The sequence below is a fragment of the Salvelinus fontinalis genome, chromosome 16 (assembly GCF_029448725.1).
Source record: "Salvelinus fontinalis isolate EN_2023a chromosome 16, ASM2944872v1, whole genome shotgun sequence".
Lineage (NCBI taxonomy): Eukaryota > Metazoa > Chordata > Actinopteri > Salmoniformes > Salmonidae > Salvelinus > Salvelinus fontinalis.
Genome location: NC_074680.1, coordinates 29,930,835 through 30,075,013, shown reverse-complemented (window position 1 = coordinate 30,075,013; position 144,179 = coordinate 29,930,835). Strand labels below are relative to the sequence as shown.

General features: G+C 41.9%; 1 protein-coding gene and 1 pseudogene across 1 annotated transcript; one reads left to right on the top strand and one right to left on the bottom strand.

The window, feature by feature from the left end:
• The first annotated feature begins 33,728 nt into the window (after window positions 1-33,728).
• LOC129813361 (gonadotropin subunit beta-2-like) lies at window positions 33,729-57,778 on the top strand. Its single transcript, XM_055865715.1, has 6 exons — window positions 33,729-33,746; window positions 33,878-34,000; window positions 34,097-34,162; window positions 35,750-35,838; window positions 57,052-57,250; window positions 57,534-57,778. The coding sequence occupies exons 1-6, from the start codon at window positions 33,729-33,731 to the stop codon at window positions 57,723-57,725; spliced, it is 687 nt and encodes a 228-aa protein (XP_055721690.1). The 3' UTR covers window positions 57,726-57,778.
• A 7,345-nt stretch (window positions 57,779-65,123) lies between these two features.
• LOC129813360 (potassium voltage-gated channel subfamily H member 5-like) lies at window positions 65,124-140,099 on the bottom strand (annotated as a pseudogene).
• Between the last annotated feature and the right edge of the window lie 4,080 nt (window positions 140,100-144,179).

Sequence of the window (144,179 nt, the reverse complement as noted above, 5' to 3'; positions counted from 1 at the left end):
ATACAGACAACATTTCCGATTTTTGAAGTGTTTTACAGCGAAAACACAATATATCGTTATATTAGCTAACATCATAAGCTAGCATAAGGCAGCATTGATTCTAGTCAAGCGCTAGCCTAGCATAGTTAGCAGCGTTAGCATTCAACAGTTCGACATATATATGAAAAAGCATCCCAAATTGGGTCTTATCTTTCTTGGTACTCCATCAGAATGTTGTAACGGGGTCCAATGTCCAGTAGAGTCTTTAGTTGGGTTCCAGAACGAAGGATTCCCCTCTTTGGTTAGCTAGCACGGTAGCATTGCTGCGCCAGAAAGCGTTTCTTCAAAAAATTCTTCCGTCGTTTCACATCTAAAGTCCAGAATAAATTGCAATAATATAATTAAAGTATATTGAAAAAACAACCTTTAGGATGATTTTGTGACATGTAGCAAATAATATCGTAGTCAGGCATCATATTCAAAGTTACCTACCTTGTTCCAGAAGCCGAGATCAAATTATCCTTCGCGCCCGGATTTTTATTTTAACTGCGCATGTCTCACAAGAAGTTCTGTTATTCAGTCCAGGGACGAGATATTCGACCCCTTTCAATTCTCACTTCCGCATTACAGTCTAAGGTACGCCTCTGACGTGTCCCTATGGTCCTAAGTCAAATGGCCTTTTATAGAGAAGGTCTTAAAGAGACACATCGCATTTTGGGAAACTCAATTCGGCTGGGAAAATGGCTGTAAAAATATTTCTGTTCGACTTAGAGAAACAATTCAAACCTTTTTAGAAACTACAGACTGTTATCTATCCAACAGTAGTAAATATATGCATATTGGAAAATAAAAAGTTTCTTAGGAGGCCGTTTGAAAATGTGCACACATTTTCCAGTTTTTTCAATATTCAGCGTGCAGCCATAACAGGTTTTAACATAGTTACTTTAATCAAGTGTAAAAGGTTATTAATTTCATAGGCTATGTGACAATTTTGTGAGTTACCTTTTCAACAACATCTACAACTTGTCACTTTCATACACACAATATTTTTGTCTTTTTACTTTAATTTTGTTTCTCAATTCAAAGATGGCAATAATAAAAATAGTTTGATCAAACCAACCTGTCACTTTGTATTTTGATCTTCTGTAATCAGTGAACTGTGACTTTTCTTCTAGTCAGTGAGTTGAGCCAAGTGCCAGTCACTGAGGTTTGCAGGGCATCTAGAAAACAGAGAAGGAAACTTGCTATTTATTTGGGGGGCGGTTCAAAACTTTGCTTTGGGGAGGTTTGTGTGTTTTTCTGTTGGGCACAGGGGAGGGTAGTGCATTTTACCCCTGTTTTACATTAATTTCTTGCAGGTTTCACTATATAATTTCTTCCATCCCAACCAAATTTCCTAATATGCTTGCATGCGCCTCCCTTATATCAAGGTGTTTTGGTACTTCCCTTATGCGCTATGCCTCTCTGTGTGCTAACTTATATTATAAACTGTGTGGTTTCGAGCCCTGAATGCTGACTGGCTGACAGCCATGGTACATCAGACCGTATACCATGGGTATGACAAAACATTTATTTTAACTGCTTTAATTACGTTGGTAACCAGTTTATAATAGCAATAAGGCACCTCGGGGGTTTGTGATATATGGCCAATATAGCACGGCTAAGGCCTGTATCAAGGCACTCCGCCTTGTGTCATGCGTAAGAACAGCCCTTAGCCGTGGTATATTGGCCATATGCCACACCCCCTCGGGCCTTATTGCTTAATTATAAACTGGGGGGTTCGAACCCTGAATGATGATTGGCTGACAGCCGTGGTATATCAGACCGTATACCACGGTTATGACAAAACATTTATTTTTAGTGCTCTAATTATTTTGGTAACCAGTTTATAATAGCAATAAGGCACCTCGGAGGTTTGTGATATATGGCCAATATACCACGGCTAAGGGCTATATCCAGGCACTCCGCGTTGCGTCGGGTTTAGAACAGCCCTTAGCCATGTTATATTGGCCATATACCACACCCCCTCAGGACTTATTGCTTAACTATACCACAGGTCAGTACAGTCTACCAGTCTAACGGTCCATCCTGCCCTCTACCCACCATTCATAGTGACAATAGTCCGAGGTGGATCATTTCTCCAATTTCCAAAATGAATCCACGAGAACAAATAGAAATAGCTGATAGGCAGCTGAATGGCCACGTTCATCATTGTGCATGAAAGAACAGTGAAGACATGACACACAGCTCAAAAAGCTCCCCTATTGATCTTGTTTAGGTACAATGAAATGATCCTACCTAGACTAACCTACATCTCCACAATGCAATGAATAATTCTTTATTGTTTTCAAGCAAGTACACATTCTACTCTAGGCTGCCCTAAAAATGCAATTTGAATAATGGCGCGAAAGCCCTGTGATTTGAATGTTTAATTCAAAAGTTTCTATTTCTGGGGCTACGCCTAAACTTCTCTTCCTTTTAAATAGGCTATATATATACAGTGCATTCAGGTTTGGGGAGTAACAGATTACATGTAAGGGATTACATACAAAAACCAGTAACTGTAATCCGTTACATTACCAGCAAAAATATTGTAATCAGATTACCAATACTTTTGAAAAACTAGATGATTACTTCGAGGATTAGTTTTAAATTCAGAAAGGATACTTGCGGGAAAAAAATCTTTGACACTTCTCTGTTTTCCCAATGACATTCAAATCAGCATTGAAAAAAGGCGCAAATTTAAATTAGTTCCACCTGAGCGAGTCTGAGACCACTATGATGACACTCCAAACGTGTTTGATGGATCGCGGGAAAAGAGCAGGAATAGGCTTTTGCAGGCTAAAGTTCAAGCTATGTCTTTCAATGGTGCGACTGCTGTCGACATCAAAAGATTATCCAATTTGAATAAACGCTTGGAGGTAAGGATGACAGTTGTGGTGTAGTCTACGGTGATACAGCATTTTCTTATTATTGATATCTACATAGCGCATTGATGTTTGTAAGCAATTTGCGCCTTACAGATTGTGGTTGTTGTGGATGGCTGTTCACAAATCTAAATGTGTATTATAACCAAATAATCGCTGAATTTAAGACATTTAAGCTGGCTATCAATCATTGTTTTTGTAACCAGTGGACAGCCAGTGAAAAATGCGCTTATGCAACAGCTGCACAGTGCGAATCCAAGCCCATGGAATAAAAGTGTGGCTTTTATGGCTCAATCTAATTCATGCTGATAAAAAAAAAATATCCATGAACCTAATGGACACATGCTCAAACCTGTACGCTTTTGATAGACTTAAAAGTGCAATCTGTAGTTGCTACATCTATTTTTGGATTTATAAATGATACAGTAGATACAGTACCAGTCAAGTTTAGACACACCTACTCATTCAAGGGTTTTTCTTTATTTGTACTATTTTCTACATTGTAGAATAATGGTTGACTTCCAAACTATCAAATAACACTTAAGGAATCATGTAGTAATAACCAAAACAGTGTTAAACAAATCAACATATACACTGCTCAAAAAAATAAAGGGAACACTTAAACAACACAATGTAACTCCAAGTCAATCACACTTCTGTGAAATCAAACTGTCCACTTAGGAAGCAACACTGATTGACAATAAATTTCACATGCTGTTGTGCAAATGGAATAGACAAAAGATGGAAATTATAGGCAATTAGCAAGACACCCCCCAAAACAGGAGTGATTCTGCAGGTGGTGACCACAGACCAATTCTCAGTTCCTATGCTTCCTGGCTGATGTTTTGGTCACTTTTGAATGCTGGCGGTGCTTTCACTCTAGTGGTAGCATGAGACGGAGTCTACAACCCACACAAGTGGCTCAGGTAGTGCAGTTCATCCAGGATGGCACATCAATGCGAACTGTGGCAAAAAGGTTTGCTGTGGCTGTCAGCGTAGTGTCCAGAGCATGCAGTCGCTACCAGGAGACAGGCCAGTACATCAGGAGACGTGGAGGAGGCCGTAGGAGGGCAACAACCCAGCAGCAGGACCGCTACCTCCGCCTTTGTGCAAGGAGGTGCACTGCCAGAGCCCTGCAAAATGACCTCCAGCAGGCCACAAATGTGCATGTGTCTGCATATGGTCTCACAAGGGCTCTGAGGATCTCATCTCGGTACCTAATGGCAGTCAGGCTACCTCTGGCGAGCACATGGAGGGCTGTGCGGCCCCACAAAGAAATGCCACCCCACACCATGACTGACCCACCGCCAAACCGGTCATGCTGGAGGATGTTGCAGGCAGCAGAACGTTCTCCACGGCGTCTCCAGACTCTGTCACGTCTGTCACATGTGCTCATGTGCTCAGTGTGAACCTGCGTTCATCTGTGAAGAGCACAGGGCGCCAGTGGCGAATTTGCCAATCTTGATGTTCTCTGGCAAATGCCAAACGTCCTGCACGGTGTTGGGCTGTAAGCACAACCCCCACCTGTGGACGTCGGGCCTTCATACCACCCTCATGGAGTCTGTTTCTGACCGTTTGAGCAGACACAAGCACATTTGTGGCCTGCTGGAGGTCATTTTGCTGGGCTCTGGCAGTGCACCTCCTTGCACTAAGGCGGAGGTAGCGGTCCTGCTGCTGGGTTGTTGCCCTCCTACGGCCTCCTCCACGTCTCCTGATGTACTGGCCTGTCCCCTGGTAGCGCCTGCATGCTCTGGACACTACGCTGACAGACACAGCAAACCTATTTGCCACAGTTCGCATTGATGTGCCATCCTGGATGAACTGCACTACCTGAGCCACTTGTGTGGGTTGTAGACTCCGTCTCATGCTACCACTAGAGTGAAAGCACCGCCAGCATTCAAAAGTGACCAAAACATCAGCCAGGAAGCATAGGAACTGAGAAGTGGTCTGTGGTCACCACCTGCAGAATCACTCCTGTTTTGGGGGGTGTCTTGCTAATTGCCTATAATTTCCATCTTTTGTCTATTCCATTTGCACAACAGCATGTGAAATTTATTGTCAATCAGTGTTGCTTCCTAAGTGGACAGTTTGATTTCACAGAAGTGTGATTGACTTGGAGTTACATTGTGTTGTTTAAGTGTTCCCTTTATTTTTTTGAGCAGTGTATTTAATATTTTAGATTCTTCAAGGTTCACGGTTCACCCTTTGCCTTGATGACAGCTTTGCACACTCTAGGCAAAGCATGCCATTCCATGAGCGCAGCATTTATTTTTCAACTCGAATCAATGAGCCCAATCAGTCCTCCATGACAACAAAATCACAAACAGCAGAATAGGGCTCGCAAATAATTCCTTCGTTTTGGGGTCATAGTCAGGTAAAACAATTTGGCTAATCTATGCTTCCATATTTCCAAGTCCTATTCTTGAAGATCAAGGGGTATAACATTTATTGGAATGACTGGAATTCTAATAGACTTTGGTTTTTAATGTAAAGATCTTATTTAATCGTATTACTATATGTAATAGAAAGGGATGGTTTACAAGAAGTCTACATGACCAACCCAGGAAGTAAAATTGAACATCCATATGTGGCCAGTTATGTAAACTTTAACATTGATTTATCCTGCAATAGATGTTGTTCAAATGGTAACATACATTTTTGTCTTTTTCTAAGGCATCTTAAGGGGGAAGTAATCTAAAAGTAATGGAATGTAATCAGATTACGTTACTAAATTTGGGTAATCCAAAAGTTACATTACTGATTACAGCTTTGGACCAGTAACTTGTAACAGATTACATTTAGAAAGTAACCTACCCAACCCTGAGTGAATTTGGAAAGTGTTCAGACACCTTTCCCTTTTTCCACATTTTGTTACGTTACAGCCTTATTCTAAAATGGATTCAATCCATTTAAGAATGATGGAGGCCACTGTGTTATTGGGAATATTCAACACTGCAGAAATGTTTTGGTACCCTTCCCCAGATCTGTGCCTCGACACGATCCTGTCTCACACCTCTATGGACAATTCCTTCGACCTCATGGCTTGGTTTTTGCTCTGACATGCATTGTCAATTGTAGGATCTGATATAGACAGGTGTGTGCCTTTCCAAATCATGTCCAATCAATTGAATTTACCACAGGTGGACTCCAACCAATTTGGAGAAACATCCCAAGATCAATTGAAACAGGATGCATCTTAACTCAATTTCGAGTTTCATAGCAAAGGGTCTGAATACTTATTTCAGTTTTAGTTTTTTACATTTGCAAAAATGTCTAAAACTGTTTTTGCTTTGTCATTATGGGGTATTGTGTGTAGATTTATGAGGGAAAAAACAAATTAATCACTTTTAGAATAAGGCTGTTACGAAACAAAATGTGGAAATATTCAAGGGGTCTTAACATATAGTGCATACGGAAAGTACTGTTTAAATATTAATATCATACAGTGGACTAGAGGTCGACCGATTAAATCGGAATGGCCAATTAATTAGGGCCGATTTCAAGTTTTCATAACAATCGGTAATCTGCATTTTTGGACACCGATCAATTGAAGGGGCTTCACCATGTTTCATTGAAATTTACAGCTGTGTGTCATCCGCATAACAGTGAAAGTTAACATTATGTTTTCGAATGACATCCCCAAGAGGTAAAATATATAGTGAAAACAATAGTGGTCCTAAAACGGAACCTTGAGGAACACCGAAATGTAGAGTTGATTTGTCAGAGGACAAACCATTCACAGAGACAAACTGATATCTTTCTGACAGATAAGATCTAAACCAGGCCAGAACCTGTCCGTGTAAACCAATTTGGGTTTCCAATCTCTCCAAAAGAATGTGGTGATTGATGGTATCAAAGGCAGCACTAAGGTCTAGGAGCACGAGGACAGATGCAGAGCTTCGGTCTGACGCCATTAAAAGGTAATTTACCACTTTCACAAGTGCAGTCTCAGTGCTATGATGGAGTCTAAAACCAGACTGAAGCATTTCGTATACATTGTTTGTCTTCAGGAAGGCAGTGAGTTGCTGCGCAACAGCTTTTTCAAAAAATGTTGAGAGGAATGGAAGATTCGATATAGGCAGATAGTTTTTTTTATTTTCTGGGTCAAGGTTTGGCTTTTTCAAGAGAGGCTTTATTACTGCCACTTTTAGTGAGTTTGGTACACATCCGGTGGATAGAGAGCCGTTTATTATGTTCAACATAGGAGGGCCAAGCACAGGAAGCAGCTCTTTCAGTAGTTTAGTTGGAATAGGGTCCAATATGCAGCTTAAAGGTTTAGAGGCCATGATTATTTTCATCATTGTGTCAAGAGATATAGTACTAAAACACTTAAGTGTCTCTCGTGATCCTAGGTCCGGGCAGAGTTGTGCAGACTCAGGACAACTGAGCTTTGGAGGAATACGCAGATTTAAAGAAGAGTCCGTAATTTACTTTCTAATGATCATGATCTTTTCCTCAAAGAAGTTCATGAATTTATTACTACTGAAGTGAAAGCCATCCTAACTTGGAGAATGCTGCTTTTTAGTTAGCTTTGCGACAGTATCAAAAATAATCTCCCTAAAAGGCAGATGCCATCATGTCATTTGTACATACAGCAACTGTGGCATGCAAGACCATTCTTCTAGTGTCAGACCATTCACAACTTGCCTCAGTTCTCCTAGTGCCATAGTCTATGCCTTTATAAAAACAATCCCATAAGAGATGACTTCTGTACATTGACCCAATCGTGACACATCATTAAAAAATACAAAGGAACAATAACATATTTGCCTTAAAGATGAAATAGCATGTCCACTATTTGGGGAAAGAACATGACAAACAGCATGGGCAGAACAAGGAATACAGAACCTAGAACCAGGCCAGATAGATGAGAGGAGTATGAGAGGATCATAGGACAGCATCCACTCTTTTCTTAGTGCATGGCCACGGAGACCCAGTTCATGGGAAGCTAATTAGTCTCTACACTATGCAACTTAATTCCCTCTGAAGAAATGAAAGAATCCAGTACCCTCTCTCTCATCCTCTCCTCCATATTTTTCTGGTGATGATGACCCTGACCCTAATAGCCGAGTCCCTGCAGCATAAGGTAACAGGATGTCAAACTGCATGTGTAATTTCCCAGAATCAAATCTGCAGCTGCAAAGGATCACTAGTGGGCTATTTCATATCTGAAATCTTGATTGAAAAAATGACCTTAGAATTGGAATTGTGTCCTCTCACTTTTGTTCCTCTCCACTTAAATCTGCTCCAAGGCAACAGAGGGTAGCACCTCCCAGAGAAATGGGGAGACAGCGAGCGTACGCTAGCTTTTGACCATAATGTGGGACGAGTGGGGGTCAGAGGGAGTGGAGAAAAGCTGGAGCACATTTGTAGCTAAGCCGAGGCCCCATTCCTCCCTTACTCATTCCTTAATTACTTCCATTATCCCATTGCTCTATCTGAGAGTTGGAAGTAGAGGCTCATTACTTTCATCTGCCTGCTAGCTATTAATATGGTAATAGACCACATATTAATAATTGTGTTATCACAGGGGTGGATTGGGACCAGAAATCGTCTCTGGCTTTTTTAATACACTGGCCCATTTTTTTTCTTGAGGCCCCTACTATTATCCAAATTAGGACATTTGATATGTTTTTATTCATTTGAAAATCAAATCAAACACTTCATGAGAGCCCTGGCAATCAGAGTTTGAGTGGAATAGGATCAGCTGTTACGCGAAGCTCCTCATAGCTGGTTGATGCATGGAATGAAATGTGTTCCTAATAACCCATGTTGCGCAACATTTCTATAGAAAATGCAATTAAGTGACAAAACAGAGTTTGGATGGACTCTAATCAAGAGGAGGATCCCAACTGCTTTCTATAGTCTAGGCCTACTATATTTATTTCTCAACTTTCTTAATATTCAGCACATTAGTTCGCTTTACAACCAGAGTAGCCAACTGGCTGACATGACAATGAACCGTGGTGAAAGCCTCCACCATTTGTTATTCAAGTGCATACGGATTACATATATTTTTAGCCCCTGTTCTGACAGGTGCATGATAATGGCCCATTCTAAATGTCACACTGTGCACCTCATCACCTCTTCACAGGGAGTTTCAATCATAAAATATGAAATTGAATAGTACTGCATAGTGTAAAGCCACAAAAAGCCATTCTCTATGATGCGGAAGTAATTTCGATTCCATCAACTTCATCTACTTCATTGTGTAAAATTGGGGGGGGTCAAATTTACCTGTTAATTATTTTGGAGTTGGTGGTGGTCATGACCACCATCTCCCGCAAGTTACACGCCTGTTCACAAATAAACTACATAACCAAAAGTATTGGACACCTTCTCATCTAACATCTCATTCCAAAATCATGGTCATTAATGTGTAATTGCTTCCATTCAGCCACAAGAGCATTAGTGAGGTCGGCCACTGATGTTGGGCGATTAGGCCTGGCTCGCAGTCGGCGTTCCAATTCACCCCAAAGGTGTTCGATGGGGTTGAGGTCAGGGCTCTCTGCAGGCTAGTCAAGTTCTTCCACACCGATCTCGACAAACCATTTCTGTATGGACCTCGCTTTGTGCACAGGGGCATTGTTATGCTGAAACAGGAAAGGGCCTTCCCCAAACTGTTGTCACAAAGTTGGAAGCACGGAACCGTCTAGAATGTTATTGAATGCTGCAGTGAAGGCTCCATAGAGGAGGAAGGGGAGGACCATCCTCCTCATTGAAATTTCATAAAATAAAAATAGTGAAACATTAAAAAAGTGATCCTTTTTAGATAAAACTATACTAAATATGTTTGTCACCAAATAATTGATTAAAACACACTGTTTTGCAATGAAGGTGTTAAAAAGAAAAATGCTATTGCAACCTCTTTGCAATAAGGAACTGAGACTAAAAGCTCAAGAGAAGTGTCAAGCGTTTAATACCAAGGATACAGTCAGCTGAGTGCATCCATTTAGAAAGTTTACAACACATTTTATACTCGTCCCACCTCCCCAGCTATACATTTTATGATCCTAATGAGTTTCCCTCCTTTCCCCTGTGGAATGTCAATGGTCCTCTCTTGTTTAGCTAGATGTCAGAATCCCACCCTGTCCATCTTCATCCTTGGCCTGACCCTTCTCTCTGTGTCACGGTCATGAGGAGAGATGGACCAAGGCGCAGCGTGATTGGAGGTCCACATCCTTATTTAGTGAAACTTAAACAAACAACGACCGTGAAGTACCGTAGAGCTACATGCACTCACTCAAAACAATATCCCACGAAGCAGGTGGGAGAAAGGGCTTCTGTCACACCCTGGCCTTAGTTATCTTTGTTTGCATGATTATTTTAGTTAGGTCAGGGTGTGACATGGGGATGTATGTGTTTTGGTTGGTCTAGGGGTTTGTATGTTTAATGGGGCAGTGTCTTGTCTATGTGTTTGTATGTCTATGGCTGCCTAGATTGGTTCTCAATTAGAGACAGCTGTGGTTTATTGTCTCTGATTGGGAGCCATATTTAAGGCAGCCATAGGCATTTGGGTTTTGTGGGTAATTGTCTATGTCTATGTTCTATGTTGCATGTGTGCACTTAGTTCTGTTTAGCTTCACGATCGTTTGTTTTGTTCATTTTGTAAGTATTTGTTTTGTCCTTCATTAAAGAAGATGTATTTTTCACGCGCTGCGCCTTGGTCCTCTCTCTCTCAAGAAGACGATTGTGACAGCTTCCTAAATATGATCCCCAATTAGAGTCAACGATTACCAGCTGCCTCTAATTGGGAACCATACAAATCACCAACATAGAAAATAAATTACTAGAACACCCCCCTAGTCACGCTCTGACCTCAACATCATAGAGAACCGAGGGCTCTCTATGGTCAGGGCGTGACACTCTGATCCTAGGCAATTTCCTCTTATCTGATTAGGTCAACCTTTCTAAATTAGCATACACACAGTTTCATGGCCTAAACTCCATTAACACAGTAATCATTCACTAAACAGGATACAAACTGTTACGCTCGTAGTTTGAATGAGGAGACCAAGGTGCAGCATGGTAGGCGAACTTCTTACTTTTATTAAAACGAACACCGAAAAAACAGCAAAATACAAAACAAACGTAAAGTTCTGCAGGCTACACAGCAACCATACAAAATCAAGATCCCAAAAACTAAGATGGAAAAAAGACTGCCTAAGTATGATCCCCAATCAGAGACAACGATAGACAGCGGCCTCTGATTGGGAACCATACCAGGCCAACATAGAAATGCAACATAGAAATATGACGCAAATAAGGCCCTCCCCTGCCCTCCCTTCGGAAAAGATGACCACGACTCCATTTTTTTGCTCCCAGCCTATAGACAGAAACTAAAACAGGAAGCTCACGCGCATTAGGTCTGTTCAACGCTGGTCCGACCAATCAGATTCCACGCTTCAAGACTGCTTCAATCACGTGGACTGGGATATGTTCCGCATTGTGGCGAACAACAACATTGACGAATACGCTGATTCGGTGTGCGAGTTTATCAACAAGTGCATCGGTGATGTTGTACCCACAGCAACTATTAAAACATTCCTCAACTAGAAACCGTGGATTGATGGCAGCATTCGTGCAAAACTGAATGTGCAAACCACTGCTTTTAATCAGGGCAAGGTGACCGGAAACATGACCGAATACAAACAGTGTAGCTTTTCCCTCCGCAAGGCAATCAAACAAGCTAAGCATCAGTACAGAGACAAAGTGGAGTCACAATTCAACAGCTCAGACACGAGAGGTATGTGGCAGGGTCTACAGTCAATCACGGACTACAAATGAAAAACCAGCCCCGTCGTGGATCACAATGCCTTGCTCCCAGACAGACTAAACAACTTTTTTGCTCACTTTGAGGACAATACAGTGCCACTGACACAGCCCGCTACCAAAACCTACGGTCTCTCCTTCACTGTAGCCAACGTGAGTAAAACATTTAAGCGTGTTGACCCTCGCAAGGCTGCAGGCCCAGACGGCATCCCCGGCCGTGTCCTCAGAGAATGCGCAGACCAGCTGGCTGGTGTGTTTACAGACATATTCAATCAATCCTTATCCCAGTCTGCTGTCCCCACATGCTAAAAATTAATATATTTTGCTGGTTTATTCGCCATCGCTAACGTTGCGTTGAATGAATGGGGTTGTGTGGTAGGCTATTGTAGTAAGCTAATATAATGCTATATCGTGTTTTCGCTGTAAAACACTTAAAAAATCGGAAATATTGTCTGGATTCACAAGATGTTTTTCTTTCATTTGCTGTACACCATGTATTTTTCAGAAATGTTTTATGATGAGTATTTAGGTATTTCACGTTGGTCTCTATAATTAATTACTCTGGCTGCTTCAGTGCTATTTCTGATAGTAGCTGTGATGGTAGCTGCAATGTAAAACTGATTTATACCTCAAATATGCACATTTTTCGAACAAAACATAGATTTATTGTATAACATGTTATAAGACTGTCATCTGATGAAGTTGTTTCTTGGTTAGTGACTAATTCTATCTCTATTTGGTCGGATTTGTGCAAGCTACCTGTGCTGTGAAAGAAATGTCTGTGCTTTTTTGTATTTGGTGGTGAGCTAACATAAATATACGTGGTGTTTTCACTGTAAAACATTAAAAAAATGTTGGCTGGATTCACAAGATGTTTATCTTTCATTTGCTGTATTGGACTTGTTAATGTGTGAAAGTTAAATATTTCAAAAAAATATCTTTTGAATTTCGCGCCCTGCACTTGGACGGGCTGTTGTCATAAGTGTACCGACATCGGGCGTGCAGCCCAAAAAAGTTAAACAATGCCACTTTATATAATGGTCTCATACCCTACATTACTCATCTCATATGTATATACTGTACTTTATACACTTTACTGCATCTTGCCTATGCCGTTCGGCCGTCACTCATTGTCACGACTTCCACCGAAGGTGGTATCTCTCCCTGTTCGGGCGGCGGTCGGAGTCACTGGCCTACTAGCCATCACCGATGTTTCCTTTTCCGTTTATTTTGTCTTTGGTTCATTCACACCTGGTTTTCATTTGCTTAAATTTCTGTGTGTATATTTACCCCTGTTTCCCCGGGATTATTTTCTTGTTGCTTGTGGAGGCTTTCCTCAGTGTATTTCGTGTGTGTTTATTATAGTAAGGTGCGTTGTGTTTTTGCGTCTTACGGTGGACTGTTAGTTCCCATTGTCTTGGGCGTTGTTTTGGGGTATTGTACTTTACCGATTTAAAATATACGTGTCACGTTCTGACCTTTATTTCCTTTGTTTTGTCTTTATTTAGTATGGTCAGGGTGTGAGTTGGGGTGGGCAGTCTATGTTTGTTTTTCTATGTTTTCTATTTCTGTGTTTGGCCTGATATGGTTCTCAATCAGAGGCAGGTGTTTTGTGTTGTCTCTGATTGGGAACCATATTTAGGTAGCCTGTTTTGTGTTGGGTTTTGTGGGTGATTGTTCCTGTTCGTGTGTTCCTGGTTTGTCTGTGTTCACTAGTTCGGGACTGTAAGCTTTGTTGGTTTTTCGTCTGTTTATTGTTTTGTTCTATATTGAAGACTATTCAAATAAATATGGATACGTACCACGCTGCGCATTGGTCAGGAGGACCAATTCCACCGACGAAAGCCGTTACAGAATCACCCACCACAAAAGGACCAAGCAGCGTGGGAACGGGCAGCTACGGCAGCAGCAGCAGCAGCGAAGTCAGGATTTATGGACATGGGAGCAGAATCTGGACTACACTACTTGGGAGGAGATAGACAGGTGGGCGGTCGACCCACGGAGAGTGCCGGAGCCCGCCTGGGATTCTCTGGAGCAGTGTGAGGAGGGATACCGGCGTATGGAGACAGCACAGCGGTACGGTAGGAAGCCCGAGAGGCAGCCCCAAAAATGTATTGGGGGGGGGGGGGCGCTAAAGGGGAGTGTAGCGAAGTCAGGCAGGAGACCTGCGCCAACTTCCCGCGCATACCGGTGAGAGTGAGAGTACGGGCAGACACCGTGTTATGCGGAAGAGCGCACGGTGTCTCCTGTACGTGTGCATAGCCCGGTGCGGTACATCCCAGCTCCTCGTATCGGCCGGGCTAGAGTGGGCATCGAGCCAGGTGCCATGAAGCCGGCTCAACGCATCTGGTCTCCAGTGCGTCTTCTCGGGCCGGTGTACATGGCATTAGCCTTACGCTTGGTGTCCCCAGTTCGCCAGCACAGCCCAGTGCGGGCTATTCCACCTCGCAACACTGGCCTGGCTACGGGGAGCATTCAACCAGGTAAGGTTGGGCAGGCTCGGTGCTCAAGAGCTCCAGTACGCCTTCACGGTCCGGTCTCTCCGGTCCCACCTCCTCGCCCCAGCCCAGTACCACCAGTATCAACACCACGCACCAGGCTTCCTGTGCGTCTCCAGAGCCCTGTTCCTCCTCCACGCACTCGCCCTGCGGTGCCTGTCTCCAGCCCGATACCACCAGTTCCGGCACCACGCACCAAGCCTCCTGTGCGTCTCCAGAGCCCTGTACGCCCTGTTGCTGCTCCCCGCACTAGCCTTGAGGTGCGTGTCCTTAGCCCGGTACCACCAGTTCCGGCACCACGCACCAGGCCTACTGTGCGCCTCAGTAGGCCAGAGTCTGCCGTCTTCCCAGCGCCGCCTGCGCTGCCCATCTGCCAAGCCGTCTGAGCTGTCCGTCTGCCCAGCACCGTCTGAGCCGCCCGTCTGTCCTGAGCCGTCAGAGCTGCCCGTCTGTCCTGAGCCGTCAGAGCCGCCCGTCTGTCCTGAGCCGTCAGAGCCGCCCGTCTGTCCTGAGCCGTCAGAGCCGCCCGTCTTTCCTGAGCCGTCAGAGTTGCCCGTCTGTCAGGAGCCGCCAGAGCCGCCCGCCAGTCAGGAGCCGCCAGAGCCGCCCGCCAGTCAGGAGCCGCCAGAGCCGCCCGCCAGTCAGGAGCCGCCAGAGCCGCCCGCCAGTCAGGAGCCGCCAGAGCCGCCCGCCAGTCAGGAGCCGCCAGAGCCGCCCGCCAGTCAGGAGCCGCCAGAGCCGCCCGCCAGTCAGGAGCCGCCAGAGCCGCCCGCCAGTCAGGAGCCGCCAGAGCCGCCCGCCAGTCAGGAGCCGCCAGAGCCGCCCGCCAGTCAGGAGCCGCCAGAGCCGCCCCTCAGTCATGAGCTACCCCTCAGTCATGAGCTACCCCTCAGTCATGAGCTACCCCTCAGTCCGGAGCTGCCCCTCAGTCCGGCGCTGCCCCTCAGTCCGGAGCTGCCCCTCAGTCCAGAGGCGCCCCTCAGTTCAGTGGGGCCATTTAGGAGGGTCGCCGTTCCTAGGAGGCCACAGAAGCGGACTAAAACTATGGTGGAGTGGGGGCCACGTCCAGCGCCAGAGCCGCCACCACGGACAGATGCCCACCCAGACCCTCCCCTATAGGTTGAGGTTTTGCGGCCGGAGTCCGCACCTTGTGGAGGGGGGGGGGGGGGGGTACTGTCACGCTGGGGTGGGCAGTTCTATGTTGTTTGTTTCTATGTGGAGTTTTCTAGTTTGGCCTAGTAGGTAGTCTGTTTTGTATTGTGGGTTGTGAGTTATTGTCTATGTCTATACGTTAGTTGCTTGTGTCTGCACTTTCGTTATATAGCTTCACGTTCGTTTGTTGTTTTGTATAGTTTATCAAGTGTTCTTCGTTTCGTCTTCGTTTAACCTTTTACGGGGGCAGCCCGACACCGGTACACTTATGACAACATCCAACTCAAAGTGCAGGGCGCGAAATTCGAAATCTATTTTTTTTTTATATTTAACTTTCACACATTAACAAGTCCAAGACACCAGATGAAAGGTGCACATCTTGTGAATCAAGCCAACATGTCCGATTTTTAAAATGTTTTACAGGGAAGACAAAATATGTAAATCTATTTGCTAACCACGTTAGCAAAAGACACAACTTTTTCTAACTCCATCAGTTTTTGACTCCATCAGGTGCTATCACAAATTCGACCAAATAAAGATATAAATAGCCACTAACCAAGAAACAAATTCATCAGATGACAGTCTGATAACATATTTATTGTATAGCATATGTTTTGTTCGAAATATTTGCATATTTCATGTATAAACCATAGTTTACATTTCAGCTACACTCCGAAATTGCACCGAAAGCAGACAGAATATTTACAGACACCAACGTCAAATAGCTAATTACTCATCATAAAACATTTCTGAAAAATACATAGTCTGCAGCAATTGAAAGACAGGAATCTTGTGATTCCAAACAATATTTCCGATTTATTAAATGTTTTACAGCGCAAACAAAATGTATCGCTATATTAGCGTAGCTACAATAGACAGAAATAATTGGGCGCCCACGGCCAGTTCACATGCACGACAGATATATGAAATAACATCATAAAATGGGTCTTACTTTTGCTGATCTTTCATCAGAATGTTGAAGAACGTGTCCTCTGTCCAGATGAGTCGTTGTTTCGATTCAGAATGGCAAATGTCCCTCTTCAATAAGCATTGGCACTAGCCGAGTGGCATAAATTTCTCCAACGTAAACACAGTCAGAGGACGGAACACAAAACTCCCGAATAAAGTTTCAATAATCTGATTAAACTATATTGAAAAAACATACATTACGATGATATGGTCACATGTATCAAAAAAAAATCGAGCCGGAGACGTTAGTCGTTCGTTACCAAGGCAAAACAGAAATCAATCCCACTTCCTTCAGAGTACCGGAAGTGGACCGTCACGTCAAAGAAATAGGTTTTTTTCCACCACAGACCAAGAGTAGCAAAAAAAATTCTTCTCTGACATCCTCTTTACACCAATAGGAAGGCGTATAGAGTGTCAGCAGACTCCTAAGTGTTAAGACCATGTATAGGCATCAGGTTGAAAAGAGCATCGATTTCTGACATTTCACTTCCTGGTCAGGAAAAGTGCTGCAGAAGGACTTCTGTTTCACTCAGAGAAATAATTCCAACTCTTTTTGAAACTAGAAAGTGTTTTCTATCCAAAAAGAATAATAATATTCATATTGTACGAGCAAGATTTGAGTGGGAGGCCGTTTGAAATGGGCACGATTTCACTGGCTACTCAACACTTTGCCTTGCAGCCATAAGAAGTTTTTAACAAATTCAAGTATGTATTCAAACCACGCTGCGCTTTGGTCCGATCCTTGCTCCTCCTCAGATGAGGAGGATTACTATGTTCCTGACAATATTCTACACTGACATCTCTGCTCTCCTGCGTTTGACTCCTTACCTACCTTCAGTGCGTAAACGCAACACTCATTTATATATTTTTACGTACAGATTCGTAATCATTCCTTTACACTTGTGTGTATAAGGTAGTTGTTGTGAAATTGTTAGGTTTGATTACTTGTTAGATATTACTGCATGGTCGGAACTAGAAGCACAAGCATTTCACTACACTTGCATTAACATCTGCTAACCATGTGTATGTGACCAATACATTTGATTTGATTTGAACCTTTATTTAACTATGCGAGTCAGTTAAGAACAAATTCTTATTTTACAATGACGGCCTACACTAGCCAAAACCTCCCCTAACCCGGACGGCGCTGGTACCATGGTCTAGCCAGAGGACAGCTACCTTCCGTTATCCTCTCGCTACAATGACTTCAATACAAAACCTAGGAGGCTTGTAGGCCACACCCTTGTAGGCCCCACAAGTGGCGCTGAAAAATCTGATTATGTTAACACACTATCTGAATGTACAGGGAACCCAGCTAAATTTTGGAAAGCTGTTATGTCACTGAAGGGTTGTGTCAACTCTTCTTTCCCCCAAGAAATGGATATAGATTCTGACCCTATTACTGACTAAATGTATATAATTAATGCATCTAATTTGGCAGGTAGCCTAGTGGGTAGAGGGATGAGCCAGAAACCGAAAGGTTGTTAAATGGAATCCCTGAGCCGACAAGGTAAAAATTGGTTGTTCTGTCCCCGAACAAGGCAGTTAACCCACTGTTCCTAGGCCGTCATTGTAAATAACCATTTGTTCTTCACTGATTCCATATGTGTTATTTCATAGTTGTGTTTTCTCCACTATTATTCTACAATGTAGAAAATATTAAAAAATAAAGAAAAATCCTGGAATGAGTAGGTGTGTCTAAACTTTTGACTGGTACTTGCTTAATTCATTTGATTAATATTATGGTGTTTCTATTCCATGAAAAACGAAAAACACTCTGGGTAAATTCAGACCATTTCGCTCTCGGAGCGCACACCGGACATTCGGGCCAAAAAGAAGAGTTGATTTAAGAGTTCAGACAGAGTGCTCTGAAATCGGAGTAGATAGCCAGAGCGAATTTACGAAAGCACCCGAATGTCCATTGAGAACGCACAACAACTATACCATTTAGCTAAGCTAAGAATGACGGGAATAATCAAGTCAATAAACCTTGGGTAGTTAATATACTGTCAAGTTTGATGTATAACTACTAAAGTTAGGTAGATAGCTAACATACCGGTACACACTGCTGTAATGATATGCTATGTGGTTCGTAAGGACAGTGTAACTAACAAATTGTCAGCCAACATACCATGTAAGGTAATTTATTTGAAAAGTCATTACATTGAGTAGCAAGCTACCATGAGGACGCGCTCTATCGACTCTGTGGCTTGAGCATGCTTTTGGTGGACAGTATATAGCGCGCAAGAAGGTTGAGGGTTCGAAACCTGCTCCCTTCTTGTTTCATTTGAAGTCGTGCACAATTATCAGTTTATTATTTGGTTTATATTGCCCATTCATTGTCAATTAGAGACACAGTAGTGCATTGGGACCCAAAAGCATAATCAGTGCTCTAACTCCCCCTTGGTCATTAGGTCAAATCTGGTCTGTGATAGCCGAGCTAGGTGTGAAAAACCCCTGTCCTATCAGACTATTCTTTAGTAACAGTTGAATAGTCTATTGTTCAGCTATTAGCCCCCCTCCCCAACTTGCAACAAATTGATGTATTTTTGTTGAGTCCAAAATAATTTTTCTGAAATTAACTTTTTTATTTTCAATCAAAAATCATTGTTCTGAAAGCAAAAACGAGGCTTCTCTTTTTTTCTATCAAATATTTTGTAATAGAGTGCAAAACGTTATGCATTTTTCTTCCACCAAAATATTTATAGAACAAAAAATGTATTTGAAAACTAAACTCCAATTTAATTTCGCTATCAACCACCCTCCATTTTGGCCATTTTTTGACTGTCAGTTTTGCTACAACCAATACTGTTCAGCCTTTCTTTCCGACACAAAGGAAGTCATAATTGGATACCTATGAAGGACTGAGTGATGATGGCATCCCAAGTAAGCAGCACTGGGCGTTCTTCCGTCCAACTTTTACATAGCTAGTAGTTAGCTCTTACGATTCAGTGTCGGGTCATATTATTGTACTATATTACATACATACATACATACATACATACATACCGTAGAATGATACATCATGCAATTATTATTCTCAAGCTAACCAAAAGCATTTAGCTACGAACGCCTGTTCTCGCCATTTTCATTTGAATTAATCTAACTTTCTTTCATGGCAACTCATAAGCAGGCCATGTCCTATTTGTTTCATAGTCGATATATAATCGTATTTCATGACAGTGTAACGGTTAGCTTTTTTTACAGAAGGATGAAAGAACACAATATGTCTGTCAGGGAATGATATTCTGATATGTCAGATGAAGAGTTAGACCAGAAAGTCAGCACCATTAAGGCAATGATGCCCCTTGCGGGCTTTAGAATAGTCAAAGGAAGTCTCAGAGCAATGGGCCATTGTGTACAATGGCGAAGAGGTAGGGAGTGTAGATGGTGCAGCGTGTAGATGGTGGAGGTATCATTGCTAGAATGATCCAGCTTCGTTGCATTGCTCTGCAATAATACTCTGTTCCTGCACCCCTGTCTCTCGTCCACATTGATACAAATCATAAATTGATAAGGTACTAAGATGTTTAACTTCTCTAGGGTAGGCGGCAGCATTCAGAATTTTGCATGAAATGCATGCCCAAATTAAACTGCCTGCTTCTCGGGCCCAGAAGATATGATATGCATATAACTGGTAGATCTGGATAGAAAACACTCTAAAGTTTCCCAAACTGTTAAAATAGTGTCTTTTGAGTATAACAGAACTGATTTAGCAGGCGAAAACCTGAGAAAAATCCATTCAGGAAGTAGTTTTATTTTTGGTTTTGTAGTTTTCTATTCAATGCCATTACAGTATCCATTGACTTAGGACTCAAATTGTAGTTTCTATGCCTTCCACTAGATGCCAACAGTCTTTAGAAATTGTTTCAGGCTTGTATTCTGAAAAATGAGGAAGTAAGAGCAGTCTGAATGAGTGGACCCTGAAGTGTTACAGAGCTTTTTCATGCGCGAGACCGAGATAGTGCGTTTCTTGTTTACCTTTTAAATTGATGACGTTATTGTCCGGTTGAAATATTATCGATTATTTAGACTAAAAACAACCTGAGGATTGAATATAAACATCGTATGACATGTTTCTATGAACTTTACGGATACAATTTGGATTTTTTTGTCTTCCTGTTTTGACTGCGTTTGAGCCTGTGGATTACTGACGAAAACGCACGAACAAAACTGAGGTTTTTGGATATAAAGAGACTTTATTGAACAAAAGGAACATTTATTTAGTGAATGAATGTCTGCTGAGTGCAACCAAATGAAGATCATCAAAGGGATTAATTTTATCTCTATTTCTGACTTGTGTAACTGTTCTCCTTGGCTGGTTACTGTTTGTAATGATTTGTCTAGTGGGCTATGTTCTCAAATAATCTTAAGGTATGCTTTCGCTGTAAAGCATTTTTTAAATCTGACACCGTGGTTGGATTCACAAGAAGTTAACCTGTCTGGCACCGGCGTTCCGCTAGCGGAACTCCTCCCACATTCCACTGAAAAGGCAGAGCGCGAAATTCAAAATATATTTTTTAGAAATATTTAACTTTCACACATTAACAAGTCCAATACAGCAAATGGAAGATACACATCTTGTGAATCCAGTCAACATGTCCGATTTTTAAAATGTTTTACAGCAAAAACACCACCTATTTATGTTAGCTCACCACCAAATACAAAAAAGGACAGACATTTTTCACAGCACAGGTAGCATGCACAAAGCCAACCTAACTAACCAAGAACCAACCAAACTAACCAAGAAACAACTTCATCAGATGACAGTCTTATAACATGTTATACAATAAATCTATGTTTTGTTCGAAAAATGTGCATATTTGAGGTATAAATCAGTTTTACATTGCAGCTACCATCACAGCTACCGTCAGAAATAGAACCGAAGCAGCCAGAGTAATTACAGACAGCAACGTCAAATACCTAAATACTCATCATAAAACATTTCTGAAAAATACATGGTGTACAGCAAATGTAAGAAAACATCTTGTGAATCCAGCCAATATTTCAGATTTTTTTAGTGTTTTACAGCGAAAACACAATATAGCATTATATTAGCTTACTACAATAGCCTACCACACTATCGCATTCATTCATCAAGGCACGTTAGCGATAGCAATAGGCACATTAGCGATAGGGAATAAACCAGCAAAATATATTAATTTTCACTAACCTTCATAAACCTTCATCAGATGACAGTCCTATAACATCAGGTTATACATACACTTATGTTTTGTTCGAAAATGTGCATATTTAGAGCTGAAATCAGTGGTTATATATTGTGCTAACGTAGTATCTTTTTCCTAGAATGTGCGGATATTTTTATGACACTCAACTATTCTGACCAAATAACTATTCATAAACGTTACTAGAAAATACATGTTGTATAGGAAATGATAGATACACTAGTTCTTAATGCAATCGGCGTGTTAGAATTCTAAAAATAACTTCATTACGACATCCAGCTTAGTTATAGCGAAAGAGTACCCAAAATCTGGGTGCAAACGACTATTTCACATGTTCGACAGATATATGAAATAGCATCATAAAATGGGTCCTACTTTTGATGATCTTTCATCAGAATGTTGTACAAGGGGTCCTTTGTCGGGAACAATCGTTGTTTGGTTTTAGAATGTCCTCTTCTCCAGTCAATTAGCACGGAAAGCTAGCAAAGTGGCGCGAAGCTCTCCTTCCTGAACAAAGGCACACAACGCAACACGCCTAACGTCCCGAACAAATTTCAATAATCTAATAAAACTATATTGAAAAAACATACTTTACGATGATATTGTCACATGTATCAAATGCACATTTGTGGCCTGCTGGAGGTCATTTTGCAGGGCGCTGGCAGTGCACCTCCTTGCACAAAGGCGGAGGTAGCGGTCCTGCTGCTGGGTTGTTGCCCTCCTACGGCCTCCTCCACGTCTCCTGATGTACTGGCCTGTCTCCTGGTAGCGACTGCATGCTCTGGACACTACGCTGACAGACACAGCAAACCTTTTTGCCACAGTTCGCATTGATGTGCCATCCTGGATGAACTGCACTACCTGAGCCACTTGTGTGGGTTGTAGACTCCGTCTCATGCTACCACTAGAGTGAGAGCACCGCCAGCATTCAAAAGTGACCAAAACATCAGCCAGGAAGCATAGGAACTGAGAAGTGGTCTGTGGTCACCACCTGCAGAATCACTCCTGTTTTGGGGGGTGTCTTGCTAATTGCCTATAATTTCCACCTGTTGTCTATTCCATTTGCACAACAGCATGTGAAATTTATTGTCAATCAGTGTTGCTTCCTAAGTGGACAGTTTGATTTCACAGAAGTGTGATTGACTTGGAGTTACATTGTGTTGTTTAAGTGTTCCCTTTATTTTTTGAGCAGTGTAGTTTCATCAGATTATTGAAATTTTTTCGGGAGTTTTGCCGTGTTCCGTTCTCTTCCGTTTGTTTACATGGAGAGATCCGTGCAACCCGGCTAGCGCGCTTGCTAAATGGAGAGAGAAAGTTGCCATTCTGAATCCAAACAACGACTCATCTGGACAAAGGACACCTTGTTCAACATTCTAATGAAAGATCAGCAAAAGTAAGACCCAATTTATGATGTTATTTCATCTATCTGTCGTAGTCGCCGGCGCCCAAGTGTTCCTGGCTATTGTGCTAAGCTAATATAATGCTACATTTTGTTTTCGCTGTAAAACACTTAATAAATCTGAAATATTGTCTGGCATCACAAGATGCCTGTCTTTCATTTGCTGTACACTATGTATTTTTCAGAAATGTTTTATGATGAGTAATTAGGTATTTGACGTTGGTGTCTGTAAATATTATGGCTGCTTTCGGTGCAATTTCTGAATGTAGCTGCAATGTAAACTATGATTTATACCTGAAATATGCACATTTTTCTAACAAAACATATGCTATACAATAAATATGTTATCAGACTGTCATCTGATGAGGTTGTTTCTTGTTTTCTTAGTGGCTATTTATATCTTTATTTGGCCGAATTTGTGATAGCTACTGATGGAGTCAAAAACTGATGGAGTAATAAAAGTGGAGTCTTTTGCTAACGTGGTTAGCTAATAGATTTACATATTTTGTCTTCCCTGTAAAACATTTTAAAAATCGGACATGTTGGCTGGATTCACGAGATGTGTACCTTTCATATGTTGTATTGGACTTGTGTGAAAGTTAAATATTTAAAAAAAATATCTTTTGAATTTCGCGCCCTGCACTTGAAGTGGCTGTTGTCATAAATGTACCGACGTCGGGCTTGCACGCCAAACAGGTTAAACATTTAACTTTTAATTCCAATGCTTTTTTTCAAGATACAACAGGTAAGCATATTATTTTGTATACATATTGCATATTTCCCATCACCTAATGAACTACCACAATACCAGTCTGGTGTTAAGCTTTCTGTGCTGTATTGACGTATCCTGAAAATGACATCTACTGCTTTAGATTGAACGGTTATATCTCAGATATTGTTTTCATGTTGCAACCTGATCAAGGGGTCTCAAATGTAGATATTGCCGGATGTTCACTGTCCGAGGAACAGGCCGTGGAAGCTTTATTGCTGGCAAAAGGGTCCATAACCAGAGTTAATGAAACTGTTCAGTGTTCTTTTTCTCTCTTCCTCTCTGCCTGTCTTGTACATGGAACCTGTCTCACATACACAGTTTGGAGGAAGAAGGATACCTTGACCTGTCGAATTCTATCCACCTGTTCTGTGTGGGATATGTGTTCCTACCTCGTTGGCGGCCAGATCTGCAGCATTTCACAGAGAGTTGGAATAATCACCCTTTACGTACAGAGGCGAACCTGACACCTCACCAGCTGTGGCATATTGGAATGCTCCAAACACCTGTGCACATTTTTTTTGTTGCTTTAGCATTATGTAACAGTTCAACTTTAGTCCGTCCCCTCGCCCCGACCCGGGCGCGAACCAGGGACCCTCTGTAAACATCAACAACTGACACCCACGAAGCATCGTTACCCATCGCTCCACAAAGGCCGCGGCCCTTGCAGAGCAAGGGGAACAACTACTTCAAGGTCTCAAAGCGAGTGACGTCACCGTTTTAAAGGCAAATTAGCGCGCATCACCGCTAACTAGCTAGCCATTTCACAGCGGTTACATTCACCCCCCTTTCGACCTCCTCCTTTTCCGCAGCAACCAGTAATCCGGGTCAACAGCATCAATGTAACAGTATAACTTTAGAACGTCCCCTCGCCCTGACACGGGCGCGAACCAGGGACCATCTGCACACATCAACAACTGACACCCTCGAAGCATCGTTACCCATCGCTCCACAAATGCTGCGGCCCTTGCAGAGCAAGGGGAACAACTACTTCAAGGTCTCAAAGCGAGTGACGTCACCGTTTGAAAGGCTATTAGCGCGCACCACCGCTAACTAGCTAGCCATTTCACATCGGTTACAATTACACAGCTGATTCAAATGATCAAGTCATCATATTTATGTCTAATAATTACATTATCTTCTATTGTTGTCCTCATGTGTCTGTTTTTCAGCATAAAGTACTCTGTAGCCACTTAGTGTGGACACCAGGTGAGACCACACAAACACAATAACAGTCTCTCTTCTTCACTTCATCCCTCTCCCCCTTCTCCCTAAATCCTCTAGGTTATATCAGCTGTGTTTGTGAATCACTCCCGCATTTGAACTGGCTGACACAAGAGGGCACACATTATCCACTGGTTGAAATTAAGTATCTCATTGAAATACTATCCTGTGTCCTCAGATGAATGCAGATGAAGGGAGTTAGATATGCATAGGTTGTTTTCTATATATCTATATATCTATATATACATGAATTACAAATCAGCATTGACTTAAATCGTGTTTCTAGTCTATTGCATAGTTACAATGCAGTAATGCAGTATTGCATAGTTACAATGTGTAATCATTGTTATCAACTTCCGGCGCCGACCGAGATGGCCGCCTCGCTTCGCGTTCCTAGGAAAATATGCAGTATTTTGTTTTTTTATGTGTTATTCCTTACATTGGTACCCCAGGTAATCTTAGGTTTCATTACACACAGTCGGGAGGAACTACTGAATTTAAGAGCAACGTCAACTCACCATCATTACGACCAGGAGTATGACTTTCCCGAAGCGGACCCTGTGTTTTGCCTTCCACCCAATACAATGGATCTGATCCCAGCCGGCGACCCTAAGCGACTCCGTAAAAGGGGAAAACGAGGCGGTCTCCTGGTCAGGCTTCGGAGACGGGAACATCGCGCTCCACTCCCTAGCATACTACTCGCCAATGTCCAGTCTCTTGACAATAAGGTTGATGAAATCCGAGCAAGGGTAACATTTCAGAGAGACATCAGAGATTGTAACGTTCTCCGCTTCACGGAAACATGGCTCACTCAAGAGACGCTAACGGAGTCGGTGCAGCCAGCTGGTTTCTTCACGCATCGCGCCGACAGAAACAAACATCTTTCTGGTAAGAAGAGGGGCGGGGGGGTATGCCTTATGATCAACGAGACGTGGTGTGATCACAACAACATACAGGAACTCAAGTCATTCTGTTCACCTGATCTAGAATTCCTCACAATCAAATGTCGACAGCATAATCTACCAAGGGAATTCTCTTCGATTATAATCACAGCCGTATATATTCCCCCCCAAGCAGACACATCGATGGCCCTGAACGAACTTTATCTGACTCTATGTAAACTGGAAACCACACACCCTGAGGCTGCATTCATCGTAGCTGGGGATTTTAACAAGGCTAATCTGAAAACAAGACTCCCTAAATTCTATCAGCATATCGATTGTGCTACTAGGGCTGGTAAAACCTTGGATCATTGTTATACTAACTTCCGCGACGCATATAAGGCCTTCCCCCGCTCTCCTTTCGGAAAAGCTGACCACGACTCCATTTTGTTGCTTCCAGCCTACAAACAGAAACTAAAACAAGAAGCTCCAGCTCTCAGGTCTGTTCAACGCTGGTCCGACCAATCTGATTCCACGCTTCAAGACTGCTTCGATCACGTGGATTGGGATATGTTCCGCATTGCGTCCAACAACAACATTGACGAATACGCTGATTCGGTGAGCGAGTTCATTAGAAAGTGCATCGGCGACGTAATACCCACAGCAATGATTAAAACATTCCCAAACCAGAAACCGTGGATTGATGGCAGCATTCGCTTGAAACTGAAAGCGCGAACCACCGCTTTTAACCAGGGCAAAGTGACCGGAAACATGACCGAATACAAACAGTGTAGCTATTCCCTCCGCAAGGCAATCAAACAAGCTAAGTGCCAGTATAGAGACAAAGTAGAGTCGCAATTCAACAGCTCAGACACAAGAGGTATGTGGCAGGGTCTACAGTCAATCACGGATTACAAAAAGAAAACCAGCCCCGTCGCGGACCAGGATGTCTTGCTCCCAGACAGAATAAATAACTTTTTTGCTCGCTTTGAGGACAATACAGTGCCACTGACACGGCCCGCTACCAAAACCTGCGGGCTCTCCTTCACTGCAGCCGAGGTGAGTAAAACATTTAAACGTGTTAACCCTCGCAAGGCTGCAGGCCCAGACGGCATTCCCAGCTGCGTCCTCAGAGCATGCGCAGACCAGCTGGCTGGTGTGTTTACGGACATATTCAATCAATCCTTATCCCAGTCTGCTGTTCCCACATGCTTCAAGAGGGCCACCATTGTTCCTGTTCCCAAGAAAGCTAAGGTAACTGAGTTAAACGACTACCGCCCCGTAGCACTCACTTCCGTCATCATGAAGTGCTTTGAGAGACTAGTCAAGGACCATATCACCCCCACCCTACCTGCCACCCTAGACCCACTCCAATTTGCTTACCGACCCAATAGGTCCACAGACGACGCAATCGCAACCACATTGCACACTGCCCTAACCCATCTGAACAAGAGGAATACCTATCGACTACAGCTCAGCATTTAACACCATAGTACCATCCAAACTCGTCATCAAGCTCGAGACCCTGGGTCTCGACCCCGCCCTGTGCAACTGGGTACTGGACTTCCTGACGGGCCGCCCCCAGGTGGTGAGGGTAGGTAAAAACATCTCCGCCCCGCTGATCCTCAACACTGGGACCCACAAGGGTGTGTTCTGAGCCCTCTCCTGTACTCCCTGTTCACCCACGACTGCGTGGCCATGCACGCCTCCAACTCAATCATCAACTTTGCGGACGACACTACAGTGGTAGGCTTGATTACCAACAACAACGAGACGGCCTACAGGGAGGAGGTGAGGGCCTTCGGAGTGTGGTGTCATGAAAATAACCTCACACTCAACGTCAACAAAACAAAGGAGATGATCGTGGACTTCAGGAAACAGCAGAGGGAGCTCCCGCCTATCCACATCGACGGGTCAGTAGTGGAGAAGGTGGAAAGTTTTAAGTTCCTCGGTGTACACATCACGGACAAACTGAATTGGTCCACCCACACAGACAGCGTTGTGAAGAAGGCGCAGCAGCGCCTCTTCAACCTCAGGAGGCTGAAGAAATTCGGCTTGTCACCAAAAGCACTCACAAACTTCTACAGATGCACAATCGAGAGCATCCTGTCGGGCTGTATCACCGCCTGGTACGGCAACTGCTCCACCCACAACCGTAAGGCTCTCCAGAGGGTAGTGAGGTCTGCACAATGCATCACCGGGGGCAAACTACCTGCTCTCCAGGACACCAACACCACCCGATGTCACAGGAAGACCATTAAGATCATCAAGGACAACAACCACCCGAGCCACTGCCTGTTCACCCCGCTATCATCCAGAAGGCGAGGTCAGTACAGGTGCATCAAAGCAGGGACCGAGAGACTGAAAAACAGCTTCTATCTCAAGGTCATCAGACTGTTAAACAGCCCCCACTAACATTTAGTGGCCGCTGCCAACATACTGACTCAACTCCAGCCACTTTAATAATGGGAATTGATGGAAATTTATGTAAAAATGTATCACTAGCCACTTCAAACAATGCCACTTAATACACTGCTCAAAAAAATAAAGGGAACACTTAAACAACACAATGTAACTCCAAGTCAATCACACTTCTGTGAAATCAAACTGTCCACTTAGGAAGCAACACTGATTGACAATAAATTTTACATGCTGTTGTGCAAATGGAATAGACAACAGGTGGAAAATATAGGCAATTAGCAAGACACCCCCAATAAAGGAGTAGTTCTGCAGGTGGTCAACACAGACCACTTCTCAGTTCCTATGCTTCCTGGCTGATGTTTTGGTCACTTTTGAATGCTGGCGTTGCTTTCACTTTAGTTGTAGCATGAGACGGAGTCTACAACCCACACAAGTGGCTCAGGTAGTGCAGCTCATCCAGGATGGCACATCAATGCGAGCTGTGGCAAGAAGGTTTGCTGTGTCTGTCAGCGTAGTGTCCAGAGCATGGAGGCGCTACCAGGAGACAGGCCAGTACATCAGGAGACGTGGAGGAGGCCGTAGGAGAGCAACAACCCAGCAGCAGGACCGCTACCTCCGCCTTTGTGCAAGGAGGAGCAGGAGGAGCACTGCCAGAGCCCTGCAAAATGACCTCCAGCAGGCCACAAATGTGCATGTGTCTGCTCAAACGGTCAGAAACAGACTCCATGACGGTGGTATGAGGGCCCGAAGTCCACAGGTGGGGGTTGTGCTTACAGCCCAACACCGTGCAGGACGTTTGGCATTTGCCAGAGACCACCAAGATTGGCAAATTCGCCACTGGCGCCCTGTGCTCTTCACAGATGAAAGCAGGTTCACACTGAGCACATGTGACAGACGTGACAGTCTGGAGACGCCGTGGAGAATGTTCTGCTGCCTGCAACATCCTCCAGCATGACCGGTTTGGTGGTGGGTTAGTGATGGTTTGGGGTGGGGTGGCATTTCTTTGGGGGGCCGCACAGCCCTCCATGGCCTCGCCAGAGGTAGCCTGACTGCCATTAGGTACCGAGATGAGATCCTCAGACCCCTTGTGAGACAGTATGCTGGTGCGGTTAGCCCTGGGTTCCTCCTAATGCAAGACAATGCTAGACCTCATGTGGCTGGAGTGTGTCAGCAGTTCCTGCAATAGGAAGGCATTGATGCTATGGACTGGCCCGCCCGTTCCCCAGACCTGAATCCAATTGAGCACATCTGGGACATCATGTCTCGCTCCATCCACCAATGCCACGTTGCATCACAGACTGTCCAGGAGTTGGCGGATGCTTTAGTCCAGGTCTGGGAGGAGATCCCTCAGGAGACCATCCGCCACCTCATCAGGAGCATGCACAGGCGTTGTAGGGAGGTCATACAGGCACGTGGAGGCCACACACACTACTGAGCCTCATTTTAACTTGTTTTAAGGACATTACATCAAAGTTGGATCAGCCTGTAGTGTGTTTTTCCACTTTAATTTTGAGTTGGACTCCAAATCCAGACCTCCATGGGTTGATAAATTTGATTTCCATTGATAATTTTTGTGTGATTTTTGTTGTCAGCACATTCAACTATGTAAAGAAAAAAGTATTTAATAAGAATATTTCATTCATTCAGATCTAGGATGTGTTATTTTAGTGTTCCCTTTATTTTTTGAGCAGTGTATAATGCTAACATACCCTACATTACTCATCTCATATGTATATACTGTACTCTATATCATCTACTGCATCTTGCCATCTTTATGTAATACATGTATCACTAGCCACTTTAAACTATGCCACTTTATGTTTATAGACCCTACATTACTCATCTCATATGTATATACTGTACTCTCTACCATCTACTGCATCTTGCCTATGCCGTTCTGTACCATCACTCATTCATATATCTTTATGTACATATTCTTTATCCCTTTACACTTGTGTATAAGGTAGTAGTTGTGGAATTGTTAGGTTAGATTACTCGTTGGTTATTTGTAACGGCAGCCTAGCTTGTGCTCAACATGTTTAATTACGAAAGAATAAACGTGAACACTTAACACAATACAAAATAACAAATGTGGCAAACCAATACAGCCCTATCTGGTGCAGAGAAAACACAGAGACAGGAAACAACCACCCACAAAATCCCAACACAAAACAAGCCACCTATATATGATTCCCAATCAGAGACAACACAAATCATCTGCCTCTGATTGAGAACCATATTAGGCCAAACATAGAAACAGACAAACTAGACACACAACATAGAATGCCCACCCAACTCACGTCCTGACCAACACTAAAACAAGCACAACACACAAGAACTATGGTCAGAACGTGACAGTACCCCCCTCCTGAGATGAGGACTCCGAACGCACCCCCTAAAACTCTAGGGGAGGGTCTGGATGGGCATCTGTCCGCGGTGGCGGCTCCGGCGCTGGACTAGGACACCACTCCACCATTGTCTTTGTCCCCCTCCTTAGCGTTCTTTGAGTGGCGACCCTCGCCGCCGACCTTGGCCTAGGAACCCTCACAAAGGGCCCCATCTGATTGAGGAGACAGCTCAGGACAGAGAGGTAGCTCAGGACAGAGAGGTAGATTCGGACGAGTGGCAGCTCCGGACTGAGTGGCAGCTCCGGACTGAGTGGCAGCCCATGACTGAGTGGCAGCTCATGACTGGAGGGCAGCTCATGACTGGAGGGCAGCTCATGACTGGAGGGCAGCTCATGACTGGAGGGCAGCTCATGACTGGAGGGCAGCTCATGACTGGAAGGCAGCTCATGACTGGAGGGCAGCTCATGACTGGAGGGCAGCTCATGACTGGAAAACAGCTCATGACTGGAAAGCAGCTCATGACTGGCTGGCGGCTCTGGCGGCTCCTGACTGGCTGGCGGCTCTGGCGGCTCCTGACTGGCTGGCGGCTCTGGCGTCTCCTGACTGACGGACGGCTCTAGCGGCTCCTGACTGACGGGCGGCTCTAATGGCTCGGGACAGATGGGCGGCTTTGACGGCTCGGGACAGACGGGCGGCTCAGATGGCGCTGGGCAGACGGATGGCGCTGGGCAGACGGATGGCTCAGATGGCGCTGGGCAGGCAGGCAGCTCAGATGGCGCTGGGCAGGCAGGCAGCTCAGACGGCGCTGGGCAAGCAGGCAGCTCAGACGGCGCTGGGCAGGCAGGCATCTCAGACGGCGCTGGGTAGGCAGGCAGCTCAGACCTGCTGAGGCGCACAGTAGGCCTGGTGCGTGTTGCCGGAACTGGTGGTGCCGGTTTGTAGACACGCACCTTAAGGCTAGTGCGGGGAGCAGGTACAGGGCACACTTGACTCTCGAGGCGCAACTATACACCTGGTGCGTGGTACCGGCACTGGTGGTACCGGGCTGAGGGCATGCACCTCAGGGCGAGTGTGGGGAGAAGGAACAGTGCGTACAGGGCTCTGGATACGCACAGTAAGCTTGGTGCGTGGTGCCGGAACTGGTGGTACCGGGCTGGAGACACGCACCACAGGGAGAGTGCGTGGAGGAGGAACAGAGTTCTGGAGACGCACTGGAAGCCTGGTGCGTGGTGTTGGCACCGATGGTGCTGGGCTGAGGGCACGCACCTCAAGGCGAGTGCGGGGTGCTGGAACTGGAGGCCTGGTACGTGGCGCTGGCACCGGAGAGCTGGTGCATGGGGATGCCACAAGAGAGCTGGTGCGCTGAGCTGGCACAGGACGTGCAGGGCTAGGAAAGCGCACAGGAGGCCTGGTGCGTGAGGCTGGCACAGTCTTCACCAGACGGCTAGCCCGCACCTCAGGACGAGTATGGAGAGCTGACTCAGGTGACATCAAATCCCTGACATGCTCCGTCGGGCGGATGTCGTGCCTCATGCACCAAACCAGCAAATCCCTCATTTCTCTCTCCTCCAATTTCCCCATTAGATCCTTCACAGTCTCTACTTCGCTCACCTCCAATACCCCCCTCACTGGCTCTGGTTCCATCCTTGGCTCCTTACGATAAGCAGGGGGAGTTGGCTCAAGTCTCCTACTTGACCCAGCTACACACCCCTTTAGCCGCCTCCCCCCTGAACTCCCGGGCTTCCAGCCTCCCGGGCTTCCAGCCACTCTGCCTTGCTAGCGCCTCATAATGCCGCCTCTCTGCTTTTGCTGCCTCCACCTCTGCTTTGGGGCGGCGACATTCCTCTGGCTCTGCCCAGGGTCCTTTTCCGTCCAGCTCATCCTCCCATGTCCACTCCTGAACTCGCTGCTGGTGCTGCTGTCGCTGCTGCCCGTTACTACGCTGCTTGGTCCGAGATTGGTGGGTGGTTCTGTAACGGCAGCCTTCCCTCTCTTCACTAGAAGAGAGGGTGTAACAGGGATCGGACCAAGACGCAGCGTAGCTTGTGCTCAACATGTTTAATTACGAAAGAATAAACGTGAACACTTAACACAATACAAAATAACAAATGTGGCAAACCGATACAGCCCTATCTGGTGCAGAGAAAACACAGAGACAGGAAACAACCACCCACAAAATCCCAACACAAAACAAGCCATCTATATATGATTCCCAATCAGAGACAACACAAATCATCTGCCTCTGATTGAGAACCATATTAGGCTAAACATAGAAACAGACAAACTAGACACACAACATAGAATGCCCACTCAGCTCACGTCCTGACCAACACTAAAACAAGCACAACACACAAGAACTATGGTCAGAACGTGACATTATTACTGCATTGTCGGAACTAGAAGCACAAGCATTTCGCTACACTCGCATTAACATCTGCTAACCATGTGTATGTAACAAATAAAATTGGATTTGATCATTGCATCTTCTCCAACACTTTATTTTTGCATTATTTAAACCAAATTGAACATGTTTCATTATTTATTTGAAGCTAAATTGATTTTAATGATGTATTATATTAAGTTAAAATAAGTGTTAATTCAGTATTGTTGTAATTGTCATTATTACAAATACGTTTTTTTAAATCGGCCGATTAATCGGCATCGGCTTTTTTTGGTCCTCCAATAATCGGTATCGGTATCGGCGTTGAAAAATCATAGTCGGTGGCGACCTCTAGTGCCAGCAGAGGCAAGGGGGCAAACTAGATCCCAACAATCTCGGCCCATATACGGTTCGAGGTCTCGAAGGGAAAAGTGCGGACTTGGAAGACGGCAAGTGGGTTATCTTCCCTAAAATAAGCGTGGATCACCTGAGGCCTCCTATAGAGGAGACACCTCGGATCCCTCAAAAAATAAAATCAGCAGCCTCCAAAACCACCACACCAGCAGCTGCGGCCTCCACAGCCACCACACCAGCGGCCTCCACCTCCACAACCACCACACCAGCAGCAGCAGCAGCTACTGATATAAGCAAATGTATGAATGTAATATTGTCAGTTTGATCCATTCATATATCTCAGTACACTTACAGGTACATTTTTCCAGGTGTTGCAGAGGCTTGGGGAGGAAAATATGTGTATGTGCTGTTGTCTAGAATTGGGCCATATAAATTATTTTATCAGAATCTCCACAGAACTGGTCCAAATATGGTGCTGGAAAGTGAGGTAAGACTGTATTGCACATACAGCATATGTAAACACGGTATGTGTGTGATTAGTCTGTGTGTAAGGAAAACCTAAATTGTTGTTTTTCCATGTAACAGATTTACCTTCATTGTCTTTCTTTTTTGTGTCAGACCATCAATGCCTACATGTTCCATCTGGTGCAGAATTTTAATAAGCAGTCAACCGAGCAAGCGTTCTACATTGACACCTTTGAAATGACTGGCATTTGGGGCAGCAAGAAATCCGAATTTAAGGTTGGTTGGATTATTTTCATAATATCAAAATATTATATGTTATATTTGACAGATTTTGACCTCAAGCAACTGTATCCTTGCTCTTTTAAATTTCAGATTGATCCAATGATGTACAAGTACATTATTGGCATCATCAATGAACACAACCACTGGACTGTGACGGTAAGAGTCGCTGAGGCAGTACTAAGAAATAAGAAATACAAACATAATACAGTATATACAGTGGGAGAACAAGTATTTGAGACACTGCCGATTTTGCAGGTTTTCCTATTTACAAGCATGTAGAGGTCTGTAATTTTTATCATAGGTACACTTCAACTGTGAGAGACGGAATCCAAAAAAAATCCAGAAGATCACATTGTATGATTTTTAAGTAATTAATTTGCATTTTATTGCATGACATAAGTATTTGATCACCTACCAACCAGTAAGAATTCCGGCTCTCACAGACCTGTTAGTTTTTCTTTAGAAACCCTCCTGTTCTCCACTCATTACATGTATTAACTGCACCTGTTTGAACTTGTTACCTGTATAAAAGACACCTGTCCACACACTCAATCAAACAGACTCCAACCTCTCCACAATGGCCAAGACCAGAGAGCTGTGTAAGGACATCAGGGATAAAATTGTAGACCTGCACAAGGCTGGGATGGGCTACAGGACAATAGGCAAGCAGCTTGGTGAGAAGGCAACAACTGTTGGCGCAATTATTAGAAAATGGAAGAAGTTCAAGATGACGGTCAATCACCATCGGTCTGGGGCTCCATGCAAGATCTCACCTCGTGGGGCGTCAATGATCATGAGGAAGGTGAGCTATCAGCCCAGAACTACACGGCAGGACCTGGTCAATGACCTGAAGAGATCTGGGACCAGTCTCAAAGAAAACCATGTGGTCTGATGAGACAAAAATAGAGCTTTTTAGTCTAAACTCCACTCGCCGTATTTGGAGTTAGAAGAAGGATGAGTACAACCCCAAGAACACCATCCCAACCGTGAAGCATGGAGGTGGAAACATAATTCTTTGGGGATGCTTTTCTGCAAAGGGGACAAAGGGGACGACTGCACCGTGTTGAGGGGAGGATGGATGGGGCCATGTATCGCGAGATCTTGGCCAACAACCTCCTTCCCTCAGTAAGAGCATTGAAGATGTGTCGTGGCTGGGTCTTCCAGCATGACAACGACCCGAAACACACAGCCAGGGCAACTAAGGAGTGGCTCCGTAAGAAGCATCTCAAGGTCCTGGAGTGGCCTAGCCAGTCTCCAGACCTGAACCCAATAGAAAATCTTTGGAGGGAGCTGAAAGTCCGTATTGCCCAGCGACAGCCCCGAAACCTGAAGGATCTGGAGAAGGTCTGTATGGAGGAGTGGGCCAAAATCCCTGCTGCAGTGTGTGCAAACCTGGTCAAGAACTACAGGAAACGTATGATCTCTGTAATTGCAAACAAAAGTTCTGCTTTTCTGATGTATCAAATACTTATGTCTTGCAATAAAATGAAAATTCCTTACTTAAAAATCATACAATGTGATTTTCTGGATTTTTGTTTTAGATTCCGTCTCTCACAGTTGAAGTGTACCTATGATAAAAAATTACAGACCTCTACATGCTTTGTAAGTAGGAAAACCTGCAAAATCGGCAGTGTATCCAAAACTTTTTCTCCCCACTGTACATACATGTGTGTAAAATGTGTGTGTGCCATATGTGTGTATTTATGTGTGAATGTAATATGTGTGTCTGTCTAAACTTGAAAGGTTATGCTGCCATCCAAGAAGAGGGCTCTGTTCCTCAACCCAATGGGGGAAAGTGCCAGAAAGATAAAAAGATGCCAGGGGGTGACAAGGTAAAAACTGTTGTTTTTGTTTTTTTACAATTAAATCAATAACGTTTTTGAAATGCTATACTGTTATTAATCTCTATATTGTAATCAATAAAGTGTTTTAAAATGCTGTACTTTTAACATATGTGTTCAGATCATTCCTGAGATAGAAGGGGTGTAATATCTCCATATGGGCATGTGGTACCCTTCCTCACCCATGCCAACAAGATGTTACTTCTTGTGGGGTCTTTGCCTTGAAAGTAAACATGAGAGTATAAGTAATGCACAATTAACCTACTGAACGTATACTGACTAAAAGACAAAACAGAACTGTCAAATTATATTATAGCTGTGTTGTTGTATACTTGCGAATTAGAATCTTACATTTTTATTTTATTTTATTATTTTACCCCTTTTTTCTCCCCAATTTCGTGGTATCCAAATGGTAGCAGTTAGTCTTGTCTCATCGCTGCAACTCCCGTACGGACTCGGGAGAGGCGAAGGTCGAGAGCCATGAGTCCCCCGAAACACAACACAACCCAACCAAGCCGCACTGCTTCTTGACACAATGTACATCCAACCCGGAAGCCAGCCGCACCAATGTTTGGAGGAAACACCGTACACCTGGCGACCTGGTCAGCGTGCACTGCGCCCGGCCCGACACAGGAGTCACTAGTGCGCGATGAGACAAGGATATCCCTGCCGTCCAAACCCTCCCCAACCCGGACAACACTGGGCCAATTGTGCGCCGCCCCAAGGGCCTCCCGGTCGCGGCTGGCTGCGACAGAGCCTGGGCTTGCGAATTAGAATCTTAAGTGTAACATGATTTTGTTGAGGAAAACTGAAATGCCCATCAAATTTTTTTCCCAGTTTCCTGAATGTGTTCTGGTGGAGGAGTCGATTGTCTTTTCAAATACGGATAAAGAAGTTAACATCATGAGAGAAGAAATAGCAGTCACTCTCCTCCAACACTGGTATGTTCAATTTCTAATTTAATATAATTGTAGATGAAAAAAACATTTTATAGGGATCTTTCAATGTTATCTTTGATCCATCTTCTGACTAGATGTCCACAAACACATGTATTTAAATAATTATGTTACAAAAAACCTATACTATTACCTTGTTCCCTGTCCCCTGTTTGTTTAGAAAATTACATGTAAAGATGAATAGACTACTTGACATTATGTTTTGCTAGATGACCTGAGCCAACTGTGCCACTTCTGTGGGGAGGAAGACACTACCTGGGTAATTGCTTGTCCACTTCTGAAGGAACATTTTTAGGAGTACGAATGTGTATAAGCAGTAATATTTCTAAAGGTAGCATAATCTGCTTTGTCTGATAATGAAATCAGGAAAATGTAATTCATGTTTGAAATATATAAAACATTTTCATCATACATTTCAGATTGGGTGTGACCGCTACCCACGATGGTTCCACCGGTCCTGTATGAAAACCATCCCATCATTGGAGGATTATGTCTGCGCTGCCTGTCAGGACTAGGTTAGGCTTGAGTTCCAGGTGACGGTATCACCCGGAACACTTTCCATAAAAAGTGGACTAAATGTTCAGTCGATCTGATGCAGCTTTCCAATATTTTTTTATTTTATTTATTGTCTTTTTATATTTAATTTATTGTCATTTTATATCTTATTATGCAAAGATTGAAATTTGAATGTCTTATTTAATGTTTGTTAACAAACTTAACTTTCTGTGATGTTATTGTGTGATAATATTTGTGTATTATGTATTATTTTCCTCAAACTTTACAAAATGTTTCTAAAATAAATTTTTATGTTTCTTTATACTCTAATTTTGCTTTCTGTGGGGGGTAGAATTACGGCAGACAAGAAAGAAAATCATCTTGCCGACCCACCCTTCTAATTTCCTTAATTTTGTGGCTAGAGTCAAAATACTTTCTGTGGCACACATCAGAGTCAAATACTTCTTATAGAACAAACTTCACGTCAGGATAGGCAACGGAGATTAATAATTAATGTATGTGTGTTAAATTAAGCATAGAGGAGGGAGTAAAATGTAGGAAAGCAATAAACATTTCAGATCAACGACGAGTCGAATAAGACATGGGAGTGATGACGTAGATGTATTTATAGACTAATACACTTGAAACAAATAGCCAACCTGAAAACTGCAGACATTACTAGTGCCTCCCCTGAGATCAAACCGACATAAAAAATCTAATGAAACGCAGCCTAACGTGATCAGAAATCGCAACTAGTAAGCAAGTCGCAGCAATGAAGAATTGAGTATGTGCGCATCCATTAGCGAATGGGGAGGAGAATTCTGGCAGGGGAGAGATTTTCGTCACAACACCGGCCGCCTCCGGGAAACCCATGAGGTGGATTTTGGTTTTAATTTAGAATCCTCCAATCCTCTATATGTAATTATTGGCGGAGAGTCACGTCATATTTTTCGATATACTGTAGGCCTACCGTAGGCGACATGAGTCTCACTAGTGTTGAGTAATGTTGTAACGTCCTGACCAGAGTTCGTATGTGTTTTTCTTGTTTAGTGTTGGTCAGGACGTGAGCTGGGTGGGAATTCTATGTTGTGTGTCTAGTTCGTCTGTTTCTGTGTTCAGCCTAATATGGTTCTCAATCAGAGACAGCTGTCAATCGTTGTCCCTGATTGAGAATTATATATAGGTGGCTTGTTTTGTGTTGGGGATTGTGGGTGGTTGTTTCCTGTGTCAGTGTTTGTGCCACACAGGACTGTGTGACGGTTAGTTTGCGTGTTATTTTGTATAGTGTCTATGTCTAACGTTAGTAGTTTGTGTATTGCACTTTCGTTTGTAGCTTCACAGTCGTTTGTTGTTTTGTATTAGTTTGTCAGTATCTTGTCTTTGTGTTTATTAAATTCATGGAAAATTACCACGCTGCACATTGGTCCTCCGATCCTTCTCTCCTCCCCTCGTCCGAGGAGGAGGAAGAGTTAGACTGCCGTTACAAATGTGCTCTTAAAAGTAATGTAGGTCTTATTTATTTAAAGATCATATTGAAGTTAGAAGCAATAGGATTTGAAGCAAAAGCCTACAACTATTTTAGCACTGTTTTGCGCTGCTCTGAGACAAGCATGGGGACTGGTCTTGATAAATCAATGACATTTTTATTTTTCACTTAATCTCTGTTTGGGTATTGGTTAAACTAGAAATACAAAATTGGTGATACAGAAATGTTATGCTCTTAATGTACCCTTTATTTAACTAGGCAAGTCAGTTAAACCTCTTGGCGCACGGATCCCTTTAGCGGGATAATTGTCATCAACAACCGCTGAATTGCAGAGCGCCAAATTCAAAGAAAATTGCCAAAAATATTTATATTCATGAAATCACAAGTGCAATATAGCAAAACACAGTTTAGCTTGTTGTTAATCCACCTGTCGTGTCAGATTTTGCAAATATGCTTTACAGCGAAAGCAATCCAAGAGTTTGTGTGAGTTTATCGATCACTAGACAAAACAATACGAACACCTAGCAGCAATGTAGATTGGTCACGAATGTCAGAAAAGCAATAAAATTAATCGCTTACCTTTGATGATCTTCGGATGTTTGCACTCCCAGTGACACAATAAATGTTCCTTTTGTTCGATAAAGCTGATTTTTGTATCCAAAAACCTCCATTTGGTTTGCGTGTTATGTTCAGTAATCCACAGGCTCGTGCCGGTCTTGAAGGGCAGACGAAAATTCTAAATAGTATTCTTAAAGGTCGTAGAAACATGTCAAACGTTTTTATAATCAATCCTCAGATTGTTTTTAACATAAATAATCAATAATATTTCAACCGGAGGGTAAAGTAATTCAATACAAGACAGAAATAAAATGTCGAGCTACAACTTTCGCGCGCAAGAACTAATCAAGGAGTTTGAGTTTATTTTATTTTTACAGGGACAGTGTACATTAATCAACGTTTCAGTAAAAGTGCCGGTTTTAGCCAGCCGGCTAATTTTCAACCGCAGTCCCTGGGCAGGTTATTAAAAACAATTACAATATAGACAATAGCAACATAGAACAAGACATAGCATACAGACATAGCAACATAGGACAAGCAAGACGTAGCATACAGGCAGAGCAACATAGAACAAAAAGCAGCAAGACAAAATTCATAAAAGCAACAAAGTGTTTCCACACCTCACAAGTTACAGACAACAGACATGGAAAGCGGCAACACACAGCTAGGGACCATGTTCACAAATCAGATTTTCCTTTAGCCATGTCTTCAAGCATTTTGTGAAAGTGTGATATGTGGTGCAGTTATGTGTGTCTGATGGCAGTGTATTCCAGACATGGGAAGCTCTCACAGAAAAAGCGGATTTACTAAAGGTGCTTTTCCTTAGGGGAACTACACAGTCACCTCTCATGGCAGACCTTGTGGCTCTGCTGCCATATGTTTGGGTTTTCTGTTTAACAAAAATACTGAGTGGAGGGGGAGCCAAGCCATTTAGAATCTTGAATACAAGACATGCATCAGTGTATTGCACAAGATTTTCCCAACTCAGGAGCTCATGCTTTCTGAGGATGTGACAGTGATGATGGCTATTGGGCTTCCTATCAAGCACTTTGAGAGCCTGTTTGTAGACAGACTGAATAGGTCTTACTGTTGTACAGCAAGCTTGGGCCCAACTAGTCAAGCAGTATGTTAAGTGGGGGAGTATCATAGATTTGAAGTACAGTTTTGCTACCTCTGTAGTCAAACAATTTCGTATAAATCGGAAATTAGCTAGGTTGAATTTGGTTATTTGAATTACCTTTTTCATATGCTTTTTAAAAGAGATTGGAATCAAGTATGATGCCAAGGTACTTAAAATCAGATACCACCTGGAGCTTCTCCCCTGACACATAGACATCTGGCTCAGTAGCATCTGTTGCCCTCTTTGTGAAGAACATGCAAACAGTTTTTTTCACATTGAGATGCAAACACGAGTCACTGAGCCACTTTGTAACCTGGACCATTACAGTAGTGAGTTCTTGTGCAGCTTGTTGTTTGCTCTTTGCATGCACATATATCACTGTATCATCTGCATACATTTGAACTTCAGACCCAGTACAGACAGAAGGCAGATCATTAATGTACAGGCTGAACAGGAGGGGCCCCAGTATTGACCCTTGGGGCACACCCACATCATAGCTAAGAGTGGGCGACAGCTCATTGCTCACTCTGACACACTGAGTTCTGCCGTCAAGGTATGATTTCATCCATCTCAAGGCATCGGGGGGAAAAGTTGAACTTGGACAATTTTGTGATGAGAATCTCGTGGTTAACTGTATCAAAAGCCTTCCTTAGGTCCAGAAACACAGCCCCAACAACGCCCCCTTTGTCCATCTTGGACTTCACATTTTCCAGAAGAAAGCAGTTGGCTGTTTCTGTGGAGTGTTTCGCTCTGAAGCCAAACTGCATGGAATGTAATGTGAAGGGGCTGTTGTTGAGGTGGGCAATCAGTTGTTCTGCTACACACTTTTCAACAACCTTTGACACCACAGGTAGTATACTAATGGGCCTGTAGTTACTCACGTCAGCAGGGTCGCCTGATTTAAAGATGGCCGTTATTATGGCCGACTTCCATACCCTTGGAAACACCCCGAGACCAATAGATGTGTTGGTGACCTTAGTAATGGGGCCAATGAGTGACTCTTTGTAGTTTTTAAGAAAGGTAGAGTCCATCCCAAACACATCTTTGGCTTTAGAGTTCTTTAGTGAGCTAATCACCTTGTCCACCTTTGACTCAGAAACCTCCCTTATGATGAAGACAGGTTGAGCATAATTTACTAGCACTGAGCCCAAGAAACCAGTGGAGGGGTTCTGTGTCAGTACCCTGACAGAGTCAATAAAGTAGGAATTGAAGGCTATTGCTATTTCGACTGCATCCTGTGTTAGATTGTTATTCACCATGATTTCTAGTCTTTTTGTAGTGTTACTATGGTCTTTCCCTGTTAACTTTTTTAGATTCTCCCAGATCAGTTTAGAATTTCCCTTTGCTTCACCAATTATGTTAATAAAAAAGTTTGCCTTGGCCTGTCTGATTTCTTTCACCTTATTTCTCAACATGGTAAACCTACGTCTGTCATGCTCTAATTTGGATCTTAGGGCTATTTTTAGATAATAATCTCGTTCTTTCATCAATTTCCAGATTTCTCCATTTAGCCAAGGAAGAGTGCTCTTTTGGCCAGGTTTGGATTTGATTTTCTTTAGGAAACCATTTAATGTAGTCTGGATTGTGGATAGAAAAACTTGACTATCAGCTTCCACGTCTGCATAGGACAAGAGATCATTCCAGTTAATTCCCTTAATTGCGTTTTCAAAATAGCTTAATTCACTCTTAGGTATTCTTAGTTGATCAGGCTTTCTAACAGTAGAGAGGTTAACCTGTCTAGGATCAGCGTGGCGCTAGCGGCACACCCCCCCCCCCCCCCACTGAAAAAACAGTGCCGCGAAATTCAAAAAAAATATTTTTTTAAAATATTTAACTTTCACACATTAAAGTCCAATACAGCTAATGAAAGACACAGATCTTGTGAATCCAGTCAACATTTCCGATTTTTAAAATGTTTTACAGGGAAGACACAATATGTAAAGATGTACATCTATTACCTAAAAACACATTAGCATAATCCACCATCTTTTATTTGTCCACCAACACCAGTAGCCATCACCAATTCGGCTAAACTAAGATATTTATAGCCCCTAACCAACAAAAAAACTCATTAGATGACAGTCTGATAACATATTTATGGTATGGGATAGGTTTTGTTAGAAAAAAGTGCATATTTCAGGTAGATGGCATAGTTTACAATTGCACCCACCATCACAAATGGACTAGAATAATTACAATGAGCAACGTGTTTACCTAACTACTAATCATCAAACATTTCGTAAAAATACACAGCATACACGAATCGAAAGACACAGATCCTGTGAATACAGACAATATTTCAGATTTTCTAAGTGTCTTACAGCGAAAACACAATAAATCGTTATATTAGCTTAGCACATAGCAATTAGCAGCCCAGCATTGATTCTAGCCAAAGTGAGCGATAAAAGTCAACATCGCCAAAAGATATTAATTTTTTCACTAACCTTCTCAGAATTCTTCCGATGACACTCCTGTAACATCACATTACAACATGCATATACAGTTTGATCGAAAATGTTTATATTTAGCCACCAAAATCATGGTTAGACAATGTGAAATGTAGACAAGCTGGTAAAGAAAAAGTCCTTGCGCCACTTAGACAGTGATCTACTCTTATACATAAATACTCATAAACGTGACTAAAAAATATAGGGTGGACAGGGATTGATAGACAATTTAATTCTTAATACAATTGCGTTATTACATTTTTTTATTTATCCTTACTTTTCAATACAGTTTGCGCCAAGCGAAGCTACGTCAAAAAACATGGCGTCCTAAGCCACTAAAATGTTTCGACAGAAACACGATTTATCATAATAAAAATGTCCTACCTTGAGCTGTTCTTCCATCAGTATCTTGGGCAAAGGATCCTTTCTTGGGAGAAATCGTCTTTTGGTGGAAAGCTGTCCTCTTGCCATGTGGAAATGTCAACTGCGTTCGGGATGAACTGAAAAGCGTGCCCAACTTTTCACATCGTTGCAAAAATAAATGTCCCAAAATCGCACTAAACGGATATAAATTGCTATAAAACGCTTTAAATTAACTACCTTATGATGTTTTTAACTCCTATAACGAGTGAAAAGATGACCGGAGAAATATAACAGGCTAAACTAACGCTTGGAACAGGTGCGCGCCGGTGTCCTCTAGGCTCATGACGCAGCTCCCAAAGAATGACTAGCTTCAGGGTTTTTTCATTTGTAGGGCCTGTGAACGCGCAATCGACCCCGTTGGAATCGTCATCACGTAAAGGCATCCAGGGGAAGACGTAAGAAGTGTCCGTATAGTCATAGCAACGACAGTGCCCTTTTAACTGACTTCAGAAGAGTGGCCAACATTTCTCAAATCTGACTCCATGTCAGGGAAATTGCTGTAGAATGGGCTCTGTTCCACTTAGAGACAAAATTTCAACTCCTATAGAAACTATAGACTGTTTTCTATCCAATAATAATAATAATATGCATATTGTACGATCAAGGATTTTGTGGGAAGCCGTTTAACCTGTTATGGCTGCACGCTGAATATTGAAAAAACTGGAAAATGTGTGCACATTTTCAAACGGCCTCCTAAGAAACTTTTTATTTTCCAATATGCATATATTTACTACTGTTGGATAGATAACAGTCTGTAGTTTCTAAAAAGGTTTGAATTGTTTCTCTAAGTCGAACAGAAATATTTTTACAGCCATTTTCCCAGCCGAATTGAGTTTTCCAAAATGCGATGTGTCTCTTTAAGACCTTCTCTATAAAAGGCCATTTGACTTGGGACGATAGAGACACGTCACAGGCGTTCCTCAGACTGTAATGCGGAAGTGAGAATTGAAAGGAGTCGAATATCTCGTCCCTGGACTTAATAACACAACTTCTTGTGAGACCTGCGCAGTTAAAAAAAAAATCCGGGCGCGAAGGATAATTTGGTCTCGGCTTTTGGAACAAGGTAGATAACGTTGAATATGATGCCTGACTACGATATTATTTGATACATGTCACAAAATCATCCTAAAGTATGTTTTTTCAATATACTTTAATTATATTATTGCAATTTATTCTGGACTTTAGATGTGAAACGACGGAAGAATTTTTTGAAGAAAAGCTTTCTAGCGCAGCAATGCTATCGTGCTAGCTAACCAAAGAGGGAAATAATTCGTTCTGGAACCCAACTAAAGACTCTACTGGACATTGGACCCCGTTACAACATTCTGATGGAGTACCAAGAAAGATAAGACCCAATTTGGGATGCTTTTTCATATATATGTCGAACTGTTGAATGCTAACTCTGCTAACTGTGCTAGGCTAGCGCTTGACTAGAATCAATGCTGCCTTATGCTAGCTTATGATGTTAGCTAATATAACGATATATTGTGTTTTCGCTGTAAAACACTTCAAAAATCGGAAATGTTGGCTTTATTCACACGATATCTGTCTTTCATTAGTTATCCACCATATGTTTTTCTGAAATGTTTTATGAGGTGTAATTAGTAGCCGACGTTGGTGTATGTATTTTCTCTGGCTACTCCCGGCTGGATTCAGACTCAAGCTATGTATTAGCATTTTTGGGTAGCATCAATGTAAAACTGATTTATAGCTAAAATATGCACTTTTTATGAACAAAACATAGATTTATTGTGTAACATGTTATATGACTGTCATCTGAGGTCGTTTTTTCTGGGCTCTTTAGGTTGGTTTTAGTTTATTTCGGTTGGTTGTGCATGCTACTTCAATCATAATTCATACTTCATAATCATAATTCATACGTGTCTGTCCACTTTTGTATTTGGTGGTGAGCTAACATAAATATATGTGGTGTTTTCTCTGTAAAACATTTAAAAAATCGGACATGTTGGCTGGATTGACAAGATGTTTATCTTTCAAATGCTGTATTGGACTTGTTAATGTGTAAAAGTTAAATATTTAAAAAAAATAGATTTTGAATTTCGCGCCCTGCAGGGGTGTCATTTTCGGTCCGAGGTCGGGCTTGCACCCCAAACAGGTTAAAAAATTAGCCAAATTAGCATAAATAGTCTAAACAGCGCCCCCATCCCCAACAGGTTTTAAACCTGCTCTTAGACAGCTTTCTGGCTATAAGTGTCAGATTATGATCAGATAGCCCAGTAACCATATTGAATGATTTAGTCACTCTCTCTGGTTTATTACTGAACACCAAATAAATCTGTGTTTTAGAGCAACAAGTCACCCTGGTTGGCCCTTTAACTAGCTGTGTAAGGTCAAAGGTATTAGTGATCCGTTTGAGGGTTTTCCTACAACACTTGTCTTCATAATTAATGTTAAAATCTCCCATTAAGATGACCTCTTTCCCAAAATCACATTCCCTAAGCATGTTATTAAACTGATCAAAAAACACACTTTTGGTGGAAGGTGGCCTATACATTCCAATGAGGGTAAAAGACATTTGGGGAGACACTGTAATGTTCAGGCCAATACATTCTAGTTCATTATCACATGACCACTCAATTTGTTTACATCGGATATGTTCTTTAATGTAAATCATCACACCCCCTCTTCCTTCAGTCCTGTCTCTCCTGAAAACATTGTAGCCAGGCACAATCAAAGCAGCAGATGGAGAGTTTTTATGGAGCCATGTCTCTGAGAGGCAGAGAAAGTCAAGGTTGGAGTCTGTGAGTAGATGTTGAATTTGATCACTTTTTGGAATGACACTTTTTGGAATGACACTACGACACTGACGCGATTTGATTAATCTCGCAAATTTTTCAGAATAAAAGCTTGAAACTATGTCTAAAGACTGTTCACAACCTGTGGAAGCAATTGGAAAAGGAATCTGGTTGATATCCCTTTAAACTTTTTATGGCTGCATCCCGCTACCGGGATCGATATGACAGCAGCCAGATAAAGTGCAGGGCGACAAATTCAAAAAACAGAAATCTCCTAATTTATATTCCTCAAACATACATGTGTCTTATATCATTTTAAAGGTATTCTTGTTGTTAATCCCACCAAAGTGTCCGATTTCAAATATGCTTTTCAGCGAAAGCACTACAAACGATTATGTTAGGTCACCATCAAACCACAATAAGCACAGCCATTTTTCCAGCGAAAGATAGCAGTCACAAAAAGCAGAAATAGAGGTAAAATGAATCACTAACCTTTGATTATCTTCATCAGATGACACTCATAGGACTTCATGTTACACAATACATGCATGTTTTGTTTGATAAAGTTCATATTTATAACAAAAAATCTGAGTTTACATTGCGCGTTACATTCACTAGTTCCAAAAACATCCAGTGAGTGCATAGCCACATCGTTTCAACAGAAATACTCATCATAAATGTAGATGATAATACAAGTTATACACATGGAATTATAGATATACCTCTCCTTAATGCAACCGCTGTCAGATTTCAAAACACTTTACGGAAAAAGCAAATCATGTATTATTCTGAGATGGAGCTCAGAACAATAGCCAAATTATCCGCCATGTTGGACTCAACAGAAACCAGAAAATACATGATAAATGTTTCCTTACCTTTGATGAACTTCATCAGAATGCAGTCCTAGGAGTCCCAGGTCCACAATAAATGCTTGATTTGTTCGATAATGTCCGTTATTTATGTCCAATTAGCTACTTTGGTTCGCGCCTTTGGTAAACAATTCCAAAGAAAGCTCCTCAACTATAACGTGACAAAGTCCAAAAGTTCCGTGGCAGTCAGTAGAAACATGTCAAACGATGTACTGAATCAATCTTTAGAATGTTGTTAACATACACCTTGAATAACGTTCCAACCGGAGATTTAGATTGACTTCAGAAGAGCGATGGAACGGACGTCCTACTCATGTGAAGGCGCATGGTGAATGCATGATCAGCTCGTGGAAGTGATTACTCATTCCTGTCTCCTTCGGCCCCCCCCCCCCCCCCTTCACATTAGAGTCATCAGACAAAGTTCTGTTGACTTTTGACATCTACTGGAAGCCGTAGGAAGTGAAAACTCATCTATATCTCTCTGTAATTTCAATTGAGATCTTGGTTGAAAATCTGACACCTCAGAAACAATTCAAACAGGAAGTGGAACTTCTCAGGTTTTTGCCTGCCATATGAGTTCTGTTATACTCACAGACATAATTCAAACAGTTTTAGAAACTTCAGAGTGTTTTCTATCCAATATGAATAATAATATGCATATATTAGCAACTGGGACTATGGAGCAGGCCGTTTAATATGGGCACCTCTGTGCACCTTTCATCCAAGCTACTCAATACTGCCCCTGCAGCCATAACAAGTTAAATGGAGGATAGGCAGGCAATGGAACAGGGATTTTTCAAAATAAGAGGCACTTCCGGGTTGGATTTCCTCAGATTTTTGCCTGCAAAATCAGTTCTGTTATACTCACAGACAATATTTTGACAGTTTTGGTAACTTTAGAGTTTTTTCTATCCTACTCTGTCAATTATATGCATATTCTAGCATCTGGGCCTGAGAAATAGGCCGTTTACATTGGGAACGTTATTGTTCCAAACATAAAAATTCTGCCTCCTAGCGTCAAGAAGTTAACCTCTCTAGGGTACGTGAGACGGTAGCGTCCCACCTCTTCAACAGCCAGTGAAACTCCAGTGCGCCAAATTCAAAACCACAGAAATCCCATAATTAAAATTTAAAGATACACTTGTTGTAAATCCAGCCACAGTGTCCGATTTCAAAAAGGATTTACGACGAAAGCAAACCAAACGATTATTTTAGGTGAGTGCCTATTCACAGATTAACACAGCCATTTCTTCCAGCCAAAGAGAGGTTTCACAAAAAGCAGAAATATAGATAAAATGAATCACTAACCTCTGATGATCTTCATCAGATGACACTCATATGACTTCATGTTACACAATACATGTATGTTTTGTTCTGTAAAGTTCATATTTATATCCAAAAATCTGAGTGTACATTGGCGCCTTACATTCAGAAGTTCCTAAACATCCTTTGATTTTGCAGAGAGCCACATCAATTTACAGGAATACTCATAATAAACATTGCTAAAAGATACAACTGTTATGCATGGAATTTTAGATGCACTTCTCCGTAATGCAAGCGCTGTGTCAGATTTCAAAAAAACTTTACAGAAAAAGCAAACCGTGCAATAATCTGAGTCGGCGCTAAGAGCCCAATCAAGACACAAATATATCTGCAATATTTTGCAGTCAACAGATGTCAAAAATAACATAATAAACATTCACTTACCTTTGTTGATCTTCATCAGAATGCACTCCCAGGAATCCCAGTTCCACAAGAAATGTTTGTTTTGTTCGATAATGTCCATCATTTAGGTCCAAATTCCTCCTAGTTGTTCTAGCGTTCAGTACACTTTCCAAACTCACGACGCACGGGCAGGTCCAGCGGAAAGTACAGATGAAAAGTTTAAAAAGTTATATTACAGTCCGTAAAAACATGACAAACGAAGTATTGAATCAATCTTTAGGATGCTTTTAACATAATTCTTCAATAATGTTCCAACTGGAGAATTCCTTTGTCTTCAAGCTGCATACTTGATCCTATTTCTACTAAACTACTGAAAGAGCTTCTTCCTGTGCTTGGCCCTCCTAGGTTGAACATAATAAACAGCTCTTTATCCACCGGATGTGTACCAAACTCACTAAAAGTGGCAGTAATAAAGCCTCTCTTGAAAAAGCCAAACCTTGACCCGGAAAATATAAAAAGCTATCGGCCTATATCGAATCTTCCATTCCTCTCAAAAATTTTAGAAAAAGCTGTTGCGCAGCAACTCGCTGCCTTCCTGAAGACAAACAATGTATACGAAATGCTTCAGTCTGGTTTTAGACCCCATCATAGCACTGAGACTGCACTTGTGAAGGTGGTAAATGACCTTTTAATGGCGTCAGACCGAGGCTCTGCATCTGTCCTCGTGCTACTAGACCTTAGTGCTGCCTTTGACACCATCGATCACCACATTCTTTTGGAGAGACTGGAAACTCAAATTGGTCTACACGGACAAGTTCTGGCCTGGTTTAGATCTTACCTGTCGGAAAGATATCAGTTTGTCTCTGAATGGTTTGTCCTCTGACAAATCAACTGTACATTTCGGTGTTCCTCAAGGTTCCGTTTTAGGACCACTATTGTTTTCACTATATATCTTACCTCTTGGGGATGTTATTCGAAAACATAATGTTAACTTTCACTGCTATGCGGATGACACACAGCTGTACATTTCAATGAAACATGGTGAAGCCCCAAAATTGCCCTCGCTAGAAGCCTGTGTTTCAGACATAAGGAAGTGGATGGCTGAAAACTTTCTACTCTTAAACTCGGACAAAACAGAGATGCTTGTTCTAGGTCCCAAGAAACAAAGACATCTTCTGTTAAATCTGACAATTAATCTTGATGGTTGTAAAGTCGTCTCAAATAAAACTGTGAAGGACCTCGGCGTTACTCTTGACCCTGATCTCTCTTTTGACGAACATATCAAGACTGTTTCAAGGACAGCTTTTTTCCATCTACGTAACATTGCAAAAATCTGAAATTTTCTGTCCAAAAATGATGCTGCAAAATTAATACATGCATTTGTTACTTCTAGGTTAGAATACTGCAATGCTCTACTTTCCGGCTACCCGGATAAAGCACTAAATAAACTTCAGTTAGTGCCAAATACGGCTGCTAGAATCCTGACTAGAACCAAGAAATTTGATCATATTACTCCAGTGCTAGCTTCCCTACACTGGCTTCCTGTTAAGGCAATGGCGGATTTCAAGGTTTTACTGTTAACCTCTAACGCCTACCAAACCCGGATCCTGGAGCCCCCCCATCACAAAAGCTGACTAACATAGCCTAGCCTAAAGCCACAGGGATATCATATAATAAAATGTTCATGAAATCACAAGTCCAAGACACCAAATGAAAGATACACATCTTGTGAATAAAGCCATCATTTCTGATTTTTAAAATGTTTTACAGGGGAGACAAAATATGTAAATCTATTAGCTAACCACGTTAGCAAAAGACACCACTTCCATACTCCACCATTTTCTTACTGCATCAGTAGCTATCACAAATTCGACCAAATAAAGATATAAATAGCCACTAACCAAGAAACAACCTCATCAGATGACAGACTTATCTCTTCAGTAGGTCATATGATTGAGTGTAGTCTGGCCCAGGAGTGTGAAGGTGAACGGAAAGGCTCTGGAGCAACGAACCGCCCTTGCTGTCTCTGCCTGGCCGGTTCCCCTCTCTCCACTGGGATTCTCTGCCTCTAACCCTATTACGGGGGCTGAGTCACTGGCTTACTGGTGCTCTTTCATGCCGTCCCTGGGAGGGGTGCGTCACTTGAGTGGGTTGAGTTACTGACGTGATCTTCCTGTCTGGGTTGGCGCCCCCCCTTGGTTTGTGCTGTGGTGGAGATCTTTGTGGGCTATACTCGGCCTTGTCTCAGGATTGTAAGTTGGTGGTTGAAGATATCCCTCTAGTGGTGCGGGGGCTGTGCTTTGGCAAAGTGGGTGGGGTTTTTCCTTCCTGTTTGGCCCTGTCCGGGGGTATCTTCGGATGGGGCCACAGTGTCTCCTGACCGCTCCTGTCTCAGCCTCCAGTATTTATGCTGCAGTAGTTTGTGTCGGGGGGCTAGGGTCAGTTGGTTATACCTGGAGTACTTCTCCTGTCTTATCAAGTGTCCTGTGTGAATTTAAGTATGCTCTCTCTAATTCTCTCTTTCTCTCTCTCTGAGAACCTGAGCCCTAGGACCATACGTCACGGCAAACCTGGCATGATGACTCCTTGCTGTTCCCAGTCCGCCTGGCCTTGCTGCTATTCCAGTTTCAACTGTTCTGCCTGCGGTTACGGAACCCCTACCTGTCCCAGACCTGCTGTTTTCAACTCTTAATGATCGGCTATGACAAGCCAACTGACATTTATTCCTGATTATTATCTGACCATGCTTGTCATTTATGAACATTTTGAAAATCTTGGCTCTCTCTAATTTTCTCCTTCTCTCTTTCTTTCTCTCTCTCGGAGGACCTGAGCCCTAGGACCATACGTCAGGGCTGCCGGGCATGATGGTTCCTTGCTGTCCCCAGTCCACCTGGCCTTGCTGCTATTCCAGTTTCAACTGTTCTGCCTCCGGTTATGGAACCGCCACCTGTCCCAGACCTGCTGTTTTCAACTCTTAATGATCGGCTATGAAAAGCCAACTGAAGATTATTCATGATTATTATTTGACCATGCTTGTCACCTCTTCAAGGAATACCTAGGATAGGATAAAGCAATCCTTCTGCCCCCCCCCCCCCTTAAAAGATCTAGATGCACTATTGTAAAGTGGCTGTTCCACTGGATGTCATAAGGTGAATGCACCAATTTGTAAGTCGCTCTGGATAAGAGCGTCTGCTAAATGACTTAAATGTAAATGTAAATGTAACTTATGAACATTTTGAACATCTTGGCATAGTTCTGTTATAATCTCCACCCGGCACAGCCAGAAGAGGACTGGCCACCCCTCATAGCCTGGTTCCTCTCTAGGTTTCTTCCTAGGTTTTGGCCTTTCTAGGGAGTTTTTCCTAGCCACCGTGCTTCTACACCTGCATTGCTTGCTGTTTGGGGTTTTAGGCTGGGTTTCTGTACAGCACTTCGAGATATTAGCTGATGTACGAAGGGCTATATAAAATAAACTTGATTGATTGATTGATTCAGAAAAGCAAATGGAATGGGAGCAAACTCATGTGAACGCGCATGGTCAGCTAATGGCTGCTGGCAGATCTGACTCATTCCACTCTCATTCACCCCACTTCACAGTAGAAGCATCAGACAAGATTCTAAAGACTGTTGACATCTAGTGGAAGCCTCAGGAAGTGCAACATTACCAATATCCCACTGTATCTTCAATAGGAGCTGAGTTGAAAATCGACCAACCTCAGATTTCCCACTTCCTGGTTGGATTTTTTCTCAGGTTCTTGCCTGCCATATGAGTTCTGTTATACTCACATACATCATTCAAACAGTTTTAGAAACTTCAGAGTGTTTTCTATCCAAATCTACTAATAATATGCATATTCTAGCTTTTATGGCTTTGAAGCAGGCCGTTTACTCTGGGCATGCTTTTCATTCGGACGTGAAAATACTGTCCCCTATCCCAAAGAAGTTAAGAAAAAAAACATATTTAATAGAACAGCCTACTCATTCAATCCCCCTCGCGTGCCCTGCCCACACGACACCGGGATTCTTTAGCTAAATAGCCCAGTACTGTACTGCCGTCCGTCACGTTGTACAGCGTCATATTTTCCATTCCATCCTAACGGAAACCCAGAGTTTTTTTATTTTCTTGGAATTGAAACACCATAATATTAATCTAATTAATTAAGCATGCACCAGTCAAAAGTTTAGACACACCTACTCAGTTCAGGATTTTTCTTTATTTTTACTATTTTCTACATTGTAGAATAATAGTGAAGACATCACAACTATGAAATAATACATATGGAATCAGTTAAGAACAAATTATTATTTACAAAAACAGCCTACTCCTTCCTCCCCTTTTGGTGAATTGAACCCTGGTCTCCCGCATGCCAGCATTCTATATATAGTACAGCCATTATTGAAGATACTTGAGGTCACCAAGAATGTCTGGACATGGCTTGTTCTCCCTTATGTAAGCAATTAGTCACTTTCCCATGTTTACTACAGTATGTATTGAAGGCTATGTTTACTTGTCAAACTGCACAGTAGCCTAATAAACAAATGCAGGTGGCGTATATCTTCAAAATGCTTTAAATGCTTTATTATCCAAATGTAAAAGCATATACAGTACAGTACTGTATTTCTTCATCAGCATCTTTATGATTTCATGAATAAAGCATTTAAAGGATCCATAACAAATTACTATGGGAATGAATATCACTGAATTACAGAAATATTGGAACAGAGTTGTCTAATGAAGGCAAACAAAGTGTTTCTTACTGGAAAATACTCTTTCAAGCACACATGGTCACGTTGTACAGCGTCATTATGGCTATTAGCAGGGCTACATTTTGGCCTTAATAAATATTATTTTGGCCTTCATTCAGATTACAATCGCTCACTGTCGTTTTTTTTATGAAAAAATCTCCAAAATACTGTTATATATAGCCTTCCCGCTGTGGATGTCTATTTCAGCACCGTTTCGCACTGCTCTGAGACAAGCATGGAGAAATGAAAATGTTCAATTATATTCTATGATATTCTTAAGATATATGTGTTGACTGAATATAAGCAAGTGATGTCTGCTAAATAATCAAGTTAGGTTTCTCCAGAAATAAATAATTCTTAATAACAAATTGGCTTTATTTACAAATTAGTGAGAATGTCTCACCCCATGTTCAAGAATTGCCTTTTTCTCACTCACTCTAGGTTAAATGAAAACGAAATCTCCAAGATATTGTTATTTAAAAAAAGAAGCTATTATTATTATTATTAATTCATTTAGAATTATATAAAAGCCACTTAGATATTCTCACAGATCCTAATGGAAAATGTCCCTTAGATATTAATTTAGAATCCTCCAATCATTAGTTATATTCTCATACTCTGTCTCTGCGTTATGTATACTCTGTTTCTGCGTAAATGTAAATATTGGCAGAGAGTCAGGTCATTGAAAAACATATTTTTAGATATACTGTAGGCCTACCATAGGCAAAATGAGTATTGGTTACAATACAATTAGGGTGTGGAAATGTTATGCCCTTTAGATATTAATATAGAATCCTCCAATCCTCTTATTGTCACACCCTGACCTTAGAGAGCCTTTTTATGTCTCTATTTTGGTTTGGTCAGGGTGTGATTTGGGGTGGGCATTCTATGTTTTGTTTTCTATGTTTCTGTATTTCTATGTTTTGGCCGGGTATGGTTCTCAATCAGGGACAGCTGTCTATCGTTGTCTCTGATTGGGAATCATACTTAGGCAGCCTTTTTTCCCACCTACGGTGTGGGTAATTATTATTTTCTGTGTGTGTTTGTATGCACCTCGGTTGCGTCACGTTCATTGCTGTTTACCTGTTTGTTAAGGTTTTCACTCATATTAAAAGATGTGGAACTACATGCATGCTGCTCCTTGGTTGATTTATGACAGGGAGTTTGAGGATAGCGAGCGTGACACTTATGCTGTAGCCTACTCCCAACCGTCACGTTGTATAGTGCAATATTTTCCACTCAATCCTAACGGAAACCCTGAGGGTTTCATTTTTCAAGGAATAGAAACCCCATAACATTAATCAAATGAATTAAGCCATATTTCTTAAAATCAATCGCATGTACTATATTATTACAAAAAAAGGTTTTAAATTCTCTAGCAATGCCAATACGGCAGACTATCAAATGCTTCTCAAAGATGCTCTCTGGTGGTCAAACTACCACTAACTTGCATGAACGTAAAAAATGGCTGACAAATAAATAACGTGCCATAGAATGCTGCAGCAGCCTGCAACATGTGCTGCAGTATGAAGCAACTTTTCAAGGAGGAACTGTCAAGATGTGCATACTGGTAGCGAAGTCAGGTGCAGGAGGGCAGAGAGTTGTGAACAGGCGCACACTTTATTAGGCAGGAGCAAACAGCAGACGAACGCAGCTGCGTAAAACCTCCAGCACAAAATAGGCAAAAGTGCAAAGCGCAAAACAGTCACAATAGCTAATGTTTACAAAGAAACATACTACGTGGAATAGCCACGGCACAAAACCAGCCTGGCGCGTCACATAAAACGTCACATAAAACACGTAACACAAAACAATTTCACACAAAGACATGGAGGGGAACAGAGGAATAAATACATGCAGTGTGATTAGGGAATGGAACCAGGTGTGCAGGGAACAAGACAAAACAAATGGAACAATGGAAAATGGAGCAGCGATGGCTAGAAAGCCGGTGATGTCGACCGCCGAACGAACAAGGAGAGGAGCCGACTTCGGCGAAAGTCGTGAAAGGAACCACTGTAGTCACCTGTGTAAGAATATTTGGAAGATAAATACATAACGCAGAGACAGAGTATGAGAATAGAACTAATGATCAATGGAAATAGTGTTTTCCCTGTAATAGGGAATTATTGATCAATGGTTCGGAGACATGGGAGGAATATGTTTTCTGAAATAGGATACTTGTTATTTGGTCCTTGGCCAGTTCTATTGCAAGGAATTATAATTTGTCAACCATAGGCTAGGGCTGGGTTATAAAATTACATGATGTTTCTTTGTTCTGGGGAGAGAGAACCACAGGAGAGAATCACTGAGGACAAGGGAGAATGACCATCTACCTCCCTCACTGAATAAGCATATTTTCCTCTCCCTGATTTGCTTTGGAATTTGTGTTATTGAAGAATAACAAATTACTAACACCTGAAATGCATTTCAATTAACGGGTGTGCCTTGTTAAAAGTTAATTTGTGGAATTTCATTCCTTCTTAATGCATTTGATCAAATCAGTTGTGTTGTGACAAGGTATGCAGAAGATAGATTCTTAGAGTGTATCCCAGACTCATCCTCCCTTCCTGCTATTCTAATCTAACTATAATTGGTTGGAGGTTGAAGTTAATCTCCTAAAGTACTTGAGTTATTCTGCTTCAATCCCCAGTATCCTGAGGGCTTTGGGAAATGGTAATTTAATGATGAGTGAAGTACTTACTCACCCAAATAAACTCAGCCCTCTTCTCGCTCTAGCCCTGCTCTCATCTCCCCTACTGTGACCTCCACACATCAGACCAGACGTGAATTATTCCTCTGTCTCCATGGGCTCCACACAACAAACACGTTAGAGCTACAGTAAGTGCTCTGTGAAAATGTGATAGCATAAAAAAAAACCATCTAAATTATAACAGACTTGCACTGAACTGAATAGTTAAAATTAGCGCTCCAGGGCAAGGTTCTCACCTGTAAGAACAGTTCCTGAGGTCAATCAGCTAAATGAGTCTAATCTACAGGTATGAGGGTTTTCTCCCCTCTTCCATGTCGATTGCTATGAACAAAGGAGCAGTCTCAATCCCTAATCAGGCTAATGGTCTGTAGTTGATTGGTGACTGGGCTGATGGGTGAGATAGAGTAGACAGGCCTAAGGGGGATCAGACAGGATCCTGACTCTCTGGCAGGAGCTAGAGACATGGTAGTTACTAAGGCCTTAAATGGCTCCTGATTGACATGAGATGCTGGGATAAATAGCTGGGAGTTCCTCCCTGGGATCCACTATCAGGTGATTCGGCTGTCAGAGACATCACAGCTACTGGAGTTACTGTAGCTCCTGATTCAGAGGTTCAGTAGCGGCAGTTTTCTGCAGTGAGACCAGTTGTAAGCCCAGATGACCCAGAAGAGAGGTACTCAGTGGTGAGTTATAACACTTTAGTTAGATCAGTACTCTGTATGAAGTTAGGGTCAGGAATCACTGAGATCTCTGGAATATTTCATGTTCTGGTTGTTGTTTTAGTTTCATCAACAATCTGTTTTCTTCATTTGATTGTTTTCATTAAAATGCCAACAATATAGTCTAAAAATACTTATGACATTAACTTGCCATACTCTAACTATTTGAAGACTTTGCTAAAAGTGAGATAGAGAAAGAGCGTAATATGTTAGGGATTAGAGATAACCATCTGATGTGTGGTGTCTGTGTGGAGGTGGTGTGCTGTGCTGCTGTGCTGTACAGGGCTGTGGTCATGGCTTCACCCAGAGACACTGAGCCAGGCTTCAGCCGTCAACCTGCGCCGCTTCATTGGCTGTGCCGTCCGGGAGTTCACCTTCCTGGCCAGGAAACCAGGCTGTGGAGGGCTGCACATCACCACCGACGCCTGCTGGGGACGCTGTGAGACCTGGGAGGTGAGGACAGAGAGTCCTACCAGTCAGACTGGAGAGAAGTGTTAGAAATCAGTAGATGTTAACAAAATCAATCAAGTGGAAAATATAACAGTAACTAAACTATGACGATTATTGAAGAAAAATGCATCACTGTAGCATGGCTAAAAGCTAAATCCACCCCTGACATAATAACGTAATAAGTCAGTAATAAAGTACTTTATTATAAAGTCATAATTGTGGTACTTGTTGAAATAAATGAACAGATGTTAATGTAAATTAACCCTGGTTCTGTGTGTCTTCTCAGAAGCCTGTCCTGGACCCTCCCTACATAGAGTCATACCAGCGTGTGTGTACCTACAACGAGACCCGCCTGGTGACGGTGCGGCTGCCTAACTGCTCAGCCAACGTGGACCCCATGTACACCTACCCTGTAGCCCTGAGGTGTGACTGTGGAGTGTGCCTGACCAGTACCACTGAGTGCATCACCTCTGTTTGACTGCGGTACCATCACTGGCTCTGGATAGGGAGAGCAGCAGCGCTGGACGTTTACTCTATGGAGAGAATGGAAATCCCCTTTCTATTTCAAGTCATTATACAACTTGGAAAAACTTGAAACATGTTAATAAATAATGTCATCTGAATCGGAATACTTTATTTAAATTAGATATAGATCACTCAGCTCTCTTCAGTAAAAAAGATGAGAAGAAAGAATTGTCAAGACATTCAGAGTATAGTGGTTGATAATGACCTTAAAATCATTCATAAAGAGCATATAAACGTGTTTTTCTAAGCGTTATGAATATGCATGACAAGGAGTATTATATAATATCTGCGTACTCAACTGTCACTAAGGTGCTTCAGGGCTGTTTGAGCTCTCATGCTTCAGGCATCTTCACAGTGCGGGTGGGGTTAGGGAGACTGTGGAGCACTCCCTAGACACTGTCACACACACTCGCTCACTCTGTCACACACAGACACATACACGGGCACACACACGCGCACACACACCTACACACGCGCACGCACACACACACGCGCGCGCGCGCACACATACACCCTATGGTGTCATACTCCCTTATGGTTCATCACAAAATATTCAAGCCTGGAACATCACCCCCTCCCCCCAGACATTAATCGTACAATCTCCCTGTGATTCATGCTTTTGGGGTTTTCATGTTGTGGCACCAGGATCATTCAAAATGTCACATTCAGGGGTCAACAGAGTTCCACCATCTTAGGATGGAAGACGTTACGGAGAGGGAATGAAGAGATATCTGTTAAATATGGAAAAGCAACCAACTGTTCTTCCATCTTCAGTTCCTGTTTGACTACTCCTGAAATCAGTAAAACCGGACAAAGTTGCCTTACTTAAAAAATAAAAAAATACATAACTAAAATACATAACAGTACACCTAACTTGGAGCAGTGACCAGACCTGGGCCTCTGTGCATTGTCAGCTGGCCCTGTCTCCTGAGTCTCCCTCTCAAACACATTGACCATCTACAGCGCTGCCACTGTCAAAGAAAGAGGTGAGGTAAGAAGACTTACAATAGATGTGTGTCAAGAGAGTACAGTTTTGTAGCCCTGTCGAGAGCTGCTGTAACAGCCCCTGTTGTTGTAATCGTTTGTGACATTTCCGCCACTTCCTCCTCGGGCAGGGGGAGGAGAGGGGGGGGGGGGTGTAATAGCTCCTGGCATGAGGACTGAGGGGGAGGCTGGTGCCACACTGCAACATCCTAATGGAAAAAGAGTTGGCAGGATCTGAGAGGAAGCTACAGATGATAATGATAGGGATGATGATGAAGATGATGACAGGGATGATGATGAAGATGATGACAACCTGGTCCTTCAGACCTCAGTCACAACAGTGAACCCCTCCTCTGTCACACCTACTGAAAGACTCCATGATGAAATCACTGAAACACACAAGTTGTACGATTTTCACTCAAAAGGAAAATTCTAACCAAAAACATAAACATTGTTACCCTAAGCAGAGAACATGCTGAACCCAAATCCACCTTTAACTGACTGCTGTGAAAGAATGACCACATAATGTAGCTGGTGGTTTTACTGGAAGATCTATAGTGGTCCATATTGAGTGTAAGGGGATCCTGGTGTCTTGGTTTGTCGATCTAAGAAGTCTGATAATCAATGTCCTTATACGAGAGTATGCCAAAGAGAAGAAACCTGGCTCAGTTTTTAAGAGCACTTAACCAAGGGTATAAGGGTTGAATTCTGTGGCCAAAAACGACAGCGAAAAATAGGAATAGTCATAACGTCTTACATTTTCACACTCCCAGGAGTGATCAAGTCAATGAGTTTATAAAGCTTTATTTTTAGTAGCTCTTGACAAGCTAATTTCTCTCGACTGTTCTCTTTGGCTTGGTGTCAATACACACACATGATGGTAAATTAACTATAATATTTTTTCTGTCAACCTGCTCAGTCTTAATTGGCGAACATCTGATTCCAAAATCATGGGCATTGATAAGGACTTGGTCCCCCATTTGCTACTATAACAGCCTCCACTCTTCTGGGAAAGCTTTCCACTAGATGATGGAACATTGCTGCGGGGACTTGCTTCCATTCAGCCACAAGAGCATTTGTGAGGTCGGGCACTGAAGGTTGGGTGATTAGGCCTGGCTCGCAGTCGGCGTTTCAACTGATCCCAAGGGTGTTCGATGGGGTGGAGGTCAGGATCTCTGCAAGCCAGTAAAGTTCTTCCACACCAATCTCGACAAACCATTTCTGTATGGATTTCGCTTTGTGCATTGTCATGCTGAAACAGGAAAGGGCCTTCTGCAAACTGTTGCCACAAAGTTGGAAGCATAGAATCGTCTAGAATGTCATTGTATGCTGTCGTGTTAAGAATTCCCTTCACTGGAACTGAAAGGGGCCTAGCACGAACCATGAAAAACAGTCCCAGACCATCATTACTCCGCCACCAGTCCTTACAGTTGGCACTATGCAATCGGGCAGGTAGCGTTCTCCTGGCATCCTCCAAACCCAGATTCGGCTGTCAGACTACCAGATGGTGAAGCGTTATTCATAACTCCAGAGAACGTGTTTAAACTGCTCCAGAAACCAATGGCGGTGAGCTTTACACCACTCCAGCCAATGCTTGGCATTGCGCATGGTGATCTTAGGCTTGTGTGCGGCTGCTCGGCCATGGAAACCCATTTCATGAAGCTCACAACGAACAGTTATTGTGCTGATGTTGCTTCCAGAGGCAGTTTGGAACTTGGTACTGAGTGTTTCAACCGAAGACAGATCATTTTTAGGTGCTACTCTCATCAGCACTCGGCGGTCCCATTCTGTGAGCTTGTGTGGCCTACCTCTTTGCGGCTGAGCCGTTGTTGCTCCTAGACGTTTCCACTTCACAATAACAACACTTGCAGCTGACCGGGCAGCTCAAGCAGGGCAAAAAATGTACAAACTGACTTGTAAAGGTGGCATCCTATGACAGTGCCACATTGAGAGTCACTGAGCTCTTCAGTAGAGCCATTCTACTGCCAATGTTTGTCTATGGCGATTGCATTGCTGTGTGCTCGATTTTATACACCTGTCAGCAACGGGTGTGGCTGAAATAGCAGAATCCACTAATTTGAAGGGGTGTCCACATACTTTTGTATATATAGTCTATCTCAATTTCTAAATACAACGTAAAAACAATTTATGTTAATGTACTAAAATGGGTTAAACTCTACCATTTCAGCCTGCTCATACCATTTCAGCCTGCTCATAATCAGAACCATGTACCCGGCCATTTGTATTCCAATCACACATCAGAGACATGAATATCTGCCAAAGTGAAGATGTTGGGGGATAGGGCTAGTAGCAGACTGATAGTATCAGTTTTGCAAATCAAATTTCTGGGAGTTCCTATTTAACTACTATACGGTATCATAAATTGAACTTTGAGGTAAAACTTTGGCTTCTTAGTCATTTCAAAGTATAAAGAGAGAATACATTGAATGAGTGATTCTGACATCCTGCAGGTATCCCAGTAATAATACATTCCCATTCCTGTAGAGAAGAACATTTTCAAGATGAAAATTACACTAGAAAGCCCCAGACAGTAATGTCCCAGACAATAGTTTATTTAGCTGACGCTACAGTCAAGGTGTGCAACGGTAAAACAATACATGAACCATGGTGGGAATGATCAGTGATACTTATCAATGCCATTGCTTTACCAAACATTTGAAAGCAATATTCCAGGAGAAAAGGATTGGACCTTAAAGTCCAGGTGTAAAGAAATGATTCCCAATCCTGTCTGTCCTGTCCCTATAGGGGGAGGTATCCAGCTATCACACCAACAGAGAGAAAGAGGCTAGATATTAGTATGCTCAGGACACAGTCAGTGAGTTTCAATAGAAGTTCTTTAGAGAGAGGAGAGACAAGAAGAAATATGAGGGATTGAGAGAAAGCGAGAGACCAGTGTGAGGTGAGAGAGAAGAGAGGAGAGAGCAGTGTGAGGTGAGAGAGAAGAGAGGAGAGAGCAGTGTGAGGTGAGAGAGGAGAGAGCAGTGTGAGGTGAGAGAGAAGAGAGGAGAGAGCAGTGTCAGGTGAGAGAGAAGAGAGGAGAGAGCAGTGTCAGGTGAGAGAAGAGAGGAGAGAGAAGTGTCAGGTGAGAGAGAAGAGAGGAGAGAGCAGTGTCAGGTGAGAGAGAAGAGAGGAGAGACCAGTGTCAGGTGAGAGAGAAGAGAGGAGAGAGCAGTGTCAGGTGAGAGAGAAGAGAGGAGAGAGCAGTGTGAGGTGAGAGGGAAGAGAGGAGAGAGCAGTGTCAGGTGAGAGAGAAGAGAGGAGAGAGCAGTGTGAGGTGAGAGAGAAGAGAGGAGAGAGCAGTGTCAGGTGAGAGAGAAGAGAGGAGAGAGCAGTGTCAGGTGAGAGAGAAGAGAGGAGAGAGCAGTGTCAGGTGAGAGAGAAGAGAGGAGAGAGCAGTGTCAGGTGAGAGAGAAGAGAGGAGAGAGCAGTGTGAGGTGAGAGAGAAGAGAGGAGAGAGCAGTGTCAGGTGAGAGAGAAGAGAGGAGAGAGCAGTGTCAGGTGAGAGAGAAGAGAGGAGAGAGCAGTGTCAGGTGAGAGAGAAGAGAGCAGTGTCAGGTGAGAGAGAAGAGAGGAGAGAGCAGTGTCAGGTGAGAGAGAAGAGAGCAGTGTCAGGTGAGAGAGAAGAGAGGAGAGAGCAGTGTCAGGTGAGAGAGAAGAGAGCAGTGTCAGGTGAGAGAGAAGAGAGCAGTGTCAGGTGAGAGAGAAGAGAGAAGAGAGCAGTGTCAGGTGAGAGAGAAGAGAGCAGTGTCAGGTGAGAGAGAAGAGAGGAGAGAGCAGTGTCAGGTGAGAGAGAAGAGAGGAGAGAGCAGTGTGAGGTGAGAGAGAAGAGAGGAGAGAGCAGTGTGAGGTGAGAGAGAAGAGAGCAGTGTCAGGTGAGAGAGAAGAGAGCAGTGTCAGGTGAGAGAGAAGAGAGAAGAGAGCAGTGTCAGGTGAGAGAGAAGAGAGCAGTGTCAGGTGAGAGAGAAGAGAGGAGAGAGCAGTGTCAGGTGAGAGAGAAGAGAGGAGAGAGCAGTGTGAGGTGAGAGAGAAGAGAGGAGAGAGCAGTGTGAGGTGAGAGAGGAGAGAGCAGTGTGAGGTGAGAGAGAAGAGAGGAGAGAGCAGTGTCAGGTGAGAGAGAAGAGAGGAGAGAGCAGTGTGAGGTGAGAGAGAAGAGAGGAGAGAGCAGTGTCAGGTGAGAAAGAAGAGAGGAGAGAGCAGTGTCAGGTGAGAGAGAAGAGAGGAGAGAGCAGTGTGAGGTGAGAGAGAAGAGAGGAGAGAGCAGTGTCAGGTGAGAGAGAAGAGAGGAGAGAGCAGTGTGAGGTGAGAGAGAAGAGAGGAGAGAGCAGTGTCAGGTGAGAGAGAAGAGAGGAGAGAGCAGTGTGAGGTGAGAGAGAAGAGAGGAGAGAGCAGTGTCAGGTGAGAGAGAAGAGAGGAGAGAGCAGTGTCAGGTGAGAGAGAAGAGAGGAGAGAGCAGTGTCAGGTGAGAGAGAAGAGAGGAGAGAGCAGTGTCAGGTGAGAGAGAAGAGAGGAGAGAGCAGTGTCAGGTGAGAGAGAAGAGAGGAGAGAGCAGTGTGAGGTGAGAGAGAAGAGAGGAGAGAGCAGTGTCAGGTGAGAGAAGAGAGGAGAGAGAAGTGTCAGGTGAGAGAGAAGAGAGGAGAGAGCAGTGTCAGGTGAGAGAGAAGAGAGGAGAGACCAGTGTCAGGTGAGAGAGAAGAGAGGAGAGACCAGTGTCAGGTGAGAGAGGGATGGAGGATGCAGCAATACATTCAGGTGACTGAGACGTGATTAGTTCTCTCCCTGTAAATAAAGGAAGGCTGGACATGCTCTCTCTTTCTCTCTCTCCTGCTGTGGACCACACTCAGACCACAGTCGATTGTCAAATAAAGACACTGCTCCCAGTCGCTCTATCCCTTTATGGACTTCAGAAGTAAATTTGAGAGACACTTTCAAGAAATGTGTTACTGCATATTTACAGCATAGATGACTTATATGCACAAAGATCCCTTAACTGAACGCTACCACTGCATCCTAATGTATTTCTGTATTATTACATTGTAGTAGGACAGGCTCCATGTGTAGGAGACAGGTATTCATCAGTGGACTAAGACCCAGAGCCATACACATACATACTGTATATATGACTCCGCTGTGAGTTTACGAGTGCCAGTAAGAATAAATCTGTTCACATTCACCAGAAAATCACAGGTTGCGTAGCTTGCAATATTCAAAACATCTTCATAACCATAAACATGGCCATAAAATGACCAGAAGACATCCACATTGGTACTTCACAAACCAGGCATGTATCTCTATTGGAATAGCTGTGCCACAGTGGGTTTTAAACAGAAGCCAGCCCAGCCCAGTGCTTCAGTGCAGTTGAGTTGAATTGGGGAGAGGTTAATTGGCAGGCAGGCACGCACAACATAATGAGATAAGCTGGTGAAGGTGCTCTCAACAAATTAATCTTCAATAATAGAAGTTGGAGCAGGCTTTGTGATACACCATGTAACTGTGTGGCTCGTGTCATGTGTAGTGGGACTGTGTGTCACTGGATGTCCCAGAAGCCATGCTGTCAGTCTGTTTCAGACTTCCCTACTTTATTTACCATAGTGCAGTCAGTCTGCACATCTAGTTCATGCTGCAGGATGAACATAAAAAGCCTTCTTTAGACATCATGGCAACATAAAGTCGATACACAACATGTATCTAAATTATGCATAGACATGAGGAAAATCAACTGTTACGCGAACACTAAAATAACTCTGGAAATAATATTTTTCTCTACAGGAAATTAGACAGTGATTGGAGATATATAGGGTGATCATAAAAAATATAAATCAATGTAAGTAGCAACAACTAACTGGAACAGACCAAGGCTTTGGAGAAAAAAAGGACTAATGCCTTCAAATCATGACATTGCTCAATAATTAATATCAGTTATCACTTACTTGCATGGGAACTCATATTATCAAGAAAGGGCCAGATAATAGTATAGCCTACAGCTTCTGGACTTTCTTTCTGTGGGAAAAACCTTAACCTCATGGATTTCCCAATACACCAAGTGTCAACGCAGTTTCAGAACCCATTAGTAACTCATGGTTAATAGTGCTACTTCTATGCATACCCTGAATGTCAACATTGGAAATTGTCAATACTTAAAACTTGGTTCTCTTTAAATACATTTGCATGCAGTCAACTGCATCATACACAGGCAATAAATAAATAGTTATAGTTTCTTTGACAAGCCAGAATCCAGCTGGACATGCATAGAAAAGTATTTACAATCAAGAAAGGTGACATGATGGACATTAGTTAAAAGTTTGTTTGCAAATGTTAAGGTACGTGGAACAGTGGTGTTATATCCTCTTCAGATGTGTCCATCGTCATCCACTGAGTCAGGAGAAACGGGTCTGGAGACAGTGAAGATGTCCTGGCGTTTGATTTCGGGGGTGGCGGCCAGAGGTAGAGACGTCCTCCTCTTTGTAGAGGTCAGCAGTTTGAGGATCTGAGCCACCTGTGTCTCCAGGGCCCTTAGCAGCCCCTCAGAGTCTGGAGGTCCCCCCCTGAGCTCTAACCCGGTCTCCTGCAGCACAGCCTGCAGGTCTTGCTCTGGGATGGGACCGAACGGGTGTGGCAGAGGTGTCTACTGGAGGTGGACCCATGCCTATACGCAGCTCACTCTTAGTGATAACACTGTCGAAGGAGTCTGTCTTACGGAGGTGGTTGTCCTCCTCCTGACCCCTGCCCTCCTGGGAGAGCATCTCCTTGGAGACGGCTTTAGCTATATCGTTCAGTCCCTCCTTCCTGACCTCTGGTGGTGTGGCAGTCAAGTTTTTGATGCGCCCCCAGCCCCTGGCAGCAGGAGGCTTCACCAGAGCAGGGCTGCTGCTCACGTTGAGGTGGTGAAATTGACAAATAATTACAGAGCAGCAGTAAAATAACAATAGCGAGGCTATATACAGGGGGTACCGGTACAGAGTCAATGTGCAAGGGAATCGGTTAGTTTAGGTAATATGTAGGTAGAGTTATTAATTAAGGATCAGACCCTTTTGGGTCGAGAACAGCTCCGTTCCCCAGGGAAGGAGGAGACCCCTTCGGGGTTGGAAACCTGCTGAGAACTGTGGAGAGCCGACACGGCGGCATCCGGCTACTGGGGTGGAAGAAAAATATATAGTAGGCGGTTGTGGAATCCTCAGTAGCTAGTGTAGGTTAGCTACTTGCTTGCTAAGAGTAGCCACTTTGCCCACTAGTCCTTCGCCCACTAGTAGTTGCTATATTGAAAGTCAGCCTGGTCCACGTTGTCTTGAAACAAAGCAAACACAGCTCCTGCAGCGCTGGAAACGTTCAATAGACCTCCATTTGAGAGCGACCTCCATTAGAGACCGCCGAGCCAGCTAGGCTAGCTATTGTAGTAAGCTAATATAATGCTATATTGTGTTTTCGCTGTAAAACACTTAAAAATCTGAAATATTGGATGGATTCACAAGATATTTGTCTTTCATTTGCTGTACACTGTGTATTTTTCATAAATGTTTTATGATGAGTATTTAGGTATTTGACATTGGTGTCTTTAATTACTCTGGCTGCTTCGGTGCTATTTGAGACGGTAGCTGTGATGGTAGCTGCAATGTAAAACTGATTTATACCTCAAATATGCACATTTTTTTAACAAAACATAGATTTATTGTATAACATGTTATAAGACTGTCATCTGATGAAGTTGTTTCTTGGTTAGTTTGGTTGGTTCTTGGTTAGTTAGGTTGGTTTTGTGCATGCTACCTGTGCTGTGAAAAATGTCTGTCCTTTTTTGTATTTGGTGGTGAGCTAACATAAATATACGTGGTGTTTTCGCTGTAAAACATTTAAAAAATCGGACATGTTGGCTGGATTCACAAGATGTTTATCTTTCATTTGCTGTATTGGACTTGTTATTGTGTGAAAGTTAAATATTTCTAAAAAATATCTTTTGAATTTCGCGCCCTGCACTTGAAGTGGCTGTTGTCATATTGTGCCCGGCTTCGGGCTTGCAGCCCAAAGAGGTTAATGAGACATTGCAGGGATCTAGCTTGCGGACTTAACATACAACTTGAGTCATCGGCATACATGGACACATTTGTTTTTAAGCCTTGTATTTATAATCCTCTAATGTTGTTATTGGATCCAATTTTAATAGCTAGCATTTCGATGGCCATAGCGAATAGATATGGTGACAGCGGACACCCTGGTTGAACTCCTCTTAACAATTCAAAACTCTGAGAAGTAGCTGTTATTTACTATTTTACACCTGGGGTTGCTAAACATTATTTTTACCCATTTTATAAGAGAATAGAAATTGAAAAAAAACAGGCATTTATAAATAAAATCTGGTCTTACTTTATCAAATGCCTTTTCAAAATCTGCTATAAATACCATTCCTGGCTTCTTATATGTTTCATGATGTTCTATTATTTCTAGTAGTTGTCAAATATTATCTCCAATGTATCGTCCATGTAAAAAAACCTGTCTGATCAGGATGAACAATACCTGGTAAAACCCTTTTAATTCTGAGTGCTATGCATTTTGCATCACAACATTGAAATATAAGGGGACTCCAGTTTTTTAGATAGACTGGGTCTTTATATTTGCCATCTGGGTCTTGTTTTAATAATATAGAAATCAGACCTTCCTGCTGAGTACCTGACAGACTACCATTTCTGTAGAAGTAGTTAAAACATTAAAACAATCTAACAATGGAGCTTTTAGTATATCAAAAAATACTTGATATACCTCTACCGGTATGCCATCAAGCCCTGGGGTTTTTCCAGACTGAAAGGATTTAATAGCCTCAAAAAGTTATTCCTCTGCAATTTGGCCTACGCACAGATCTTTCTGTACTTTTGTTAATTTTCCATTTTTTATATTATTTGGAAAGAATTCCTTACTGTAATCTTCATTCAGTGGGAGAGGATACGCCTACAGGGAGGAGGTGAAGGCCCTCGGAGTGTGGTGTCAGGAAAATAACCTCACACTCAACGTCAACAAAACAAAGGAGATGATTGTGGACTTCAGGAAACAGCAGAGGGAGCACCCCCCTATCCACATCGACGGGTCAGTAGTGGAGAAGGTGGAAAGTTTTAAGTTCCTCGGTGTACACATCACGGACAAACTGAATTGGTCCACCCACACAGACAGCGTTGTGAAGAAGGCGCAGCAGCGCCTCTTCAACCGCAGGAGGCTGAAGAAATTCGGCTTGTCACCAAAAGCACTCACAAACTTCTACAGATGCACAATCGAGAGCATCCTGTCGGGCTGTATCACCGCCTGGTACGGCAACTGCTCCGCCCACAACCGTAAGGCTCTCCAGAGGGTAGTGAGGTCTGCAGAACGCATCACCGGGGGCAAACTACCTGCCCTCCAGGACACCTACACCACCCGATGTCACAGGAAGGCCATAAAGATCATCAAGGACAACAACCACCCAAGCCACTGCCTGTTCACCCCGCTATCATCCAGAAGGCGAGGTCAGTACAGGTGTATCAAAGCAGGGACCGAGAGACTGAAAAACAGCTTCTATCTCAAGGCCATCAGACTGTTAAACAGCCACCACTAACATTTAGCGGCCGCTGCCAACATACCGACTCAACTCCAGCCACTTTAAAAATGGGAATTGATGGAAATTATGTAAAAATGTACCACTAGCCACTTTAAACAATGCCACCTAATATAATGTTTACATACCCTACATTACCCATCTCATATGTATATGTATATACTGTACTCTATATCATCTACTGCATCTTGCCATCTTTATGTAATACATGTACCACTAGCCACTTTAAACTATGCCACTTTATGTTTACATACCCTACAGTACTCATCTCATATGTATATACCGTACTCTATACCATCTACTGCATCTTGCCTATGCCGTTCTGTACCATCACTCATTCATATATCTTTATGTACATATTCCTTATCCCTTTACACTTGCGTGTATAAGGTAGTAGTTGTGGAATTGTTAGGTTAGATTACTTGTTGTTATTACTGCATTGTCGGAACTAGAAGAACAAGCATTTCGCTACACTCGCATTAACATCTGCTAACCATGTGTATGTGACTAATAAAATTTGATTTGATTTGATTTGATGAGACGGAAAAGAGAACATCTGCCTAAAATAATTAGCTTCCACTTTTAAAATAGAATTTGGAGAATCATAGATAACTCCGTCTTCAGTAACGAGTGTCTGCAAATTCCTTTTGTTAGCGTTCCTGTATTGGAGATTCAGAAAGAAAATGGTGCATTTTTCTCCATATTCCATCCAGTTTGCTTTATTTCTGTAATAGATTACATTAGATCGTTCTTGAATAAGTTCCTCAAGTTCTTTTAGTTTTTCCTCTGACTTATTTTGTATCTCTGTAGTATTGTTTTTATTGCTATCTACCTGTACTATTAGTTCATAGATTTCCCTTGTTAGTCTTGTTTCTGTAGCCAGAAACTGCTTTTTTATTATTGATGAATATTGAATTGAACCTGAAGGTACATTTACAGGTATCCCAAACAAGGGGATTGTTGAACCTATATTATAGTGGAAAAATTCAGTTTTAAATAATTTTGTCTTATTTAAAAATAAGTTGTCCTCCAGTAAACTTTGATTAAATTTCCAACATCCCCGTCCATGTGGAAAATCTATAAGAGTTATGTGAATGCCAATTAGATGATGATCCGATCACATTCTGTCTCCTATTAAAACGTGCTTAACCTTTGATGCAAGAGAGAAAGAGACAAGAAAGTAGTCAAGACGACTAGCTTGATTAAGTCTTCTCCATGTATATCTCACTAGGTCGGGGTTTTTTAGTCTCCAAATATCCACTATTTCTAATGTGTGCATAATATTTGTGATTTCCTTAAGGGCACGGTGATGATAGTTTGTAGAGTGATTAACACTGTGTTATAGTCTCCTACCATAATGATTAGATAATTTGTTGCCTGTAAGTTCAATAAATTGGTATACATTTTTTAGAAGAAGTGTGGATCATCCTGATTTGGACCATATATTAGATTAACGAGCCAAATCTCTTTTTCGTCCACTTTCATATTCAAAAGGATCCACCTTCCTTGCGAATCATTCCTGATTATTTTTGTTAATTAATATCATCACACCCTTTGAGTTCCTTTGTCCATGACAGAAAATGATTTCACCACACCATTCCCTTTTCCATGCAACTTCATCTAAGGATGTAGAGTGAGTTTCCTGTAAACAGTATATATTATATAGACTTTTGATTTACCACAACAATGATTTTGAGATATGAAGATGTTATTATGAATTAAATGACTGTTTCACAAAAATGTGCACATGAAAACCATAACTGGTACGCAGATTGGTAGAAATGGTAAGATAAATTGGCATTCAACAAGAGAAAGGTTGCCAACTCCTCGTGTAGCCTATTATCTGCAATTTCACGAGAGTAGAATCTGCAAAAGCCAGTAGGGACGGGAGAGAATAGTTGGTTCAGGCTAAGTTTTTTTCTGGCGCCTTCTTGAGGCATTTGACTTATTTCATCAAACCATAAGCTTTAAGCATCAGACAAGCTTAATGCATATAGTTGATTTTATTAAAACGCATAGGGTGTATCTATATATGCTAAATTATCTTCTTGTCAATATGGGGGCGCTGTTTCACCATTGGAAAAAATAGTGCCCAAATTAAACTGCCTCGTACTCAATTCTTGCTCGTACAATATGCATATTATTATTACTATTGGATAGAAAACACTCTCTAGTTTCTAAAACCGTTTGAATTATGTCTGTGAGTGAAACAGAACTGGACTTAGATCAATTTCCCTATGTGGATGTGAGAATGCAGAATTTTTCAACCTGTGTATAAATCTGCCTGTCTTCTATTGGTTGAGATGCACTGCATACGCCTTCCCCTGGGTGTCAGCGAATAGAGGGTCTTGAAATGGAGTCTCTAGGCAGATCTGAAAGTCTATAAATTGATTGGAATCGAAGTGTCCCCTCTTTTGACTCTTCGCGCTGACGCAGGGAGGATCTTGGCATGTCGTGTTAGAAGCTCCTGTTTTAGCTCCTAGATATATCTGGCTCTATTTTTATTCGATATAGGCTTTAAAGACATCATAATCTTGTTATTTTAAACCGAGTTATATCAGTTTATGTCAGTATATTGCGATTTTCGGGTATTTCATTTTCTGGCGTTGTAGGAAGTTGGGTATCTCTCTCTCGCATGCTATTGTTTACTGCTAATTGCAACGTGAAAGACGACTTTCTCCAACCCAGCAACGATTCTTTTGGACAAAGGACACCTATCCCAAGATTCTGATGAGAGGTCATCAAAAAGTAAGAACTATTTATGCTAATAATTCAGTGTTCTGTTGAAAAAAGTTAAATGCATAAGACGCCATTACTTGCAGTGTAGCCTTGCTTTATCGCACGCTGTATTGCGCAGTAACGTTAATTTTAAAAATGTAACCCAGCAATTGCATTAAGAACTAATTTGTCTTTCAATTGCTGTCCAACATGTATTTTTTTTGTCAAGTTTATGAATAGTTTTCGATAAGAATAGGTGCCTTTCCAAGATGGCGCCGGACAGATTGCTTGAGGTTTTGGACACTATTCTCATTGTATAAGCACGATTTGTGCCGCTAAATATGCACATTTTCGAACAAACTCTATATGCATTGTGTAATATGATGTTATAGGAGTGTCATCTGAAGAATTCTGAGAAGGTTAGTGAAAAAAATAATATATTTTGGTGGTTTATACGTTATTGCTATTTTTGCCTTGAATCAATGCTGTTGTGATGTTTGCTATTGTGGTAAGCTAATATAACGCTATATTGTGTTTTCGCTGTAAAACAATTAGAAAATCTGAAATATTGTCTGGATTCACAAGATCTGTGTCTTTCATCTGCTGTACGCTGTGTATTTTTAAGAAATGTTTTATGATGAGTAATTAGCTAATACACGATGGTCTCTGTAGTTATTCTAGTCGCTTTGGTGAGAGTTGTGATAGTGGCTGCAATGGTAAACTCTGATTTATACCTGAAATATGCACATTTTTCTAACAAAACATATGCTATACAATAAATATGTTATCAGACTGTCATCTGATGAGGTTGTTTCTTGGTTAGTGGCTATTTATATCTTTATTTGGTCGAATTTGTGATAGCTGCTGATGGAGTAAAAAATGGCGGAGTAAAGAAGTGGTGTCTTTTGCTAACGTGGTTAGCTAATAGATTTACATATTATGTCTTCCCTGTAAAACATTTTAAAAATCAGAAATGATGGCTTGATTCACAAGATGTGTATCTTTCATTTGGTGTCTTGGACTTGTGATTTCATGAACATTTTATTATATGATATCCCTGTGGCTTTAGGCTAGGCTATGCTAGTCAGTTTTTTTGATGGGGGTGCTCCCGGATCCGGGTTTGTGAGGCGTTAGAGGTTAAACCTGAATTTTTTTAGACCAATCGAAAGAACAGATGACTTTCGATCGACAAAGATTTTTTAGTCGGGGACAGACCTATATAAGGGATTTGCATCAATTCAATCTGGTATCAGGACAAAATGTGATTCAGAGTCACCGAATATACTTTAAGTATTTTTATTAAACTCAAGCGATAAATGGTAAATGCAGAAAGAAATGCAGATTTTCATATATACGGGTTCTCTGTATCACCTCACAGGATAGAACAGAGAACTGGCAGGATGTAAGTAAACAGCTATTCTTATACTGTGACAGACCAGTTCCAACCCGTCTGTTGGCCTATCACAGTAGAGGCTGAGCGTGGTTTAAACTTTGCTCAGCCTATCGCCGGCGCTCAGGCTAGTCCCAGCCTCTTGGCGCTCTTTGGTGTCCCGGCGCTGTTGCTGTGTAGATTACGCTCCTTCACCCCAGAGGCTGAGGTCATACAGCTCTGCAACATTGTCTGAGCTATTTTCACCTGCATACAAAGCACACTGTTCTCGCTCAAGGCTAACCACAACTTCCCAGCACACTTATCTGGGGCTAACTGTTACTTCCAGCACACACACACAGACACCCAGGCGCCCAGACTAACAGTTGCTAATATTATATCACATGTGATATACCATTAGGTTATAGTGCAATAAACACCAATCCTAACAATCCCCCTTTTTTACACCCAAAAAGGGGTGTAAATTAAAACAGAACCCATCAAGTTCAATGATCGATACATACATACTAGGTTGTTGATAAACCCAGAAACTTTAAACCTTTAATGACCATTCAGAACACGTTCTCATCACCCTAGTAACATATTAGATAACATAGGGATTTTTAGGAGTCCCCCTTTTGACACCCCTAGGGTGTCACTCATTACCCTTTACTTCAGCGGTCACAGTATAGTAATATGTTAATAGTATTTCATGAAAATAGTCAAAAGTTTATTCTAAATTAATTAATTATATTATTATTATTGTATATATATTTTTTTTAATCAACAAAGAAAAAATCAACAAATGATATACGCTAAGTTGCATTTCGACTCCTCCTTTTGACACCCTTTTAGGGTGTCAAAGATGAAAAGAAACACACCTTTATTGCATAAAAAATAAAAATAAACATCTAGTCCACCCTGCTACACCTAACAGGTACTAGGTTGGCTACCTCCCACCCAGGAAATTTAAACCTTGACATTAGGTAGGACAACATTCAAGGTAAAAGATTACAAGGATATATTGTGAAACAAAAAGCAATGAATCAAACTAAAAATAAGCTATTTTTATTATTTTATAGCAAACCATGGATCATCCTCTGTCAAGGCAGTCTCAGCATCCCCCCCCCCCCCCCCCCCCCCGTGAGCAAGCAGTGGCATCATAACTGCAGTGTGCGCAACATCTGTAAAAGTTTTCCTCAAACAGGGGATAATACATGCAGCACAGCACATTAATATAAGAAATACAACTATTAGGATCAGAAATCCAGTAACCATCAATGCAGTGTACTCACCAAACCAGCCACCCAGCCAGGAGAACAGCCCCCCCTCCTCCAGACCGGCAAGACCCTTCATCTCCACAGATAACTTTTCCAACCCGCTCAGAGCTTTTGAAATGTTCCCTTCCGGACTGGTATTGTTATATACGTGCAACATTGTTCTCCAAACATTTTACAAACACCTCCCTGGTTGGCCAGAATCATGTCTAGTGCTAGCCTATTTTGTCTAGCGGTTCGAGAGGTGGCATCCAATTGTTCAGCCATCCCCGTAAGTGCGGTGTGGATGTACTTAACAAATCGTTGTTGATTATAGTAGATATAATTGATCCAGGCAGTTTGCTTAGCATCCACAATAGCTGGGCCAATAATGGGCAACAAATTCCACAGGCCATCATTCGTGTTTAATGCTTGGAATTCGTGGGGGACCCCTATTGGGACCCCCAACATGTTGGTGTGGATGTTATCTGTACCCTCGGACCAAGGAGCGTCACGTTTCTGCCGTCTCCTTGGTTGGTCCCGAGCCTCTGTGTCATGTGCAGATCCCAGGAGTTGGTTAGCTGTAACCTCAATAATAGTCAATGGTGTTATCAGACTGGCCAAAACACATGTGCCCTGCCAGTCTCCTTTCAAAATAGGGGTCAACCGCCTGGCAGGTCCACACATCCACCATACATCAGCAACACCTCTAGTTTGGTTCAGCCCTTCAACGGGCCAGGTGACATTAATAGTGACATTAGTGATGCAGTCAGCATTAGGGAGCCTCCCATAATTTATACCCCTACCTGTACCAGTAATACAGCTGTAATTTCCCCCATATGCATTAACCCCCCATGGTGCCTTCTGGGGAGGGATTTCTGGGAACACAAGACTCAGAGTTTTACACAGGGTTGAATTTGGCTTATTATGGTAGAAACTTTCCAATATGCACATCCAACCTTTCCCATTGCTTAGGGCAAATGGGTGAGTGGCCAGAACAAGTCTAGCATGTCCACAGATCACACAGTCTTTTCTGTTAAGTGTTTTGGCTGTATACGTCATATAGGCCAACCACATATTCTCCCTTCCCTCATAACCAGTTTCAGTCCCCAATTGGTCACTATCTGAGATGTCTTTTACATTTATTACCTGTACCGGATTGGAGAGCCTAGGTGATGGTGTGGGACTTGGTCTTGAAGTGGTGGAGGAGTTCGGCTGAACCTGGCCTTGGCCTGTTGGAACTGGTGGTGGTTTTGGCAGTACTGTGATGGTAACCATCCCCATCGTATCCCAATCAGACAGCTCAGGATGACCAGGAGTCCTATAAAGCCCCACCCTCTCCCAGAGAACACATCATCAGCCAGAGGCCAAGGCACACTTTCACTTCTATGAACGCTCACAGCGGGGAAAGGTCGGGTATAAGGGAATCTTCAGTAGGAGTTGGCCCCCAGTACCCTGTTGGTTCTGGTTCTGCTCCTACCCCTGTGATTGTTCGACAGTGTCAGTGTGTCTTACCCTCCTACAAGTGTGATATGCCCCCAGGTAGCTCTTTCAGCTATTCTCACCGCGAAGGCAGTCACCAGGAGTACTTAGTATGGCCCCTCCCAACGGGGCTGCATTCCACCTATTCTCTTCAGGGACTGGATTGAGTGAATCACCTTCTCCTGTAATTCACCTGTAGTGCATAAAATCTTGGACATACAGGTTTGGTTAACAAACAGTTTCTCATTTGTTCTAACTGATTATATCTTTAACTTCTATGCCTATTTGTTAGCTAGAATATTTTTAAATTAGTTTATTATCCAATAGGCCCCATCCTATCCTAGACCACAATTTACCCATCCCCCTTTTGATACCTGGCTCTGCCCAGGTAACAACCTTACCTACTCTAAATAATGACTTAGGTAAGATTAGTAAAATATCATTATGTTCTGACATTATCATGTAGGAGCGCCCCTTTCATTCTCCACATGTCCAATTCTCCCTTTTGTCTCCATTCAGTAACTGTTATCTACCCATTCTGTTATCCATGTCCTGGCGCCCCTTCCAAAACTCCCCTCTCTGCTCTCAAACCTTCAAGGTCTCAGCAGTGCGGGGAGGGCTCCTCTGTCTGCCTTTTCCCCTATCTGTCTGTAACAACTGTGTTGTTTCCAAATTTTAACTAAATGTCTCACTGTTTGGCTTTATCTAAACTCATGGATTTTTAGAAAAACATGTCTATGGTGGCAATTTCTAAAGTACTTATATAGGTTAATTAAGGTTATCTCAATCAATAGTAGTCAATCATTCGTTTTAAATTTCCTCGATGTTTCATGTAACTCATTCAGTCTTTCTCCAAACTGTCTCCCCAAAATACTTTATACCCTGCCATTACACTCACACAACAGTGATAAACGTGCACTGTCCCTTTAAAACACTCCCAGCCAGCCATACCACTTTGCGGGCCTTTCATTGTTCCCCATAATGAAAACAGATAATGTTTAGAATACGTTTACTTCTTGTTCGAATTCCCTGGTGTTACCTAACCAAAAACCAATACCCTGGAAATAACCACAACTTTTTACGATTCAACTATTCTTACCTTCCTATCCTATAGCCAAATATAGCCCAATGAAACGCCTAGCAATTCTGTTGCTAGCTGCAGCATCTTTTCAGACTATCCTGACGATATTCAGCTACTTTAAAAAAAAATGTATTTGGAACTTTTAAGCCACTTTTGAAAAGTGACTCAAAGCTATAATGCACGCATTTTCCCTCTAAATGACACAACCAATTTTCTCTGTCATAATTTGAGGAACGTTATTGTGTATTCAACGTAATGACGCAGCAAGTCAACCTGCCTCTTGTCAAATATATATCCCCTATTCAGATTGAGTTCTGCTTTAAATTCTATCGAAAAAGTAAAACCAACCGAACTTCCCAACTTTCTATACCCCAAAATTAAACGTACCATGTTCTTTGCTAAATTTATATCGCATGTCAGTCGATTCATAAAAAATATAACATCCTGATGGCACAAAACTTTATCGTATCTCTCCGTTATTCCTTAGAATTCATCAGGTTTAGGTAACTTTCTCTTCTATGATACAGCATTTTTAAAATACGACTCCATTCCCAATAGGTTATTCCAGCAGATCATTTGGGAAACACAATGTATTACATAGAAATTGCTTCGCCATTATTTTGAATGAATTAGTCTCTCAATTCAACCTAAACAAACTATTAAAACGTTCAGTTCATATCTTGAACAAACACTAACAACCGCATCTTTCCGGGCAAAACCTATAAATATTTGAATTACAATCAGAATGAATTTTAGTCTATCGATGTCAAAGCTGAGATACGAACCCCAGTCTCCCGCGTTGAAGGCAAAAACTTTCCCGCTGAACCACCAACGCTATTGAAATGATTGAGTTTCCCCGCCAACAAGCATATTATTATAATTGTTTGTATTCGCAAACTCCGGCACCGAGACAATTCCCAGAAAATATTACAATTCAAAGGTCCAAGCTTTCCCCCAGTGAGGATTCTCCTTATTCTCTCTACTCCGAATTGGTTTTATGTTTTTCGTTATGTCACCAGCATTCAACCAGGCTCCCCGTCGACTGGGAGCCCGTTGGGCGGGGCAATACTGCCCTCTTCTGTCCATTCTCTGTATAATTTTTACCCTCGTTCCTTCCAATCTTTCTCCAGAATAGACTTTAATGTTTTCAATACTTTTTCTACCTCTTGATGCTCCATGGTAGGGTTTTATTTATCTCCTGGAGTATGACTATATCTTTAAGACTTAAAATTTGTCCCAACTAATTTTCAATTATTTTTATTATGGCCACACCCGGTGGGGAAAGTACAAATTGTATCCCGTTCCCCGTATCTGAATCCCACAATACCCAATGTTAAATTCAACGTTGTGGTTAAATATACGGATTTGGCAATTATTGTCAAATGTTGAATATACCAGTTTAGTAATTTTATCAAATAGATTAGTACAGTTCAAATCAGGATATGCGTTTACATAGGGACATACATTCACACTGTTGCTCTCTTTAATTAAAAACTCCTCAACTATAGTACTTATTACTAAATAGAATTAACAATCCCTAATATAAGAAATGTTATCAAATATGTATTCAAATTAATCACAGTTACACACAATAAGGAGTGTATAAATTGTATACATTCAGGGCCAATCTTAACCTTTCTCGCCCCGGGGTTCCGCTAGCGGAACACCCACAACATTCCGCTGCGCGCAACCTTCGCAGCGCGCGAAATTCCAAAAATATTTTTCTGAAATATTTAACTTCCACACATTAACAAGTCCAATACAGACATTTACGTCATTTAGCAGACGCTCTTATCCAGAGCGACTTACAGTAGTAGTGAGTGCATACATTTTTTTTTTATACTAGTCCCCCGTGGGAATCGAACCCACAACCGTGGCGCTGCAAGTGCCATGCTCTACCAACTGAGCTACACGGGGGACTGCAAACGAAAGATAAACATCTTGTGAATCCAGCCATAATTTCCGATTTTTTTAATGTTTTACAGCGAAAACACAATATATATTTATATTAGCTCACCACAATAGCCAAACACACAACGCCATTTATTCACCGCCAACATAGTTTTCACAAAACCCACAAATAGAGATAAAATTAATCACTAACCTTTGAACAACTTCATCAGATGACAGTCTTATAACATCATGTTATACAATACATTTATGTTTTGTTCGAAAATGTGCATATTTAGAGGTATAAATCGTAGTTTTACATTGCAGCCACCATCACAAATAGCACCAAAACAGCCAGAATAATTACAGAGAGCAACGTGAAATACATAAACACTCATCATAAAACATTTATGGAAAATACATGTTGTACAGCAAATGAAAGATAAACATCTTGTGAATCCAGGCAATATTTCAATTTTTTTTAAGTGTTTTACAGCGAAAATACAATATATATTTATATTAGCTCACCACAATAGCCAAACACACAACGCCATTTATTCACCGCCAACATAGCTTTCACAAAACCCACAAATAGAGATAAAATTAATCACTAACCTTTGAACAACTTCATCAGATGACAGTCTTATAACATCATGTTAAACAATACATTTATGTTTTGTTCGAAAGTGTGCATATTTAGAGGTACAAATCGTGGTTTTACATTGTGAATACATAGCCATAATGCACCAAATTGTCCGGAGAAATTTTGGATAGTCACGTAATCTAACCAAAAAACTCATCATAAACTTTACTAAAAAATACATGTTGTACAGCAAATGAAAGATACACTGGTTCTTAATGCAACCGCTGTGTTAGATTTCAAAAAATAACTTTAGTACAACGTACAGCATGCAATATTGTGAGACAGCGCCCAACAATTCTCCGCCGTTTTGGAGCCAACATATTCCACAGAAATACGAAATAATATCATAAATATTCTCCTACTTTTGTTGATCTTCCATCCGAATGTTGTGCAAGGAGTCCTAGGTCCAGAATAAATTGTTGTTTGGTTTTAGAATGTCCATTTCTTCTGTCGAATTAGCAACTTTTGCTAGCCATGTGGAGGGCACATGTCCAAAAACGTTTAGCGCATGGAACGAAAAATTCCAAAATTCCCAATAAATGTCGAATAAACTGGTCAAACTCGGTTGAAAATCCTACTTTATGATGTTCTTCTCATATGTATCCAATAAAATGAGAGCCGGAGCAATTCGTAGTGTATACCGAACGCTTTTCAGAAGACAATGTGAGATCCCCGGCGCGCAGCTGAATACTGACGATAGGGTGGACCTGTCACTCCAAAAGCTCTTATTCGGCCTCACATCAAGCTAGACACCCCATTCAACCTTCCACTGCCTGTTGACATCTAGTGGAAGGCGTATGAAGTGCATACAGATCCATAAATAAAAGCCAGTTGAATAAGCAGGCCCTGACACAGATTCTCATTTTCAGAATTTTCACTTCCTGTATGGAAGTTTGCTGCCAAATGAGTTCTGTTTTACTCACAGATATAATTCAAGCAGTTTTAGAAACTTGAGTGGTTTCTATCCAATAGTAACAATAATATGCATATTGTATGATCTAGAACAGAGTACGAGGCCGTTTAATTTGGGCACGATTTTTTCCAAAGTGAAAACAGCGCCCCCCTATTAAGAAGAAGTTAACGGGGGAAAATAAACAATCATTGTTATTTATATGAGAATTTCATTGTTATTTGTTTTGTCTATATTGCATTTGTTTTAGGCATAAGGGCATAATTAAATGTACCGATATTTACGTGTAGTTGCATGTTTTAATAAGCTTGGGTCCGGGAAAAACACAGAATTTCTAATTTGGGTCCGAGGCTGAAAAAGTTTAACAACCCCTGCTCTAACCCCATGCAGCCCTCCTGTGCTTTAACCACACAAAGCCCTCCTGTGCTCTAACCCCAGGCAGCCCTAGTGTTAGATGTTATCACTCCGGGGTCCAAGCTCAGGGCCATGGCTCACCATCTCAGTGTCGATGCCCTTGGATATGGACCATGTGGAGACGATGGAGTCCATCAACCTCTCACTCGGCCCATTGGGCACCTGGTAGAACTTGAGGAAGTCCCTCACATTGGTCAGCATCTTGTGTTTGCGGTTGGTGTTGGTGTACATCTGCTGGAAGATGGTGGTCACACTTCCAAAGATGGTGGCGTACAGAAAAGCTGGAGAAGAAAGGAATACATTTGTCATAAGATGAAATGAGCTGAAGTGAGTGGTAATGACAGGCAGGGCCGGTTCCAGGAATAAGCAACATAAGTGGTCGCTTAGGGCCCCCGTCGCTAGGTAGCACCCGGAACTTAGTCGGGGTCTCAACATACTACTGAGAGTAAGAATATTAGAAAACACCAGGTGCAATATCAAAATGTGGTTATAAAAAAATAGTAATCCTAGCCAAATACAGACAGAGCACACAGAGAAAGTGCCCAGGGCACTGACCTCCATGGGAACTCCATTGATTTTGTTAGTCATTCTCGGTCAGTGCCGTTTATGATGAGGAAGACTTTATTTATAAGCATGGCCTTATTTCTGATTTTCTATGCCAGCTATTAGTGAAGGAGATTGGTAATTCACTCTTGATGACTCATTGCTATATACCAATATACTTAATGATGGAAGCCCTCAAATTCTTCCTCTCCAACTGCTTAAGCGATGTGCCTACAAATTATATAATTGCGCTTGCACAATTAGTGCTTACTAAAAAAACATATATATATATTACTATCTACAGACTTTTGGAACAGCAATGGGAACTCCATTAGCTCCCAACTATGCAAGTCTATTCATGGGGAAATTCGAATTGGATTTTATTTACATGAATAATCCTTACAAAGACCATGTTAAATATTGGACCCGCCATATAGACGATTGCTTTATGATCTGGACGGGTTCCAAAATGTAATTTCATTAATATCTTAACTACATTAATTCTAGAGTACAATCAATTTCCTTCACTATGGAAAATAACATTAACTCTATAAACTCTACATTTATTAGATGTAACAAAGAAGGGACTATCTCTAAGTACTACAGTCTACAGCAAACCAACAGATAAAAGTACTATATTGACAACCCCCTAAAAAGAGGTTTACAAGTAAGCCAACTTCATAGACTGCGTTGCATCTGCGACACAAAGGGAGAATATGATAGACAATCAAATGTTTTCCTTGAGCGTTTTCACTTGAGAGGATAACGTTACCCCGATACCTGGCTTGATAAAGCTAATAAATAAGTTCAAAGCTTGAACAGAAGTCAATTATTTAATAAATCGCAACAAAAACAGAAGAAACAGTTTTCTGTAAACAATATACTTACTTTCAATGATAGCCGTAATGGCATCAACTCTATTGTATAATAAACATTGGCACATATTATCATCAGACTCCTCTTTACATTCTGCTTTCCAGAATCCACCTTTATTCACCTAGAAACGATAAAGAAATCGATCAAACATATTGGTTAAATCAGATGTGGTCAGAGAGAGAAAAAAGGCATTCATAAAAGGATGCTTCCCCTGTAGATAATGTTCCTCTTGTAGCACCATAAGGAAATGTTCTAACATTAGGACATATGAGATAAAGTCATGTACATATCGTTCAAAAGTTCAGAGCCACTTAGAAATGTCCTTGTTTTTGAAAGAAAATCACTTTTTTTGTCCATTAAAATAACATCAAATTGATCAGAAATACAATGTAGACATTGTTAATGTTGGAAATGACTATTGTAGCTGGAAACAGCTGATTTGTAATGGAATATCTACATAGGCGTACAGAGGCCCATTATCAGCAACCATCACTCCTGTGTTCCAATGGCATGTTGTGTTAGCTAATCCAAGTTTATCATTTTAAAAAGGCTAATTGATCATTAGAAAACCCTTTTGCAATGATGTTAGCACAGCTGAAAACTGTTGTACTGATTAAAGAAGCAATAAAACTGGCCTTCTTTAGACGAGTTGAGTATCTTTCTAGGCCTTTCTAATCAACCTGGTCGGGGTATCCTGGAAGGATATTGATTTCATCCCGTCAATAGAGGATGCCTGGTTATTTTTTTTAAATGCCTTCCTCACCATCAAGCATGCCCAATTCAAGAAATTTAGAACCAGGAACAGATATAGCCCTTGGTTCTCTCCAGATCTGACTGCCCTTAACCAACACAAAAACATCCTATGGCGTGCTGCATTAGCATCGAACAGCCCCCGTGATATGCAACTTTTCAGGGAAGCTAGAAACCAATATACACAGGCAGTTAGAAAAGCCAAGGCTAGCTTTTTCATGCAGAAATTTGCTTCCTGCAACACAAACTCAAAAAAGTTCTGGGAAACTGTAAAATCCATGGAGAATAAGAGCACCTCCTCCCAGCTGCCCACCACACTGAGGATATGAAAACACTGTCCCCACTGATGAATCCACTATAATTGAACATTTCAGTAAGCATTTTTCTACGGCTGGCCATGCTTTCCACCTGGCTACCCCTACCCCGGTCAACAGCACTGCACCCTCCACAGCAACTCGCCCAAGCCTTCCCCATTTCTCCTTCTCCCAAATCAAGTCAGCTGATGTTCTGAAAGAGATGCAAAATCTGGACCCTACAAATCAGCCGGGCTAGACAATCTGGACCCTTTCTTTCTAAAATTATATGCCGAAATTGTTGCAACCCCTATTACTAGCCTGTTCAACCTCTCGTGTCGTCTGAGATTCCCAAAGATTGGAAAGCAGCTGCGGTCATCCCCCTCTTCAAAGGGGGGGACACTCTAGACCCAAACTGCTACAGACCTATATCTATCCTACCCTGCCTTTTTAAGGTCTTTGAAAGCCAAGTCAACAAACAGATTACCGACCATTTTGAATCCCACCATACCTTCTCCGCTATGCAATCTGGTTTCAGAGCTGGTCATGGGTGCACCTCAGCCACGCTCAAGGAACTAAACGATATCATAACCGCCATCGATAAGAAACAATACTGTGCAGCCGTATTCATTGACCTGGCCAAGGCTTTCGACTCTGTCAATCACCACATCCTCATCGGCAGACTCGATAGCCTTGGTTTCTCAAATGATTGCCTCGCCTGGTTCATCAACTATTTCTCTGATAGAGTTCATTGCGTCAAATCGGAGGGCCTGTTGTCCGGGCCTCTGGCAGTCTCTATGGGGGTGCCACAGGGTTCAATTCTTGGACCGACTCTCTTCTCTGTATACATCAATGATGTCGCTTTTGCTGCTGGTGAGTCTCTGATCCACCTCTACGCAGACGACACCATTCTGTATACTTCTGGCCCTTCTTTGGACACTGTGTTAACCTCTAACGCCTACCAAACCCGGATCCGGGAGCACCCCCATCACAAAAGCTGACTAGCATAGCCTAGCCTAAAGCCACATCATATAATAAAATGTTCATGAAATCACAAGTCCACGGCACCAAATGAAAGATACACATCTTGTGAATAAAGCCACCATTTCAGATTTTTAAAATGTTTTACAGGGAAGACAAAATGTGTAAATCTATTAGCTAACCACGTTAGCAAAAGACACCATTTTTCTTTGTCCACCATTTTTTCTCAACACCAGTAGCTATCGCCAATTCGGCCAAATAAAGATATTGATAGCCACTAACCAAGAAAAAACCTCATGAGATGACAGTCTGATAACATATTTATGGTATAGGATAGGTTTTGTTAGAAAAATGTGCATATTTCAGGTATAAATCATAGTTTACAATTGCACCCACCATCACAACTCGACTAGAATAAATACACAGAGCAACGTGTATTACCTAATTACTAATCATAAAACATTTCTTAAAAATACACAGCTCACAGCAATGGAAAGACACAGATCTTGTGAATTCAGACAATATTTCAGATGTTCTAAGTGTTTTACAGCGAAAACACAATAAATCGTTATATTAGCATACCACATGTGCAAACGTTACCAGAGCATTGATTCTAGCCAAAGAGAGCGATAACGTAATCGCCAAAATATATTATTTTTTTCACTAACCTTCTCAGAATTCTTCAGATGACACTCCTGTAACATCATATTACAACATACATATACAGTTTGTTCGAAAATGTGCATATTTAGCCACCAAAATCATGGTTAGACAATGAGAAAAGTAGCCAAGCTGGTCAGAAAATGTCGTGCGCCATATTAGACAGTGATCTAGTCTTATACATAAATACTCATAAACCTGACTAAAAAATACAGGGTGGACAGCGATTGATAGACAATTTAATTCTTAATACAATCGCTGAATTACATTTTTTAAATTATCCTTACTTTTCAATACAGGTTGCGCCAAGCGAAGCTATACCAAACAAAATGGCGGCATAAGCGTTTAACATTTTTCGACAGAAACACGATTTATCATCATAAATTGTTCTTACTATGAGCTGTTCTTACATCAGAATCTTGGGCAATGAATCCTTTCTCCGGTCTAATCGTCTTTTGGTCGAAAGCTGTCCTCTTGCCATGTGGAAATGACCACTAACGTTCGGCATGAACTGGAAACGTGCCCAGCGGTTCAAAGTGTCTCAGAAAGAAATGCCTCAAAATCGCACTAAACGGATATAAATTGCTATAAAACGGTTTAAATTAACTACCTTATGATGTTTTTAACACCTATAACGAGTAAAAACATGACCGGAGAAATATTACTGGATAAACAACAGGTTGGAAGGAGGCGAGTCCGACGTCCTTCGTGCGTCAGGCGCAGGCAGCAAAAGGAAGCTACTTCCACCTTGTGCTGTTTTATACAGGCCCTGATTGCGCAATCGACTCCATTCAAAGCGTCACCACGTACTGACATCCAGGGGAAGACGTAAGCACTGTTTGTATCCTCATAGCATTTACAGGGACTTTTAAACTGACCCCAGATCAGGGGCCAAGATTTCTGAAATCTGACTCCCTGTCAGGAAAAGTGCTGTAGAAGGAGTTCTGTTTCACTCAGAGACAAAATTCCAACGGCTATAGAAACTAGAGAGTGTTTTCTATCCAATAATAATAATAATATGCATATTGTAAGAGCAAGAATTGAGTACCTGGCAGTTTAATCTGTAGAGCAAATTATGCTAATGCAAAACAGCACCCCCTATAGTGGTTAACCTATACGGTCCGAATAATGATGATCCAAGCTTCTTTGAAAATATATATAAGAATTTATCAACTCTACAAGCAACACTAGACTGCCTGCTGGAGGTCATTTTGCAGGGCGCTGGCAGTGCACCTCCTTGCACAAAGGCGGAGGTAGCGGTCCTGCTGCTGGGTTGTTGCCCTCCTACGGCCTCCTCCACGTCTCCTGATGTACTGGCCTGTCTCCTGGTAGCGCCTGCATGCTCTGGACACTACGCTGACAGACACAGCAAACCTTTTTGCCACAGTTCGCATTGATGTGCCATCGTGGATGAACTGCACTACCTGAGCCACTTGTGTGGGTTGTAGACTCCGTCTCATGCTACCACTAGAGTGAGAGCACCGCCAGCATTCAAAAGTGACAAAAAAAACCTCAGCCAGGAAGCATAGGAACTGAGAAGTGGTCTGTGGTCACCACCTGCAGAATCACTCCTGTTTTGGGGGGTGTCTTGCTAAATGCCTATAATTTCCACCTTTTGTCTATTCCATTTGCACAACAGCATGTTACATTTATTGTCAATCAATCTTCCTAAGTGGACAGTTTGATTTCACAGAAGTGTAATTGACTTGGAGTTACATTGTGTTGTTTAAGTGTTCCCTTTATTTTTTTGAGCAGTGTATAAAGATCCAGTCCATTTAAAAAAGTGGAGACCTCTTACACTTCAGTGTTGTGATGCAAAATGCTTGGCGCATAGAATTAAAAAAGTATTGTCAGATATTATTCATCCTAGTCAGACAGGTTTTTTACATGGACGATACATTGGAGATAATATAAGACAAGTACTGGAAACAATAGATTACTATGAAATATCGGGGACACCAGGCCTGGTTTTCATAGCTGATTTTGAAAAGGCTGTTAAATTTTTTTACCCCCTTTTCTCCCCAATTTCGTGGTATCCAGTTGTTAGTAGTTACTATCTTGTCTCATCGCTACTACTCCCGTACGGGCTCGGGAGAGACGAAGGTCGAAAGCCATGCGTCCTCCGACACACAACCCAACCAAGCCGCACTGCTTCTTAACACAGCGCGCATCCAACCCGGAAGCCAGCCGCACCAATGTGTCAGAGGAAACACCGTGCACCTGGCGACCTGGTTAGCGCGCACTGCGCCCGGCCCGCCACAGGGGTCGCTAGTGCGCGATGAGACAAGGATATCCCTACCGGCCAAACCCTCCCTAACCCGGACGACGCTAGGCCAATTGTGCGTCGCCCCACGGAACTCCCGGTCGCGGCCGGCTGCGACAGAGCCTGGGCGCAAACCCAGAGTGTCTGGTGGCACAGCTAGCACTGCGATGCAGAAAAGGCTTTAGATGAAGTAAGACTGGAGTTTATATATAAATGCCTAGAATATTTCAATTTTGGGGAATCTCTTATAAAATAGGTTAAAGTTATGTATAGTAACCCTAGGTGTAAAATAGTAAATAATGGCTACATCTCAGAGGAGTCAAACAAGTTTGTCCACTATAGGCATATCTGTTTATTATTGCCATTGAAATGTTAGCTGTTAAGATTAGATCAAACAATAATATTAAGTATAATTTTTTTTTTTCAAGGGTTGGATCATCTTAATATTGTGGAAAGAATGTTGCTTCCATCAATGTAATTGTCTGCATCATTTCCAATCCCCCATATCTTTTTTTGGTAAATATATATATCCATACACGCATGCATACATATACACATATATACATACACATACCTATATAGACATACATACTTTTTAAAAGAATATACCTTTATTATTATTCCCCGCAAACCCTACCACCGATCCCCCAATTGGAGTAAACTAATAAACACTTCGGCTTTTACCTTCAATTTATACATACACATTTTACAGACACAGTCTACTTTACAATAGTTCTCTCTTGTTTGTTCTTAGTCCTTCCTCTATTTCTGATCATCCAGTCTGATTTCTATTTGTAAGTGTGCTATTTCACAAAAGTCCAATGCAAATTAATTACTTAAAAATCCTACAATGTGATTTTCTTGATTTTTGTTTTAGATTCCGTCTCTCACAGTTGAAGTTTACCTATAATAAAAATTACAGACCTCTACATGCTTCGTAAGTAGGAACACCTGCAAAATCGGCAGTGTATCAAATACTTGTTCTCCCCACTGTATATAACATTCTATTAGTTGCAAGAATTTTGTATAGTAATTTAACCTCTACCGAGCACCTACCCCGGGTCCGGGAGCACCCCCCCCCCCCCCCACACTGATTAGCATCGCTAGCATAGCGTCACAATTAAATAGTAGCATCTAAATATCATTAAATCACAAGTCCAAGACACCTAATGAAAGATACAGATCCTGTGAATAAAGCCACCATTTCAGATTTTTATAATGTTTTACAGGGAAGACACAATATGTAAATCTATTAGCTAAACACGTTAGCAAAAGACACAATTTTTTTACTCCAACAGTTTTTTCCTGCGTCAGTAGCTATCACTAATTCGACTAAATAAAAATATATATAGCCACTAACCAAGAAACAACTTCATAAGATGACAGTCTGATAACATATTTATGGTATAGGATAGTTTTTTTGGGAAAAATGTGCATTTTTCAGGTATAAATCACAGTTCTACATTGCAGCTGCAATCTGAAATAGTGCCGACGCAGCCAGAACAATTACAGAGACCAACGTCATATAACTAATTACTTATCTTAAAACATTTCAGAAAAAATACACAGCGTACAGATATTGAAAGCCCAACATCTGGTGAATCCAAACAATATTTCAGATTTATTAAATGTTTTATAGCGAAAACAAAATGTAGCGCTAAATTAGCATAGCCACGCCAGCCAGAACCAGCTGGGCGCCCACGACCAGTTCACATGCACGACAGATATACGAAATAACATCGTAAATTGGGTCTTACTATTGCTGATCTTTCATCAGAATGTTGATCAAGGTGTCCTTAGTCCTGATGAGTCGTTCAATCCATTCATAATGGCAACTTTCCCTCTTCATTTAGCATAGGTACTGGTCGACTGGCACGGTTCTGTCCAAAGTAAAAAAAACTCACAGAATGGAACACGGCAAAACTCCCGAAAAAATTCAAATAATCTGATTAAACTATATTGAAAAAACATACATTAAGATGATATGGTCACATGTATCAAACAAACTTCGAGACGGAGATAGTTTTCATCCGTAACGGCAGCAAAACAGTAGACAATCGCACCTCCAAATCGCGCGATTCAGAGAACCGGAAGTTGTCGGTCACGCCAAAGAAATAGGTCTTATTTCACGTCAGTACAAGATGAACAAAAAATTTCTCCTCTGACGTCCTCTTGACACCCAGAGGAAGACGAATGAAGTGTGTTTCGGGTCATAGGTGGCGTGACCATATATAGGCAGAGCGTTGAAGCGAGCATACACATCTTGCATTCTTCTTCTTGGTCAGGGAAAGTGCTGTCAAATGACTTCTGTTTCACTCAGAGACAAAATTGAAACGGTTTTAGAAACTATAGATTGTTTTCTATCCAATGGTATTAATTATATGCATATAGTAAGAGCAATAATTGAATAAGAGGCAGTTTAATCTGTAGAGGAAATTATGCTAATGCGAAAACAGCACCCCCTGTATTCTCAAGAAGTTAATCTAACTGCACTGTCCAATTTACAGTAACTATTACGGTGAAATAATACCATGCTTTTGTTTGAGGAGAGTGTTTTGAACATGAAAAGTTATTAATAAACAAATTAGGCACATTTGGGCAGTCTTTATACATAATTTTGAACAGAAATGCAATGGTTAATTGGATCAGTCAAAAACTGTGCACATACACTGCTGCCATCTAGTGGCCAAAATCTAAATTGCACATGGGCTGGAATAATACATTATGGCCTTTCTCTTGCATTTCAAAGATGATGGTACAAAATAAATACAAAAAAACATTTGGCTTTTTCTTTGTATTATCTTTTACCAGATCTAATGTGTTAAATTCTCCTACATTTCCATAAACTTCTAAGTGTTTCCTTAGAATATGCATATCCTTGCTTCAGGGCCTGAGCTACAGTCAGTTAGATTTGGGTATGTCATTTTAGGTGAAAAAAAAGGGGGCCGATAAGAGGTTAAGTTGTTTCTTGGTTAGTGACTAATTATATCTCTATTTGGTCGGTTTTGTGATAGCTACCTATGCGGTAGAAACATGGTGAAAATATGCGGTTCAGTCTTTGGCTATTGTGGTTAGCTAATAGAAATACATATTGTGTTTTCGCTGTAAAACATTTTAAAAATCGGAAATGGCTGGATTCACAAGATGTTTATCTTTCATTTGCTGTATTGGACTTGTGATTTCATGAAAATTGTATTATATGATATCCCTGTCCCGTTAGGCTAGGCTATGCTAGTCAGCTTTTTTGATGAGGATGCTCCCGGATCCGGGATGGGTATTACTGAAAGGTTAACAAGAATTTAAGCTTTCTGACAATATCAGATATGCCTATGTCATGGGAAACAACCTCATGCTAATCGCATTAGCCTACGTTAGCTCAACCGTCCCACAGGGGACCCACCAATCCTGAAGAAGTTTTAAGAGGTCCAATCCATCCTGCATGATTAAATTTTCCCCCACTGTGAGTCAGACTGCAAGCTTTCAGCACCGAGTAAATCACTGAGAAATAAAACAATTATTATAAAAAAGTGATTGCCAGTTTGGGTCGACGGGAAATAAGACTCATAAATAAATTAGTCAGGGAGATAGCCCACAGGGACGATTAGAACAGTGGTAATTATGGAAATTGTGTGAGAATCAGTACAAAAGCAACTCCTGGGTAATTTGTACGGAGAAAAACTGGTGATTTTGGTTAGTAACAGTAGAGGTTCAACTCTACTATGAAACACCTGCAGAATATCCCTTTTACACACACACAATTGCACTAGGTCCCCCTGACTCGTTGCCATCCCAAAATGTCACCATGCCATTATGCTTCCATGGAGTGCATTCAATTACAAAAATAATTTCAGCAGGAGGAGAATACAATGAATAAAAATGGGGTATACAAAAGAGACAGGTCTTTTCAACCTACTTAGCCCTGTGATGCAAGTTACCACAGCTGTACTCCTAGAGAAAGGAGAGCCTAATCTCAGCTGCAAAACGTCAGCTAGAAATATATATTTTTAATTTCCATAAAAAAGTGTTAAGTCACCTTACGCAGCTAGCGTAGTGGTATCATGCAAGATTCCCATTCTTGCGACCTTGGTTTGATTCCCGGGCGGCGCACGTATTTGGGCTCCCGAGAGCACAGCAGTCTAAGGCACTGCATCTCAGTGCTAGAGGCGTCACTACAGACCCTGGTTTGATTCCAGGCTGTATCACAACCGGCCGTGATTGGGAGTCCCACAGGGCGGCGCACAACTGACCCAGCGTTGTCCAGGTTAGGGTTTGGCTGGGTTAGGCCGCCATTGTAAATAAGAATTTGTTCTTAACTGACTTGCCTAGTTAAATAAAGGTTAAAAAAAGGAATACTTTGGAATTTTGACAATGAGTCCTTTTATCTACTTCTCCAGAGTCAGACGAACTTGTGGATACCATTTTTATGTCTCTGCGTGTAGTTTGAAAGAAGTTTATAACTAGCGCTAGAGCAATTGCTAACTAGCGTTAGCGCAACAACTGGAAGTCTATCTGCTAGCATGCACACTTCCAGTCAATTTATTTTATTTTATTACACCTTTATTTAACCAGGTAGGCTAGTTGAACAAGATCTCTTTTGCAACTGCGATCTGGCCAAGATAAAGCATAGCAGTGTGAACAAAGAACAACACAGAGTTACACATGGAGTAAACAATAAACAAGTCAATAACACAGTAGGAAAAAAATAAAAAATGAAAAAATGAGTCTATATACATTGTGTGCAAAAGGCATGAGGAGGTAGGCAATAAATAGGCCATAGGAGCGAATAATTATAATTTAGCAGATTAACACTGGAGTGATAAATCATCAGATGATCATGTGCAAGTAGAGATACTGGTGTGCAAAAGAGCAGAAAAGTAAATAAATAAAAACAGTAAGGGGATGAGGTAGGTAAATTGGGTGGGCTGTTTACAGATGGACTATGTACAGCTGCAGCGATCTGTTAGCTGCTCAGATAGCAGATGTTTAAAGTTGGTGAGGGAAATAAAAGTCTCCAACTTCAGCGATTTTTGCACTTCGTTCCAGTCACAGGCAGCAGAGAACTGGAAGGAAAGGCGGCCAAATGAGGTGTTGGCTTTTGGGATGATCAGTGAGATATACCTGCTGGAGCGCGTGCTACGGGTGGGTGTTGTTATCGTGACCAGTGAACTGAGATAAAGCGGAGCTTTACCTAGCCTGTTAGGCGGGCTGTCCCGATATCGGTACACTTATGACAACATCCAGCTCTATTGCAGGGCGCGAAATTCAAAATCTATTTTTTTTAAATATTTAACTTTCACACATTAACAAGTCCAATACAGCATTTGAAAGATAAAAATCTTGTCAATCCAGCCAACATGTCCGATTTTTTAAATGTTTTACAGAGAAAACACCACATATATTTATGTTAGCTCACCACCAAATAAAAAAGTGGACAGACATGTAGCAGCAGCACAAGTATGATTCAAGTAGCATGCACAAGCCAACCTAACTAACCTAGAACCAACCTAAACAACCTAGAAAAAACTACCTCAGATGACAGTCCTATAACATGTTACACAATAAATCTATGTTTGTTCATAAAATGTGCATATTTTAGCTATAAATCAGTTTTACATTGCTGCTCCCATCATAGCTACATCATAGCTACAGTCAGAAATCGCACGGGAGTAGCCAGAGAAAATAGACACCAACGTCAACTACTAATTACACCTCATAAAACATTTCAGAAAAACATATGGTGGATAGCTAATGAAAGACAAAGATCGTGTGAATAGAGCCAATATTTCCGATTTTTTAAGTGTTTTACAGCGAAAACACAATATATCGTTATATTAGCTTACAACATTAGCTAGCATACGGCAGCATTGATTCTAGTCAAACGCTAGCATAGCACAGTTCGACAGATATATGAAAAAGCATCCCAAATTGGGTCCTTATCTTTGTTGATCTTCCATCAGAATGTTGTAACGGGGTCCATTGTCCAGTACAGTCTTTAGTTGGGTTCCAGAACGAACTATTTCCCTCTTGGGTTAGCAAGCACAATGGCCGTGCGGCGCTAATCTCTCTTTCTTCAAAAAATTCTTCCGTCGCATCACGTCTAAAGTCCAGAATAAATTGCAATAATATAATTAAAGTATATTGAAAAAACATACTTTAGGATGATTTTGTGACATGTATCAAATAATATCGTAGCCAGAGGTCATATTCACCTTTAACGGGCGTATTCCAGGAGCCGAGTCCAGGTTCTACCTCGCGCCCAGAAAAAAAATTAAACTGCGCAGGTCTCACTAGAAGATGTTGTGTTCAGCCCCTGGAAGAGATATTCGACTGCTTTTTTCTCTCACTTCCGCATTACACCCAGATGAAGGCGTGTGACGTGTTTCTACGGTCCTAAGTGACATGACCTTTATGGACAAGGTCTTAAAGAGAGACATCGCATTTTGGAAATCTCAATTCTGGATAGGAAATGGGCTGTAAAAATAGTTCTGTTCAACTTAGAGAAATAATTCAAACGTTTTTAGAAACTATAGACTGTTTTCTATCCAATAGTAGTAAATATATGCATATTGTAAGATCAAAAAATTCTTAAGAGGCCGTTTGAAAATGTGCGCATATTTTCCAGTTTTTTCAATATTCACCCTGCAGCCAGAAGAGGTTTTAACTGTTAAGGCTAGGGGGTGCTGTTGTCACTATTTATGGAAATCGTGTAATTTTTGAAACGGCTTCCTACAAAATTCTTGATCGTACAATATGCATATTATTATTATTATTGGATAGAAAACAGTCTATAGTTTCTATAGCCGTTGAAATTTTGTCTCTAAGTGGAACAGAACTCATTCTACAGCAATTTCCCTGACATGGAGTCAGATTTCACACATTTTGGCCCCTGTTCTGGAGTCAGTTTTAAGGCCACTGTTATTCCTATGAGTATACGGACACTGCTTACGTCTTCCCCTGGATGCCTTTACGTGATGACGCTTTGAATGGTATCGATTGCCCAATCACAGCCACTATAAATGAAAAAATCCTGTAGGTAGGAACTCTTTTCTACGTGCGTCAGGTGCGCGGAGGACACCGACCTACTGTTTTTCCAAGCATTAGTGTAGCCAGTTATATTTCTATTTGCAGCTGAGTCATATTTTTACTCGTTATAGGAGTTAAAAACATCATAAGGTAGTTCATTTAAAGCGTTTTATAGCAATTTATATCCGTTTAGTGCGATTTTGGGACATTTATTTCTGAGCCACTGTGAATCTCTGGGCACCGTTCCAGTTCATGCCGAACGCAATGTGCATTTCTGCATGGCAAGAGGACAGCTTTCGACCAAAAGACGATTAGACCCAAGAAAGGATTCTTTGACCAAGATTCTGATGGAAGAACAGCTCAAAGTAGGAACAATTTATTATGATAAATCGTGTTTCTGTCTAAAAATGTTAGTGGCTTAGGACGCCATCTTTTTTGACGTAACTTCGCTTGGCGCAAATTGTATTGAAAAGTAAGGATAATTTAAAAAATGTAATTCCGCGATTGTATTAAGAATTAAATTGTCTATCAATCGCTGTCCACCCTATTATTTTTAGTCACGTTTATGAGTATTTATGTATACGACTAGATCACTGTCTAATATGGCGCACAACATTTTCTGACCAGCTGGGCTACTTTTCTCATTGTCTAACCATGATTTTGGTGGCTAAATATGCACATTTTCGAACAAACTGTATATGTATGTTGTAATGTGATGTTACAGGAGTGTCATCTGAAGAATTCTGAGAAGGTTAGTGAAAAAATTAATATATTTTGGCGATGTTTACGTTATCGCTCTCTTTGGCTAGAATCAATGCTGGGGTAATGTTTGCACATGTGGTATGCTAATATAACGATTTATTGTGTTTTCGCTGTAAGACACTTAGAAAATCTGAAATATTGTCTGTATTCACAGGATCTGTGTCTTTCGATTAGTGTATGCTGTGTATTTTTACGAAATGTTTGATGATTAGTAGTTAGGTAAACACGTTGCTCATTGTAATTATTCTAGTCCATTTGTGACGGTGGGTGCAATTGTAAACTATGACATCTACCTGAAATATGCACATTTTTCTAACAAAACCTATCCTATACCATAAATATGTTATCAGACTGTCATCTGAGGAGGTTTTTTCTTGGTTGGTGGCTATCAATATCTTAGTTTAGCCGAATTGGTGATAGCTACTGGTGTTGGTGGACAAAGAAAAAATGGTGGATTATGCTAATGTGTTTAGCTAATAGATTTACATCTTTACATATTGTGTCTTCCCTGTAAAACATTTTAAAAATCGGACATGTTGGCTGGATTCACAAGGTCTGTGTCTTTCATTAGCTGTATTGGACTTTAATGTGTGAAAGTTAAATATTTAAAAAATATTTTTTTTTTGAATTTCGCGGCTCTGCCTTTTCAGTGGGGGTGGGGGGGGTGTGCCGCTAGCGGCACCCCGAGGCTAGACAGGTTAACTGCCTTGTTCCGGGGCAGAACGACAGATTTTTACCTTGTCAGCTCGGGGGATTCGTTTTTGCAACTTTCCGGTTACTAGACCAACGCCCTAACCACCTGCCTTACATTGCACTCCACGAGGATCCTGCTTGGCAGGCTGACTAGCTGTTATGTGAGGGCAGCAAGAAGCCAAGGTAAGTTGCTAGCTAGCATTAAACTTATAAAAAACAATCAATCTTCACATAATGACTAGTTAACTACACATGGTTGATGATATTACTAGTTTATCTAGCGTGTCCTGCGTTGCATATAATCGATGCGGTGCCTGTTAATTTCTCATCGAATCACAGCCTACTTCGCCAAACGGGTGATGATTTAGCACTGTCCTTGCACCTAACCATAAACATCAATGCCTTTCTTTAAAATCAATACACAAGTATATATTTCTAAACCTGCATATTTAGTTAATATTGCCTGCTAACATGAATTCTTATAATTAGGGAAATTGTGTAATTTCTCTTGCGCTTCCTGTGCAAGCAGTCAGGGTATATGCAGCAGTTTGTGCCGCCTGGCTCGTTGCGAACTGTGTGAAGTCCATTTATTCCTAACAAAGACCGTAATTAATTTGCCAGAATTCTACATAATAAATATGACATATCATTGAAGGTTGTGCAATGTAACAGCAATATTTAGACTTAGGGATGCCACCCGTTAGATAAAATAAGGAACGGTTCCCTATTTCACTGAAAGAATAAACGTTTTGTTTTCGAAATTATAGTTTCCGGATTCGACCATATTAATGACCAAAGGCTTGTATTTCTGTGTGTTATTATGTTATAATTAAGTCTATGATTTGATATAGCAGTCTGACTGAGCAATGGTAGGCAGCAGCAGGCTCGTAAACATTCATTCAAACAGCACTTTCGTGCGTTTGCCAGCAGCTCTTCACAATGCTTCAAGCATTGAGCTGTTTATGACTTCAAGCCTATCTACTCCTGAGATTAGGCTGGTGTAACCGATGTGAAATGCTAGCTAGTTAGCGGGGTGCGCGCTAATAGCGTTTCAATCGGTGACGTCACTCACTCTGAGACTTGGAGTATTCTTATTTCTATCTCTGTTGCTCAGATTGCCATTCAGATTAATGACACACAATACTCCCCATCGTCATTCTGAATAGTCACACATGTCACAATCGCTCACTGTCGTAATCGTGGAGATCTATTCTCTCCATCATATTACAGCTGGGACGACAAACCAAAAGTTATCAACACAGACCATACCGACCACTTATCACAGGCATTTTACTGGTATCATTCATTTCGATAAGAAGCCTATACTAGAGAAATATAAGTTTGAAATCAAATAAGTTTGCTAATATGGGTGATTGATAATGGGACAATTGATGGCTACAACAATCAAACTACTAGTAATAGTTTAAAGGGTTATCGCATCAATTCATGCGATTTATAGCGGTATGGATTTTTTCTGTATCGCCCAGCCAGCTCTACTCTTTACTATCAGTTATGTCCCTGGAACAGCTAATGACCCAACCAACCAACCAACCAACACCATGGAGAAGATAAAACAACAAAGCCCATTTACTTACATCTCACCATCATCATGACCACAGAGAAGATCTTCTCTCTGTCCGTGGTGGGGGCGATGTTGCCGAACCCGACGGTGGTCAGACTGGTCATGGTGAAGTACAGAGAGGTGATGTACAGAGAGTTTTTCCCTGGGCCGCCCTCCCATTGGCCTGAGCCACTGGCATTGTAGCAGTACGGCGAGCCGAGGTTGATGGCTAAGTGATAGAGCCAGCTGTCCGTCCTGATGGTGTTGGTGACCTCGTGGATGACCTCATAGTGTCCAATGCTGTACCAGATGCAGGCCATCCAGTGTGCCACCAGGCCAAACAAACACATCAGTAAGACCAGTACAGCTGCTCCATACTCCAAGTAGTGTTCCAGTTTATGGGTGACCCGGCCTAGATGCAGCAGGCGCACCACCTTCAAATAACTGAACAGTCTGCTAATACCCTGCAAGAGACACAGAAAGGGAACAGGGTGAAGGGTTAGTTCAGGTCAGGGTCATTGGGCAAAACTACATGATATGTGTTGAAGTGTAGCCCTAACCGCCCTCAAATTAGCATGATGTAATCAACCCAACTGGACCTGGGGTACAAAAACATGGATACATTTCCATCTCAGTAAATGTAATCTAAGGCTAAACAACATTGTCCTATGAGTGGAGCTGAATAGGATTAAAGTAGTCATAATTGCAGCTTTCCCACTAGTTCATTAACAGAATATAATGCCTCAAAAAAACTCAATACAGATGTAATTTAGCCTTCATATCTCACTTCACACAAAATTGATGCCTCTGAATCAAACAGCTCGTCTTGCATTCAAAGTTTTATCTCTTCTGATAGAGCACATGTTCTCCAAAGTGCTTGTGTACTGTCTCTGTAATAATACAATTTTCCCAGAGATAGTGAAATGTTTACAAACATGCATCTCCATACGCTGCTTTTATCAGATGAAGTATTGCAGCAACATGAAAGTACATTAAAGAAGAAGAAGTCAGTGGAGGAGCTGTACTGTAGATGTGGACAGCTCTAAGTAACATGCCACCATCCCCATCATCGCCTCCCCTCCTCATCTCTGCTCTCATCCCCTCTTCTCTCACAAAATCAAAGGCCTCCCCTGAGAACCCAGCTCAGCTCATGATCAATGCCCTTCATTTAACTATCAATGCGAGAGAGGCCATCCTTGTTCAAGTACTGCACATCTAGATTTGAATATACTGTACAAGAGGGGTTTAATAAATGCATTCTACAGAAGATAATGGTATAGGAAACCTACAAAATAATAGCAAGAACCCCCACTGCAGTTTTAGAAAATGCTGTCATAATGCTGTGCTGATAAACATTTACAATACATGTTTAACAATTTTTAACATGTTTAACAATGTTTTTTAACCTTTATTTAACTAGGCAAGTCAGTTAACAACAAATTCTTATTTTACAATGATGGCCTACCCCGGCCAAACCGCCCCCTAACCCAGAAAAGGCTGGGCCAATTGTGCACCGCCCTATGATACAGCCCGGGATCGAACCAGGGTTGGTAGTGACACCTTTAGCACTGAGATGCAGTGCCTTAGACCGCTGCGCCACTCTGGTGCCTACATCATTGCTCCTGAGACATTGGCTATCGGGATGTAGTACGCTGTTTACCAGGCATCATGCTTCTTATATCATTATACCTGAGCGCAAAATTAGCCTAATGCTAACCCAAACCCCCAAAGCCAGCCTTAGCGCTAAGCTAATGCTAACCCAAACCTCACAGATAGCCTTAGTGCTAGGCTAATGCTAACCCCAAACTGATCAGGCCCACACTGGGAAACCCTAGAGAGGCAGACAAACCTAAACGAATATACAGCAGGAGACTATTCACCTATTGTATCCTGAACAGACATCAATACAAGACATAATTCACCCCTTCACACCAGCTACAGCAGGGAACCTCCCATTCTAGCCACCTGGGCACCTCAGCCATTAGTACAGCAAAAATACACTGAGTGTACTAAACATTAAGAACACCTGCTCTTTCCACGACATAGACTGACCATGTGAAAGCTATGATCCCTTATTGATGTCACTTGTTAAATCCACATCAATCAGTGAAGATGAAGGAGAGGAGACAGGTTAAAGAAGGATTTTTAAGCCTTGAGACCACTGAGACATCAAATCAAATCAAATGTTATTTGACATGTGCCGAACATAACAGGTGTAGACCTTACAGTGAAATGCTTACTTACAACCCCTTAACAAACAATGCAGTTAAGAAAAATAAGTGTTCAGTAAAAAATTGATAAAATAAATAAATAAATAATAATCATAATTAAAGAGCAGCAGTAAAACTATGTAGTTAATGGCGCCGGAGGATATGGCTGCCGTTTTACGGTCCCCTAAACAATTGTGCTATTGTGTTCGTTTTTTGCGTTATTTGTAACTTATTTTATACCGTTTCTGCCACCGTCTTATGACCGAAAAGAGCTTCTAGATATATCAGCACAGCGATTACTCACCTCGTACTGGAAGAAGATTTTTTCTTTAACGAGTCAGACGCAAAGGATTTACTCCAGACACCCAACAAGGCCCTCGTCCCTGTCATTCACAGAAGAATGGAGACGGAGATATCGGGGACGTATGTCTGGGTGCATTGTAAGGATCTGACGGAGAGTGGGTAATCTACCTTTACCATTGTTCCTATTAGCCAACGTACAATCATTGGATAACAAAATAGACTAAATACGAGCACGTATATCCTACCAACGGGACATTAAAAACTGTAATATCTTATGTTTCACTGAGTCGTGACTGAACGACGACATGAATAATATACAGCTGGCGGGTTTTACGCTTTTTCGGCAGAATAGAACATCCGCCTCTGGTAAGACAAGGGGTGTTGGTCTATGTATATTTGTAAACAACAGCTGGTTCACGAAATCTAAGGAAGTCTCAAGGTTTTGCTCACCTGAGGTAGAGTACCTCATGATAAGCTGTAGACCACACCATTTACCAAGAGAGTTTATCTATATTCTTCGTCGCTGTCTTTACTACCACAAACCGATGCTGGTACTAAGACTGCACTCAATGAGCTGTATACGGCCATAAGCAAACAGGAAAACGCTCATCCAGAGGTGGCGCACCAAGTGGACTTTAATGCAGGGAAACTTAAATCCGTTTTACCAAATTTCTACCAGCATGATAAATGTTCAAAGAGAGGGGGGAAAAAAACTCTAGACCACCTTTACTCCACACACAGAGATGCATACAAATCTCTCCCTCGCCCTCCATTTATCTTCCAGATTCCTGCTTACAACCAAAAACTAAAGCAGGAAGCACCAGCGACTCGGTCAATAAAAAAGTGGTGAGATGAAGCACATGCTAAGCTACAGGACTGTTTTGCTAGCACAGATTGGAATATGTTCCGGGATTCTTCCGATGGCATTGAGGAGTGCACCACATCAGTCACTGGCTTCATCAAAAAGTGCCTCGATGACGTCGTCCCCACAGTGACTGTACGTACCCCAACCAGAAGCCATGGATTACAGGCAACATCCGCACTGAGCTAAAGGGTAGAGCTGCCGCTTTCAAAGAGCGGGACTCTAACCTGGAAGCTTATAAGAAATCCTGCCATGCCCTCCGACAAACCATCAAACAGGCAAAGCGTCAATACTGAACTAAGATTGAATCGTACTACACCGGCTCCGATGTTCGTCGGATGTGGCAGGGCTTGCAAACTATTACAGACTACAAAGGGAAGCACAGCCGCGAGCTGCCCAGTGACACGAGCCTACCAGACGAGCTAAATTACTTCTATGCTCGCTTCGAGGCAAGTAACACTGAAACATGGATGAGAGCATCAGCCGTTCCGGACGACTGTGTGATCACGCTCTCCGTAGCCAACGTCAGTAAGACCATTAAACAGGTCAACATTCACAAGGCCGCAGGGCCAGACGGATTACAAGGACGTGTACTCCGAGCATGCTCTGACCAACTGACAAGTGTCTTCACTGACATTTTCAACCTCTCCCTGACTGAGTCTGTAATACCAACATGTTTCAAGCAGACCACCATAGTCCCTGTTCCCAAGAACACTAAGGTAACCTGCCTAAATGACTAATGACCCGTAGCGCTCACATCTATAGCCATGAAGTGCTTTGAAAGGCTGGTCATGGCTCACATCAACACCATTATTCCAGAAACCCTAGACCCACTCCAATTTGCATACCGCACCAACAGATCCACAGATGATGCAATTTCCATTGCACTCCACACTGCCCTTTCCCACCTGGACAAAAACAACACCTATGTGAGAATGTTGTTCATTGACTACAGCTCAGCGTTCAACACCATAGTGCCCTCAAAGCTCATCACTAACCTCCATCTGCAACTGGATCCTGTACTTCCTTTAAGGATAGGTAACAGCACATCCGCCACGCTGATCCTCAACACGGGGGCCTCTCAGGGGTGCGTGCTAAGTCCCATCCTGTACTCCCTGTTCACTCATGACTGCATGGCCAGGCACGACTCCAACACCATTAATAAGTTTGCCGATGAGACAGCCTATAGGGAGGTCAGAAACCTGGTCGTGTGGTGCCAGGATAACAACCTCTCCCTCAACGTGATCAAGACAAAGGAGATGATTATGGACTACAGGAAAAGGAGGACCGAGCACGCCTCCATTCTCATCGACAGGGCTGTAGTGGAGCAGGTAGAGAGCTTCAAGTTCCTTGCTGTCCACATAACAAACAAACTATCATGGTCCAAACACACCAAGACAGTCGTGAAGAGGGCATGACAAAGCCTATTCCCCCTCAAGACTCTGAAAAGATTTGGCATGGGTCCTCAGATTCTCAAAAAGGAATGACATGGATTGTGTATGTGTTTGTGCCATTCAGAGGGACGAGACAAAATATTTTAGTGCCTTTGAACTGTGTATGGTAGTAGGTGCCATGTGCACCGGTTTGTGTCAAGAACTGCAGCGCTGCTGGATTTTTCATGCTCAACAGTTTCCCGTGTGTATCAAGAATGGTCCACCACCCAAAGGACATCCAGTCAACTTGACACAACTGTGGGAAGCATTGGAGTCAACATGGGCCAGCATCCCTGTGGAATGCTTTCGACACCTTGTAAGTCCATGGGGGGGTATATGACCTATGCTCAAGAAATGATGGTATGGAGTGCCTATCATTGGAGTCTATAAAAGCAGTGACACTTTCCATAGGTTTTTCATCTTAAAATCCAATTATACTCGATCAGATGGAAAATCACATTCTTTATGATTGGGTTGAAGGAGCATTGATCATTGCTTCTCTGGGAGAACTAAACATTCTCAAGAGCTCATCGGCCTAAGTGGTTTTAAAAGAAGCCCACATTTTTGAAGTTCAGAGCACAACTAACAAGCAATTGGTAGAAGTACAACTGACTGTGTTGTACATCCCGCCAGAAGTACCCTTAGATTATGTCCTTAAAAACATTATCTCAAAGATCCCCCCCCCCACCCCAACCCTTTCCCTGAGCAAGCCTACCGCACCTCATCCACATTCATAAAGGTGATGATGTCGTAGGGCATGTAGGACAGCAGGTCGAAGACAAACCAGATCTTCATGTAGTACCTCCTGATCAGCTTGGGGTGTGAGATTACCGCCCTACCAGGCCCCATGAAGGTGGTGTGGAAGTCAAGCACGATGTCCACCAGGAATATGACATCCACCACACTGTCCAGCACCAGCCACACAATGTTGTTCGGCTTGGTCATGAAGGACACATTATAGGGCACCATGATTGCCGTGTAGAAGGTAAGGACGAGGATGACCCAGTCCCAGGTGGTCTTGAAGGTGCAGTAGAGGATAATGTGGGAGGGACTCTTAGGAGCCTCCTGTTTGTACTGGGGAAGGATGACGGAGCTTAGCTGGAGAACCTGAGAACACACACACAGAGGGATGGAGAGAGAGAGAGAAAGTGATTGACCATTACAGTGGCCTATGATAGAAACAGTAGATCAATTAAGAATTAAAAGTCTCTCCAACACACAAATGCTGCGAACACATGTTAAGAATCTAGCAAAATGTACCGTTTTTTTGGCAACCATGCGTTTTTTCAGGTGGAGTTTGGGGCGGAGTGAGGAGTACTGAAAAGGTGGGACTTTCAGATTACAGATTTTAGGCCATAAGTGTACAGCAGATCGGTGATTGTCCTCACTTTGATTATGCTGTAACAACATACCGTAGCACCATGTCCAGGATCTCTATTAACTGAAATTAGCAGATTAGGGCTTTCAGGAGGAATGGAAAATCAACTGGAGACATTTCAAAATACTGGTAGACTTGGGCATTTTGGTCATGGACAGCGCTATTCGCAAACACTATCAACAGTAGTACAGTACACTTGTGGGAAGAAAAGTGTTTGAAAATATTGTTTCAAAATGCCTCCAGCTGTCCATCACTACTGTAAATAAAATTGTTTACATTCTTTTTTGTAACGACAATGTCACAAATAATTTGTATCTACCTTCCCAATTACTTTTAGAGTTTGGGATTTACAAATGTGCGCTTTTCATGTCATTTTTCGTTAGGGAAAATCTGGTCTGTGGTAAAATGATTGCTTTTATATAATTATAATGCTGGGTTAATAATAATATTAACAATAATAATAATAAAGGCTTTATCCAAATGTTTAATGTGCGTGTGGGCGACAGAGAGAAACAAAATGGTGCACCTTGGGACCCAAAAGCATAATTAGTGGTCTAACTTTGTTTGAGGTCATGCGGCGGACAGTCAAAACATTTCTTTATTAAAGACTATCTAAAAAAATGTTGGTACTTATTTATTTTGATCCAAAGTCATGAATGAGTGAGTCACTCAGCTTTATGTAGGTGCCAAGGCTTTATGACTGCGCCATCAACTTCATTATTTAGCAGACATCACTTGCTGTTTATATTTAGTCAACACATACACTACCGTTCAAAAGCTTGTGGTCACTTAGAAATGTCCTTGTTTTTGAAAGAAAAAGCTAATTATTTGTCCATTTAAAATAACATAAAAATTATCAGAAATACAGTGTAGACATTGTTAATGTTGTAAATGACTATTGTAGCTGGAAATGGCTGATTTTTAATGGAATACCTGTCACGCCCAGATCTGTTTCACCTGTCTTGTGATTGTCTCCACCCCTCTCCAGGTGTCGCCCATCTTCCCCCTTATCCCCTGTGTATTTTGTTCTCTCCCTTCACAGAACAGCGCAAACTGTCTCTTACCAGAATAGAAAGAGGAGTGTGAGGCCCCGGTGCACAACTGAGCAAGATGACAAGTACATTAGAGTGTCTAGTTTGAGAAACAGACTAGTAAGTCCTCAACTGGCAGCTTCATTAAATAGTACCCGCAAAACACCAGTCTCAACATCAACAGTGAAGAGCCGACTCAGGGATGCTGGCCTTCTAGGCAGAGTTGCAAAGAAAAAGCCATATCTCAGACTGGCCAATAGAAATAAAAGATTAAGATGGGCAAAAGAACACAGACACTGGATAGAAGAACTCTGCCTAGAAGGCCAGCCTCCCAGAGTCGCCTCTTCACTGTTGACGTTGAGACTGGTGAAGGGTAAAAGGTGTTGTCGTTCCTTTTCCCCCTAAGGAGACTGAAAAGATTTGGCATGGGTCATCAGATCCTGTCTTGGTGTGTTTGGACCATGAGGGTCCATACATGGTGGGAGGAAACTTTCTGATTCGTATGTTTACACCAATCCAATGTAGGAAGAAGTTAGCTACCTAGACATTTTCCCCCCTGTTAGCTAGTGACAGCTAGTTATAATGACAAAAGATGATGTAAATACTGGCAAGATACTGGACTGACCGTTCTAACAACGGAAATACATTTCCACAAAGGCTGAGGAGGCGGATTCAGGTGGCGGCATTCCAGGGTACAGTAGATACCGGTGTGAACAACAGACACAGCTCAGATATAAAATTGTTTTTCTCAAAGTTCAGGAATGCTATTGCGTCCACTTATATCAGTACATTTGTAACAACCTACACATTATGGCTATTAGATCAATTAAGCCTCACATACCAACTTGACAAAATTTTACCTCCACACAAAAAAATGATCTGCTTCTCGTTGTATTTTCGTGCAGACAGAGGGGTGGAGTCAAGCCTCTCACTTTGCCTCTTCCTATTCTATAATGATTCACAAGCTAGGCCTATTTGAAACATCCCCATCTCATGGCTGCATTTATTCACCAGCTCAGTAGCTTGAATACCCTCCAAAAAGCTTAAAAACCCCATTGAACGCCCCATTCAATTTTTGCCCAAAGTTTATAAAAACATTTGTAAATCATTTACATAATTCATGATGGTTTTTAATAGTTTTAGTGTAGTTTTTGTTTTTCAAACAGGTTTGTTAATTATTTTATTTCAGTTGACAGAATTGCTTTTTATATGATTAGTTTTCATTTTAGTTTATTTTTTAGTTTACTATAATAACCTTGGTGTGTACAGATTTATTTATGACGCAGCATTTACCTCTGCCAGACAGGATTGCTTGGGTTGGCTGACCTCATGGCTGCTCATAGGAGTGAGCTCCTGTGGTGTCGTGTGGTGACTGGTGTTGCGGTTATTATGTGTCAGCGCACGGGTCAGCCGTCCAAACTTGGTACATCCTGCAGACATCAAAAACATTGTCACATTTAGCACAGCTTGGTCATATGGAAAGGGTGCATAAATAATATACGCTTCAAAACCACTTGGAGATAACTAAAAGTGTACGCTGTTAATCACACATTTATAAATGACTTAATGAATAATCTGTTGTAAGAGCAGCAGCTATGGATTCAAAGCTACAGCATCCGTAGTGTTCCTACAATTTGTAAGCAAACCGCTGGAGGCAGGGCTTTCTCCTATAGAACAACATTTTTATGGAATGGTCTGCCTGACCATGTAAGAGACGCAGACTAGGTTTTGACCTTTAAGTCTTTACTGAAAACTCCTCTCTTCAGTAGGTCCTATGATTGAGAGTATTCTGGCCCAGGGTTGCGAAGCTGAATGGCAAGGGACTGGAGTGACGAACCACCCTTTCTGTCTCTGCCTGGCTGGCTCCCCTCTCTCCACTGGGAATCTCTAGCACTCTCACATGCCATCCCTAGAAAGGGTGCATCACGTAGTGCCAGGCTTTTTTCGCTATACTCGACTTGAGCTGGTTGAGTCACTGATGTGATCTTCCTGTTGATATCCCTCTAGTGGTGTCGGGCTGGGCTTTGGCAAAGTGGGTGGTGTTATATCCTGCGTGTTTGGCCCTGTCCGGGGGTATCGTCGGACGGGGCCAAAGTGTCCCGCGACCATCCCTGTCTCAGTCTCCAGTATCTATGCTGCATTAGTCGAAGTGTCAGGGGGCTAGGGGCAGTCTGTCCTATCCAATGTAATTCTCCCGTCTTATCTGGTGTCCTGTGTGCTCCCTCAAATTCCTCTCCCTCCCTCCGAGAACCTGAACCCAAGACCATGCCTCAGGACTACCTGGCCTGACGACTCCTGACTGTCCCCGTCCCCAGTCCACCTGGTCGTGCTGCTAATCCAGTTTCAACTGTTCTGCCTGCGGCCATGGAACCCTGACCTGTTCACCGGATGTGCTGTTTTCGACTCTCTACCGCACCTGCTGTCTTGACCTCTGAATGCTCGGCTATGAAAAGCCAACTGAAATAAATTGCTGAGGTACTGATCTGTTGCACCCTCTACAACCACTGTGATTATTATTTGACCCTGCCCGTCATCTATCAACGTTTGAAGAACGATTTGGGCTTAATGGCCATGTACTTTTATAATCTCCACCCGGCACAGCCAGAAAAGGACTCAACGCCCCTCAGAGCCTGGTTTCTCTCTATATTTCTTCCAAGTGAGTTTTTCCTAGCCACTCTGCATCTACATCTGCATTGGTCTTTGGGGTTTATGGTCTTTGGGGTTTATGGCTGGGTTTCTGGATAAGCACTTTGTGACATCTGCTGATGTAAATTTAAATTTGATTGACAAGGTATGCATAGCACAGGTCCAGGTCCTCTGTGGCTCAGTTGGCAGAGCATGGCACTTGCAACGCCAGGATAGTGGGGTAGTTTCCCAGAACCACCTGTATGTAAAATGTATGCACAAAAGATTGTAAGTTGCTTTGGAGAAAAGCATCTGCTAAATGACATATATATTATATAAATACATATGGAACTGCAGTCCCACACTCATTCAAATCTAACTTTATTTGCCACATGCCCCAAATACAACAAGTGTAGAATTTACCGTGAAATACTTACTTACAAGCCCTTAACCAAAAGTGCAGTTCAAGAAGAGTTAATAAAATATTTACAAAGTAGACTAAAATAAAAAGTGACACAATAAGAATAACAATAACGAGACTATATACAGGGGGCACCGGTACTGAGTCAGTGTGCGGGGGTACAGGTTAGTTGAGGTAATTTGTACATGTGGGTAGAGTTATTAAAGTGACTATGCATAGAAAATAAACAGTGAGTAGCAGCAGTGTACAAAAGGGGGGATCAATGTAAATTGTCCAGTGGTGATTTTATTAATTGTTCAGCAGTCTTATGGCTTGGGGGTAGAAGCTGTTGAGTAGCCTTTTGGTTCTAGACTTGGCGCTCCGGTACCACTTGCCGTGAGGTAGCAGAGAGGACGGTCTATAACTGTTGGGTGACTGGAGACATTTTACGGGCTTTCCTCTGACACTGCCTATTATATAGGTCCTGGATGGCAGAAAGCTTGGCACAAGTGATGTACTGGGCCGTTCGCACTACCCTCTGTAGCGCGTTATGGTAAGATGCCGAGCAGTTGCCATACCAGGCGGTGATGCAACCGGTCAGGATACTCTCGATGTTTCAGCTGTAGAAACTTTTGAGGATCTGGTGGCCCATGCCAAATCTTTTCAGTCTCCTGAGGGGGAAAAGGTTTTGTCGTGCCCTCTTCACGACTGTCTTGGTATGTTTGGACAATGATAGTTTGTTGGTGATGTGGACACCAAGGAACTTGAAACGCTCGACCCGCTCCACTACAGCCCCATCGATGTTAACTTTTTAGGGATAGGGGGCAGCATTTTCACTTTGGATGAATAGCGTGCCCAAATTGAACTGCCTCCTACTCTGTCCCAGATGCTAATATATGTATAGTTGTCACGACTTTCTAAAGTAGAACCCAGAAGCAGACCAGGACAAGGAGAGTAGGACGAAGGTGAGTATTTATTTACAAGTGTAACCGTAAATGTAGAAAGATCCAGGTGGTGGAGCGGGCAGCGGAGGTGAGTTGATGGGAGTGAATAGGCAGATCCAAGGGAGTAATAGAAGCCACCGACGACCAGGCAGGGATGGGGTGAGTGTTCCGGGTGAATGACTGTAGACAGAACAAACGGAGGTAAGTTCAAGGCAAGCAAGACGTACAAAACAACAAAACAAACTATCAAACTGGAGGCTGATACGCTGGCATAACATACTGTTCATGGCTAACGATCCGGCAGGGAATGGATGTCAGGTCAGAGCTTATGAAGTGGAGGGGTGATGATCAGGACCAGGTGTGCAGATAGCTGATGGGATACAGGTGCGGGTAATCAGAGATCTCACAACTAGCTACGTCGTCCGGCAACCAGACAGGGTGCGTTCCAGGACACCGGAAAAACACTCCAGGACAGAACACAGGCAAAAACAGACTCAGGAAGCGGGATTCGTGACAATAGTATTATTACTATTGGATAGAAAACACTCTGAAGTTTCTAAAACTGTTTGAATTATGTATGTGAGTATAAGAGAATTCATATGGCAGGCAAACTTCCAAACAGGAAGTGGAAATTCTGAGGCTGGTCGATATTCAACTCATCGCCTGTTCAAATCCCAGTAAGATATGGATCTGTTTTCACTTCCTACGCCTTCCACTAGATGTCAACAGTCTGTAGAACGTTGAATGACGCTTATACTGTGATGTGAGGCCGGATGAGAGGGGAATGAGTCAGTGGTCTGGCAGATTGCCCGTTCCTGGTCACGCGCATTCCACATGATATCACCTTGCGTTCCATTACTTCTACAGACACGGAGGAATTCTCCGGTTGGAATATATACAGTGGGGCAAAAAAGTATTTAGTCAGCCACCAATTGTGCAAGTTCTCCCACTTAAAAAGATGAAAGAGGCCTGTAATTTTCATCATAGGTACACTTCAACTATGACAGACAAAATTAGAAAAAAAAATCCAGAAAATCACATTGTAGGATTTTTAATGAATTTATTTGCAAATGATGGTGGAAAATAAGTATTTGGTCAATAACAAAAGTTTATCTCAATACTTTGTTATATACCCTTTGTTGGCAATGACAGAGGTCAAACGTTTTCTGTAAGTCTTCACAAGGTTTTCACACACTGTTGCTGGGATTTTGGCCCATTCCTCCATGCAGATCTCCTCTAGAGCAGTGATGTTTTGGGGCTGTTGCTGGGCAACACGGACTTTCAACTCCCTCCAAAGATTTTCTATGGGGTTGAGATCTGGAGACTGGCTAGGCCACTCCAGGACCTTGAAATGCTTCTTACGAAGCCACTCCTTCGTTGCCCGGGAGGTGTGTTTGGGATCATTGTCATGCTGAAAGACCTAGCCACGTTTCATCTTCAATGCCCTTGCTGATGGAAGGAGGTTTTCACTCAAAATCTCACGATACATGGCCCCATTCATTCTTTCCTTTACACGGATCAGTCGTCCTGGTCCCTTGGCAGAAAAACAGCCCCAAAGCATGATGTTTCCACCCCGATACTTCACAGTAGGTATGGTTTTCTTTGGATGCAACTCAGCATTCTTTGTCCTCCAAACACGACGAGTTGAGTTTTTACCAAAAAGTTATATTTTGGTTTCATCTGACATTCTCCCAATCTTCTTCTGGATCATCCAAATGCTCTCTAGCAAACTTCAGACGGGCCTGGACATGTACTGGCTTAAGCAGGGGGACACGTCTGGCACCGCAGGATTTGAGTCCCTGGCGGCGTAGTGTTGTTACTGATGGTAGGCTTTGTTACTTTGGTCCCAGCTCTCTGCAGGTCATTCACTAGGTCCCCCCGTGTGGTTCTGGGATTTTTGCTCAACGTTCTTGTGATCATTTTGACCCCACGGGGTGAGATCTTGCATGGAGCCCCAGATCGAGGGAGATTATCAGTGGTCTTGTATGTCTTCCATTTCCTAATAATTGCTCCCACAGTTGATTTCTTCAAACCAAGCTGCTTACCTATTGCTGATTCAGTCTTCCCAGCCTGGTGCAGGTCTACAATTTTGTTTCTGGTGTCCTTTGACAGCTCTTTGGTCTTGGCCATAGTGGAGTTTGGAGTGTGACTGTTTGAGGTTGTGGACAGGTGTCTTTTATACTGATAACAAGTTCAAACAGGTTCCATTAATACAGGTAACGAGTGGAGGACAGAGGAGCCTCTTAAAGAAGAAGTTACAGGTCTGTGAGAGCCAAAATTACAGGCCTCTTTCATCTTTTTAAGGGGTAGAACTTGCACAATTGGTGGCTGACTAAATACTTTTTTGCCCCACTGTATGATATTATGTTATTGGATATATATGATAACAACATCCTAAAGATTGATTCTCTACTTAGTTTGACCAGTGTATTCGACCTGTAAAATAACTTTTTGAAGTTTTCGTCCGAGTTCGCCTGGACCTGCGCGAGTGTTTGGATATGTTTTACTAAACGTGCTAGCAAAAGTAGCTACTTGGACATAAATACCGGACATTATCGAACAAAACAACAATTTATTGTGGAACTAGGATTCATGGGAGTGCATTCTGATGAAGATCAAAGGTAAGGGAATATTTATGATGTAATTTCGTATTTCTGTTGCCTCCAACATGGCGGAGAAATGTTGTTATATCTGAGCACCGTCTCAGATTATTGCATGGTGTGCTTTTTCCGTAAAGTTTTTTTTAAATCTGACACAGCGGTTGCATTAACTTCTTATGGCTGCAGGGGCAGTATTGAGTAACTTGGATAAAGGTGCCCATTTCAAACGGCCTCGTACTCAATTCTTGCTCGTACAATATGCATATTATTATTACTATCGGATAGAAAACACTCTCTAGTTTCTAAAACCGTTTGAATTATATCTGTGAGTAAAACAGAACTCATTTTGCAGCAAACTTCCTGACAGGAAGTGGAAAATCTGAAATCGATGCTCTGTTCTAGGGCCTGCCTATAAATGTGCTTGATATTTATTAGTATACATGCACTTCATACGCCTTCCACTAGATGTCAACAGGCAGTGAGAGAAGAAATGGAGTGTATAACATGATCTGAGGTCGAATAAAAGCTCTTGGCATGACGTGATTTCCTGTTTTCTGGAACGCGCGAGAAGTGACCTGGTATTGCCTTCTGTAAAGCTGTCGTTATAGACGACTAATATCTCCGGCTTTGATTTTATTTGATACATGTGACAATATCATCGTAAAGTATGTTTTTTCAATATAGTTTTATTAGATTATTGAAATTTTTTCGGGACGTTAGGCGTGTTGCTTTGTCTGCGTATGTTCAGGAAGGAGAGCTTCGCACCACTTTGCTAGCTTTCCGTGCTAATTGACTGGAGAAGAGGACATTCTAAATCCAAACAACGATTGTTCTGGACAAAGGACCCCTTGTACAACATTCTGATGGAAGATCATCAAAAGTAGGACCCATTTTATGATGCTATTTCATATATCTGTGGAACATGTTTACTAGTAGTTTGCGCCCAGATTTTGGGCACGCTCTCGCCATAACGTAACTGCATGTCGTAATGAAGTTATTTTTAGAATTCTAACACGGCGATTGCATTAGGAAACTAGTGTATCTATCATTTCCTATACAACATGTATTTTTTAGTAATGTTTATGAACAGTTATTTGGTCAGAATATGTGAGTGTCATAAAAATATCCGGACGTTGTGGGAAAAAGATGCTACGTTAGCACAATGTATAACCACTGATTTCAGCTCTAAATATGCACATTTTCGATCAAAAAATAAGTGTATGTATAACCTGATGTTATAGGACTGTCATCTGATGAAGCTTATCAAGTTTAGTCATAAATGATATATCTTTTGCTGGTTTGTTACGATCGCTAACTTTTGCTGCTGGTAAATGGCTTGTGTTTCTGGCTATTGTGGTAAGCTAATATAATGCTATATTGTGTTTTCGCTGTAAAACACTTAAGAAATCGGAAATATTGGCTGGAATCACAAGATGCCTGTCTTTCATTTGCTGTACACCATGTATTTTTCAGAAATGTTTTATGATGAGTATTTAGATATTTGACGTTGGTGTCTGTAATTACTCTTATCTTCCATGTGCTGTATTGGACTTGTTAATGTGTGAAAGTTAAATATTTCTAAAAAATATATTTTGAATTTCGCGCCGTGCACTTGAAGTGGCTGTTGTCATATTGTGGCCGGCCTCGGGCTTGCAGCCAGAAGAAGTTAATAAATATGTTTTGTTATTCCTTATCTCCACGTTGTCTCCCTTTTGTTACGGGCTTTGAGCCGGTACGTGACAGGGTATTGCAGGATTTCTTATAAGCGTCCGGACTAGTCTCCTGCTCCTTGAAAGCGGCAGCTCTAGCCTTTAGCTCGATGCGGATGTTGCCTGTAATCCATGGCTTCTGGTTGGGGTACGTACAGTCACTGTGGGGACGACGTCGTTGATGCACTTATTGATGAAGCCGATGACTGAGGTGGTGTACTCCTTAATGCCATTGGATGAATCCCGGAACATATTCCAGTCTGTGCTAGCAAAACAGTCCTGTAGTGTAGCATCCGCGTCATTTGACCACGTCCGTATTGAGCGAGTCACTGGTACTTCCTGCTTTAGTTTTTGCTTGTAAGCAGGAATCAGGAGGATAGAATTATGGTCATTTTTGCCAATTGGAGGGCGGGGGAGAGCTTTGTATGAATCTCTGTGTGTGGAGTAAAGGTGGTTTAGGATTTTTTTTCCCTCTGGTTGCACGTGACATGCTGGTAAAAAATTGGTCCAATTGATTTAAGTTTGCCTGCATTAAAGTCCCCGGCCACTAGGAGCGCCGCTTCTGGGTGAGCATTTTCCTCTTTGCTTATGGCCATATAGAGTTGGTTGAGAGCGGTCTTAGTGCCAGCTTCGTTCTGTGGTGGTAAATAGACGGCTACGAATAATATAGATAAACTCTCTTGGTAGATAGTGTGGTCTACAGCTTATCATAAGGTACTCTACCTCAGGCGAGCAATGCCTCGAGACTTCTTTAATTAGACATCGCGCACCAGCTGTTATTGACAAATAGACACACACCCCCACCCCTCGTCTTACCAGAGGTAGCGTCTCTGTTCGGCTGGTGCATGGAAAATCCCGCTAGCTCTATATTGTCCGTATCGTTGTTCAGCCACGTCTCGGTGAAACATAAGATGTTACAGATTCACAGAAGGCTGTCCAATCTGCGGCCCCTTCTCCTGCGTCTCTTCTTCACGCAAAAGGCGGGGATCTGGGCCTGTTCAAGTGAAAGCAGGATATCCTTCTTGTCGGACTCGTTAAAGGAAAAAGTAATCCACCTATCGTGTCAGATTTTGAAAATATGCTTTGCAGCGAAAGCAATCCAAGCTTTTGTGAGTGTATCAATCAATGCTACAACAGCTAGCCCCAAATTAGCATGGCCACGAAAGTCAGAAAAGCAATCAAATGAATCGCTTACCGTTGATAATCTTTGGATGTTTGCACTCACGAGACTCCCAGTTACACAACAAATGTTCTTTTTGTTCGATAAATATTACTTTTATAGCAAAAAAACACAATTTGGGTTGCGTGTTATGTTCAGAAAACCAAAGGCTCGTTCCGTTCGACGAAAGTTCCAAAAAGTATCCGTAATGGTCGTAGAAACATGTCAAATGTTTTTTATAATCAATCTTCAGGTTGTTTTTAACAAACATAATCGATAATATTTCAACCGGACCGTAACCTATTCAATAAAAGAGAGAAAGGAAATGGAGAGCTTCCCCTCTCGCGCGCAGGAACTAATCAGAGGACACCTGACTAGTTTTGAAAAATCTCGCTCATTTTTCAAAATAAAAGCCTGAAACTATGTTTAAAGCCTGGTCACAGCCTGAGGAAGCCATTGGAAAAGTAATCTGGTTGATACCCCTTTAAATGGAAGAAAGACGGGCCAGGAAACAGATTTAAAATTTAAATAATCGCTTCCGGGTTAGATTCCCTCAGGTTTTCGCCTGCAGAATCAGTTTTGTTATACTCAAAGACAATATTTTGACAGTTTTGGAAACTTTGGAGTGTTTTCTATCCTAATCCGTAAATTATATGCATATTCTACGATCTGGACCTGAGAATTAGTCCGTTTACCTTGGGAACGTTATTTAACAAAAAATTAAAAAAAATATGACCACTAGCGTCAAGAGGTGTGAACGCTACGTGTAACACATCCGGTGTCAGGATAAATAAAAAGCAAGGTCTGCTAACTTTCTTTAATTATGTTTATTTACCGCAAACAATGAATGGCAAATGCAATTTTCGTATATACGGGTTCGCTGTATCACCGCGCAGGGTAAACAGGGAACTGGCAGGAAGTACGTAAACAGCTGTTCTTATACCGTGATGACGTAGTTCCAACGCGTCTGTTGGCCTATCACAGTAGAGGCTGGGCGCGGTTTAGACTTGCCCGGCCTTTGCTGGCCCTCGGACTTGTCCAAGCCCTTTGGCGCTTTCCTTTGTCCACATCTGGTTGCTGGGTAGATTAGCTCAGTCTTGTGTCTGTCGATTCTACATTGAAACAGTTCCTAAGATGGTATTGTCCAGTAATCTAACCTCCTGGTTGGCCTAGAGAGATGCACCCCTCCCCTCTCCAGACTGACCACAGCTTTTATGGCCTGTGTTGGTCAGTCCTTACACACCTATCTGTATTGTTTGTGTGTGTGTGTAACAAAACAATATTCATCTTCAAACAATATGCTAACAGGCTAAACATAAATCCTAACAGAGGTTAATAGACGCTGTGGGTACGACATCGCCGATGCACTTGCTAATAAACCAGCTCACCGAATCAGCGTATTTATCAATGTTATTGTTCGCCGCAATGCGGAACATATCCCAGTCCACGTGATCGAAGCAATCTTGAAGCGTGGAACCCGATTGGTCGGACCAGCGTTGAACAGACTTTATGTACAAAAGAAGTTAAAAAAGAAGTTACACAAAACCCTAAAAATCTAACAAAATAGCTAAATTGGTTAGGTAGAATGTAAAACGCCAGCCATGTTCTTTGGCACCATCTTAATTCACTGCCTGATCAAACCATAATAGTGTGATACTGTCCAGGATTAAATACAATTGCTTGGAGGGTAAAAGTACAAGACAAAACAGTCACAGTCACGATCAGTCAATCCCTTTCAGGTGCCATTGGTCCTATTTTAAACCTCTTCCCTCACAGTCTTTAAATAAACATGGTATGCTTAAGAAAGTTAGAACCAAAAATTGCTACAGCCCCTGGTTTAGCACTGAACTGTGAGCTGAGGCTCTGGCTGGGTCACTCAAGGACATTCAGAGACTTGTCCCAAAGCCACTCCTGCGCAGTCTTGGCTGTGTGCTTAGTGTTGTTGTCCTGTTGGAAGGTGAATGTTAGCCCCAGTCGGAGGTCCTGAGCATTCTGGAAGCAGGTTTTCATCAAGGATCTCTCTGTACTTTGCTCCATTCATCTTTCCCTAGATCCTCCTAGTCCCTGCCACTGAAAAACATCCCCATAGGATGATGTTGCCACCACCATGCTTCATCGTAGGGATGGTGCCAGGTTACCTCCATCTGTGATGCTTGGCAATCAGGCCAAAGAGTTCAATCTTGGTTTCATTATACCAGAGAATTTTGTTTCTCATGGTCAGAGTCCTTTAGGTGCCTTTTGGCAACCTCCAAGCGGGCTGTCATGTGCCTTTTACTGAGGAGTGGCTTCCATCTGGCCACTCTACCATAAAGGCCTGATTGGTGGAGTGCTGCAGAGATGGTTGTCCTTCTGGAAGCTTCTCCCATTTCCACCGAGGAGCTCTGGAGCTCTGTCAGAGTGACCATCAGGTTCTTGGTTACCTCCCTGACCAAGGCCCTTCTCCCCTGATTACTATAGGAAGAGTCCTGGTGGGTCCAAACTTCTTCCATTTAAGAATGATGGAGGCCACTGTGTTCTTGGGGACCTTCAATCCTGCAGAAATGTTTTGGTACCCTTCCTCATGTCTGTGCCTCGACACAATCCTATCTCGGAGCTCTACGGACAATTCCTTCAACTTATTTATTTGTTTTTTGCTTTGACATGCACTGTCAACTGTGGGACCTTATATAGACAGGTGTGTTCCTTTCCAAATCATGTCCAATCAATTGAATTTACCACAGGTGGACTCCAATCAAGTTGTGGAAACATCTCAAGGATGATCAATGGAAACAGGATGCACCTGAGCTCAGTTTCGAGTCTCATAGCAAAGGATCTGAATTTTGATGTAAATAAGGTATCTGTTTTATTTTTTCATACATTTGCAAAAATTTATAAAAACCTGTCAGCTTTGTCATTATTGGGTATTGTGTGTAAATTGATGGATAAAAAAAAAATGTTAGAATAAGGCTGTAACATAAAAAAAGGGAAAGGGTCTGAATACTTTCTGAATACACTGGCCATTCCCAAAGCCTGCACCTTCTATGTCGCGTTCATTCCAGTTTTCCGTCACCAACACAGGGAACGAGTTGCAAAAGACCCTTAAACTTGACAATATTATCCCACCACACTCCTTAAAAAGCATAAACTGTGCTGCTATCTGATCAATTTACCTGGTGACTATTAAGTATGTTGTGTTGACTTGGACTTTTCTGCTCTAACCCACTGTGAATATTTGTTATTGTTGTATATTAGATGAATTTGTACCTTTAAATGGTATTGTGTGTTCTCCTGTTCACTGTTGCAACCTCTTGGCTACGTTGTTATTTTAAATTAAAATTGGTTCTCAATTGACTTATTTGGTTTTTAACTTATTTGGTTAAAAACAAGTTATTTAAATTTTATTTAACTAGGCAAGTCAGTTAAGAACAAATTCTTATTTACAATGACGGCATACCCCGGCCAAAACCTCACCCGAACGATGCTGGGTCAATTGTGCGCTGCCCTATGGGACTCACCATCACGTCCGGTTAAGATACAGCCTGGAAACGAACCAGGGTCTGTAGTGACGCCTCTAGCACTGAGATGCAGTGCCTTAGACAGGTGCGCCACTCGGGAGCCCCAAAATTAAGGTGAAATAAATACCAGAGAGAGAAATAGGGCTTTCAAATAGCCCTCAGCTCCAGGGTCTCTAACCTCAGATCCTCTTTCACTTTGTCTCTAAGGGAGATTAATTCAGCTATTTTCCCCAAAGTACAGCAAGGTGAAAGGAGACCGGTGGCAGAGACCCATACAGGCAACATTGGCAGCCTCCTCGCAATAAAGCTCACCAGTTTGTAGTCCTAAAAAACAGAAATTAGTTACCTCTGGTTCGTTCGGCTATTCCTATGGGCCTATATTCTTATATTGCTCTCTATGGCACTGCAACAGATACAATTGACTTCTCCCAGATGAAAAGACGGTTAGGAGTTGTGTAACTCATTGTGTCACCAGGGCAGAGCAACACCACACTGACCATGTAAAGAGCCCCCAATCTGTACTTTAACAGCACAAAAGAGCCTTGTAAAACAGGCTAATGCACATTCTACTAGCTTTAGAGAACACAAAGAGAAAACGACCTGACCAGAACAAGAACACCATGACAACCAAATACAATGCGACGACTCTACAAATAGTAAGAACCAAGTCAAAGCATTACCCCCGAAAAAAAACTGTATGATAATCAAATACTTTCTACTCAAATACAGTAATAATGGAAAATTTGGAATTCAAAGAGTGGAGGACCAAAGGGAAAACACACCCACTCAAGGGAGTCAATGCACCCCAAAATTCTGTGGAGCATAACTTATGTGAGGATTGCTGTGGGGTGGTCTGTAGGGGGGCTATGCCCTTCGTTTGGAAGTTGAAGAATTTTGAATTTTTCAAACACATGAAATAGCTTTTCATGCAATCCAGAGCCATCATCTTTATGCTTAAATCTATGTAAAAAAAAAATATGTTTCTGCATATCTAAGCATACCTCATCAGCTGTCTGTATTCTCCTGACTGCTGGTTGCTACTCTACCTTGATTGATAGCCTAAAAAGGCTTCTTGGTAGCTAGTTATGCGGTTGGGAAATTGGGAACCTATCTGGGCTAGCAAAAGCCAAATTCGTATTACATAGAAACAACAACAAATTTTACAAAAAATGTATATATCCACATAACCCGTCAAAAGTTTGGACACACTCATTCAAGGGTTTTTCTTTATTTTTACTATGTTCTACATTGTACAATTATAGTGAAGACATGAAAACTATGAAATAACCAATATGGAATTATGCACTAACAAAAAAAATGGTTAAACAAATCAAAAGGCATTTTATATTTGAGATTCTTCAAAGTAGCCACCCTTTGCCTTGATGACAGCTTTGCACACTCTTGGACTTCTCTCAACCAACTTCACCTGGAATGCTTTTCCAATAGTCTTGAAGGAGTTCCCACATATGCAGAGCACTTGTTGGTGGCTTTTTCTTCACTCTGCCGTCCAACTCATCCCAAACCATCTCAATTGGGTTGAGGTCGGGTGATTCGGGTGGCGCAGTGGTCTAGGGCACTGCATCGCAGTGCTAGCTGCCCCACCAGAGTCTCTGGGTTCACGCCCAGGCTCTGTCGCAGCCGGCCGCAACCGGGAGGTCCGTGGGGCGACGCACAATTGGCATTGCGTCGTCCGGGTTAGGGAGGGTTTGGCCGGTAGGGATATCCTTGTCTCAGTATGTAAATGTAATAAAATGTATGCACTCTACTGTAAGTCGCTCTGGATAAGAGCGTCTGCTAAATGACTAAAATGTAAAATGTAAATGTAAATTGTGGAGGCCAGGTATATCATTTAAACTAGAGGTCGATCCATTAATCGGAATGGCCGATTAATTAGGGCTGATTTCAAGTTTTCATAACAATCGGAAATCGGTAATTTTGGACGCCTATTTTGCATATATATATATATATATATTATTTTTTTTACACCTTTATTTAACTAGGCAAGTCAGTTAAGAACACATTCTTATTTTCAATGACGGCCTAGGAACGGTGGGTTAACTGCCTTGTTCAGGGGCAGAACAACAGATTTTTACCTTGTCAGCTCAAGGATTCAATCTTGCAACCTTACGGTTAACTAGTCCAACGCTCTAACCACCTGCCTCACGAGGAGCCCGCATGTTACGCGAATGCAGTAAGAAGCCAAGGTAGGTTGCTAGCTAGCATTAAACTTATCTTATAAAAAACAATCAATCAATCATTATCACTAGTTATAACTACACATGGTTGATGATATTACTAGTTTATCTAGCGTGTCCTGCGTTGCATGTAATCGATGCAGTGCACATTTGCGAAAAAGGACTGTCGTTGCTCCAACATGTACCTAACCATAAACATCAACGCATTTCTTAAAATCAATATAGTATATATATATTTTTAAATCTGCATATTTAGCTAAAAGAAATACAGGTTATCGGGCAATATTAACCAGGTGAAATTGTGTCACTTCTCTTGCATTCATTGCACGCAGAGTCAGAGTATATGCAACAGTTTGGGCCGCCTGACTCATTGCGAACTAATTTGCCAGAATTTTACGTAATTATGACATAACATTGAAGGTTGTGCAATGTAACAGGAATATTTAGACTTATGGATGCCAGCCGTTAGATAAAATACGGAACAGTTCCGTATTTCACTGAAAGAATAAACGTTTTGTTTTCGAGATGATAGTTTCTGGATTCGACCATATTAATGACCTAAGGCTCGTATTTCTGTGTGTTATTATGTTATAATTAAGTCTATGATTTGATAGAGCAGTCTGACTGAGCGATGGTGGGCACTGAGCGATGTGAAATGCCTAGCTAGTTAGTGGGGTGAGCGCTAATAGCGTAGTTGTTCCCCTTGCTCTGCATGGGTAACGCTGCTTCGAGGGTGGCTGTTGTCGATGTGGTCCTGGTTCGAGCCCAGGTAGCGGCGAGGAGAGGGATGGAAGCTATACTGTTAGACTGGCAATACTAAAGTGCCTATAAGAACATCCAATATTCAAAGGTATATGAAATACAAATCGTATAGAGAGAAATAGTCCTATAATTCCTATAATAACTACAACCTAAAACTTCTTACCTGGGAATATTGAAGACTCATGTTAAAAGGAACCACCAGCTTTCATATGTTCTCATGTTCTGAGCAAGGAACTTAACCTGTTGGGGATGGGGGCGCTGTTTAGACTATTTATGCTAATGTGGCTAATTTTTTAAACGGCTTCCCACAAAATCCTTGATCGTACAATATGCATATTATTATTATTATTGGATAGAAAACAGTCTATAGTTTCTATAGGAGTTGAAATTTTGTCTCTAAGTGGAACAGAGCCCATTCTACAGCAATTTCCCTGACATGGAGTCAGATTTGAGAAACGTTGGCCACTTTTCTGAAGTCATTTAAACGGGCACTGTCGTTGCTATGACTATACGGACACTTCTTACGTCTTCCCCTGGATGCCTTTACGTGATGACGATTCCAACGGGCTCGATTGCTCGTTCACAGGCACTACAAATGAAAAAAACCTTTAGCTAGCAAGTCTTTTCTTGCTGCGTAACGCGCGTGGAAGACACCGACCCTCTCCTGTTCCAAGCATTAGTTTAGCCTGTTATATTTCTCCGGTCATCTTTTCACTCGTTATAGGAGTTACAAACATCACAAAGTAGTTAATTTAAAGCGTTTTATAGCAATTTATATCCGTTTAGTGCGATTTTGGGACATTTATTTTTGCAACGATGTGAAAAGTTGGGAACGCTTTTCAGTTCATCCCGAACGTAGTTGACATTTCCACATGGCAAGAGGACAGCTTTCCACCAAAAGACGATTTCTCCCAAGAAAGGATCCTTTGCCCAAGATACTGATGGAAGAACAGCTCAAGGTAGGACATTTTTATTATGATAAATCGTGTTTCTGTCGAAACATTTTAGTGGCTTAGGACGCCATGTTTTTTGACGTAGCTTCGCTTGGCGCAAACTGTATTGAAAAGTAAGGATAAATTAAAAAATGTAATAACGCAATTGTATTAAGAATTAAATTGTCTATCAATCCCTGTCCACCCTATATTTTTTAGTCACGTTTATGAGTATTTATGTATAAGAGTAGATCACTGTCTAAGTGGCGCAAGGACGTTTTCTTTACCAGCTTGTCTACATTTCACATTGTCTAACCATGATTTTGGTGGCTAAATATAAACATTTTCGATCAAACTGTATATGCATGTTGTAATGTGATGTTACAGGAGTGTCATCGGAAGAATTCTGAGAAGGTTAGTGAAAAAATTAATATCTTTTGGCGATGTTGACTTTTATCGCTCACTTTGGCTAGAATCAATGCTGGGCTGCTATGTGCTATGTGCTACGCTAATATAACGATTTATTGTGTTTTCGCTGTAAGACACTTAGAAAATCTGAAATATTGTCTGTATTCACAGGATCTGTGTCTTTCGATTCGTGTATGCTGTGTATTTTTACGAAATGTTTGATGATTAGTAGTTAGGTAAACACGTTGCTCATTGTAATTATTCTAGTCCATTTGTGATGGTGGGTGCAATTGTAAACTATGCCATATACCTGAAATATGCACTTTTTTCTAACAAAACCTATCCCATACCATAAATATGTTATCAGACTGTCATCTAATGAGTTTTTTTGTTGGTTAGGGGCTATAAATATCTTAGTTTAGCCGAATTGGTGATGGCTACTGGTGTTGGTGGACAAATAAAAGATGGTGGAATATGCTAATGTGTTTTTAGGTAATAGATGTACATCTTTACATATTGTGTCTTCCCTGTAAAACATTTTAAAAATCGGAAATGTTGACTGGATTCATAAGATCTGTGTCTTTCATTAGCTGTATTGGACTTTAATGTGTGAAAGTTAAATATTTTAAAAAAATATTTTTTTTGAATTTCGCGGCACTGGTTTTTCAGTGGGGGGGGGGGGGGTGTGCCGCTAGCGCCACGCTGATCCTAGACAGGTTAAACGTTAGCTTTCTTACATGGCACATATTGCACTTTTACTTTCTTCTCCAACACTTTGTCTGTATCTGCTTTTTTGGTCCTGCAATAATCAGTATCGGTATCGGCGTAGAAAAATCATAATCGGTCGACCTCTAATTTAAACAGAACAAATCTGAGGGGGCATGTGCCCCTGTGCCCTCTGGCAAGAACAGAGCCCAGGGCCAAGATCTAACAACACACAGTGCCTTCGGAAAGTATTCAGACTCCTTGAATTTTTCAACATTTTGTTACTTTACAGCATTGTTCTAAAATTGATTAAATAAATAAAAAATCCTCAGCAATCTACACACAATACCCCATAATGACAAAGCAAAAACAGGTTGCTAGAAATGTTTTCAAAAACAGAAATATTTACATATGCATTCAGACCCTTTGCTATGAGACTCGAACTTGAGCTCAGGTGCATCCTGTTTCCATTGATCATCCTTGAGATGTTTCTACAAACTTTATTGGAGTCCACCTGTGGTAAATTCAATTAATTGGACATGATATGGAAAGGCACATACATGTCTATATAAGGCCCCACAGTTGACAGTGCATGTCAGAGCAAAGACCAAGTAATCAGGTCAAAGAAATTGTCCGTAGAGCTCCGAGACAAGATTGTGTCGAGTCACAGATCTGGGGAAGGGTACCAAAACATTTATGCAGCATTGAAGGTCCCCAAGAACACAGTGGCCTCCATCATTCTTTAATGGAAATAGTTTGGAACTACCAAGACTCTTTCTAGAGCTGGCCCCCCGGCCAAACTGAGCCATCGGGGGAGAAGGGCCTTGGTCAGGGTGGTGACCAAGAACCCGATGGTCACTCTGACAGAGCTCTAGAGTTACTCTGTCGATATGGGAGAACATTCCAGAAGGACAACCATCTCTGCAGCACTCCACCAATCAGGCCTTTATGGTAGAGTGGCCAGACGGAAGCCACTCCTCAGTAAAAAGGCACATAACAGCCCTTTTGGAGTTTGACAAAAGTCACCTAAAGACTCTCAGACCATGAGAAACAAGATTCTCTATTCTGATGAAATCAAGATTGAACTTTTTGGCCTGAATGGCAAGCGTCACGTCTGGAGGAAACCTGGCACCATCCCTACATTGGAGCATGGTGGTGGCAGCATCATGTTGTGGGAAGTTTTTCAGCGGCAGGAACTGTGAGACTAATCAGGTTCGAGGCAAAGATGAACGGAGCAAAGTACAGAGAGATGAAAACCTGCTCCAGAGCGCTCAGGACTTCAGACTGGGGTGAAGGTTCACTTTCCACCAGGCAATGACCCTAAGCACACAGCCAAGACAACGCAGGAGTGGCTTCAGGACAAGTCTCTGAATGTGCGAGAGCCCGGACTTGAACCCATTTGAACATCTCTGAAGAGACCTGAAAATAGCTGTGCAGCAACGCTCCCCATCCAACCAGACAGAGTTTGAGAGGATCTGTAGAGAAGAATGGGAGACACTCCTCAAATACAGGTGTGCCAAGCTTGTAGTGTCATACCCAAGAAGACTTAATCTTCCAAGATGTTTTAATCGATGCCAAAAGTGCTTCAACAATGTACTGGGTAAAGGTTCCTATATAAATGTAATATTTCTGTTTTTAATAAATTAGCAAAGCATTCTAAAAAACAGTTTTTGCTTTGTCATTATGGGGTATAGTCTGTAGATTGATGAGGAAAAATAGTTTTAATCAATTTCAGAATAAGGCTGTAACGTAACAAAATGTGTAAAAAGTCAAGGGGTCTGAATTCTTTCCGAAGGCACTGTACATCACTCATATAGGAGGAAAGGGGAAAAACACCCACTTCTGACCACATCAGCCACAAGACCATTCCATCTCCAGTAATTCATAAACTGGCTCTTCATAACAAGCAAATAGCCACAGAGACACTTACCTAGAGTGGACTCGTCCTTATCCTTAGTGGACTCGTACTCGATTGGCTGCTTGACGACAGTGATGTCTTTGAAGGTGCACAGGAAGAGAACGACTTTGTCTTTCTCATTTCTGATGGGGGCCACCTGCATGTAGAACCACACTGGTACCCCTGCAGACAGAAAATATTCTTTACAATGTAGTATTAACAATTGCTTTTCTCATAAGGTCCACTTTACATTTTCCTTTCTATACAATAATCTACAGTACTTATACAATGTCAACAATTAAATTGGAACACTCACTGTTCTTTCTGTATAGAAGGACCTCAAAGCAGTTGGACTCATAAGAACCAAAGGTCTCTTTGACTTTGTCTGTCGTCTTCTTGTCCGTCAGCTCTCCATACATAAAACTGGAAGAAAAGTGACAAATAAAATCAAAAGGATTAGTCATCTGACATATGACCCTGAAAGGGATACTTCAGGATTTTGGCAATGAGGTAGTTTCACGATCCAATGCTAACTAGCGTTATCGCAATGACTGGGGGGAATGGCCCTAGCCCTCACCCTCCGATCCAACAAGTCCCAGACGTGCTCAATGGGATTGAGATCCGGGAACTGGCAAATCTGGTGCAGTCCATGAAGAAGAGATGCACTGCAGTACTTAATGCAGCTGGTGGCCAAACCAGATACTGACTGTTACTTTTGATTTTGACCCCCCCCTTTGTTCAGGGACACATTATTCCATTTATGTTAGTCACATGTCTGTGGAACTTGTTCAGTTTATGTCTCAGTTGTTGAATCTTGTTATGTTCATACAAATATTTACACATGTTAAGTTTGCTGAAAATAAATGCAGTTGACAATGACACAACGTTTCTTTTTTGCTGAGTTTATTATAGACATGTTTGCGCAGTGGCGAACCCATAGGCTTTCAGTGTGTGACAGGTTTGTTATTCTGAAAGGACAGCAACCGTAATACCAGTGCACTCATTTAGGAGAATGCACTTTTTGCAAAACACAAAGGGCCAGTGGTGCAGTGGAGGGTATACGCAGGTATACTGTAAGTCATATACCCACGTTTTTTCTTATTTTTATTCAACCTTTATTTAACTTCTTCTTAATAGGGGGCGCTGTTTTCACTTTGGGAAAAAATTGTGCCCAAATTAAACGGCCTCGTACTCTGTTCTAGATCATACAATATGCATAGTATTATTACTATTGGATAGAAAACACTTTGAAGTTTCTAAAACTGTTTGAATTATATCTGTGAGGAAAACAGAACTCATTTGGCAGCAAACTTCCAGATAGGAAGTGAAAATTCTGAAAATGGGGCTCTGTGTCAGGGCCTGCCTATTCAATTGGCTTATATTTATGGATCTGTATGCACTTCATACGCCTTCCACTAGATGTCAACAGGCAGTAGAAGGTGGAATGGGGTGTCTAGCTTGATGTGAGGCATAATGAGAGCTTTTGGAGTGACAGGTCCGCTCTTTAGTCAGTTTTCAACTGCGCGCCGGGGAACCTCACATTGTCTTCTGAAAAGCGTTCGGTATACACGACGAATTGCTCCGGCTCTGATTTTATTGGATACATATGAGAAGAACATCATAAAGTAGGATTTTCAACCGAGTTTGACCAGTTTATTCAACGTTTATTGGGAATTTTGGAATTTTTCGTTCCAGGCGCAGCGATTTCTTGGACACGTGAGCTCCACATGGCTAGCCAAAGTTGCTAATTCGACAGAAGAAATGGACATTCTAAAACCAAACAACGATTTATTCTTGAACTAGGACTCCTTGCACAACATTCTGATGGAAGATCATCAAAAGTAAGAGACTATTTATGATGTTATTTCGTATTTTTGAGTAATATGTTGGCTCCAACAAGGCAGAGAATAGGTGAGCGCTGTCTCACAATATCGCATGCTGTATGTTGTACTAAAGTTATTTTTTTAAATCTAACACAGCTGTTGCATTAAGAACCAGTGTATCTTTCATTTGCTGTACAACATGTATTTTTTAGTAAAGTTTATGATGAGTTCTTTGGTTAGATTAGGTGACTGTCCAAAATATCTCATTGTGCATTGTGGCTACGTATTCACAATGTAAAACCACGATTTGTAGCTCTAAATATTCACATTTTCGAACAAAACATAAATGTATTGCATAACATGATGTTATAAGACTGTCATCTGATGAAGTTGTCCAAAGGTTAGTGATTCATTTTATCTCTATTGCTGGGTTTTGTGAAAGCTATGTTGGCGGTGAATAAATGGCTTTGTGTGTTTGGCTATTGTGGTGAGCTAATATAAATACATATTGTGTTTTCGCTGTAAAACATTTTAAAAATCGGAAATGATGGCTGGATTCACAAGATGATTATCTTTCATTTGCTGTATTGGACTTGTGATTTCATGAAATTATATTATATGATATCCCTGTCCCGTTAGGCTAGGCTATGCTTGTCAGCTTTTTTGATGAGGAGGATCCCGGATCCGGGAGAGAGAAGCGGTAGAGGTTTTAACAGATTGTGACTGGCAGAACAGGTGTTGTATGTGGAGGATGAGGGCTGCAGTAGATATCTCAGATAGAGGGGGAGTGAGGCCTAAAAGGGTTTTATAAATAATCATCAACCAGTGCGTCTTGACGGGTATACATAGATGACCAGTTTACAGAGGAGTATAGAGTGCAGTGATGTGTCCTATAAGGAGCATTGGTGGCAAATCTGATGGCAGAATGGTAAAGAACATCTAGCCACTCGAGAGCACCCTTACCTGCTGATCTATAAATGGTGTCTCCGTAATCTAGCATGAGTAGGATGGTCATCTGAATCAGGGTTATTTTGGCAGCTGGGGTGAAAGAGCGATTACGATAGAGGAAACCAGGTCTAGATTTACATTTAGCCAGCAGCTTTGATTTGTGCTGAGAGAAGGACAGTGTACCGTCTAGCCATACCCCCAAGTACTTGTATGAGGTGACTACCTCAAGCTCTAAACCCTCAGAGGTAGTAATCACAATAGTGGGGAGGTGTTCAGAACAAGGTTAAGGGTAGAGAAAGCTTGTTGGGCACTAAGAAAGCTTTGTTGTAGAGCATTTAACACAAAAATCCAGGGAGGGGCCAGCTGAGTATAAGACTGTGTCATCTGCATATAAATGGATGAGAGAGCTTCCTACTGCCTGAGCTATGTTGTTGATATAAATTGAGAAGAGTGTGGGCCTAGGATTGAGCCTTGGGGTACTCCCTTGGTGACAGGCAGTGGCTGAGACAGCAGATTTTCTGACTTTATACACTGCACTCTTTGAGGTAGTTAGCAAACCAGGCCAAAGACCCCTCAGAGACACCAATACTCCTTAGCCGGCGCACAAGAATGGAATGGTCTACCGTATCAAAAGCTTTGGCCAAGTCAATAAAAAGAGCAGCACAATATTGCTTAGAATCAAGGGCAATAGTGACATCATTGAGGACCTTTAAGGTTGCAGTGACACATCCATAACCTGAGCGAAAACCAGAATGCATACCCGAGAGAATACTATAGACATCAAGAAAGCCAGTCAGTTGATTATTGACAAGTTTTTCCAACACTTTTGATGAACAGGGCAAAATAGAAATAGGCCTATATCAGTTAGGATCAGCTTGATCTCCCCCTTTAAATAAATGATGAACTGTGGCTGCCTTCCAAGCAATAGGAACCTCCCCAGAAAGGAGAGACAGGTTAAAAAGGATGGAGATAGGCTTTGTGATGATAGGGGCAGCAACCTTAAAGAAGAAAGGGTCTAAACCTTCTGACCCAGATGTTTTTTTGGGGTCAAGTTTAAGGAGCTCCTTTACCACCTCGGACTCAGTGCCTGCCTGCAGGGAGAAACTTTGTAGCGGGGCAGGGGGAAAAGGAGGGAGAAGCATCGAGAATAGTCGCATTAGAAGGGGTGGGAGATGAAGAAATGTTGGACGGGCAAGGAGGCATGGCTGAGTCAAATAGGAATCCTGACTTAATGAAATGGTGATTAAAGAGCTCAGCCATGTGCTTCTTGTCAGTAACAACCGCATCATAAACATTAAGGGACATGGGCAGCTGGGAGGAAATACTAAATGTGTCTAAGGTGCAGGGTTACATAACCGGGTGGAAACCGCCTAGTGATGGCTATTTAACAGTCTGATGGCATTGAGATAGAAGCTGTTTTTCAGTCACTCGGTCCCAGACTTGTCAACGTTAACCCTCACAAACTTTTACAGAGGCACAAATGAGAGCATCCTGTCGGGCTACATCACTGCCTGGAACAGCAACTGCACCGCCCACAGCCGCAAGGCTCTCCAGAGGGTGGTGCGGTCTGCACGACGCATCACCGGGGGCAAACTACCTGCCCTCCAGGACACCTACAGCACCCGATGTCACAGGAAGGCCAAAAAGATAATCAAGGACAACAACCACCTGAGCCACTGCCTGTTTACCCCACTACCATCCAGAAGGCGAGGTCAGTACAGGTGCATCAAAGCTGGGACCGAGAGACTGAAAAACAGCTTCTATCTCAAGGCCATCAGACTGTTAAACAGCCATCACTAACACAGAGAGGCTGCTGCCTACATACAGACTTGAAATCATTGGTCACTTTAATATATGGATCACTAGTCACTTTAATAATGCCACTTTAATGATGTTTACATATCTTGCATTACTCATCTCATATGTATATACTGTATTTTATACCATCTATTGCATCTTGCCTATGCCGCTCTGTCATTGCTCATCCATGTATTTATATGAACATATTCTTATTCCATTCCTTTAATTACAGTTGAAGTCGGAAGTTTACATACACTTATGTTGAAGTCATTAAAACTTGTTTTTCAACCACTACACAAAGTTCTTGTTAACAAACTATAGTTTTGGCAAGTCGGTTAGGACATCTACTTTGTGCACGACAAGTAATTTTTCCAACAATTGTTTACAGACAGATTATTTCACTTATAACTGTCACGTTCGTCGTAATGTGGAAAAGAGGAGGACCAAGGCGCAGCGTGATATACATACATTCTTATTATTTATTTAACGAAACGAAGAACACTAAACACACTATCAAAATAACAAACGAACGTAACGCTATATAATCAATAAGTGCAGACACAGGCAACTTACACATAGACAATAACCCACGAAATACCCAACGGAATATGGCTGCCTAAATATGGTTCCCAATCAGAGACAACGATAAACAGCTGCCTCTAATTGAGAACCAATCTAGGCAACCATAGACATACAAACACCTAGATAAGACAACACCCCATAAACATACAAAACCCCTAGACAAGACAAAAACACATACATCCCCCATGTCACACCCTGACCTAACCAAAATAATAAAGAAAACAAAGATAACTAAGGTCAGGGCGTGACAATAATTAACTTTATCATAATTCCAGTGGGTCAGAAGTTTACATACACTAAGTTGACTGTGCCTTTAAACAGCTTGGAACATTCCAGAAAATTAAGTCATGGCTTTAGAAGCTTCTGATAGGCTAATTGACATAATTTGAGTAAATTGCAGGTATACCTGTGGATGTATTTCAAGGCCTACCTTCAAACTCAGTGCCTCTTTGCTTGACATCATGGGAAAATCAGCCAAGACCACAGAAAAAAAATTGTAGACCTCCACAAGTCTGGTTCATCCTTGGGAGCAATTTCCAAACGCCTGAAGGTACCACGTTCATCTGTACAAACAATAGTACGCAAGTATAAACACCATGGGAACACGCAGCCGTCATGCCGCTCAGGAAGGAGACGCGTTCTGTCTCCTAGAGATGAATGTACTTTGGTGCGAAAAATGCGAGTCAATCCCAGAACAACAGCAAAGGACCTTGTGAAGATTTTTTATTTATTTATTTATTTTTATTTTATTTTACCGTTATTTTACCAGGTAAGTTGACTGAGAACACGTTCTCATTTGCAGCAACGACCTGGGGAATAGTTACAGGGGAGAGGAGGGGGATGAATGAGCCAATTGTAAACTGTAAAGATTCTGGAGGAAACGGGTACAAAAGTATCTACATCCACAGTAAAACGAGTCCTATATCGACATACATAGGCAGCTCAGCAAGGAAGAACCCACTGCTCCAAAACCGCCATAAAAAATCCAGACTACGGTTTGCAACTGCACACGGGGATAAAGATCGTACTTTTTGGAGAAATGTCCTCTGGTCTGATGAAACAAAAATAGAACTGTTTGGCCATAATGACCATCGTTATGTTTGGAGGAAAAAGGGGGATGCTTGCAAGCTGAAGAACACCATCCCAACCGTGAAGCACGGGGTTGGCAGCATCCTGTTGTGGGGGTGCTTTGCTGCAGGAGGGACTGGTGCACTTCACGAAATAGATGGCATCATGAGGCAGGAAAATTATGTGGATAAATTGAAGCAACAATAAGTCTCAACCTTTAAGTCTTTACTGAAGACTTATCTCTTCAGTAGGTCATATGATTGAGTGTAGTCTGGCCCAGGAGTGTGAAGGTGAACGGAAAGGCTCTGGAGCAACAAACCGCCCTTGCTGTCTCTGCCTGGCCGGTTCCCCTCTCTCCACTGGGATTCTCTGCCTCTAACCCTATTACAGGGGCTGAGTCACTGGCTTACTGGTGCTCCTTCATGCCGTCCCTGGGAGGGGTGCGTCACTTGAGTGGGTTGAGTTACTGACGTGATCTTCCTGTCTGGGTTGGCGCCCCCCCCCCCCCCCCCCCCCCCCCCTTGGTTTGTGCTGTGGTGGAGATCTTTGTTGGCTATACTCGGCCTTGTCTCAGGATTATAAGTTGGTGGTTGAAGATATCCCTCCAGTGGTGAGGGGGCTGTGCTTTGGCAAAGTGGGTGGGGTTATATCCTTCCTATTTGGCCCTGTCCGGGGGTATCTTCGGATGGGGCCACAGTGTCTCCTGACCGCTCCTGTCTCAGCCTCCAGTATTTATGCTGCAGTAGTTTATGTGTCGGGGGGCTAGGGTCAGTTTGTTATACCTGGAGTACTTCTCCTGTCTTATCCAGTGTCCTGTGTGAATTTAAGTATGCTTTCTCTAATTCTCTCGTTCTCTCTTTCTTTCTCTCTCTCTGAGAACCTGAGCCTTAGGACCATGCGTCAGGTCTACCGGGCATGACGACTCCTTGCTGTCCCCAGTCCGCCTGGCCTTGCTGCTATTCCAGTTTCAACTGTTCTGCCTGCGGTTACGGAACCCCTACCTGTCCCAGACCTGCTGTTTTCAACTCTTAATGATCGGCTATGAAAAGCCAACTGAGATTTATTCCTGATTATTATTTGACCATGCTTGTCATTTATGAACATTTAAAAAAAATCTTGGCTCTCTCTAATTTTCTCCTTCTCTCTTTCTTTCTCTCGGAGGACCTGAGCCCTGGGACCATACGTTGGGACTGCCGGGCGTGGTGGCTCCTTGCTGTCCCCAGTCCGCCTGGCCTTGCTGCTGTTCCGGTTTCAGCTGTTCTGCCTGCGGTTATGGAACCGCCACCTGTCCCAGACCTGTTGTTTTTCAACTCTTAATGATCGGCTATGAAAAGCCAACTGAAAATGATTCATGATTATTATTTGACCATGCTTGTCACTTATGAACATTTTTGAACATCTTGGCATAGTTCTGTTATAATCTCCACCCGGCACAGCCAGAAGAGGACTGGCCACCCCTCATAGCCTGGTTCCTCTCTAGGTTTCTTCCTGGGTTTTGGCCTTTCTAGGGAGTTTTTCCTAGCCACCGTGCTTAACACCTGCATTCTAGCTGTTTGGGGTTTTAGGCTGGGTCTCTGTGCAGCACTTCGAGATATTAGCTGATGTACGAAGGGCTATATAAAATAAACTTGATTGATTGATTGAACATCTCAAGTCATCAGTCAGGAAGTTAAAGCTTGGTCGCAAATGGGTCTTCCAAATGTACAATGACCCCAAGCATACTTCCAAAGTTGTGGCAAAATGGCTTAAGGACAACAAAGTCAAATTATTGGAGTGGCCATCACAAAGCCCTGACCTCAATCCTATAGAAAATGTGTCGGCAGAACTGAAAAGGCGTGTGCGAGCAAAGGAGGCCTACAAACCTGACTCAGTTACACCAGCTCTGTCAGGAGGAATGGGCCAAAATTCACCCATCTTATTGTGGGAAGCGTGTGGAAGGCTACCCGAAACATTTGACCCAAGTGAAACAAGGCAATGCTACCAAATACAAATTGAGTGTATGTAAACTTCTGACCTACTGTGAATGTGATGAAAGAAAAATAAAGCTGAAAGAAATCGTTCTCTACTATTATTCTGACATTTCACATTTTTTAAATAAAGTGGTGATCCTAACTGACCTAAGACATGGAATTAAATGTCAGCAATTGTGAAAAAAAATGAGTTTAAATGTATTTGGCTAAGGTGTATGTAAACTTCCGACTTCAACTGTAGATGTGTGTGTATGTAGTGGAATTGTTAAATTACATGTTAGATTGCTGCATTGTTGGAACTAGAAGCACAAGCATTTCGCTACACTCGCAATAACATCTGCTAACCATGTGTATGTGACCAATAAAATTTGATTTGGATTTGGTAATTGGTTCCATTTGAAACCATTTCTATGATCACCAGGCAGTACAGGCCCTCATTCAGTACTAGTGGAACACCAGATACCAAGGGGTTTTCAGTGACTCTTGTAATATGATGTTCAGAATTACTTCACTTCATGAAGGACCTTTTGAAAGCATCCTACAGTGGTTTAGTGGTCATCTATAACAGCAGATACATTACACCTACAAAGGGGAAAATAAAATGATTACTATACTGCTATACAACAACCATCCTTACCTGCAAGTGCTGCTCTTCTGCATAACCTCCGTCCTGTGGAACCCTGAGAGCTTGCAGAATCCATCATTACTGTAGACTACAGGCCACTCCACGATCCGGGCATTCCCCAGGATGAAGCTGGTCTCTGGGAAGAGAGGTCAGGGAAACAGGTGTGTGGTGAGGGCTCTGGTGTTAAATGGCTGAAATATTCAGATGAGTTGGCACAACCCATTGGTGATATGTGTGGTGAGTGACCCCACACAATGTAGTCCAATACAGTGATGACGTATCCCTCAAATGTCTGTTTTTTGTTCTACACAATTACGTCACTACATTCAGTAGCTTATTCTATGTCCGCAACAACAATCATGCTTCAAGATTAGTGATTGGTTGATACACTTGGAATCCAGTACGATTAGTAAGGAAACTTTATTTTATTGTAATGTTTTCCACCAACTCCTCCAACTACCACACACAAATGCCATCAATCAGAGAGGGAGTTTACAGCACATATAATGCATGAACTCTACTGCCCACTCCATGACAGTCTCTGCATTAGGGATTCTATGCATCAGCTGCAGCAGTTTTACTGATGTCTGATAAACAAGTAGTAGAGGGGTTAATTCTACTTGAAGAGAGAAATAACAAGCAATATTATCCTTACAACAGCCTACAACTGCATCATACATACACTTACAATTCTAACAGCTTGTTTGTTAGTAGAGTATTTAACAGTCTTAAAATACAGTTCAATTTATTTTTGTAGGGTAAGAAAATGTGTTTTTTTGTTAGTAAATTTACATTTGTGTATATGAAATTTGGCCAAAAGAATAATGAAATTAATTACATAAAAATGTGTCAGCTTATTTTTATCGTATGTAAAGAATCCAAGCAGTACATCTCTCCACAATAGTGTAAAATCTTCATAAATGTGTTCAATTATAAATCTACTGATGTCTTGCCACAGTTTTCTTACATGTATAAAATGCCGAAAAAGATGCAACACTGTTTCTGGGTGGTCATTACAAAAGGAGCAATTTGAATTTATGTTTTCCTTAAACTTCTTCATATAGTTGTTGGCAGGGTAATATTTATGAATAATTTTAAAGGAAACCTCCTTAATTTTGTTAACCAGTAGGTATGTGTGTGGCAACATCCAAACTTTTTTCCAACAGATATTATCAATAAATCCATTCCAATAAGGCATGACATAAGGTATAGATACAACATCCTGCTGAAACAAGGTTCGTATCGCTCTGTTGTTGAATGGACCAAAAGAGAAACAAATCTTTCCTACTGATGAGTCAACAGGGTCAATAGAAGGTAGGCTCTGAGGGTCAGGTCTTGACACGTTCCTGAATAACAGAGCAACACCGGAGGGAATGGCGTCTAAAACAATTGCAAAATCTTTAGGTCTCTGCGTATACCGTGGATATTTGGTTAGGACGTGTCGTTATATGAATTTGTTCGTTTTGATTGACTCATTACTAAGCACTTCCAGAACTCCAGAAAAAAAGATCTGGTAAACCGCGAAGCATCTCTCTCTCCCACTCGTGCAGCTGCCAAACCAACACAGTCTCACATTCAATTCGCGCATATATGTACAAAATGTATTTCAGCAGATTTCGTGCGTTTTTGTGCATTTTTGGGGTGGTTCAATTCGTTTGAAAATACACGAATTTCTGTGCTACTTAATTCGTGCGAAAAGACACAAATTTAACCAGTAGGTGACACACAAGCCGTTGCAACAACCATGTAGCAGACGCGATAATTTGTATTTCATTTTTGTTCTTCTTAATGGCTAATTCAACGTCATGAATATACAGAAATGTTGTCTTTGTTTAACCATGTTTTAAAATGTGTCGTTGTATGCCTATATGTACTGTTTTAGACTTGCTGAACAGAATTTTTGAGAAAAGACGCACATTTACCTGCGACTTAATTCGTGGGAAATATTGTTTTATTAATGCCAATGCTGTTTTCTGTGCTTGATTTCGCTTAATACTTTTGATACTGGTGCACTTGTAATCAGAACGCCTTGTTGTCATGTAGGCAACCATACACGATTTTCTTCATAACCCATTTCATATTTCGTGGAGCCTAAATTACACCATTTTCTTCATAATGCATGTATTACATGTTAATGTAAAATAATGAATTATGTTGGCTTACACTTATGGCCTTTCCAAGGCCTTTCCATACTTTAAGGGAACATTTTAGCACTCGCCATATGGTTAGTGAGAAACGCCACATTGCAAATGTAAGGTCCCTTACTAGACGTCCTGCAACGTTTCTAAAATTCGCGGACGGCGTCGGGCCGTGCCCGGGGGAGAGATCTTTCAGGAAGTCATCAAACTAAATCTCTCGGACGTTCGGTTTCTGTTTTATAAAAATAACACATTTTGGTCATTTTTCCGCAGTCTAGGAAATTCCCACCAGAGGGAAAATAAATAATATTGCAAATGCACAAGCACATTGCAAATGTATGTGGCCTTTTCTCCTAAACGGAAAATATTTAGAAGACGTAATGGACAGTTGGCCCCGAACAAGATGGCGTCGAGGCTTCAACGCTTTTTGAGTTATGGCCATTTTTCTGGGATTAAAGGTCAAAAAACGTAAAGTAGGGTGCTAATTTGACCGCTTCACGTCAAAGTACATAAGCATACGGTGTCAGGAAAAAAAGAACCAGCCATTTATCTATCGTAATTTAAGAGAAATCGTACATTGACAAATTGGTCATGTTTACAAAAAGGAGTTAAAAAAAAAAATAATTACAGATCCAGTTGCAGTGTGTTCAGACGAACATTTTTTAAGTGGGTCTCGAAGCTCTGCCACTGCATCGCAGTGCTAGCTGCGCCACCAGAGTCTCTGGGTTCGCGCCCAGGCTCTGCCGCAGCCGGCCGCGACCGGGAGGTCCGTTGGCCTAGCGTCGTCAGGGTTAGGGAGGGTTTGGCCGGTAGGGATATCCTTGTCTCATCGCGCTCCAGCGACTCCTGTGGCGGGCCGGGGGCAGTGCGCGCTAGCCAAGGGGGCCATGTGCACGGTGTTTCCTCCGACACATTGGTGCGGCTGGCTTCCGGGTTGGAGGCGCGCTGTGTTAAGAAGCAGTGCGGCTTGGTTGGGTTGTGCTTCGGAGGACGCGTGGCTTTCGACCTTCGTCTCTCCTGAGCCCATACAGGAGTTGTAGCGATGAGACAAGATAGTAATTACTAGCGATTGGATACCACGAAGAAAAGGGGATAAAAGGATGGAGTGAAAAAGTACGGTGCTTAAAGACACACAAAGCCTGCAATGGCATTGCCATTATCTCCAGGCCGTGCCGAGTTCAACGAGATGCCCCGCTTGACCGTAGCTAGCTCGGTCTGAGTGCAGCGACCGTTACAAGAAGAAGGACCCAAATGACCCTTTGACCTCAATTTCATAGTTTTTTGCTTTTGGGAGACAGAGAGAGAACCGTTAAGGTTAGAAGCACAATTTGACCTCAGGAACGTTCCTAAGGTCCTCCCGATCTGTGCAAGCCTAACATTGACCGTGTGGCATTAACCCTTAATAGTTAAAAGAAGGTGTTTACATCAAACAGTTTACAATGACATGTCTCCCCATAGGAATACATTGCCTGCTCCCCTAAATTCAACCTGAAGCCTATGTGGGTTAATAATGCCTTATGAACCTGTCTTCGAAGACAATCCATCAAGCCACTATGAGGTCTACCTGTGTCGATTCTAAGCTTCCTGAAGCAACCGGAAGTGGTTAAATCACCCTAAAAGTGTTTGCCATACCCAACCTGCAGTTTGAGAGAAATAGTGCATTCAACCCTATGTAAATCAGTGAGTTCTTAACGTATAGACTTAAAACTCAGGATTCTGTAAAAGCCCACTCCAATGAGGATATGTGTTTACTTTCAGCTTCCTGTGCCAACCGGAAGTGCCATAATTGGTGTCAAAAGGGCTGTTTCGAAGGGTTAAAAAAGTCAAATCTTTCCAAAACTTAATATATGTGAATAGGCAACCCTCATGAACTGTAAATCAGTCATTCATCCCATCAGATTTCAAGGAAAAATTTACACACCCACACAGAAAGGATGGAGTGACACACTGAGGGGCTTAGAGGCAGACAGTGCCTGCAATAGTTACTTTTGTTTGAACTTTTAAAGAACCGTCAGACCTAGAGTTCTGAAACTTTACAAACCTGTTCTAGACCTCAGGTTGATTGTGCACGGTGAGTTATGTGGCTCTAGAAGGTTCTCGGACCGATAAAAAGCCTCGGTGCATTTGCATTGACTTCAATTCATTTTGAGCATTACAAAATGGTGACATTTAGAAAAGTCCCAGAGTTGCAAGACTAGGTGCATTGAAACCGGCTCGGCCCATAGAGACGGACCCCGACATTTCTGTCCGATAGCTCATTCAAGGACCCCGTAGCAAGGCATGGAAAAAAGTGGAATTTCAGCACCAATTAAGGTTTTGCTCGGGCACCGAATTACCTATCTAGCCGAAACTTGGGATTCGAGGTCGCCTCACATAGGGCTAAACATAATGTTAAAACTGGACCCGCAGCTAGAACATAACTACGTATTATTTGTTTTATTATGGTTTAAATGGAAGGCGCTGTGAATTTTGGGCCTGCTCTGAAATATGTGATAGTTGGCTTCTAAACGAGTTGGAAAAAGTGAGTTTGGAGTCAGATGGTATCAGTTTGGTGTCTGAAAATATCTAATTAGCTGATGGACACTGACTTGCTAGTTGACTTTTGTGCATTTGCAATATGTTTCAACAGTGAAAAACCACCAAAATAGCATTCTGAAATCACCACTAAAAATGACATCACCATAGCCGTGCCGAGTTCAACGAGATGCCCCGCTTGACCGTAGCTTGCTCGGTCTGAGCGCAGCGACAGTGACAAGAAGATGACCCTTGACCTACATTTCAAGTCTTTTGCTTTTGGGAGACAGAGAGAGAACTGTTAAGGTTTAGAAGCACAATTTGACCTCAGGAACGTTCCTAAGGTCTCTGTGCAAGCCTAACATTGACCGTGTGGCATTAACCCTTAACAGTTAAAAGAAGGTGTTTACATCAAACAGTTTACAATGACATCTCACCCCATAGGAACACATTGCCTGCACCCCTAAATTCATCCTGAAGCCTATGTGGGTTATGAATGTCTTATGAACCTGTCTTCAATGACAATCCATCAAGCCACTATGAGGTCTACCTGTGTTGATTCTAAGCTTCCTGGAGCAACCGGAAGTGATAAAATCACCCTAAAAGTGTTTTGCCATACCCAACCAGCAGTTTGTGATATATAGTGCATTCAACCCTGTGTAAATCAGTCAGTTCTTAACGTATAGACTTAAAACTCAGGATTCTGTAAAAGCATACCCCGATCAGGATATGTATTTACTTATAGCTTCCTGTGCCAACCGGAAGGGCCTTAAAATGGGGTCATAGGTGCTGTTTCGAAGGTTTAAAAAAGTCAGATCTTTCCAAAACTTTAAATGTGTGAATCGGTCAACCCTCATGAACTGTAAATCAGTAATTTCGCTAAACAGATGTCAAAGAAAAGCTCTCTCTCTCACACACACACACACACACACACACACACACACACACACACACACACACACACACACACACACACACACACACACACACACACACACACACACACACACACACACACACACACACACACACACACACAGCAAGGATGGAGTGAAAAAGTATGGTGCTTAAAGACACACAGAGCATTAAATGCTTTTAGGGGGGATCCAGACTTCCATACCCGCTCTGGGAGCGCTATACTACCGCCCCAAATCAATGGGTGCTGGCCTGAGTGATTTATGGAGGTTTTCAAAAAATATTCTGTTTTTTCTTCTGGAAAATATTTTATGTTTTTTCTTCTCGAGTCAATGGCCTGAGTGATTTAGGGAGGTTTTCAAAAAATATTCTAATTGCAAACTTTTCATGCACCTGGAATTTTTTTGGGGTTACCAGGCGTCATTTTTCAAAACGGTTGAAATTGATTTTAGGGGGCATCCAGAGTGTCACATGACCGGATGAGGTAACTATTCTTGTTCTTCTTGTAACTTTCCGGTAGGCTAGAAGCTTTCCAGTGTTTTGCTGCTCGACACAGGTCGATGCAGGTATTGCACTTGATTTATCGTTATCGTAACCGTAGGTGCAGCCAAGTGGAAATACGAAAGCTTTCTAGCTATTTCGCACTGACGGTAATTTGAACACAAGAACGTTTCTAGTGAAAAGGTGCTTACACTCAGAGCCATGTATTTACACTCATCCACCCTAGCCTTATTACGGGTTAACGTTTTGGTAATTTTGGTTGGCCAACAAAATGTAAGACTACAATGACTGCATACGTTTCCCCAAATGTTATACGAAAAAAAAAAGTTTTGTTATTGATGGACAATGGCAAGGCTGCCATTGTATTTTCAGTTACATTCTGTTCAATAAAAATGGTTTACACGTTTATTTTTTAAGAAATACATGGAACTACAACCGAATAAAACACCATTAACCATCATGCATTGCTTACATTCATTCTATCCTGAAAAGTCTGTTCAGAAAAAATTCGAAAACAGTACATATAGGCATAAAACCACAATGTTTTAATAGGGATTAAATAAAGACAATATATATATAACCTCTTATGGTTAAATGGTTAAAAAAAGACAAAATATCTATATATTCATAACGTAAAATAAATAAATACAGGCGATCGCGTCTATGGTTGTTGCAACGGCTTGTGTGTCGCCTACTGGTTAAATTCGTGTCTTTTCGCACGAATTAAGTAGCACAGAAATTTGTGTATTTTCAAACGAATTGAACCACCCCAAAAATGCACAAAAACGCACGAAATCTGCTGAAATACATTTTGTACATATATGCGCGAATTGAATGTGAGGCTGGGCTGGCCAAACAGCAGACCGCTGCTAAGCAGAGAGCGCAGTGAACGGACACCGTAATTGCACTTGGCCAAATCAATTCATTAAATAATTATACATTTACTCTGACACGTCATGACGCACCACTAACAGGTCAGCGACACACTTTGGGTCGCGACCCGTACTTTAAGACAGGCTGATGTAGAAAATAGTAAAAATAAAGAAAAACTCTGGAATGAGTAGATGTCCAAACGTTTGACTAGTACTGTATGTATAAACTGTAAATAGTTACATATCATCACTAAAACAATATATATACATTGTGGAATAAACTTTGAAAACAAACGACATAATATTTTACAAACTAAAGACAAGTCGTGTAAAAGAAAATTAAAAAAAGACGAATTATTTTTGACCAAAAAAAGGAACACAATCATCCAAACTAGCTTTCTCTTCTGGTTTCATTGCTTACCTTTGGTACACTGGACAAGGTTTCCCAAGAACGTATTTTGTGGTTCCACAAGCCCTCTCTTTGTCCCGGGCATCCTGGGGTCAGGTGATGGTCAGGGTGGTGAAAATATTTGCTGCTTCTTATAGGAGGACAAAAGTGTGGCGGCAGGGCAGCCTAGTGGTTAGAGCGTTGAACTAGTAACCGAAAGGTTGCAAGAACGAATCCCCGAGCTGACAAGGTAAAAATCTGTCTTTTGCCCCTGAACAAGGCAGTTAACCCACTGTTCACTTAAAATACAAATTTGTTTTTAACTGACTTGCCTAGTAAAATAAAAAAATATTTAACAGCCTCCTCATTGTAAAATGTTGCTTCAACTGCTCAGAACACACTGTGGCATAGACTCGCTCCTCCCGAGATGCGCTGCATTTTGTGTACAACACGCTCGTCGAGACAGGCGTAGGTGGGTCTCTAGATTTCCTACCTCTTTTTAGGGGAAATGTTTTTACGCACTCGCTTTTTTGTGTAGATGTTTTCACTGACACTTATTAAAACAATTACTGGAGCCTATGCACAAAACAATGTGCCTGCACATAATAGAACGTTAGATAACACAGGTAAATTACTAGACATGTATAATCAACATTTAATTAGGTTCATAAAGATGATCTCAAAAGAAATTGGATTGTATTGACTGTGCAGAGTCATCTCTGGTGAATGCAGAAAACACAGAAGTATATATTTGAGTCCCCAATGCAGATAATAGGCCCAACTCCTGGTGTCATTGAAAAATAAATGCACCTCCCTCCCAAATGTAAAACATATTTTCACATTACCCTCCCCTTGTACTGTAAAAAAATAAAATCACAAATCTCCCCCCTCATAAAAATAACAAAATGTATGATAAACACCACAAATAACTGTAGCAATCTTGTTTATACACTGAGTATACCAAACATTAGGAACACCTTCCTAATATTGAGTTGCACCGCCCGCTTTATCCCTGAGAACAGCCTCAATTCTTCAAGGCATCGAAAGCGTTCCACAGGGATGCTGGCCCAGGTTGACTCCAATGCTTCCCACGGTTGTGTCATGTTGGCTGGATCATTCTTGATGCACACGGGAAACTGTTGAGTGAAAAACCCATTAGCGTTGCAGTTCTTGATACAAACCGATGTGCCTGGTACCTATACCCCGTTCAAAGGCAGTTAAATATTTTGTCTTGCCCAATTCACCCTCTGAATGGCACACATACACAATCCATGTCTCAATTATCGCAACGCTTAAAAGTCATCAGTTAACCTGTCTCCTCCCCTTCATCTACACGGATTGAAGTGGATTTAACAAGTGACATCAATAAGGGATCAAATCTTTCACCTGAATTCACCTGGTCAGTCGTCAATGTTTTGTATACTCAGTGTAAATGTGGATATCGACTTGACCACTTCAGCCTGTTTTTCCACCTATAGTTTTCTGTGCCTATGCACCACACACACACAACCAATAAGTAACACTTTACCGACATTGAGTGCTTCATCATGGTTTGAGTTAACATTACAATCAAATTGAGTATGTCAAGCTCGACACAGACAATACACACCTCCCTATTCAGCATCGAAGGGTTGGTTTGACAATCTCAATGTCAGTAAACGTTTGTGTTTTGTAACAGTCTCATTCCATTCATCGAATGGCGGGTGCGCTGATTGGATGCTGGAATTATATTAGCATGGAGTGGATGAATGTGCGCAGATAGCCTACAGGAGACGTTTGAAGTAGCCTGATCAGATTAAAACATTGTGACTGGTAGCGTTTATGCTACACATAAAATCACATACATTTTAAAAGTTAAATTACAAATATTTAGGGTATATTGAAGCGTAATATTCGAGGAATAGCTGCATGGATCAGAAAGGAGGCTGAACGACAATTAAGCTTTCCTGAATAACTGGGCCTGCTAGGAACATAGGCCTACGTGGCCACACTATATAGGACGACTTTGGAGAATGATTCCTTTTATTTCACCTTTATTTAACCAGTTAGGCCAGTTGAGAACATGTTCTCATTTACAACTGCGACCTGGCCAAGATAAAGCAAAGCAGTGAGACAAACACAGAGTTACACATGGAATAACCAAACGTACAGTCAATAACACAATAGAAAAAAAATCTATATACAGTGTGTGCAAATGAGGTAAGATTAGGGAGGTAAGGCAATAAATAGGCTGTAGGGCGAAGTAATTACAAATTAGCAATTAAAACACTGGAGTGATAGATGTGCAGAAGATGAATGTGCAAGTAGAGATTTTGGGGTGCAAAGGAGCAAAAAAATATGGGGATGAGGTAGTTGGATGATCGACAAGACAGAACATTACCATCAGAAGTAAAAAAAAAAACAAAGGGAGTCACAGACATAGGGGAGATAATCAGGAAGGTGATGGAGTCCGGGTGAGTCTCATGAAGCTCAGGTGCGTGTAATGATGGTGGCATGACATAGACTGACCAGATGAATCCATGTGAAAGCTATTGAACCACTATTGACGTCAATTGTTAAATCCACTTCAATCAGTGTGGATCAAGGGGATGAGACAGGTTAAAAATATATTTTTAAGCATTGAGACAATTGAGACATGGATTGTGTACAGTGTTTGCTCTGCTAAAAGTTTTGCTATTATGCTGCGGGATTTAGAGGTAATTTGTGGTTTACTATGGTACCCTGCGTCACACGTCATTGCTCCAAACCAGCGCAAGGGGAATTAGAACACTGATTATGCTTTTGGGTCATACAGTGTCTTTGAGTGACAATGAATGGGCGACATAAACCTAAATAGAAACTGATAAATGTTCACGACTTCACTATTACTTACCAAAACTGTTGTTACACTAAGGTTTTTATTATTTTATTCTGTTAGGATAATTTTGCTCTTACTGTAGTAATGTATCCCACTCCTGACCGGTTACATTGTACAGTAACCGGCGCCATGGCCGGTTACTGTACAATTTACAATTTACAAATTTACTAACTCCTGCAGTTTCTAACACACAAATAGTTTAACAATTAACTATAGTGTTTCCCACATCCATCCCATTATCTCCATAGCTGTAGAAACATTCATATTTACTTTTTACAATAGTAAACCTATCATTATGAGGACCATTCAATTCAGTTCTTGTGTCATATGTTGCACATTCATGTTCTCCCAACATATTTAGGTTTAATTCACTTCTGCCTTTAGTGTTACCTAATGCCAGACTGCATTCTATGTTACACAAAGGAATGTAGTATTTTCTCTGAATACATTGAACATTTTCCATTTAACACATTCTTCAAATGATGCAAGTTCAGGTACTATCAAAAGATCAGACAACGGCGATTTGCTACACAAAATGCAATTGTCCATCCTATGTTAAGCTGTTGTGTACTTAGCCCACTTATACAAGTCATTCTTTACTGCTTTTCTACATTTTTGGTCTTTGTTTGATTCTGGGGTAGTTTCTTCACTATGGCAGTTAACAGATGTCCAGATTTTCTGCATCAACCCACTTTCTTGTGGTCTTGCTATTGTCTTAGTTGGTGTACTAGTCTCTAGTGGGAGGGGATTTTACAATTTCTTCTCTTCCTGCTTTCACCATACTTCTTGATTGTGCGTGAGTCTGTTGTTTCTGTACCAGTGTTCACTGTTGCTCTTGTCATGTCAATGTCATTATTCTTTTGTTGTTCTAACTTCAATTGTCTGTTAAGGGGACCATTCAAGAGCTGAAAAGTCAATTGTGGGGAAATCCCCCTCTTCTTCAGCCTGCGAGACTTTTCCTTCTCCTTGTGTTGTCTACCCTTCTGTTCCTTCCCCTTCTGTTCCCTCCTCTGACCGGACTGGGCTTCCATCTGGAAAGGCATTGATTTCAGGGAAGAGTCATTCCCATTCTGTAGGTGGTACTTCGGGGTCCCACTGCAGAGGGCTTCCGTCAGGGAGGTCTGCCACACCAGGTCGGTCATTAGGAGTAGCAGGCATGTCTCTCTCCCCCAACCCTGGACTCTCTGGCCCCTCAGGAGAGAATGTCGGTTGTTTGCAGGTTTTTTTCTCCAGCGTGGTCTCTCCTTCGTTCTGTTCTGGGTGCATCAAGCAGTGCATTCGTCGTATCCAGGTTTCCACTTGGTCTGCTGATTTCTTGGCTCCTCCCCGGCATCTCGATCTCCTTTGTTCCCGTTCCCTTTGGACACCCACCTTGTGTATCAGCATTCTCTGCGTCTTCATGACCTAGTGGTTGTCGTCTCTTCCTTTCCGACGGGATTTTGGTACAGTGGTTTAGATAGTACCACGTGTTGCTTCCTTTCACCTGGACAGCAGTTAACGTTGTTCGAGCCACCTTGTAGGGACCTTGGCTCATTCCATTCCTCCGGATCACTCGGACCTGTTCACATTGGATCATCAGACGTGGAACCTCTGGTCCTGGTTCAGGTTTCTGCCTTTT

Coding starts and splice junctions, on each gene's coding strand:
- LOC129813361 (XM_055865715.1), top strand. Junction 34,001..34,096: donor GCAAGAAATCCGAATTTAAG/GTTGGTTGGATT, acceptor TTTAAATTTCAG/ATTGATCCAATGATGTACAA. Junction 35,839..57,051: donor AGATGCCAGGGGGTGACAAG/GTAAAAACTGTT, acceptor GTCTGTGTGGAG/GTGGTGTGCTGTGCTGCTGT.